Genomic DNA, 142,263 nt, shown 5'->3' with positions numbered 1-142,263 from the left:
TGTGGTACAAGTCATGAGAAATCTGTGTTTTAAAATACCGGTCAAATATTCATTCGATAAAATATAATTATTATGTATAATACGTAAGACTAGAGTTTTAAGATACTTAGGTACCTTCTTTACTATTTTAAATCTATTGTTACCTCATTTTTCGTGTAAATCCATTACTTACCTATACCTATTATTTATTATCGACATTTATGAGCTAAATTTTACATTCATTTACTTTTTATTCTTTACTTAATTCATATTCAGATACCAATGAATATTAAATATCTTAAAAACTTAAATTTCAAATATAAGACCAATAAAAAAACAAATAAGTTAAATAATAGAAGCAAGTAGCGTAAAGCTCACACCTTGAGCACGGTCGCCGGTAAGCCGTAGGCGTGTTTTCGCCAAATCTAATTATAAATTTTGAGCTAAAATAACTATTTTATGTTTTTAATGCCTCTTGATGGTCGTGTGAAACAGGCGCGGCTGCAGCTAAGACTTCTAATTAACTCTGAGGCTATTTGATTTATAATTAAACAGGTGGTATCTGAAACGTCAATTTTGTTTTTGTTATAATATGTTAGGAGAGGAATTTTATGGTGAATTTTAATGAAAGCCAATTTTATAAAATTATTTTTAGAATATTTCTGCTGAGCTGCTAGAGGTGTTTCATTGTATAACATGAAACGTGGTCTATCTTTGCCCTTTGGGTAAGATTTCATACAAAAACTAATGCCTTGAGATATCTGCATGAAGAGATTAAGCGCTTATATGATAAGCGCTAGGTGTGTCAAAAGATGATGTTTAAATAATGTTACCAATTTGCTTAATCTTTGTAATTAAGGAAGCAATCAGTATAGTTATTGTATTAAATCACAGAAAACCGTTGATTCTGCCATATCTGCCATATAAGCACATTCTAACCGCACAAAGCAGTAAATAATAAATCGTATTCTTAACAACCATTAATTTTTTTGGTTATTAAAACATTGATTTATTCTTGCATTCCTCTTAAATTAAATTTGGATATTTACTGATAATAACATAAAAACAGCAATTATAATTAACAACGTCGGATACCATTTAAGACCAGGAGTGAAGAGGCTTCGTGGAGGCGGAATGAAAGTTAAAACGGGTATGGTTAGTGTTGCCACGCCCAGCGGTTATCAATTCGAATAATTAATCGATATCCCCAACAAGATGAAACATCGATTATTCATGATTTACCCTTTGATCGATAAACACGGGTAATTGGCAACGCTTCGTGTAACGTGAGTCGTGACTCCTGACGTTTGTAAAGGTGAAAGCAAAAAATGAACTGTATACATACTTGTAATCATAATAGGGGTGGTCTAATATGAGTACTTACCTACTGCAGTTATTCTCGAAGTACTACGTCTCGTAGATATTACAAGAAAAAATCATACAAAAATGGAAATGACATTTTGATCTTCAGTACTTACTACTCAAAAGCCCGAACCTCGTCTTAAAAAAGAAACTTTTGTAGGTACCTATAATAAGTTTTTCTTTCAAAAGAAAGTCGATGAGAAAATATTTTCTCCGCTAAATTTAACTAATACCAAATGAAGCGATTAAATTCACACGGTATTTATTTAAATTTCGCATTTTACGGCAAATTTTGTGTTAAACGCTTAACTGGCTTTGTTAGAATAAATTACTCGATAGTTATCGATTGTTTCGAAAGATCGATTAACCTATTATGAGCGTGAAAGATTTAGTACCACTATAAATTTTAACGAGTTTTGCATTGTTATATCTATTCATAATAATTAATTAATACTTGGCAAAGTAACAATTTCACTGTAAGTAATATTTGTTTTGGAGAAAGTAACTCATAATTTATAATCAAAATAGAATTTGGAAAAATAAAGACATTTTCTTCGATTGGTTTTAGGTTTTATGTGAGAGTTTAGGTTATATTATTTTTAAAATCAATTTGTGTGTTGTTAATTTGCAATTAATATTAGTTGAACTATATTGTTCAATTATTGTTAATTACATAGGTACTATAGTTACTACACATATTTCATATTTAATTAAAATATTGTTTCATAGTTGTTATTCCAAACATGGAATTGATTAGGTAACCTTTTATTAATTTATTAACCTTCAATTCATGCAATTAGACAACTAATTTTTATATAGATATCCAAATTACCTATTCGTTTGCTATATCTAATAATTATAATTGTAAGACCGCTGAGAGTTGAGAACTTGAGACCAATCTATAAGTACTAAATATTATAAAGCTGAAAAGTTTGGTTGTTTGAACGCGTTAATCTCAGAAACTATTAAACTGAAAATTCTTTCGATGTTAGCCCATGTATGGAGGAAAGCTATAGGTTTATTATAATATAGGTTATACGCTAGGACAAACAGGAGCGGAGCAATGCGGGTAAAACCGCGGGGCACAGCTAGTGATAGATGATATAAGTAAAAAATAAAAATGTTTAGATACAAACACAACATTCGATCTTCACAAACGTCAAAATAAGATGGCATGATAAAACTGTCGTGAGTGATAGAGACCAATGAAGAAAATTGTGGCTAATTAGCTACATTTGGACGTGCCTCTAAAATAAATATAACCTATCTACATCTTTTAGGATGAAATATCTTTGACTAAGACTATAAAATAAGTAAAAACATAGATATAATTTAATTTTAAAGTTTTAAGCCCACCTAACAATAATTACTATTAACATTTAAACAAGCTAGCTTTCCAAATGATATACCCGTATTACGCATATCGCTACAGTCAGTCCGTCCGTCCGTCCGATCGATCAATCACAGTTACATCTAATAAGCATCAAGAAGCGCCACAATGATTTATCTCAAGCTCTCAACGAGCTCCGGTAAAAGTAAATTGGAAAATTGTTTTTGGTCATTAGAAATTTTAAGTTAGTCAATTAATATTTTAGCCTGATGAGATACAGACAGAAAATGTAAAAGTGTCGAAAAATTAAAACTTTCTTAAATTAATTTTTATGCAAATTACGGTTGTTGTTAATATAATTGAACTCAGTGATATGACAGCATACTTATATATGGTAATGAATTAATCAAATCGAATATAGTAACAAACATTGAGATAATATTACTACGTATGGAGTAAGTTTTAAAAATTATTATCTAGTTAGGTACTTACCTACCGATGAAAGTACCTTTGCACTTTTCCGAATTATTTGTTTTATTTGTGCAATATCGTAACACACACGAAGGCATATTTGATGCGTTTCACTTTAAAACAAATAAAAAATGAGCGTGCAGTTAAGCCATATGGCTTATGGTGAGCGGAACATAAGTGAGGTAGGCGGTGTCGTCTCCATATGTAGGTATATCTCAATGGTAACAAATAATTATTTTCAACAAATTAAGTACCTACTCTATATTTTGCAAATACCAAAGTAATGATGCGGAAGTAGATAATTATAATATTATGTTGACAAGATAGTTGCATATAAAAAGTTCATATTAACAAAACCAAGTGGTAAATTATTACATTTATAAATTTTAATAATAGTCTCTCTCTTCGGAAAGAGAAACGTCAAGTCTAAAAAGCGTAAAGGGTAACAAATGAAATCAGTTATTTTTCGATAAACTAATTTTGTAATAATGTGCGCGCCACCCTCTCATAAATCACACGTCTATTCAAACACGTTCTGAGCCGTAAATTGGAATAATAAATTGGATATCATTTCTCATATTAAAGCGGCGATTATTATAAACAAAAAACATTTTAAACAGTAACAAATGAGCTTAACTCGATGGGTAGCATTCGAGATTCTTAGCGTGATGTTTGTCTATTTTTTATTGTTGCAGCGCTTATTTGTTATGAAAGTATGTTAAATATCATTGAGAATTATTACCGTACGTAATATAGTAAATACCCCTACAGTAAATAAGTTATTCTAGGTTGTGCTAATTTCATTTTAATATTATTAAGGACATAGATTACTTAACCAACTTTATTTTTTTATATAATATGATATATTATTTAAATATAAAGTGTGAAATATAAAATTTATTTATTATAAAGGGATGAAAAATATGGCGAGTAAATATAATATTTTTGAGTAATGTTTGCGTTAAAGTGCAAGCTGGAATGCGTTTAGTCCATTTGCATATTGCGTGTTTATGTTATTAACTGTATTGTTAAAATTATATATACTTACCTAATAAACATAAAAATTGACTGAACATTTTCAAAATATATACATACCTACAGCGAAACGGAATTATAGGTACATATAACCATTTAATCATAAATTATTGTATGATGCAATTCAAAGTTAAAAAATAAATTTATGTTTTTAAATGTGCCATTTGATCATACAACTTATAATTGCTTTGAAATTGAAAATTATATGTAAATTTCCAATTTGCAAATAACTAAAAAGGAAACCGTTTTATTTTCAACAATGTCTTCTTTCCATTATAATGACAGTAATTTTGTTAACAGTATCCATACTAATATTATAAATGCGAAAGTAACTCTGTCTGTCTGTCTGTTACTCAATCACGCCTTAACTACTGAACCAATTTGCATGAAATTTGGTATAGAGATATTTTGATACCCGAGAAAGGACATAGGCTACTTTTTACCCCGGGAAATAGGATAGGTTTTATCCCGGAAATCCCACGGGAACGGGAACTAGGTGGAAAGCTAGTTAGCCATATATTTGGAACAATATTTTTATGTAGTTTTTACATATTTTTAGTTTTTTTTGAAAACAGTTTTTTATGGCTAACCTAATTACTACGGTTCAGTGGGCGGATAATTAATTGTTGATTTCATTACATCTCCAGCTGAGATCAAGGTTAAACTAAATGAGAAAGGGTAGCATATTCCACGATTTTTACGAAGCTTTTTATATTTTTGGTTATCTTTAATGTCTACTTTATTCATCACCAGTGACCACATCCTAAAGACTAAACTTTACAATGGTCTGTACCTATCTAATTCTACAAATATTTAAATGTAAATCTTACATTCCAAACCGTTTGGTATAAACCAAAGTTTGTATGGATTAATTATTTTCAAGACAAAACCTGGTCTACCTGATATTGACACGATGTTCTGATATGACCTAAAATAGCTTCATTTTAGGTACAAAAACAATTAGTATTAAGTTTTAGTATGAAGTACAATCGCCAATCACTTTACCTCACCTTACATTGTAGAGTCGGCACATAAGAGGACTTCGCATACATGTGCAATATTATTGGTTACCATAAAACCTCGCTAATTTCGTGAGATTTCCCTTCATTAATGTCTAATATGCAATTTGTATTTAATTCCGAATACAGTTATTATCTATGAAACTATTTATTATTTGCATCTAACGGCCGCCGACTTCTTCATAATTTAGTGAACGTGATTTGTAATTTATTTATCGTAATATGTATTATTGTAGTCCGTCTATTTGCATCAAAGAATATGCAATATATTTTAAATGCAATATTAGAGAAATGTAATCAACAAAAACGTGAGATACCCCGGGAGAAATGATCGGTAGTAAATTATATTACATAAAGGTATAAACCGACTAGCCATGTTATGCGCGACTAGATTTCAAGTAAAATTGCAATTGTTTAATAGCACTTATGTAAGTATTCACATTTTGCAATTATGTAATAAGTACCAACTTAAAGATGTCGATAGGTAATTCATACAAAAAGAACAGTTTTTCTATTGAGATTCACTGCAAATCATTACATCCTTTTAATTGGGTTTTTAGCAATTCAAACAATAACATAAACTATTAACTAAGCTCTACTTATCATTATCTTAATATTACTTTTTGGTCCGGCATTTATTGAACTATCAAAAGTTTAAGTCTACGAGGAACAAGAAGACTGTGGCTTACAAACGCATATTTATATGCAAAATCACATCATGTCAGGTCTGCCACCAGCCTTACACATTAGCGGACAGGAAAGAAAGTTATTATAGCAGAGGCGCAAAAAGTACGTTAGTGATACGCCATTATTACCTCAATATAGTCGTCATCCACACGATTGACAAGTACACAATCTGCTCGGACTATTGTAATCGCATTCGTATGTTTGATTGCTTGTGATTTCTCTTAGAAATGTGAGTAATGAAAAAACACATTCTTTACAGTGGATAGGTTTCAAAATTGAGTATTAATTTGGTAACTGTTTGTTGTTTCAGGGTTTAAATTAGTTATACGGTAAATAATCTTCAGCTTGATTCAAAAACCGTTTCTTTTTTTTTTAAAGAAAATTTTCAAACACTTCTTTGATTACTCTTGCATAGGTATAATTATAATATCAAGAATGTCAGTACAAAGCTTTCGTTTGATAATCGAAACTACACACTATTTTAATATCTTCCAAACTTCCTCGGGCATATTTAACCTATAGTTCAATTCATCAAATAAAAAACGAATAATGAACAAACATCCCACGTAAACCATTTTAAATACCCACAACACATAATGCCTGTTGACATAGAAAGTCCCATAATATGAAAAATTCAATTACTAAAAGAAAGGCAATCAAAGATGCTATTAAAAGGTATTAATAGAAAATAAACATCGTTCAGGAACAAACTACGAGCATGATTAGGGCCGATGTCACGCCGATAAAGGGCCGAGCCGAAAATTGAAAAGGCCGCTTCATTATAAATACTATATTTTACCATTTTTAAACGGGCAGGTGAATTTTACGGCAGATGACCGGGTGACCAAATTTAGGCAGAACTTTTTGTACCGTCAGGTTGGGTTGAAATTAATTCCGAGTAAAGTTTTCTTAAAATGACATTTTCCTTGTCAAGTAAAATATTTTTTTTGTATCAAGTTTATTTGGATTTTTATCAATTATCATACACTTGATTTTGTACAGATATCGTATGGTTCATTTATCCATATTGCATATATAGGTACGTATTGCATTGATAGTTGATACATATTAACGATTTGAAATTCTTTATTTTGTATATTTATGAGTTTATCATATTAATCGATACATTCGCATATACGACATAAAACTAATCCCATAACTTTGCACTAAACTTATAGACCTATAAATTAAGTTATAGTACTCGAACACCTCCAACAATATCTCCACAATATTAATGTACAAAATACACTAATATCATATATTCTGGTCCACATAGAGTCCGCAAGCATGGTCACTCTACACAATCGAGGCGGACTGAACGCCCCGTGGCGTCGATCTAATGAAATAAACTGAAAATCAACACCGCGCCTCCCGCGCCGGCCGCTTTGAGCCGCCGATCACGAGATAATTAACGCTATAATTTATTGGGACCCGGGCCTATAATATCTCAAATCGTGGTCATGCTATTGTTTTTATTATATGATATTTTGTGAGCATATGTGGATATGTTTGACAAGATTTGAAGGTTAGCAAGAAACGGAGAAAGAAAAAAATTTGTACGAGAAAAGACTGTACCTAATATTCGTATTTAAATTAATAAAGAAAAGTTAAGCTTTAAGAGTTTCAGCTGAGTCCATAAACTTTAGTCCAATATTAAAAATCTTGTTTTTATATCATGTGCTGTACACTGTAGTTGCTTGTTCATGGTACTAACTAAACAGTAAACATGTAGGTAATATGATAATTGATAGGTAAAATAAATATCGATCGAATAGAACAAGTATACTATTTTGTCTGACATTCGTCTTACAACAATCATTGAATACTCCTATAAAATTTCAATATAAATTAAATCAATAAAACATAATGAAAAACGATTTGTCTTTCATATCTCATAATCGGCTACTATACATGGCAACATACTGATTGAATTAAACACATTTATCATTTAAATTAAAATGGACCAATGTGCAAGGGCGTATTCTGATGGTTATATTTTTTAATAATAATAAGGTAGTAAATCAATAAGTTGGAAATTGTATTTGCTCAGTGGTTCTTTAAGAAAATTAATATTGAACTAATTTATGTCTTTTATGTCATAAAGAAATGTCCGTTTCCAAAGTTTGTGTCATATTTTGTTCAATAGGTATGAAGGCTGTTAGGTATTATGTGTGTTAGTATATTGAAAGAGCTAGGTTTTGTTAGGAATTAAGAATATAACGATAGTCCATACGAGTTGTAACCATGAGCTTTTTTTTTATCACGCTTTTAAATATATAGTGATACCAAAGCCTACTCACAAAAATTCCTCCTCAATCTACAGAATTTCTATACAAATAAAATAGATTGACAAAATAAATAAATATATCTTAAATATTCAGAATACACCCGTATAATATCAATACAAAACAGCGATAGGGCGAGCATTCTCAGCGTGATGTCTATTTCCTCACCCGTCTACTAAAGAATTATTAATATAAAATCGATTACGATTCGCAGGTGCTATTTTTTTATAAAATAGGCAGATGTTTACTAAAATGCATGATCTATCAAATTTATATTATAACGTCTCGGCAAAATTACCTTCATTTCAAATATTAACAAGGAGTTTAATGTTAACATTAATTTAATATTTAACTCTACATTTATATGATTGGAGAAATCGGGTCGGCGACCCGATTTCTCCAAAACTATTCTCCGCTGTCCTAGAGATGATTTTTAGGGGTCTGCAGTGGACAGAATTCGGCTTGAATATAAACGGCGAAAAACTAAATCACCTACGTTTTGCAGACGATCTGATCTTGTTCTCCGAGTGCCCAAGAGTTCTTGAACAAATGCTGCAGCAATTAAGTGTCGCTAGTGCTAAAGCCGGACTGTCAATGAACACATCTAAAACCAAAATTATGACAAATTCAACACAAACATATATAGTAAAAATAGACAATAATGAAATAGAGTATGTAAACGAATATGTGTATCTAGGGCAACTAATATCGCCATCAAATACCATGCAAAAAGAAATAGATAGAAGAGTAGCAAATACCTGGAGAAAGTACTGGTCCCTAAGTGAAGTCATGAAAAACAATCAAATGCCAATGGAATGTAAGAGAAGAGTATACAATACATGCATTTTACCATGTTTAACATATGGCTGCCAAACATGGGCACTGACTGATCGATAACTAAATAAATTAAATGTATGTCAAAACAAAATAGAAAGAAGCGTTATTGGTGTTCGGAGAATAGAAAGAATAAAATTGAATTTAATTAAAAGTAAAACTAAATTTAAAAATGTACAATCTGTATCTAAAATACTCAAATGGAGATGGACTGGACATATGTTGAGAGATAAGGAAGAAAAATGGACAAGAACTATAACGGAATGGTACCCCCGCGATGGTATACGAAAAAGGGGAAGACAGTTCAAGCGGTGGGAAGACGATATTAAAAAGATAGCTGGCCCGGAATGGATCAGAATAGCTAAAAATAGAGCTAAATGGAAATCCTTAGAGGAGGCCTTTGTCGGAAGACAAGCTGCCAAAGAAGAAACAAGTTTGCCGATTATATAGATTAACAGCTTATGAAATATAATTATATATATAATAGAGAAAATAGTTTAAATAAAATAATATACAATATATATAGGATTAAATAAGGATTATTGTCAACGGCATTTAGTAGTATAAGATTTTTGTAGTAGTTTGTAATTTTGCAGTAATAAAGGCTTATTTTATTTTATTTATTTTATTATATGATTATATTTATATCATTGTTGAAATATTTAAATAGATTGAGACCTTTAAAATAAAACTCCTATAGTATTTCAATTTAATCACTACATGAAAATGTTAAAAAGAATACCAACAACAGAAAACCATAAACATCTTTCAAACATAACAAATCTGGATAACTTTGAAATGTAATAAAATTTTCATTATTTAATATAATCCTTGGATCCTATCTATCCTATGAGTTTAATACAGAAGTACTAGTTATATTTTTAAGAACAATGATTTTTTAAGAAAACTATCAGTAGGTACCTACTTACAATACAATACAATACAAATACAAAATTCTTTATTTAACACACACATAGGTACAGAAGATAAGAAAAAGAAAAGAGAAAAACATATAAGATAGGTACATACCTAATAATAGAAAAGTGTTCTATTGTACCTATTTAATAATGTATTCACATGAGGTATGAGGACAATATAAACACATAATAATACAATTTCTTTCCATTTAATAATAACAACACACTTGGACGTTTCATCCCGTATATAATTTATTACCTTCGCCACCCATCGGTTGTTGTATGTAAATATTGTATAAAGGTGGACTGCAAGCCGAAATCAAATTCACTTTTTAATACAGGCATTGTTATTCTCTTAGCTTAGGGTAAAGGAGGCAAAACATTTTACTGTTAATCGATGTAGGAAATAAGTATATGTACCTAATTAATTTGTTATAAAAAATATGTAAAAGTAATACTGAAATTAAGGTAAACCAGGTTGCTTTTTACAAATAATACAATTGTAAAAGCAACTAATGTCTAACACGTAAATAAACTAAAAAGTTCACTTAAATTACCTTGTAGCTAAAAAGTAACATGGCAGCTCAATTTGCCATTACATAGATTTCTCCACACGTAATAATTTACCGGAAAACTGTGCCACGATTATTGCTGTCCAGTGTAAGCCGATATTATTATCGTGGTGAGCGATGGCCCGCCCTAGGCATCTGTCATTCCACGCCAGAATAACTTGACCCCTGCATATCTCCTTAGATTAGAAATAAAACTCAAACAGTCAGATATCAGGCTTAAATGGACGGATAACCTGTAAACCCCATTCATTTGCGTTGTAAAATGATTGACACTTTCAATTAGTAAGGTGACCGAGAGACCTCCCAAGTGGGTTCAGAAAACGACGACCAATCCAACCTGACCTTTGAACGCGCTAATTTCTCGCGATTCTTTCTCTCTTTAATACATAACAAAGGTTCTTGTTGTACTGGCTGTTTGGAAAATAGTCCGTTTCGCGGTTTAAATGTTGTTTTCTGCAATTAGCTGCTGAACGATAGCGTGTCTTAGAATTAGTATGCCTTTCATTAATTATTATTCGCTTTACGATAAAAAATGTCGAATCGTGGCTTGGATCTTTTGATAAACAGTGATCGTACTTAAGTTGAGGTTTTTACTACAAAAACCAATATACAAAAGGTTAGGCTATCGACGTGATCCTTAAAAATGGCACAGTTACTGCCCCAGAACTCGTAAGTTCTACGTGATCTTGCTTTTTTGGACAGTACAATGTACTATCGCAAATAATGATTTTACGTGATCCGTAAAATCTAACTCGATTTTCCAAAGACTTTCAAACACGTTCTGAAATTTATAATCATTCAATTTTATCCTCTAAAACCTATCACTAGCATCTAAGATGTATCTCTTAATCAATCCCATTTCTTTTTCAGCGGCAACACAATTAAGTTATTTAAGTTACAGTTAAACGTTACAAAGCAATGCAAGAATCACGCCCCGAATGTAATTACATACAGATGACTTTATTAGTCTCCATTAAATTAGATCATGTCTTCTACTTTTTATACGATCCGTCGATTTATATGACAAAGACCTCTTGGGGTATTCTATCTGCTCCGTAGAATGAGCTTCTATTTGGTCTAGTTTTTATAGACTCACAATTAGAGATGCTATGCAGGCGATTGCTTGGTGAAGCTGTCATTGTACTTTTGATATTTTATTTAAATACGTTCAATTTGTGCATATATCTTTTGCGTTTTAACGGTTTATAAAATGGGTGTCGAGAATCGCTTTCATTTTCGATTAATTTACGAAAAACCTAATTACGATCCAAACTCTCTCAATCTTACAAAAAAAAAATTAAAAAAATACGTTACTCTAAACTTTATGTAATCGTCCCATAATTGATCTACCGTATGTGTCATCGAACATCATTTATGAGCGGCGGCCATCTTTAAATCGTTGACGAATGTTGATTAAAGCGAGAAGACGCCTTTCAATGCATTTATTAATAGACTTATGATTGCCGCCTTTTAAGTTATCACAACATGATGACGGGTTGGACATGAAAAATGTGTTTGAGCAACGACAAAGAATCATCTTGCATGTGTGTAGAATGTAGAGTTATAGGTAGGTATTGCCTTTTGCCGTGTGGTGCCGGTTGCCGTGTGGTGCCGGCCTAGAATAGCACTACCCCATCTCTACCCGTGGGTGTCGTAAAAGGCGACTAAGGGTTAACTACATGCAAACGGGCAGCAGCGTTATGCATGATCTCCCCCACCATCAACTGCGCTCGCCAACCCGCCTGCCAAGCGTGGCGAGTATTGGCATTCTTTCCCCCCCAAAAAGATACACATAAAAACACATGAATAGTGCAACAACAACCAGGCCCCTAGTACCCGGCAGCTCCGCTATTCCTGGCTACGGTAGCGGCCATGGTAACGGCGGGGCAAGGGGTGCTAAGAATCACCGGAAGCGATCCGGCTACCACTCCCAACGACCCCTGGCCCTGGTAACATACAACGCACGCACGTTGAGGACGGACGAAAAGATTGTTGAGCTGGAAGAAGAATTGAGTAAGTTACGCTGGGATGTCATAGGGTTATCAGAAGTCCGAAGACAGGGGGAGGACACGATAACGTTGACATCCGGTAATTTATTCTTCTACCGGGAGGGCGACCAACAGTCCCAAGGTGGAATAGGGTTTATCGTTCGCAGACCCCTCATTAACAACATCATATCCATCGAAAGTGTGTCGAGCAGGGTAGCGTACCTGATCCTCAAAATATCTGATAGATATTCTTTAAAGGTGATTCAGGTCTACGCTCCGACCTCGGCACACTCAGATGAAGATGTGGAGGTAATGTATGAGGACATCAGTAAAGCCATACACACCTCGAAAACACATTTCAATGTTGTGATGGGGGATTTCAACGCGAAACTGGGCAAAAGAGGCGATGATGAGTTGAGAGTGGGGCAATTTGGATTTGGGCAGCGCAACCCGAGGGGCCAGAGGCTCGCTGAGTTTCTGGAGAAAGAAGGACTCTTCATGATGAATTCCTTTTTCCAGAAATCTCCGCATAGGAAGTGGACCTGGATAAGCCCCGACGGTAAAACGAGAAATGAGATTGACTTTATCATGACTACAAAGAGACATATATTCAATGATGTTTCTGTGATCAACAGGGTCAAAACCGGCAGCGATCACCGTATGGTAAGAGGCACATTGAATATAGATGTGAAACTCGAAAGGTCTCGCTTGATTAAGTCAACTCTTCGACCGTTCCGCACCCTAATTCAGAACCCCGAAGGCTTTCAACTCGAGCTCCAAAATCGCTTCGCTTGCCTAGGCGATGACATATCTGTGGACGATATGAACAACAGGCTTATCGAAACGATTCGTACGGTAGGGTTGCATCACTGCAAGATTCCCCGTAAGAATCGAACACAAAAACTTTCCGACCATACCCTCAAGCTCCTGGCAGAGCGACGCTCTTTGCTACTGAATACTTCCGATGAAGCGAAGTCATATAGGCAGCTCAATAGACGAATTACAAAGTCCTTGCGACACGATATCCGCTCCTTCAATACAAAAAACATTGAAGAAGCGATACAGCGAAATAAAGGCTCAAAAGTGTTCGCAAGAGATGGATCTATTGGGCAAAGCCGGTTGACTAAGCTGAAGACGGATAGTGGCAAAATTGTGTCGTCTCAACCGGAGCTACTAGGCGAGGTCGAGAAGTTTTATGGACGCCTTTACACCTCCATTGCTAAGCCTGTTGCGAGTCCGGCGAATGATCCTAGAGCCCGACTAACCCGACATTACACCGAAGATATCCCGGACATCAGCCTGTACGAGATTAGAATGGCTCTCAAACAGCTTAAGAACAACAAGGCGCCGGGTGAGGATGGAATCACATCTGAGCTTCTGAGAGCGGGTGGCACACCAATCCTCAGAGTGCTACAGAGGTTATTCACTTCCACCTTACTCGAGGGCACTGCGCCAAAAGCTTGGAGCAGCAGTATGGTTGTCCTCTTCTTCAAAAAGGGAGACAAAACCCTGTTGAAGAACTACAGGCCAATATCACTGCTGAGCCATGTTTATAAGCTGTTTTCGAGAGTCATTACGAATCGTCTCGAACGCAGGCTTGATGACTTCCAGCCTCCCGAACAAGCCGGTTTCCGAAGAGGCTTTAGCACCATGGACCACATACATACGCTGCGGCAGATTATACAGAAGACGGAGGAGTATAATCTGCCATTATGCTTGGCGTTTGTGGACTATGAAAAAGCCTTTGATTCGATCGAGACTTGGGCCGTATTGAGGTCTCTTCAGCGTTGCCGCATTGACTATCGGTATATCGAAGTGTTGAGAAGTTTGTATGAAAACGCCACTATGTCAGTCCGGGTTCAGGAGCATTGCACAAAGGCAATTCCTCTGCAGCGCGGGGTCCGACAAGGAGATGTTATTTCTCCGAAACTGTTTACCGCTGCTTTGGAAGATGTCTTCAAGCTCCTGGACTGGCAAGAACTTGGCATTAATGTTAATGGCGAGTACATCTCTCACCTTCGATTTGCCGACGATATCGTAGTCATGGCAGAATCCCTGGAAGACCTCAATACAATGCTCGGTGGCCTCTACAGAGTTTCACAACAAGTGGGCCTTAGCATGAACATGGATAAGACGAAAATCATGTCAAATGTCCATGTTGTGCCCACTCCGGTATCAGTTGGAAACTCTATTCTCGAAGTTGTTGACGAATACGTTTACCTGGGACAAAGCGTCCAATTAGGTAAGTCCAATTTCGGGAAAGAGGTCAATCGTCGAATCCGACTCGGCTGGGCAGCGTTCGGGAAACTACGCAACATCTTTTCGTCCAAAATCCCTCAGTGCCTGAAGACGAAAGTCTTCGAGCAGTGTGTGTTACCGGTGTTGACTTATGGATCTGAGACGTGGTCGCTAACCGCGGGCATGGTGCACAAGCTTCGCGTTGCTCAACGAGCTATGGAACGGGCTATGCTCGGGGTTTCTTTGCGTGATCGAATCAGAAATGAGGAGATCCGCAAAAGAACTAAAGTCACCGACATAGCCCACCGTATTAGTAAGTTGAAGTGGCGCTGGGCTGGGCATATAGCCCGCAGAACCGATGGCCGCTGGGGCAAAAAGGTTCTAGAGTGGCGACCACGTACAGGACGTCGCAGTGTGGGACGGCCTTCAACGAGGTGGACAGACGACCTGATCAAAGTGGCGGGGAGCCGCTGGATTCAGGCCGCTGGTGATCGGTCGTTTTGGAAATCTTTGGGGGAGGCCTATGTCCTGCAGTGGACGTCTTGAAAGGCTGGAATGATGATGATGATGATTGCCTTTCATAATATAAATAAAATAATATAAATAATTTGTATCCTTGACAGTTAGAATTACACCAAAATGTTAAAAGCATTTCATTGCTGTTGTATAAGAGAAAATCGAATAAATACTTATATTTAATAGTTTATAATAATTATTTTTCAATAAGTAAGTAAAGCAAGATAAAAGTTTCTGAATTCTACCCAAAACTTAATTAGTTAAGTACATTCTCTTTGTAATCTCAAGTGAAAGCACAGTAAAATAACTTGGTAATTGTTACCAGATTGCACCTAAAAACAGAATCCAAAGCTTTTCCCTTAATCTTTGACAAATTTAAACATTTAAACATAACTTTAGCAAACCGCGCGTCTCTTTAATTATTCTTTGACTTGACGCGCCTTAAGTGTAGCTCAGTGATTGAATGCGAGAGTAAATTATAGGTTAAGCCTGCATGGACACCTTATTACTGCTCTCGATCTGTTAAAGCAATTTATCTGACATTTAAATAATTCCGCAGTGAATGGGAGCGAGTGTAATGATGCTTTATTTAATGCGCCGTTCATTAACCTCAGCATCCTACATGTCTGTCAATAGGTAATTCAACAAATTATTCCATTTTCATTGGAATTATTGACGTGACTTACTTATCAAGTCCAGTACACCTATAAGATCAATATTGTATGTACCTAAGTAAGTAAGTATATATATGATAAGATAAAAAAATATATATACAAGGGGAGTTTAATTACTATGTAATGATTGATGAAAAAACAGTTAAATTAAAAGTGAAAAACTATTATAAAACATTGCGGAAAATCAAATCCAAATAGAGACAGAAAAAGGCAGTTCATATACAAACATGTGTCACACATGCATTTCAAATATTAACAAATACAATGTAACAAAAAATACATGAAAAAAAGACAATCTTAAACAAATTCAGTGTCAATTACAAGCCCAGAGGTGCGTTAGCGCAAAGTGAACTTGAGCATAATGATAGTGGTAGGAACATGTTATGAAACATAATTATGAGGCACAAAGTCCGGTAGTTAATTGTCCTAAATTGTTTAATGTGCGGTGGTTCGCGAACACAATGTAGCCTGTAGGTAATGCGCTTGGAACAGATTCAGACTTCAGTTTTTGTAAACTGCTAAAATATACACTTGCCATATAAGTGACGGAATTAAAATTTTAGCTTGGCAGCGTTGGGCTGTTTTTTTCTTTTACTTCGTATCGCAATTCCTTAACTTAATTCAATCAACTAATTGATATTTGTGACACATAATGAAAGAGAGTTTGGTTTGGGAATTACGAATGCAGGTATTAAGCAATTAAAAGTTACTCTCACGGCTTCTTGGCATGAGGTCTTGGTAGAGTGGATATTAGATATACATACATAGCTGTTATATCACTGTACCGAGATCCTTAAACATTTGAAATTTATCTGTAACAACTCATTATTATTTAATAATGCCAAAGTTTTGATAAAGGTTGATGGTTGATTACATTGTATCTGTTTTAAACTTTGAATCTTGCTGCACAATAATTACAGAATATGAATAATTTACCTAATTATTAAGACAGGGATATACATAAAAATGGAATATAACGAGTACTTATAAATGCATCAAACGAATGGGTAAACAGTAATATTTTCATAATCTTCCCAAAAATTAAAAACTATCCTTCGCGAGTAAAAGATATAAGAAATAGGATGGGTAAATAGACTTTAGAACGATCTTTGTGTTTTATATCTAGGTATGTAGTTTTACTGGTACCGATTTTTAGGTTTTCTCATTCGTACACTTTCTTATTTGTCATTGTAAAGGTAGGCAACATTGTAAAGGTAGGCAACTTCCTAAAATTTGGATAAGGCATAATAAGTACTTGGTGTTGTTGGTTAAGTGCTCTTTCTTGAATGAATCTTGGACCGCTTCATTAGCCTCTGCCATTAAAATAAACATGCAGTAACCATCTTAAAAACTACACAAGTCAACTTCGAACAAATCACTTGTACTTAAAAATCACATAAAAATTATTGAAAAATGAACCATACACCTACGTGTAATTGGCTTCTTAAAATCGAAAGGAACTCATCCCAAGAATATCTTTTAACCAACATAGTAACGAAATTGCTTTTAACACGAGGCTATAAAATAAATAATAATAATATAGTCGAAGAGGTAACTTTATTTGAGGTTAGGTATAATCCAACAACGTTTTTATTTTTTGCATTAATAGGAAGGTCCAAAGGACTGTGACTCTATTCCTTTTTTGTATTATAATATACTAGATTTCCGCCCGCGGCTTCGCCCGCGTTTGCAAAGTAAAACCCGCATAGTTCCCGTTCCCGTGGGATTTCAGGGATAAAAACTATCCTATGTGTTAATCCAAGTTACCCTCTATATGGGTGCTAAATTTCATTGTAATCGGTTCAGTAGTTTTTACGTGAAAGAGTAACAAACATCCATACAAACTTTCGCATTTATAATATTAGTAAGACTAAACGATTGTTCAACCAATTATGAAATATGAATTCATTTTGATGATTATGTTTTATTCTTTTATTCTTTTAGATGAATTTGGGTGGTCCCATAAGTTTCATCAACATTTACATATTCAACGATTATTTTTAGATTCGTATTACGAATAACCACATACTTACAATAATATTTTTGTTCGTAGTTTATTTTTTTCCATTAGGTACCTATATCATTTACAACAAGAATTTGAATAAGAAAATTAAAGATAAAATCTATACCTAGATAGAGAAAATTTATAAATCTATAGTTGTTTACCTACAAATTCTTTCTCATGCTCCTAAACTATTCGGTCGCCCTCGTCCTTTATTCTTCAAGAACTTATAGAGTGCTGACTTATCTTCTCCTGTGAACCTTTTATAACCACTTGTTAATCTCTATTTTTTATACCTAACTACGTAAAAAATTTCAAAAACTTCTCTTCAATTTGTATTCAAATCAGAACTGCATTATCATGAAAAATATTTATATTAATTGAAACACTTAGCTAAAAACCTAGTTGAGATTCCATAAATTCAGATGATTGTTTAATGTTTATATACTTATAGCTATAACCTGCCGTTGTTATACCTAATCATTTCTTCAAACCCAAAGGAAAGAAATAAAAAGAACAGAAAATCATCTTTAAAGTCAGTAATTGAATTTTAATACGTTTCGTAAATGATTGATACGTGGATTGAAAAGTTTCAACATTGTAATTAATATAATTGCAAAATTTCCATCAACATAATACTTACGTTGAACTTAACAAAATGGTGAATCAACCGATAATTACTTTCGACAATCAAGACAGTTTATAAATATAGGAATGCGCGGTATTCAGTGAAATCTCTCTGCGAAAGACCATCTGCTGCAAAAAAACCTCGAGTTTGTAATAATTAACATACAAACGGCGAAATCGCAAGAATGAATCAAACTGTTCGCTATAATTGATTAATTGCCAATTGTATTCGGAGATCGAATAACCGATCTTAACTTTTAAATTAATAAAAAGAGGCACTAATTACACAGAAGATGCAGTTGCCCGTCGGATGTTGCACGTGGTGACTGTATATTACTCATTTATATCACAATCTATTGAAGGGTCTCATTCAGTCCATATGATCCCATATTACTTACTCTTTCTCGAAGAGTTCAACTTTTAGGTATAGGTATTATCTAATGTCTACCGTATGGTATTTATCAGTAAGTAGATACATTTTTTGTTTATTTTCTTTAAAAACTGTCGGACAAGCGCTATAGGCATATCATCATGTAGGTCTAGCATTGATAAATTGATAAAATACCTACCTACCTAAATGAAAACGTCATATAGGTATTATGAATATTTCATCATGTGCAAAACGCTATCTGAAAGTCATAAATATTATTTCATGATACTTATATCAATCTTGTCTAAGGGCGTATTCAGAAAGAAAGCTTGAAACTTATAAGCGCTTATAAGCGCTTATCGGCGCTTGTCAGCGCTGGTAACCTGCGCAGGAAAAAATATGAACATGCGCCTATAAGCGCTGATCGGCGCCGACAAGTTCCGACAAGCTTCAACAAGCGCTGGTCGCTGCCATATAAAATTTGTCTTGGTCTGCTTCAACCTGCTTCCTTTGTGTAGAACGAACCAGCATTGACAAGCGCCGATAAGCGCTTATAAGTTTCAAGCTTTCTTTCTGAATACACCCTAATATAGGTAACTGTCTTTATAGTAGGTACCTATAGAGTAGGTATAGACTATAGATTACGCTTAGAGATTACTTATCTTAAAATAAATATTTTCGGTAGACATAAACATTTTAAGTTAATGTAGACGTTTTTCGTATAAAAATCATTATATTTGCATTATAGTGCCACCAGTGACCAGAGCAAAGAAATGCAGTAACAATATCAGACAGAATGAATGTGCACTCTTCGTGAGTTATGAGCCGAGATGATAATTCCTTATCACCAGTCCGAACGCAGACAGATTTATGTTCGCGTATTAGGTACTACGGGATTGCCCTACTAATACTGTTACTCATTTTGTTTTGTTAACAATTCCAGAAAAGTCTAGATTTAAGGAATTAAGATGAATTCTATTTTCAAAAAACATTAGCCCCGCTCTTTTGAGTGACTTATATTAACTCTATGCATGCTCTATGTAAGAAAGTTTGTTATAGGTACCTAGTCATAGAGTTCTGTGATCTGTGGTTATAGTCTACGTTTTAAATTTTTAATGGACAAAAATTTGTTTTATTTATGTTGTCTCAATACATTATAATCTTAAATCTAGCAAATTTATTTATAAAATTATTTTAATTTATTATTTTTCTTAATATCTGTAACAATTGCCATACCTAATGTCCTTTCAATTTCATCGAGTGTGGCGATAAAGAAAATTTCAGCACCAAGTTACACAACAACTTCTTAAGAGCTTAAAACATATCCTTATCTTATAAATGCATACATTAAAACTGTAATGTATTTGTTAATAAAATCTAGGGCAATAAAATGAATACTGAAGGTCACACTGGCTTATAAGAAACAGCCGCATCTGGTGGTTCGTAATTTAATTAAAAAATTCACAGAATCGAGCGCGTCGGCCGCTTGCAATCTTCAAAATTACCCCGCTCGTCGGCTTTAAGTATAATTCTTGCCTTTATCGTAAATTTGAAATTAACCGGTGAATATAATAAGTGTTATGCGCTGTTTTGATTAAATTCCCCAAAACCAATATTTTAGAGTTACTGATGTTCCACGCTGACCGTTATCGAAGGCCTTGTTGATTCGAGGTGTTCCGTACGTCCCTTTTATGTCCACATTATAGCATCTAATTCAGATTTAGGGAAATTAGAACCTTCTTGCATAATATTCTGCAGAATGTTAAGTAAGTAAAATGTTTGCATTGCTTGTATGTTGTATCTGTAATTCGAACGTTTATTTTGGAGTGTAGTATCATTTGTTTTTTTTATTAGGTACATATGATAGCTGTGTGTAGGTACCTAGTTTTCTTTTTCGATCAGGCATGATCTTACATAATATTGTTCGGATACCCACTTACACTCTAATTTCCATTACCATAAAAACATTCGCTTAATAAGCCCGTCAATATCAACTGATTGCTGTACTTACGCCGCATTACAGGTTCCCGCCATTTTTTAGCGGCGCCATTTTCTCCACTTGTCTCTGGTAGCGGTTGTAATTTGAACGATTATGGCTGGCAACACTTTATGCTGCATTTGCATAATGAAATTACCAACAACCACTAAGGTATCATCAAAGATTGCAAAAAATATCGATCTCAAACGATGCAGATATCGTTTACGGTATTAAAAAGGGGCTATTTGAGGTTGTTAATCGAATATCCTGTTTTGAACTCTCTTGGTGCTTCATCACTGAATGCTACTAGTACGAACCGGTTTTTGTGTTGATTTATGATTTATAAAATTCATTTTTGTATTGCCTAGACTTAATAAGATGGTAATTCTAATAGATATTAAAATGTAACCTACAGTAAGGTAATCGTTTAAATTTGTTGATACACAACAATAATTTAGTAAAGCCAATCTACGGGTATTTTACACGTACCTAGTTACCTACGGCAAGTTTAATTTTAATAATGGTAGGTAGGTATCTGTAATTGAACGTGTCTTTAAAGTCTGTATGTAGGTGTGACTGTAATACCACGTATTACCACAACCACTTAGTCTCAATTTACGCATTACTAGTTGTTAATAAATATAGAGCGGTTACAGCCTTAGAAACGTTTCGAAACTTTAAAAGTAGCTAACGTGATTGACACTAACATCTAACATAAAGATAACGAAACTCAGCTATTTCCACCGCATTAGCTAAAACCTTATATTTAACTTAACACTCAATATACGCCTGAGACGAATAATTAACGCTAATGTTTAGTATTTTACGGTACATTTATTATATGAATTTAGCATTAGCATACGGTATTTGCTCATATCTATTAATTTCTAGGATAATTGGTATAATTTGATACTTGTTAAACGCAACGGTAAATATTTTATTCTAATCAATAGAGTAAGTATAGACATACCTAATAATAAAATATTTCAGACATTCGATTCAAACCAATTTTCTCTTGCTTACATTTTTTTACAATTAATATTTCCCTCGCATAGGTTAGGGATATTAAATAAATACAAAAAACATAGTTCAACCAAGAACCGAATATTACGTGCAATTATCCAGAAGCGATACAGAATGGCCAGGATTAAAAGCAATTTGTGGTAATCAAGGGACAACCCAGTAATCGTTATTATCCTTTGTCGGTCTTAGCTAAACAACGGTTGGCGGGAAAAAAAGGCAGTGAAGCTCTATTACGGAGTTATTAGATGTAATAAGTCTAATTAAGTTATTATACAAGCCTAGACAGCTGTAAACAAACAAAGCAACTTCCTATGTTCATTCAAAAGAATTTTAATGGTGTCATTTATGGCGTGCTTTCGAACAGGGTAATGATGCGAATTCCCGACAAATGGAATAAATTGACGGCTCTCTTAGTAAGGATCGCGTATAAGTAATTTAATAGCCGTTTTACTATTAATTTATTACCTAATATGTAGACTTATGCTATACTAATGATTATAAAAAATGCAAAAAATCTAACTTATTAAAATATAATACCTAGATAGGTACATACATCGCTTGTGTGATGTGTCCCTCTGATTATAGGGAATAAATAATTATAACAATTAACAGTGTGAAATTATTCTGAGGGGCACTAAGTACTTACCTACCTATTTTATTTTAATTTTTTAGTTTTGACGCCTCAAAAAGCTTAATGCTTATAAAAATATAATTTGTTTGGCGAAAGACACAACGCAACCTCGATTGACGATTCGCACCTCAGGGTTTAACTTTTTTTTTCATTTATGTCAATGAGCGAAGATGTTTATTTTTTTGTTCCTTGTTTTTTTAATATCAAGACAAATTTATTATGAGCCTTAACGCCGAGCGCGCCATCTAGCGATTAGCTTAGTCAAAGTTAAAACGAACGATACAGAATGTTCGTAAACGGCTCCACTAAACTCGGCGTGTAGCTGTTACCTAACCAAATGAACGCGTGTTTGTATTTTAGAAGAAAAAATGGATGAAAAATTGCTTCAGTTTTCACAGGGGGACCTATGTGAAATTTAGGCAATAATGGCCTACATGAAAATGCCGTTATTTTAATTTAAAGCAACTGTGGGAAGAGCTAGCTTTCGAAGTAGAAGTTTGTATGTGGGTACCTAACACGTGGAGCGGGTTTTGAATTTATTTATTTTTTGTGCGTAATATTTGTTTTATATATTTTGATCTGAAGACTGAACTTTGGCTTTGGTAAAAGTCTACTTTGTTACCAATGATATTATATATAGAAACAAGAGGTTTGTTACATGAGAAACCATAGGTAAAGTTACACGATACTTCATTCGTCGAAAATCTTCGCAATTTCTACAATACGTGTATACTTACGTAATTCAATTTAATAATTTATCTCATTTTAAATGGATTCGTTGACAATTTTGGCCAAAATCTTTTAATATGTATAAATCTCGTGTCACAATGTTTGTCCTCAATGGACTCCTAAACCACTTAACCGATTATAATAAAATTCGCACACCATATACAGTTGAATCCAACTTGAGAGATAGGATAGGTTTTATCCCATAAATCCCACAGGAAAGGAAACTATGCGGGGTTTTCTCTGAAAACGCGGGCGAAGCCGCGGGCGGAAAGCTAGTTAATTATAAAATTTTGTTTTTACAAGAAAAAAAATCAATGTTACTATAACTAACTACTAGTATAGTATTTATATACAAAGTTTTTTGTATATAAATAACTAAGAATTGTTTTTTTTTTTTGCTTTTATATTAATTTGTTGCTTATATGTACTATTAAGTGCATAAGGTAAACAATAGATATAAATAAATAAAACACACCACATTATCGCACAATTTTAATACCACAAATTAATTGCTATTCTGTTTCGACTCCTTAGCGTTTTGCAGCGCTTGAGTCAAATATACTTTAGCGAGACTCTGCGAACAGAACTGGCTGATATGTTGACTGTAGGTATTTATTTGTCCAGCTACAATCATAGGGTTGAGCCTTGGTGGAACTGGTAATGGCTTGAATAGTTTGTTAACATCTTCTTCAGGTAGTGCGGGTTCGTCTTTGGCAGCCCTGGCCGCGTTCTCTTGGGCCCTCTTCAACAACCACCTGTGCTTGTCTTGTTGCTGACGTACCACCAGTTGTTGATATCTGTTGAACTTGATCGCCTCTTGGTTGAGCTCATCGACGCGTTCCATTAGGCTGCGGAGTTGACCTGCGAATAATTGGTTTGTTAAGTGTAGTTTGTGATTGGTAGTTGAAAATATACTTACGGCCTTACTAATAAAAAGTTAAACAATGGATAAATTTCTACCGTTTTCTAACTATAGCTGTGTCCTACTCTTGCTCACATGAAACATCAATCATAAAAACGAGACAGGCTATTGTAATAACTAATCCTAATCCATTTCATAGCTAATGGGTAACATTTTATTAGTAAGACCGTTAGATTACTAATGTGTAATAACATTTCAATATATATTTTAATGATATGAAGCATGCAACTTTATTTTAACAGAAATGAAAGAAAAAACATACCTTCAAGAACAGACGCGGTACCGAGGTCCAAGAATTTAGAGCCCTCTTCCTCAGGGATCATCTCTGACAACTCTGACATCATGATGTTTGTGAGTGGCGAATTGCGGATTACAATCGGCACTTCAATGAAGAGACTCTCGTAACCAATCTTTAGATTACGGAGTGCCTCTGGTGTGTAATCACCCTCCTTGTACATGGCTATCTATGGCCTGTAATTAATAATGAGAAAAATTAATTCAATATAATTTAAAAAATGTTTCATTCTGTTGACTTCAAGATTATCAAGATAAAAATTGAGCAGTTCTAAATCAATAAACACCTTATTAAACGGAATGTTCGTTTTTTTTTTAAATAATAATTAATTAATTTTACTCTAACTAGGTACACATAACAAAACAAACAGAAATGTGTTGTATATTTCAATTTGGAAGTTCAAATGGTAATTTTATGAAGCGAATAAATATAAAGTTATACTCTGTAATATACTGTTTGCACAAAACCTTACTAGAGATAAATCTCAATAAAATTATGGAAAATTTTTGTTTTTTAGTATTCAGTTGTAACCTTTTAGTTACAAGATAATGCAACAAGCAAACTACATTTCTATACCTGAGGAGTAAGACGGTAAGCCTTTAGTGTTAGGAATCCTCTAGCTGACTTCTTAGTGTCATAAATAACGACGACACTCTCTTCAATTGAAGTCTGGTAGTGGTACTGGGACTCCAGGAGCGATTGGCTCAAGAAGTTGCCAACATCTGCACTTTGGTACCTGAAATATATTTATTAGGTACTTACGCAACCTCGATTGACGATTCGCGCCTCAGGGTTTAACTTTTTTTTTCATTTATGTCAATAAGCGAAGATGTTTATTTTTTTGTTCCTTGTTTTTTTAATATCAAGACAAATTTATTATGAGCCTTAACGCCGAGCGCGCCATCTAGCGATTAGCTTAGTCAAAGTTAAAACGAACGATACAGAATGTTCGTAAACGGCTCCACTAAACTCGGCGTGTAGCTGTTACCTAACCAAATGAACGCGTGTTTGTATTTTAGAAGAAAAAATGGATGAAAATGCTTCAGTTTTCACAGGGGAATTTAGGCAATAATGGCCTACATGAAAATGCCGTTATTTTAATTTAAAGAAACTGTGGGAAGAGCTAGCTTTCGAAGTAGAAGTTTGTATGTGGGTACCTAACACGTGGAGCGGGTTTTGAATTTATTTATTTTTTGTGCGTAATATTTGTTTTATATTTTGATCTGAAGACTGAACTTTGGCTTTGGTAAAAGTCTACTTTGTTACCAATGATATTATATATAGAAACAAGAGGTTTGTTACATGAGAAACCATAGGTAAAGTTACACGATACTTCATTCGTCGAAAATCTTCGCAATTTCTACAATACGTGTATACTTACGTAATTCAATTTAATAATTTATCTCATTTTAAATGGATTCGTTGACAATTTTGGCCAAAATCTTTTAATATATAGTTAGCGGAATAGGCAATAGGGGACGTATTCGGCCTTCATGGAGGTGAAAGATGGAAAAGGGATTGCTGGCCAGTTAGAGAGGACGGCGGATATATGTCAGGCACCGCGTTCGATTCGCTCTCTTGTTTTTCGACGCCCGGATCGGATAGACGTCACCATTTTTCGCTTATTATAATAATTGTTAATATTTTAATATTAAACATTGTGATTATTCTTTGAAAGTATTTTCTTTATAAATAGCCGCCTAAAAGGCTAATTTCAGAAGTGGGATACCACCCGCATCTGAGTTGGTTTTCTAGACTGTTACGGGAATTGTTGTAAAATAAATTTTAGTGAAATCTTTGAACTTGTGTTAGTAATTTATCGCAATGCCTAAGGAGGGTGGTAGTAAATCTCGTAAACGTGGACGTTCTTCTGATCCGGGTGTCGAACAACAGCTTCAAACGATTATATCGCGTTTGACTGCGTTGGAGGATACTTCTAGGGGCTGCAATATAGGTGCAGCTAGCGCGGCGTGCCAGGCCACGCCTTCGCGCTCGCAGACGCCGCCGCCGCCGACGCCATCGCAGTTGTTTAGATTATCGAGTGACTCATCCAATACGGAGGCCGCCCGCGACACGACGCGCGCCGACCTGTTGGCGCCTAGCGAGACGTCGAGCGTGCCTGCACCATTGCCGTTGAGCGCTGACGCCGTGTTGAGCGAAGTAATAGATAAAATTGCTACAACTATCAATGCAGTAAACCCGGTGAGATCGAACCATATTTATATTTCTAGTTTTGATCCTGCTTTGAATGATTTTAATGTTTGGTGTGAGGAAGTGGATCATTTGTGCCGTATTAATCGGTGGGACGATCGCGAGTGCTTGGCACGTATAGGTAATTGCTTAAAGGGTGATGCACGTGTCTGGCTTAGTGAATGGTCTACTAATGAGCGTTCGTGGTCTATTTTTAAACGTGATTTTCAATCGTTGTGCCCACGTAGAATAGATAGTGCGAACATCCTGTTCCAAGTTATGAAGACAGATTCCGATCGCTATTCTACATTATGCTGAGTATGCTAGGCGTTCACTGTTGCGATTACGCGTTGTCAAGGGTAACTATGTAAAACGTAATGATGTTTTGAATTACATATAAGCTTAAAGTGGCGGGAGAACAGACTCACTTATTGTGTTATGTCCCGAAAAGTCACCATTTAAGTTTGTTATCTTGATTGTAGACGCGTTTTCAAAGTACTGTTTACTGTACCCAATGTATCGACGAGATGCGAATGAGTTAAAGCATGTTTTCGAGAATGCTATATGTTTGGCACTCCTCGTTTAGTTGTAGCAGATCGAGGTTGTGAAATACATTTTATAACTGCAGAAATGCATCAGAGTAATGGGCAGGTTGAGCGGTATTGCCGCACAGTTATGAATATGATTCATGTAGAAACGAATTATCGTCAGGAAAGTTGGTCCGCTATTCTTTGGAAACTACAGCTTAACCTGAACATTATGAAACAAAAATTAAATAAATGTTCACCTTTAAATTTGTTACTTGGCAGCGATGGTGTTACGCCTGTCATCCGATCTGTGGTTCGCGGCATTGCGTCGGAAGCCACCAGTCTGAATCGAGAATCATTGCGAGAACTGGCTCGACAGCGCGCTAGTGGGCTTCTTGAAGACAACCGAGCGAAGCAAGCTGCTCGTGTGAACGAGCGCCGCAGAGTGCCACAACCCTTTCGCATTGATGACCTGGTTTTTCACTGGTTGTCGGAATAGACCCGAATAAGGCCTGGTGCGCATGGCATCGCGGTGACCTTTTGGTATTGCACCACTGTTGTGCTACCTAGGCATCTGGGTGACGTTGGCGGACGCGCCGACTAGGGACCTGTGTAAGGCCTGTTGTGAATAGGTATCTGGGTGACCTTTGTAGACCAATGTAAAGCCTGGTTGCGCACACATTAAATGGTATTTGGTTACACTGGAAGAGACCCGTGTAAAGCCTGTGGCACATCCTGAGGGCTCTGTGCGTGATGAAATCTGGTACCCTGAGGGCTCTGCCAGTCATACATCCCGAGGGCTCTGTATGGTGGCACATCCTGAGGGCTCTGTGCTTGAAATCTGGTATCCTGAGGGCTCTGCCAGTCATACATCCCGAGGGCTCTGTATGGTAGCACATCCTGAGGGCTCTGTGCTTGAAATCTGGTATCCTGAGGGCTCTGCCAGTCATACATCCCGAGGGCTCTGTATGGTAGCACATCCTGAGGGCTCTGTGCGTGATGAAATCTGGTACCCTGAGGGCTCTGCCAGTCATACATCCTGAGGGCTCTGTATGGTGACTAGTAACCTGAGGGCTCTGCTAGTGTTCGTAGTATTTATTTTTATGTTTTACATCCTAGGCCCCGTTTAACATAAAAATAAACCGAACATTTTGCCATCTCAGTTGAGATGAGTGTAGTTTTCATATTTCTTTATTGTGGTCTAATGCAAACAATAATGTTAATAGGTGCTGCTGTTGAGGATGACTCCTTAGACTCCGAAGAAAACGCGGAGGGAAACATGCAAGTACAAGCAGAGGTCCACACTCAACCACCGTGTCAGGTGCTACCTGAAGATGATGCGGTCGAGGACGAACCGACGTCAGGAATGGCCGAGTTAGCGGAATAGGCAATAGGGGACGTATTCGGCCTTCATGGAGGTGAAAGATGGAAAAGGGATTGCTGGCCAGTTAGAGAGGACGGCGGATATATGTCAGGCACCGCGTTCGATTCGCTCTCTTGTTTTTCGACGCCCGGATCGGATAGACGTCACCATTTTTCGCTTATTATAATAATTGTTAATATTTTAATATTAAACATTGTGATTATTCTTTGAAAGTATTTTCTTTATAAATAGCCGCCTAAAAGGCTAATTATATATAAATCTCGTGTCACAATGTTTGTCCTCAATGGACTCCTAAACCACTTAACCGATTATAATAAAATTCGCACACCATATGCAGTTGAATCCAACTTGAGAGATAGGATAGGTTTTATCCCATAAATCCCACAGGAAAGGAAACTATGCGGGGTTTTCTCTGAAAACGCGGGCGAAGCCGCGGGCGGAAAGCTAGTTAATTATAAAATTTTGTTTTTACAAGAAAAAAAATCAATGTTACTATAACTAACTACTAGTATAGTATTTATATACAAAGTTTTTTGTATATAAATAACTAAGAATTGTTTTTTTTTTTGCTTTTATATTAATTTGTTGCTTATATGTACTATTAAGTGCATAAGGTAAACAATAGATATAAATAAATAAAACACACCACATTATCGCACAATTTTAATACCACAAATTAATTGCTATTCTGTTTCGACTCCTTAGCGTTTTGCAGCGCTTGAGTCAAATACACTTTAGCGAGACTCTGCGAACAGAACTGGCTGATATGTTGACTGTAGGTATTTATTTGTCCAGCTACAATCATAGGGTTGAGCCTTGGTGGAACTGGTAATGGCTTGAATAGTTTGTTAACATCTTCTTCAGGTAGTGCAGGTTCGTCTTTGGCAGCCCTGGCCGCGTTCTCTTGGGCCCTCTTCAACAACCACCTGTGCTTGTCTTGTTGCTGACGTACCACCAGTTGTTGATATCTGTTGAACTTGATCGCCTCTTGGTTGAGCTCATCGACGCGTTCCATTAAGCTGCGGAGTTGACCTGCGAATAATTGGTTTGTTAAGTGTAGTTTGTGATTGGTAGTTGAAAATATACTTATGGCCTTACTAATAAAAAGTTAAACAATGGATAAATTTCTACCGTTTTCTAACTAGAGCTGTGTCCTGCTCTTGCTCACATGAAACGTCAATCATAAAAACGAGACAGGGGCCGTAGACAAAGTAACAATTAAAAAACGATAACCAAGTTAGAAAAGGCAAAAATGTATGGGATTGACATACGCCGCGTTAGATCACGTGGTCTATCTAATGTCAATCCCATACATTTTTGCGATTTCTAACTTCGTTATCGTTTTGTAATTGTTACTTTGTCGGCTATTGTAATAACTAATCCTAATCCATTTCATAGCGAATGGAACATTTTATTAGTAAGACCGTTAGATTACTAATGTGTAATAACATTTCAATATATATTTTAATGATATGAAGCATGCAACTTTATTTTAACAGAAATGAAAGAAAAAACATACCTTCAAGAACAGACGCGGTACCAAGGTCCAAGAATTTAGAGCCCTCTTCTTCAGGGATCATCTCTGACAACTCTGACATCATGATGTTTGTGAGTGGCGAATTGCGGATTACAATCGGCACTTCAATGAAGAGACTCTCGTAACCAATCTTTAGATTACGGAGTGCCTCTGGTGTGTAATCACCCTCCTTGTACATGGCTATGGCCTGTAATTAATAATGAGAAAAATTAATTCAATATAATTTAAAAAATGTTTCATTCTGTTGACTTCAAGATTATCAAGATAAAAATTGAGCAGTTCTAAATCAATAAACACCTTATTAAACGGAATGTTCGTTTTTTTTTTAAATAATAATTAATTAATTTTACTCTAACTAGGTACACATAACAAAACAAACAGAAATGTGTTGTATATTTCAATTTGGAAGTTCAAATGGTAATTTTATGAAGCGAATAAATATAAAGTTATACTCTGTAATATACTGTTTGCACAAAACCTTACTAGAGATAAATCTCAATAAAATTATGGAAAATTTTTGTTTTTTAGTATTCAGTTGTAACCTTTTAGTTTCAAGATAATGCAACAAGCAAACTACATTTCTATACCTGAGGAGTAAGACGGTAAGCCTTTAGTGTTAGGAATCCTCTAGCTGACTTCTTAGTGTCATAAATAACGACGACACTCTCTTCAATTGAAGTCTGGTAGTGGTACTGGGACTCCAGGAGCGATTGGCTCAAGAAGTTGCCAACATCTGCACTTTGGTACCTGAAATATATTTATTAAAATCTTTAAAAAACTTTTAAACATTGAATATATTAAATAGCATTTTCTTGTGTTTTATCTTATACAATATATTGAGTATTAAAATTTTTAAACACTGCATAATATTAGACATAGTTGCTGTCACTGCCCTTCCATGCCTATGTAAGGATAAATCTTTAAAACTACAGTCAAAATCTGTTATAACGACATCAAAGGGACTACTCATATTGAGTCGTAAAAACTGATAGTTGTAACAACCGGATTTGAATTTTGATACACCATATTCTTTTGCCAGGTTTTTGTTTGGAATTCCTTTCTCTAGCTTTGAAATAATACGCGATTTTTCTTTGATATTGATTTATTGTCTTTTTTGCGACATGTTACAATTTTTTACAGTTTATTCAACAATATGTTTTGGTGCGCCTTGTGTAACGATAAGTAACAAACTGACTTAAGAGATATGACGAAGCGGGCCTTGAGGCTACGGCCAAGCTTCGGCATGCATGTGCTTTGTTTCTAAGAATGACAAAAGACCCTAAACTTTGATCACTTTTAAGATAATAGCCATTGACTATTAAACCGTGCCAGATGTGGATAGTGGATACAGTTACCTATACAATACAGCTGAGCCGGTCGTTCTACAGATATAATTCTCCGAAAATATTAACCAAATGTGGTCGCTTAATGTGGTATGTCGTATTAAACAATGTCGTAAAAACCAATGTTTTCGATAGGGCAGTCATATAACATTCAGCCAGGACCTTTGATTTTGGTCAATTTAACCGGTATGTTGTTCTAAACGATGTCGCCATAAACGGTTTTGACTGTATTTTATATACAGTTTTTTTAGTGATTGTTGAGGAAGGTTTTAAACATATTACATATTAACCACAGAGGGTGAAGCATGGGTGGAAAGCTAGTTTTTTATATAAACTTTCAACAATTAATTGTATAATTAATAATAGTATAAATTTATGTTTTGTTTGTGAAATAACTGGATGTAATTGTTAGTATGTGAAAGTGTCCAAGCGCAGGTAAATTAAATTCATAAAAAAGGGAATTTGGTAATATTTCATGGGGTAAAAGAAAGAATGAGTTAGATAAGGTTTCATTGATTAATTCTATACTCAGGTTTCACCTGTTGTTTCATGTTGTTTCCCTAACAACATTGAATGGAATTTAAATAACAATTAATAATATTGATATACACACCATCCCACATGGAAATGGTCCACGTTGACTCTTCGCAGGCGTCTCATCATGTCCAGCTGGTATTCCTCCTCATCCATGGTATCATCGTGCTTGGGGAATGGGAAGCAGTTGGTGATCTCCAGGCGATTCTCAACCACAAGGCCCAGAAGGGCGCCTTGGGCCACTTCCATATTACTGCATGATTCTTCATGGCAGTGCTTCACTATTTTCATCACCGCCTGAAATTGTTTTATATTGGTAAAATAATTAAAGGCTTTAAAATAATCCAACACTGTAATATTTTATATGAAAAAATTGTTAAGAGATTTGTAACACTTGCATTAAAATGACGGAATATGTGATCTAGGTATCTTGTTGCCTTTATTATTTGTCAATACTAAATGAACGGTAGGCTATCTGCAACATGCATTTCATAATAATCATTGTGAAGAGCCATTAGCCAATTCATGACACAGATAAATGTCGTTTTATTCACTAGAACTCATTGAAAAAGTCGAATAACGTCATCCACAATTTAGAAAGTGATGAAGTGAATGTCCCAAAACAGCATATGAGTCATAAACATTATTGTCCCAGGTAAATAAACTTTTGGTCACGACATAACCTAACTGGATAAACTTTAAAATTTTTCAAAACAAAATAGCAGATCAAGACAGAAACACTGGCATACAGACTATTCTAAACTAACACTGTGGTGCTTTTTGTATGTTTAAAAGGATGCAATTATGTAGCGAAAACCACAAATTAAATGTGTAAAACATGACGCGTCAACTAACTATAACATAGGACATATTTCGATAAGTTTTTAATTCCACAACATTTGTATCGTAATAAAATCACTACGTACCAAGCCATCACATTGAACATATGTAATAGCGGCTTCATTTTCAGGAACACGTCTAGATGTACCACCGCGATTCGCCATTTTTGAAGGGAAAGGATATTGACCAGACGAGGTTTTATTTGTCTGACATAGACAGTGACATATTCGGTTGAACAACCTGTAGCATAGACTGTAGCAGTGATACAGATAACAATGTATTGTATTTACATCTTACTCAACCACGCCTAAAAGACTAAACTTAGCACCTAAACCACGCCTAAACCATACTGAACCAATTTTCAAGAAATTTTGTATGGAGATATTTTGATACCCGAGAAAGGACTACGACATAGGCTACTTTTTGAAGTGAAACTTTTTTATCGGGGTTGGAAAAAAATTTAGTGTAACATTTTTATTTTTTTCGTTACGCGTGACCACAGCGCGTGACCAAGGCGTGACATTTTTCCGGTACGCGCCATATTTTTCTTATCCCTACCACGCGTGATTCGACGTATTATATTTCTGTAAAGTTGCATCTAGTAAATTATTTTTCGAAAAATAAGGTCATTAAGAAGTTTCACTCCTTACGTGTGTACACTAGTACACGCACACATTTTTTATCCCGGAAAATGACGCAATTCCGGAAATCCCACGGGAACGGGAACTATGCGGGTTTTTCTTTGACTGCGCGGGCGAAGCAGCGGGCGGAAACCTATTTTGTAATAGATTCATAGTAATGATAGTTCTTACCATAATATTATTATGTCCATTGATTCTGGAAGATGAATTTGTAGATTTTTGTGATATTTATAGTTATTAAAAGATAAGAACTACCAATACCGTAATTGCATTTATAATAAATTATTAATTTAAAAACTTTTCAAGTTTGATCTTGATGTTTTCTTGTGCTGCTATTATAAAGACATTTTGAATTCCTTTCCCATACAAGAAAAATATAGCTGACCAAAAACGCACTTAAGCTGAGCCGCATAGGGCACACGCACGGCACACGCAAGGCAATAAATAAAGCCCCCAGTACACAATGGCCAGTGACGGGCCACGCTTTACAATGCACAACTGCAGGCCACGATCAATTATTGCTGTTCACACAATGGCCCTTGTCTCATTGCTGCCTGGCAAGCCACTTGCGATGGACGTACAGGGCTCAGATTGATATAAATCAATAAACCTGAAAGTTTCTTCATTGCTCCACGATACTGACATTTTAGACGATCAAATACTATATTTATAAAAATAAAATCCTAGTTCTAGTACGCAACTATCCGTGTTTTCTAATTACAGCACTAGAGCGCATTATGCGGCATAATGCTTAACGTTGAATGTTCCAACTACAGCAACGCTTCGCAGTTCGCACAATCGAGCACTCTTGAAGCGTGCAATCGATTTATCGTTAGTAATTATTAATTGTTGGAAAAAATTTTAAAGCTTTCGTTTCATTGTAGTTTTTTCGAAATAATCAAAGTTAATTCAAATTGTGTTAAAAAAATAAATATAAGTATGGATGAAAAAAATAATAAAAAAAAAAATAAAATAATATTTATTTGCCAAAAGGAAGGTTATTAAAATAAGTACAGATTTCAACAGCGGACCCCGCACTAGGCACAGCCTGTCTCGCGGGGCCATACAACGATTGTACGATGAAAATGGAGTTTCACAAAGGGTCCAACACGTTTAATACAATGCAACTTCGGACATGATACTTAGCTTATTTAAACAATTGTAGTTATAGTATTCTTAGAATCTGTTCTGTTTGCTTATAGTCTTTGGACACTAGAATGCTTAATAGTTTATATTTAATATTGGGTAACGTGTACTGCCGGAAGTTAATAAGTTTACTAAATTTGTTATATAAGAATGGGAACATAAAATTTTGAAAACGTTTGGAAAAGAAACATTTGGTCAATGGGGTCGGTGCTCTTAATAGCCGTGTTGATGTATTTGAGTAAAAATTAGATTTTAAGAGTTTGTTGTGCATTGAGATGATTGCATGTAAAATATAAAGTCCTCGTACATTTAAAACATTAGCATCCCTGTAGAGAGACACTGTAGGATAGAAAGGGGGCTTTCGCAGCATAACTTTTAAAATGGAACGGTGAGCTCTCTCTAGTTTGATAATAACCGAGGCCGAGGCGGCTCCCCATACAGAAATGCAGTAGGTTATTAATGATTGGCATAATACCTTATATATGGTCATAAGTTGGTGTTTATCGACTTTGGTTCTGAGAGTTTTCATTACATATATCAGGCGTCTTGTTCGAGTTGACATGGCGTTAATATGTTCATTAAAAGTGAGTTTTTCGTCCAGTATTACACCAAGGTATTTTATAGAATCTGACCTGGTAATTTGATCACAATTACAACCACTGCCAATGCTATCGTGGTGAGTAGATTTACCGCACATGTGAATGAAAAACTTTGGGAAAGATTTAGGAGCTGTTGCCCTGGTTTTATGGAAGCATAGAAATTTAGTCTTGGCAGCATTGAGGGAGAGAAGATTATTATTAAGCCACAACATAATTTGAGACATACCTTTCTGGCTTTTTTGAAAAACTTCAGCCCAGCTTGGGCCATGAAATAAAATCGCAGTATCGTCTGCATAACATATAATATTTGCATCGGTAAGAGGGAGAGAAATGAGATCGTTTAAATAAATTAGAAATAGGATCGGGCCGAGAATGCTTCCTTGGGGAACACCAAACGTGACATGATCTGGTGAACTCATGAACGAGTTAATTCTCACACGCTGCGTTCTTCCCTGGAGGTAGCTTCTGAACCAATCCAGTGCACATCCTCTTATACCGACACCTTCCAATTTCCTAATCAAGATTGGAACTGACACGGTGTCGAAGGCCTTACTCAGATCAAGAAATACTCCGACACATACCTGTCCACTGTCTAGGGAAGAGCTTATTGTATTCACTAACTCAGAGACGGCATTTTCAGTAGACTTTCCTTTACGGAAGCCATACTGATGCCCAGCTAGGAGGTTATGTGATTCCAGAAACGAGACCAATCTTTTGTTTACGCATCTTTCCAAAATTTTGGAAAAACTGGGAAGTAGAGAGATTGGTCTAAAATTACTAGGATCAGAAGCGGGACCAGATTTATGTATCGGAGTAATAATTGAAGATTTCCATACCTCCGGGAAAACACCTGATGACATGCTGAGATTAATGATTGATGTCAAGGGTAACAATATGCAGCTCGCTATCTTTTTTATAAAATCATTATTTATATTGTCGTATCCTGGTGCACTATTTCTACAAAGACCGTTAATGATGTCCAGGACTTCTTTTTCATCTGTAGGGTTCAAAAAGAACGAGTCAACCGGAGAATTCGATGGAATGAAGTTTGAAGCAAGTGATTCTTCTGTGGTATTCAATTGATTTAACTTTGACGTAGCAAGATTTAGACCAATATTTGAAAAATAATTGTTGCAAATGTTTACCGATTCGAGAGGATCGGTCTTGATATTTAAAAGGCCAGAGGAACAAGTTTTTGAGCTATTCAAATGTGCTATGCGTTTTATGGCTTCCCAGTAAGGTCGGGGGTTATTTTTATTTTCAGATAGTGTTTTGCTGTCGAATTCATCTTTGAGACGTCGCAGGAGAGAGATGTAAAAGTTTCTGTAGCGTGAGAAAATTCGCTTTTTTATCGGGTTTTCAGGGTCTTTACGCAGTTCGGAATGTAATTTGTCTTTGTGCCTACCACATCGGATTAAACCTGGAGTCATCCAAGGCTTTAGAGTATTTTTAGAACGGCTAATTATGTTCATAATAGAGTGTTTTTCTATGATGTTGGTAATATTCGTCATGAAAGTTTCGGCTGCAACTGATGCCGAATTGCAATTGAGAACCTGACTCCAATCTACCAGAAGAAGTTCTTGCTTCACAGCGTCAATATTTATTTTTTTATGAATGCGATTAGAGTTCGAGATTTTATGTTTACTGTTTCTAATCCCCAGCATAACAAGATCGTGGTCGGTCACATCTGATTTACAAACTATTGGAATTTTATCGAGAAGAGTTTTAGTGAATATATGGTCGAGGCATGTTTTATTGTGAGTAGGGACGTTTATATCACTTTCATAACCAAGTTCAGCCATGATACAAAGATATTCAGAAGAAGCATCTTGTATTTGTGATGAAGGGAGTATATCTATATTTATGTCTCCGGTGAAGATGTGACAAGGAAAATTTTTTTGACAACGTAAGGTTTGCGATAAAGAAGAATGCGATAATGCGAATGCGAATTGCGATAATGAAGGTACAAACATTGAAAAAAATGTTAATGAAATAATCGAAATCCAAATTACTTAAAGTAAATAGTTTTCAACCAATTATTATGTAATTTTATTATTATGTGTACCCAATAAAAACGACAACTCCCCGATTGCGCGCCACGACAGAGAATTGCCCGCCGTACCTACCCGCCATCCGTAGAACCGCCATCATAATTATACAAATTTCCCCGTGTACACAATGGCAATGTCCTGCAATGGATAAGCATGAGCTATTGTGTACTGGGGTCACTTGTCAGCTCGCTTGTCAGTGTCACATTTTGAAATTTCTAAATAATGAAATGAAATGTCATTTGTCAATTTCAAAACAGTACAAAATACAAATTGATAATGTGAATCTAACGATTCATTTATTTTACTATAATTACAGCTAATTGATTTAATCAACCCACTAAAATCAAATAAAAGCATTCTTCAATATTTTTGAAACCAAAATAACTTGTTAACTAATTTTTTATCAAGTGTGTGTTTGTCAAAGGAAATGATGTCGAGGAAAGTAGATTATAATTCTTAGTAATATGAATACTACAATATAACATATTGAATAAAGGTGTAATAAAATGAGTCAACATAAATTTTGGAGAGGTATTGAAGCTTTGAAGGTTTCATCAGCGCAGAATGTGCCAGAAAAGATTGTAAAGCTTTGTTCACTGGGCGCGGATTTTCTCGCACTAGGAAACGACCATGGCCTCTATTATTGTAGTATAGAAGAAGAAAATTTAAATTTTAGAAAAATTTGTGGCGTCTCTGCTATCGACATATCATATCATAATGATATCTTGTATATTATCAATGAACATGGAAGACTCTACAAAACAAATTGCAGTTTTAAAAACAAAGAAGAGATCATCGTTAAGGAAGAATCGAAATGCTGTCCTCATGGCTTTAAAAGTAACAGCTCTAAAGTAAGGTTTAGAAATGTTGTTACTAGTGATTTTGGTCAGCTGTATATAAGTAGTGATGGGCACTTATGGGGCTCAGGGGTTATGCCTCAAATAGGTTTAGATACAAGTAGTATTAAAAAGATTCCATTTTTTGAGGGAAGAACAGTCTACAGTGCTTCCATCGGCCAAAATTTTGCAGCTGTTATAGCTAGGAAAAATGTAAGGCAATCGGGTAATTGTGATACCGACAGTGATAATGATGATGAAGAAGTGTTTGCGTCAAATTGCTCGCAGTGTCAAACTATAATTGGTCTCGCGTCCCCTGCATCTGTCCCATCCTTATCGGAGACTTGTCCTCTTGGAGTTCATATAAGTAAGTCAAGTGAAGACTCAAGTAGTACTACAGCACCTCAAACAGATGTTCATGTTGATGCTCAAAGCTTTACAGAAGATTCTAGTCCCTCTTCAGAGGAATCCAAAGTTGCTAAACAAAATTCTCCCATATGTGTAAATAGTAATTTAGAATTAGACAATACATCAAACATTGAAGATACTGGTGGTAATAATACTGATGAGAATGAAACTCCACATGCAAGTACAGAGAAGCTGAATAATATATTTATAAATACAGATGCAGCTAGACAGTTTCTAAGCAGACAGCTATCTTGGGTATCTGCTGGGGAAGATTATCTAGTTGAATATACAGAGAAACCAACAAGAATAATTAAAGAAAATGTAACAAATATAACAAATTTTGTTTATGAAGGTGTTAAAACTGTAGGAGATAAAGTGGCCACATTATCAAGGCATGTTAGTGGCAGTAGTGATAATAATGATATAGTTGAAATTCAAAATCGTAATTGCAATGAAGAAATGATCAGTTCCCTACTGTACAGTTGTAATTCAAGTAAATTTGATGATCTCCAATTTTCTACAAGCACAATAAGCAGTGAAAAGGAATTTGAAGCAGCAAGGAAGAATGAGACTTTGAAGAGCATGTCAAAACTTGGTAAAAATATTTTGGCCACTGAACTATGGACTTGGGGAGACATTTCCCATGGTCAGTTAGGTATAGGAGATACAGTAAAAAGAGTGAAGCCAATGGTAGTTATGAGCCTCTCAGGTTTTGGTCTTCAGAAAGTTTCTTGTGGAAAATGGCATTGCGCCGCTTTAACATTAGATGGTAGATTATTTATGTGGGGATATAATCATTTCAAGCAGGTAAGTTTAGATTCCAGGGAAGACAAAAGTAGTCCGAAACAATTCACAGAAAATTCTGACAGTGATCGTATCAGAGATATGATAGCAACGGACAATCACATATTAGCCTACACACACAATGAAAATATCTACTATATGGGCAAACATACTGATGGATTCACAGAAGCAATAGTTAACTTAAATGAAAAATTAAATGACACTGCAAATGATAATGAGAAAGTAAAGACTGTGAAACTAACAGAGCCCCAAAGCTTAATAAAACCCCAAAATGTATGCTATCATTGGAGAATATTATCTAGTGGTAGTATAAGTTATTGTTCCATAGAAGAATCTGCCATTTGTCCTGAATTTCAAAACCTCTCAATTGCTCAACGGTATTTAGAGGAGATGCTACTGATATATCATTCTCTTATCAAACCATTTCTAAAGAAAAGTAAAGCAATCAGTTCAAATTCCAATGTCTATGAAATGGTTTGTGATATATTTAGTGACATATTAAACTTAACAGCATTAAATGTGCTTTCAACATGGCAATATGCTGAGAAACACATAAATGAATGTGATATATCATTAATAAAAAATTTAGAAGAGTTTATTTATTTGTACAAAAAGTATTATATAGCTGTAAGCAATTTGATTGTTATTGGTGGTTTCGCACAAATAAACAACATTATTGATGTACCTACAAGTGTTTATAATTTGTTTAGCGATCAACTTCCATCAAATAAGCAGAAGAATAATAAGAAAACGTCTGAAGCCATCATAGCATTAGCGTTTGTTCAACCCTTGACAAGATTAAGCTCATATAAATGTATTGCTCAATCATTATTAAGGTACAGGACGAAACGAAAAAAGGGTGAAACGAAATCGAACATAGAAGAAAGAATTTCGAAAGTGATCTCGACATTAGATACATTGAATGAGGAACAAGAGAAAAGACGAAAGGACGCCGAAGTTACAAAATTGTTTTGGGAGACTATAGGAAAGAGTTTAGAGCAGTACAAAATTCCGGAACGTCGACTTTTAAGGGAATCTAAATCGAAACAACTCAATCTTGTTAATCCTGGTCGATTTTCCTCTCATTGGTTTATATTATTTAATGATTTGTTTGTTCATGTCAATGGTAGTACGCCGATTCTGCACCCATTAGAAACGTTATGGGTCGATGCCGCGCCTAATAGCGACTCGCTTCAGAACATTCTGCAAATCACAACCCCTGAAGAAATTATATTGGTGTCAACTAATTCTGAACAAGAAAAATCAGAATGGATTCAAGCATTGAATACGGCCATAAAGACAGTTTTAAAAAAGGACACCATTTTTAAACCTCCTGCTATAAGAAGTGCGAGTTACGTATTTTCGAGTAAACAAACGTTTTACAAAGATGCAAAGTACAATGGCAGATGGTTGGACGGTAAAGTGCATGGCAGTGGCAAAGTAGAATGGCCTGATGGCAAGGTTTATGTCGGTCAGTTTCAATTGAACGCACTCTGTGGCCATGGAAAAATGGACATACCTGGAGTAGGTAATTTGTGTTCTAAATTTCTCTCATTGTTAATGCTTTCCCTAAATATTTTCTTCCATCCACAAAATATTCTATTTTCCAGGGATATACGATGGACAATGGAAAGACAATCTCCAGAATGGGTACGGTATCATGAAATACGCTTCTGGGGATATATACGAAGGCTACTTCAAAGACGGACATCCACATGGGCATGGCATTAAAAAGCAGGGTGATTTTACGTCGTCCTCCGCAACCATATATACAGGGGAGTGGGTAGCAGGTGTACGTCAAGGGTACGGCGTTATGGACGATATCGGTAAAGGCGAAAAGTATTTGGGGAACTGGAGCGATAATAAAAAGCACGGTTGTGGCCTTATAGTGACCCTGGACGGTATTTACTACGAAGGATTGTTTACACAAGATGTTTTAACGGTTAGCGCGTATTTATTTTGTTTATTATCTCGTAATATTTGCCAATGAAATGTGTCTTATTTTCTATAGTATTTATCATTCGTTTAGCGAATTGGCAATACTTGTTTTTTTTTTCGCTTTAGGGTCATGGAGTAATGGTTTTTGAGGACGGAACACATTATGAAGGTGAATTTCGATCAGCTGGAGTATTTTCGGGGAAGGGTGTCCTAACATTCTCAAGTGGCGATCGAATTGAAGGTGCCCTAACTGGCGCTTGGACAGAGGGCGTGAAAATATCCAATGGTGTAATGCACCTGAACGTTTCAAACCCCGCTTTACCGGCGAATTCAAAGCCTAAGTAAGATTTGTTCTTGGAAATACTTAATAAATGTCGACAGTTTGTAATTATGTAATCGTATTAAATTGCATTTTAAATTACAGTTCTTTTGGCAAACTGAGCGTCGCGCCAAATCAGAAATGGAACGCCCTGTTCCGACAATGTTTCCACTGTTTGGGCGTTCCAGAGACAATATTGACGCCAACCGGCAATCATTTCGCAAACGGTCCATGTCCCACTATCGAAAATATGAAAATCTGGCAAAACGTAGCCGTCGCTATATCTTGCTCTAATAAACAACATACGAAAAGCCCTAAGAAAAACAACGGTTCCGATCTAGAAAAATCCGTCGATTGCTTAGAAGTGATCCCACATTTTGGACAAAAGAGCCTCAGTCTGAACGATTACACGGAATTAAAACAGTATTTGTACAATGTGAGTAAACATTTTTATCTTTATTATGCTTGTATGCGTGATATAATGAATCTTACTATTTTATTATCTGAATAAAACATTGTTTATTTATCTAAATGGGGTTTTTGATACATTGTTTCTTTAATTAACGTATCTACTCATTCATATGTATTCTTAACATCGCGATTGTATCATAAAACTAAATATAGCTTTCGCGTATACTACTAACTACCATATACCTACTAAATCTACCTATATAAAAATATCTTTAAAATAAGAAAAGATGCTGAGGGTTTGAACTTGCTATAGACAGCGGAGACGAGATAAAACGGAAAACATGTTATAAATAGTCATAAAATGGCTTCGTAAATCGTTAAAAATACTTTGATAGTAAATTGAAGCATATTTTTACAATCGCTTTAAATATCATTCCTGCCTTTTTCGTTGACTTCTTTTGGCATACAGAAAAATACAATACCCAAATAGGCAATATGCAATTTCAAACTGACCATTTGTTTTATGCCAACAAACTTCACTAAAGTTCCAAAGCAAACAGTAAAAGTAATCTAATGATCAATTTTCAGGCCTGTGAAACAAACCACCATCCCCTTGGACAACTTGTACTTAGCCTTACCAACGCGTTCAACACCACCTATGGGGGTGTCAGAGTCCACCCTCTCTTACTAAGCCATGCGGTGAAAGAGCTAAAGAGTATAACAACACGATTGTACCAAGTCGTAAGGTTATTGTTCCCGGTATTGCCGCCAGAGGGCACGGATATAGTGTTGCCGTATAAGGAGAGTGAGGATGGTATGGAGGATAGCAACCCTATTGATGGGTGAGTTTTATATAGGCGATATATTCTCCTGAGCAGTTGATTTATGATAATATCGCGTAATACAGTTGATTAACATTGATTTAATGTTTGTAGAATTGTAGCAACAATCGACGAATATTATTTTATAAAATGCTATAAAAAAGTATATTAAAATCAGTTTTTTTCTTTGCTAGTTATAGATCAAATAAGTTTATTCTTCATTATTTTGAATTAAGATATATACTTTGTTCATATCAAGATGCTGTTAATTTAAGAATGCTTGCTTTGATCGTCATTTTGATGTACGTGCATTATCTTTAACACATCGCTCAGTGAAACAAGTTGCCACATTTAAAATCACTTGTTGTGAAATTAAAAGGAATGAAGAATTTTGCGAATACTTCCAAAGATGTAGAAATAATACGTCTTATTTACTTTTATGTTTTAACCTAAAGTTTTGTTAAATTTACAAAACACACATCGAATCTAAGGCTTGTTACACAGTGAGGTGGTATCAGCGGCGTCACTCCTACAACCCACACTCCTGCCTCGTGTGCATCCAGCCTTATTCGTATTATACGCGCTTCATAATAAGCGAGAAGACGATCTGTATTGGAGGAGATTGCTCAAATGGAACAAACAGCCGGACACTACGCTCATGGCGTTCTTGGGGATCGACCAGTGAGTTTTGTGAGAAGTTTTATTAAAATGTTTGGGAGATTAAATTGATGAATTTTTTGTGAAATATGTTGTCTTAAAATATATAAAAGAAAACGTAGAACTTTCAATTTACGAATCGACTAATTCTTATACAGGAAAGCTATCAGAACTAAAAGATTCTTGTATCATTTAACATTTTAAGAAAATTTAGACTTTTTTTTCCTATTGGTCCCAAGAAATAACTAGAAAATTCTAAACAACAAAATCTTCTTGATCTTTTTATATAAATCCAAAAAATAACTTTCCTCCTAAAATTTGCAGAAAGTTCTGGACGAAAACCAATAGCCAGTCGCCACCATATTCTCCAGCCCGCGAGCAGCTGTTCCAGGAGGCGGTGGAGACGCTGCAGCAGCTGAAGACCACCTTCTCGCCGATGGAGAAACTGCTGGTCATCCGGAGTACATTCCAGAAGATGACCACCGCTGTGCAGCAGGAACTTGGTGAGTGATTTTTTTTAACTATACATATTTACGAGTACTATAGGATAATTTCTATATCAGATTATGTTTTTGTCAAACAAATTCAAATGTAAAGTTTTAAGCGAATTTCGGCAAGCATGATGTAGCTAATAATCCTGTGACTTTTTGTTATTGCGCGTTTTATATGTGTTTACGCGACATGTGTGAATGTGTTTACAATCGTCCATCAAAGAAAAGCCGCTTCCAGTGTACTTAATATATTTTTTGTATGAGTGAAGTGCGTGTGATTGTTTAATCTCTATGAGCGTGTGTGTGTGTGTGTGTGTGTGTACCTATTAATGTAAATGTAATATGTGGTGAACGTATGTCATCCGCGCAGTACCATTGCAGCATAGACGCGTGACGGATTTTGTTGTCTCTGTACATGTACATTTGTACGAGTATATTTGCGCGTGTGCGTGCGAATGTAAGTATGTGTGAGTGCATTGCATATGCTAACACATGTGCGTGTTCATTGTCCAAGCACGCAGTATCCATGGAGCAGGGACGCGTGACGGATGTATAACTCGTGTTTATGTGTGACTGCGTGTCTTTGTGGGTATGAATGTACTTGCGTTAGTGACACTGTCGCATACAGCTTGTAAAAAGTATTTATGTCGATATGAATGTGCCTGTGTTTGTGTGTGTATGCGTTAACAGCTTGTAACAAGAATACCTGCGTTAATAACAACCGACTTCAAACCTGCACTTGCAGCATTTACAAATAGAGACAAAAATGCTCATAACATAAAAACTACTGGGCCTATCCGAATAAAATTTTTATGGGACCAATTCGACACCATGCCGCATCGAACAAAAAAAGAATCACGTAAATCGGTTCAGAAACCTCGGAGTAATCGGTGTACATACATAAAAAAAACATACCGGCCGAATTGATAACCTCTTCCTTTTTTTTGAAGTCGGTTAAAAAGTCTGTACTCGTTGTCCAGGCGCGCAGTACCTGTGGAGCATGGACGAGCTGTTCCCGGTGTTCCACTTCGTGGTGGTGCGCGCGCGCGTGCTGCAGCTGGGGTCCGAGCTGCACTTTGTGGAGGACTTCCTGCCGCCGGCACTGCACCGTGGGGAACTGGGGCTCATGTTCACCACGCTTAAGGTTTATACAGGTTTTAATGATAAATGAAACACTAAAGAGCAGTGGTGGCTCAGTGGTGAGACCTCGGACTTCGAGCGCGCAGGAAATAAATTGATTTTTCAATTTATCTGCGCATGTTGTAACATCACCACTGCTCGAACGGTGAAGGAAAACATCGTGAGGAAACCGACATGTCGAAGAATTAAAAAGTTCGACGACATGTGTCATCCGCCAACACGCACTTGGCCAGCGCGGTGGATTATGGCCTGTACCCTCATAGGAGGCCCGTGTCCCAGCAGTGGGAACGTATATGGGCTGATGATGATGATGAATTAAAAAATAAATAATATAGAACAGTCGATAAGTTTTGAAACCAAAAAAATTACAAGTCTATAAGGATAAACACAGTTAACCGTTGTCACTAAAACCATAGGTTCTGAATTAAAAATAGGTATATTATTCCAGTGTCGATAATTTTTGAAACCAAAAAAAAAATACAATGCATGCACTTGTACAGGGTGAAATAAAATTGAAAACTATGTGAGACTTTTAAAAAAGAGCGTGTGTGCCGAGCACATATTATGTCAGAAGTGAAACTTCTTTGGTTCAATGACTATATATATAACCTCGCCTAAAGCGCGTCACAAACGGAATTTTGTGAGTCATTTGTAACAGGATGGCGATTCTACAGGGGTCTTAGTACGCAATGACAAAAAGAAAAATGATGGTCAGAACGCTGATACCGGATACCTTAAGATACTATAACGTTTTATATTAGAGTATCTTAACATAAAATATTATAGTATCTTCACCGTGTGTGATGCGCTTTACTCTATGACGTGACGGTATACGTATAGTGTTTACACTAACAGCCGATATACAAACGGCTACAAAGATTGTTCTTATCTATTTACAAAATTATATATTTATAAAAATTATTTCATAAGATGAGCAATGAAATTAATATTTTCTTTTTTTATTCCAGGCCTGCTACTTCCAAATACTTCAAGAAAAAATGTCGATCAATTCGTTATGAATAAGTTTAGTTCTCGAAATACTTTGTATGTCGGTCAGTGTTTGCTGTCGCAGATAATTGTATTGTATCTGCCATGTTTGTTTGCTAAACCGCTAGAAGTGTGCGTTATATTTGTTAGTGTCATGTTTTAAAAGGAACAAAAAAAAGACGTGTGGCACTCGGGGACTGCCGCGGTAAAGCTATTGCATGCTATGCCTTCAAGCCACACCTCCGCCCGTCGGAGTGGGGAGCGTGAGGTTTTTTCGTTACGGAATTTCTCGATTCGGTCCCCGCGCTCAAAGCCCGCGATAGAAGCTATGCAATAGCTTAAAAATTAAACAAATTTTATACGCAATAATGTTAAAGTCATCCCTATTATAAATAGCCGTAACGAACAATAGTGATAAAAATCATAATACTAATTAAATTTTATTCGTGTAAAACATCTGTAAAGTATTAAAAACAGATCACAATAAACTCTATGTAACATAAAACTAATGATATATTTATACATTTTTCATAACAAAATGGTCCTTCGAGTAAGTCCCAAGATCAAAGACAGAGCAAAATATGTATAAGTAAATACTTAATTTGTAATCAATATTATAACCAAAAAAATTGATTGAAACGTTCACAAAAAGGCGCAGTATTCAATTATAATGTTGCTGTTGATGTTGAAAGTAGTATCTTATAATGTTAAGGATTTTAAAAGTAGGTAACTAAACGCTGTTCAATATTTGCAATAATATATTATGGTTTATTTTAACTTATACTAGTAAGTAGTTATATAAAATTTTAGACATAAGTAGTTATATAAAATTTTAGACATTCCATATTTATAATCTCGGCAAAATAATAATTTTGAATAATGCGAAAGTACTTTTATAGAAACTTTAGTTTTAATTTCAAGTAATTTCTCTCGAGCCTCGTATGATCAATAAAGTTTTAATTTACATATGTCAAGAAAGACTAAATATTTATTTCTACATATCTATTATCTTATGTATGGCATGTTTTATTATGTTTTGTAAACATTGCCTGCTGTTCCAATAACTCAACATTTACAGCATGTCTGTAATCTATAATATAAAAATGAATCCCAAATTGTGTTGGTAAGCACATAACTTGAGAACGGTTTAACCGATTTCGTTAATTCTTTTTTTATAACATTCCTTGAAGTTCGAGGATAGTTCTTATGTAGAGAAAACGTGAATATGTACCACGGGCGAAGCCGGGGCGGACCGCTAGTTCAATATATTATTATTAAAAACTTAAATAGCGATAACTATATTGTATAAAAAAGAAATTCATTGATACGGAGAAATGTGAGGTCAATATAGTACGTTACTACGTTGGAATAGTGTTTGTCTGATTATTATGTAATTTATTAATTTTTAATATTATAACCATAAAATGAAAGTATGTTATTTCGTTATTTAAAATTGTCCGTTTTATTTATTTATTTAAATGTTTAAACTTTTAATTATTTTAACGTTTCATTATTTTTATTGTCTGACTTGCCATTGTTTAAAAAATATGTTTTTCGTTAAAATTTTATTTAGATACTAAATTGTTTTAATGTTATTTTTAAACGAAAGAAATGAGGTATAACTGAATGCGAAATATTACCATCAAATATTTATTTTTGATATATTTTTAACATTTAATGTTCATGCATAGCTTTAATTATTATTGATCCAAAGTTAAGAGTACAACTGTTGTTAATAGTTTAGTTAACATTTCCAAATTCTCATACATTACGTGTAGCGTATTTATTTTCGTGTTATAATATTGTTTAGAGAAAGAAAGGAATAGATTAACTCAAAACAAATATGATTTTTTTAGAATATAAATTATCTGTCGTATATATCTATTGAAAAGTAGAATGCCAAAATGTTTCTTGGTCTATTGAGTTGTCACCAAAAATTTTCAATTTTTGTTACTTGCTTTCGGCATTAAAACTTAAGATAACATATCATTAACTAAGTGAAAATATAAATTGTATATCTCATAAAAGTGTCATTGTGAATTTGAAGAAATTTAAAATATAAAAGTTCTATGATGAATGCTGTGTTTTATTGAAATATATTATTATATAATAATGTTATATGTATACCCTTATTACACATTTTTATATTCAATATATCAATCAACAAATTAATTCATATATCATTTAATTTTATCAACTTAGATTTTCTGTTTCGGTCAGCTATTTCTATGTTGTAACCTGTGGTTGTAACAGTATTATATTATCTGTGGTGGTTAATACATTATAATTTGTTATTGAAAATTGGAGTACCTATATATTCAAAAAGGGTTAGGCTTAGATTAAGGATTGGTCTCCGCGCGCGCGCTACGTCTAGATACAGCTCCACCTAAAAACAATAGCTCCGTGAGTGCGGCAACTCAGTTCTGTATTGTGTGTAAGGCAATTTGTAAGGACGCTAGTGTGTGTGAAGAATTGTACTGCCAGCTACATAAATTTTACCTTAGAAATGGGAAATGGGCTATCTTGGAAGTTTTAAAAATATTTTTATTTCATCTTGGCCTTGCCGGGAATCGAACCCATGAACATGCGACTCAAATCCACTTGCGATGCCACTATACTATAGTGACAAAGGTTGTTTAAAAGTAAAAAAGCGGTAATAAAAAAATAACATATATATTATGAGTCAGTTAAACAAGGTTAAACAGAAATAAATTATTGTTATTATCCTTTTTTTATATATGCGTTAGTAATAGTATTGAAAAAAAAAACATTATGAATAAGTTCAAATTAATGCCAAAAGATTTCCTCAACCACGTGTATTTTTTGGGATATGCAGTACGGCAACACTGAATGGCGTTGTATTTTCGTAAAATGTTTGTAAACAAGATTTTCAAAGTACAGGTGAAATATCGAATAATACGATTATTCCTGATGGTACGTGATCCCAGTGTCTTTCTTATTTTTTGTTGTATTTTTTTTAGACAGTTTTATGGCACAAACAGGCATTTTACTTCAGGTTTTGTCCAAAATCTTTATAAACTATCGGTACGCCCTCTCAACACGCGCGCGCGGAGACCAATCGGTTAGGTCTACTTTCTTTGCAATGAACAACATACGCTTGGGACAAAAATCCTCGAATCGTGTAACGAATATTTTTAAAACTCTTGTCACGGAATAAGAATAATAATTTATTCACAGAAACAAATCAGGGGAATAAGTAAAAATAATAAACAATAATAGACAGTTATGTTTATTAAGGCTATTTATTTCATTCCTATAAAATAACATACCAAATGTCTCTTTTGTACAACGTCATATCAAAAATGTACACCATTATATAAATTTCGTGTCAGGTAAATGTTACCTAGCTACTCTCCCGATTCCATATATATGGCTATTACATACATATATATACCTCTCACTTGTCTATTTTCTTGTGGGTACAGTCGCTCCCAAATGTTCATTCAGTTTGACTCATTCAGATAGTATAAAAAACAGGTGTATACCGTTAGATACAATTCAACTATTGGGGGCGACTGTACGAGCTCATTACCGTCCTTTGCTGTACAATATATCTACACGCCAACACCTAGCTATTATATTCAAACATCGACAAACAATAACATTAAAAATCTAACCCGAGCTTTAAATGAACTGTTACAATTAAAAGGTCCTTCGAGCAATCTGTATGTTCAGAAATGAATCAGGTGACTATATAATGAAATATAATATAAAACCAAAAATTTAATTTATACTTTTTTGAACAATTTGCTTTCATTAAATTTCCAAATATTTATATACTGAACTAGTTCACGCTATTGTGCAGGGATTATGTATAAAGAAAGAGCGACTGTCATCTGAACCTTTTATCATTAAATTTATCTAATAGGTAACATTTTACAGAGATACATAAATTACTAAAAATACTGTAAATAAAATTCATAATTAGTCATAAAATATTCTATTTACAATACTGATAATAGGACTGTACCGTTGTAAAATGTGATCCAAGTTGTGAAAAAGAGGCAGTGACTAGGTGGGTCTCTATGGAATCCGAAATTAAAATAAATCATAAGCAAAACTCTTAAAGGGAAGGCCAATAATATGAATGATATGTAGTACAGCATAAGCACAACCTTATATTTAATATAAAAATAACGGACTAAATCGCTGTTTTGTTCGCATTAACTGCTAACTGATTTGTACTTTGTTTCGGAGCGAACTAAAATACAAGATAACTATGAAGGGCATTAAATGAAAACAATAATTCTTCACTTATACATATTTAAGTAGTTCACGGTATTCATATGGAGGCAACACTAGATAAACATCAAAATCAATATACAAATAAAAGGCACATAGACAATTACGATTAAAAAATAAATAGCTAGATAGAACTTTATATATGGCGCATAATTTCTCATAATTATTTCACGCTTGCCTCGTAACCAACAAGCAGTAAAGTTAGCTAAGAATCCAGACACAAAGTTATTGCGTTAAAATCACTATTCTCTCATTAATATACCTTATTATTAAAATACATCATAAAAAAACATTTTGAAAAATTAATATAACAACGAATTCCCAATCTCGAATAATTAAATGTTACTACATAAAATATTTTTTACACATAAGACATTAATAGCGAAATATCAATCGAGTTTTATTGCATGCATTAATTTCATATCAAATTAACAATTAATTATTATTCATAACTACTAAATAACATAGTTGGACGATTTCGACTGTCAAATACAATAATAATTAAAAAGTATATTATCGAAAAAATTCACGGGGGAAACACGTTTCATGAAATCTGCGTTAAATAAAACGTTATTTAAACAACGGAACGCTTAAAAACTAGAGAAATCAACGTATATATTACTATAACATCCTACATCTATCGTGTTAATGCTTATAAATAAATGCTCTACCGTGGTTTATGGATGATTTCAAATGTTACCAAAACTTCGTAATCCACGTTACGTGTGAGGGAACTCTTAAATATGTGCCTAATAAGGCGGATACTTATTACGATAAATGAAAATGCGTCATTCAACGCATTTAAGGACGGTCGATTCATAATTAAAAATGAACATTTATGATTGGCCAATAAATCTATTGAATGATACGAATATCGACCAATCAGATATCAAGATGTCTGACAGATGTCAGTGAACATTGACGTATCCCCAATTTGGCGGGAAAGAGTGGATTACAGGTCACTGTCGGATATAATACGTTAAAAAGACAAGTTTACGAACTATGAATACCGTACATCTAGTAAATATAGGGTATATACATACACCGTCGTAGTCACTAAATAACAAACATGTACATAAAATAATAATTTTAATTTTAGTGAATGAATCGTGAAGACCGTACGAAACGGTCAAATAAAAATCTTATTTACACGCCTATTACCGAAACAAATATTGCTTATAATAAACAAATAAACAATAAAATTAAGAATTTTTTGCTAAGCAAAAGAATAATAAATAGATTATACGCCAAGATTTTGTTAAAAGTAAAAACAAAAATGTATACCAAACCTTCTCCGAGTTAGTGCCAAATGTGCGTTGAGTGCATAAGTCGTTTTGTTCATTCGAATCGTTTTTGTTGCTTATAATAATACTGCAAGCACCATCAAGTTTATTCCTTATCCAAAACTTACGCTTAAAGTGACATTTCTTTATTTGATGAATTTTAGAATTTTAATCGAAAGAAATTAATTTTAAATATTATAAAAGGGAACATTATATAAAAAACTATTTTATGCAAAGAACTTTAGTAACTAACTGTTTATTAATAAAAAGTATAAGCATATTTGACAGACAATCAAGTTCCACTACTTTAATTCATTGCCTTATACATGATATTGACGAGACGATTTTCATAATTTTACTCTCTTAGATTTTACGTGTAAAAATATATTTAAACCACAAGGTTCTCTAGTAATATGTTTCATGGCATCAAATTCTACAAAACTAGTTAATACTGCGTTATACATATATATTTTATGTCCATTGCAATATGACTGAATAGAAGCAAACAATAATATAAATGTATATTGAAATCTGTAATTTTTTATAAGAAATTAATACCAGTAAAATCGATAAAAAGCTTCCACACCATTTCTCTTAACATTTAAACCAATACAGCGATATAATTATGTTTTACCGAGTTTTATATGATTTGCTTAAATAGATTTTTTATTTATTTAACGGTGGATTCAGAGTAATACATTCAGTAAGACATTCTTCTATATCCATTCTTTTGCAAACTATTATATTTATATTATTTATTACCCATTAAACCCATATGACACCGATATAATTTACTTTATTGTCACGAAAAAATACGAAACGATAAGCAATGCATTTTTGTCCGCGATCACATCAATGCTTTTGTGCAAATGTTAGAGACCAAAATTACACTATTAATTTATTTATATTTTTACACTGACCTATTGCATATCTATATATGGGGGCTACTTCTATATTCTATAGGAAAAATAAATATACATATAGTAAATTCCTTGTTAAAATTCACTTGCATTAAAATAAAATAATGCTGAACTCTACGGAATAATGTAATGTTGGCCTCATCTGTGTTATATCAAAATACTTTCGACCGTTTAAAATTAAATTCTTATGGTTTATTATTTACACTGTAGTCGATCGATAATGTACCGTATGCTAACGATTTAAGATACGATTTCGTTTAAAATATATTTACACAGCTGTTAACTTACAATAACAGTCGAATTGCAGAAATTCGTGATCACATCGAAGTCTATGCGGAGACGTGAGCGCGCGGCCGAGCGGTATACACTAACTTACTGATATTTGATCCCAAGCACGATATAAAAAGATAAAATCGATCGTCTCAACCTCGTCAATAACGCAGCGGGATAAGAGTCGAAACGTTGCGGCGACGCAGAATAGTGAACTCGCGTCGCCGATCGGAGAGCTCGGGGCGTCGGAGGCGAACAACATAATCACACGGACCACTTACGTACTAGGAAATACCTAAATTGTAAAATAGGTACAAACAAAGTCCTCACTATCCAGAAGGCAAAATTGGCACTTAAGACAAAGTTCGCTCCCTTTTTGATGAGGGTCTGCAGCGCGGCGGCGAGCGTGCGCTCGGGCGGGGCGGCACATAGTGCGTGCGACCCGCACTCGCCGCACTCGTACTGCAGCCCGCACGCGTACCGGATGTGGGTCTCGCGCACGCCGCACTCGTGCCGGATGTGGGTCTCGCGCACGCCGCACTCGTGCCGGATGTGGGTCTCGCGCACGCCGCACTCGTGCCGGATGTGGGTCTCGCGCACGCCGCACTCGTGCCGGATGTGGCTCTCGCGCACGCCGCACTCGTGCCGGATGTGGGTCTCGCGCACGCCGCACTCGTGCCGGATGTGGGTCTCGCGCACGCCGCACTCGTGCCGGATGTGGGTCTCGCGCACGCCGCACTCGTACCGCACGCTCCGGCCGCACGCGTGCTGGCGGGTGTGCAGCACGTCGTGCGCGCACACCCGCTGCCGCACATCACTATGCACGTTCGCGTCACTCAGGTCGAACTCGTGTGTGTCGCGCACGCCAGTCGCGCGCCGACCGTCGCACGCGGCGCACGCGTGGCGGAGCTGCGGGTCGCACCGCGGCTACATGGACGGCGACGCGTTCTGCGTGGGGTTGTACGGGTGGTTCGAGTTGCGCAGCACCGCGTACACGCAGTCCACCTTGCTCAGCTTCTCGAAGAACGGTATCAGGTCCAGCAGCTCCGTATCCGTCATGTCGTCGAACCACGACGCGACGGGTACCTGCAATGGATAATAAACATTTAGCTGCAATAATATAATGCATCTATTAATGTAAAAATGTTAAGATGTCTTGTGATAGACGCTTTATTTCTCCAGTATTACTAAATTATACCGCTGCGACATTGGACATAGATAAACATTTATTCGCAAAAATAACACTTACATACAACAACTGCCAAAAAATTTAAACGAAAGAGACAAAAAAAGCATTGGTTCTAGTATAAAGTCTTCCATTATTTATTAACATAAGCTCCCATCAAAATGTTCATAAACCCACCCAACCAAACAGAATACGTACAGCATTATCCGGATGGAATATATATGAGGCGGGCGAGTTGTCCACTATGACGACGCGACGCAGGTCGCGGCCGAGCGTGTTGAGGTCCTTCACGTAGTTGCCGCGGTGGAACACGCAGCTGTCGCGGAACAGACGCGCGCGGAACACACCCCATCTGGTGGAACACACACATTTCATTTATTTTTTTTTTTAATTTTAAGTTTATTAATTTAACTGCAGGGATTGAGTTAACTATAGGCATGTGTATCGATTGACAATCGTGTTAAATCTAACCTAGGTACTTGTAATATAAAAAAATAAGATGGGAAATAATTATTATTATAAATGTTTGAATAGAATAGTAGGATTCTAGCATCAACATGTAGAGCAGGCTCCAAGGAGATTTTCGTTTGCAAAAATAGCGGACCTAAATCTGACTTGTGATATATATTGTATAGGTCCCAGACATCCTATAGACAGATGTTGCTAACCAGTTTTGTGGTCCCCCTGCCCCCACCCCGGTAATTAAATATGGCATACAAAGAAAAAAATAAAAATTTCCAAAACATGCCGTGTGGGGTATCAAATGAAAGAGCTTATTGAGTAGATCACGAATATATATCATACTATATACATTTCTTACACTTTCTCTAAGATTTTTTAGAAAATTTACGAAAATGGTCCATTTTTGAGTTAACTTAAAACCACTATAGATTGAAAAATCATGAATATATTTTTTAAATTATTATTTTAAATAATTAACAATAGTCCATTGTTTACGATTCAATAGTTCGTACAGCGAAATAGTTGCATGGGGGAGTGGGGGGAGCATTCAAAGATGGCGAGTTTCGATATTTCAATATATATGTATTTCTTAAAATTTCGGACTCAGTGGAGACGTTTGCAAAAATTGCGGACCTCAATCTGACTTCTGATATATATTATATAGATCCCAGACATCCTATAAACAGATGTTGCCAACCAGTTTTGTGATCCCCATATTGAAACTCGCCATGTTTGAATGCTCCCCGCACTCCCCCATGCAACTATTTCACTGTACGAACTATTGAATCGTAAACAATGGACTATTGTTAATTATTTAAAATAATAATTTAAAAAATATATTCATGAGTTTTCAATCTATAGTGGTTTAAAGTTAACTCAAAAATGGACCATTTTCGTAAATTTTCTAAAAAATCTTAGAGAAAGTGTAAGAAATGTATATAGTATGCTATATATTCGTGATATACTCAATAAGCTCTTTCATTTGATACCCCACACGGCATGTTTTGGAAATTTTTATTTTTTTCTTTGTATGCCATATTTAATTACCGGGGTGGGGGCAGGGGGACCACAAAACTGGTTGGCAACATCTGTCTATAGGATGTCTGGGATCTATACAATATATCAGAAGTCAGATTTAGGTCCGCTATTTTTGCAAACGAAACTCCACTGAGAGTCCGGTCTAATGGTCACCTATTTTTTTCATTGCTGAAAGTTAGTTCTGTCATGTAGGTTGTATTTGAATAATTAAAATCATAAATATTAAAAAAGGGTAGATAATATTATATCTATGAATAAATCATCAGAAAAATTAAAAGCAAATCAAACAATATTAACACACCATTGTTAAAAATAACATCAATTAAGTACACACTTAATAGAATGCGCGTGACTGTTATAAAGCCATTTAAATTGATATTATGTTGTATTCACAAGTGCTGTGATTGTATCAAACATAATTTAATTACAGGAACAAGATTATCGTGATACAATTAAGTATTCTCTTATATAATTTCCTTCATTTTATATTGTGGTAAAATTGAAGAATAACCTTTACAATCACATTAGTTTCAAACCTCGAATATTCTATTCTGTTATTAAAAAAATAAGTAACGCGAACCGCTTACTAAATCTCAACCCAAAATTCATCTTCTAATAATCTTCAATCTTTCATCAACTAGCAATAGAATGTTTCTATGAAATTTGTCACGAGAAATATAGTTTCAATACAAAACAACAGGGTCACATTGGCAGTGTCCAATTATGACACCCCAGGTGCAATTTAGCAATTTGCCTCTTGCAATAAATTGGGGAGTCTGAGACTGTTTCGCGTCAAATGCTAATACAAAGTTCGCGCTATTATCGGTCCCCTAGCAACGATATAAAGGACCCCTTTATGCTTTCCTGAAAACATTTTATTCTGAAGTTCAATAGATCTTGAATACTTTTGTTCCTTTCTTTGAGTCTTTTGTGTATTGCACATGTTCTATACTCATCGCACTGCACTGCAATGCGTATGCCGTATGGCATATTGTGCGATTTGTATGTGTTTGTTCAAATTTTAAGTTTTGTTTTGCCACCTGTGCTGGTGTTAATTGTCTATATTATAATAATTATAATATGTATCTGGTATCTTTTGAAATTAAATCATTGTACAACAATCTCTTTTAGAATCTCGCTAAATACGGTATGACTATTTAAGATGTTATTTTTCGATTATTTATATATTAGAGTTTCATTTCTAATCTATCTTCTTAAGTTATGATAAAAGCCTCCTTCTCGTTCAAATACCATCTCATGTATATGACTGATGTCTGCATTCTTATCGCAGCATTTCTCTTCTTCTGAGTTCTTCACCCACAGCAAATATCCTAATGTATCACGTGACTTTTCTCTCAATACGCTATACATTACCTGTCCAGTAGGTCCGCGACGGGGTCCGCGTACTTAGCGAGCGACGCAGTGAACAGCACGCACTCGTACAGCTCGCCGCAGCGCCGCAGGAACTCGTCCACGTGCGGCCGCTTCAGCACGTACACCTGGTGCACCGCGCCGTCTATCTCCACCGGCACCACGAAGTCGGCGTTGTTTATTGGCTGAAAATGCAATTGTATGTTAATCGTAATTGTGGAACGTCTTTTTTTGGGCTGATATCACACATAATATGAATTCTTTAAGAAAAAGATTCCCCTCCACGTTGATACACACGACATTGATACACGTAATATTGTTGTTATTGTACTACAATGTAACTATCTGTGATAATATTTTCCATCCTGATAGACATACGTGCATTCTATATACTTGTATTGTAAATGGCTAAGATTTGACACATATAGAAGATTTTGTACAATTATTTTTAAACATCTAAACGCATTGCTTAAAAAAGTATTACCCGTGTCAAAGTTTCGCAATATAATTTATCGCAATTTGCTATCGACTGCGTGCAGTTGGCATCGAGCCATGCATCTAGATCAGATCCATCACAGTGGACAGCAGATCTTGCTGTTGTCTCATTTGCTTACTAGATTATAGTATACGAGTACGTTTTATTAGTACGCATTCGTATACGTATCACGAAGAATAATTTGCAAAGAATAGGACTTCCCATCACGTTATCGAAAATCTTTACTATTTTCTTTTAATTTGTCAACATAGTATAAAATTAAAGACTTCACCTATTTGTTAAATTCCATCTAAATATGATGTTACATTGGATTTCAATATTAAAAAAAAATACAAAACCATCCTAAGCCGTAGTAAATGTCATAACAAATCCTACGTAGTTATGCCGAGCGCATCATTCCTTTTGTCGCAATATATTTTGAAACCAACCACATACCTACCCAACTCCCAAGGGATATTTGTCATAATGCATATAAAATGATTTTCGAGGTTACAAAGTCATCCTTATTTATAGTAAATGGATATGGGTACTTTAATGAAACAAATCGTTTCAGCCATGTGTCACACATCTTTGTTTTAATTAACGATGTCTGGAAGACTAAAGAAACTACTTTATAGACACAGTCTGCATATGAAACTGATTTAATTAAGATTTATTTTAAATAATGGAAAAAATAGACACTTGCGTACAATATTTATTATCAAAATGTATTTTATGCGTTCGTATGGTATGATTTATGAATGACGAATGTATGATAAACGAACTTCTTATATTTAGTAACATTAAGCTGCCAGGATTTTATTTTTATATAATTTATGTGTGAAAAAATATGTAAGTGTTTCCGATATACCTTACGCTGTTTATTATCATTGAACAGAATAAAATAATAGCAATGAACTACCTGTTTACACGTGTGAAGCCGCACAGATCCTATCGAGTAAATCATTCAAAAACGAGATCAGTGTAAAAATTAATATATTACCTACAACTTTCTCTGTAACTTTTGAACAATAAATTCTAATTGAAAGTAAGTAGTATAACAATTCACATTTCAAATGTATGTTACTATCACTAATCACATATTATTTGCAAAGTAGAACGAATCTACAACGAGCATGCTTCGATGTATTCATCGTAGGACCATAGCAGACAGGCCTTTACAATTTCTAGGCACGTTTCGTTTCCATACAAAAAGGGAAACAATAGGACGCACAAACATCCTCGGCACATCACCCCATAGCTTTTATAGGTATATTAAAATCCGTCGAGATCGAAATAAAAATATGGACGAGTGGAATACTGGGTCACCTGAGAATTGTTTGAAAATATAACAAATGCGACGCTCTTGTTTTATACGAGTTTTGTTGACCATTTCGATATTCTGCCTGCAATGATAATATTCTCATAGAAGAATATAATATACGTAAATTAGCACAGAACTAATTTACGTAGGTAGTACATAATTGGAAGAATCATGACGAGTGTAAGTAATACATAACTTCCTAAAGGTTTCTTATGTAAATATCCTATCTAAAATAGACAAACATTCCGAATGATCCTCATCCAGTTTAAACGTAATATTATTTGCCTGATTAATTCTTCTTGTCTATTGCAAAGGACTATTGATTTTCTGAATAAGATTTTGAATGAGACAATTAGAAAATTGAAAAAAAAAACCAGTCATGGGTAGGAAATTTCGGTAAATTCTTAAACAGGACAAAACGTGTCTCGGTTAAGATATAATGTAGCTTATACCAATAAGAATTATTTACATATCTAGTTATAACTCCAATGTATGTCGTTTAGTCGTTTACCTACTCGTTAACAATTTTCCTGCAACTTACGTGTGTCACGGCTTTATACGAATAGATGCCTTTGCTAGCCATTGTTTAGAAAAACATACATTCAGTTTAATTACTGCCTTTGCTAGCCATTGTTTAGAAAAACATACATTCAGTTTAATTACTAAGTCATTTCTCTGCATCCTGATCGCGAGCATTTTACAACATGCATAATTGACTTATCAATTAACAACTATCTTAATTAAATGAAAGAATAGTTTTCTAATAAGAAATCATGAGATTTATACAAAAACAAGTCAACAAAAAAATGATGCGTTTGAAAAAACAGTAACACAATTAAGTTGATTAAATACATTAAAAATTTATTACTCGATGTGCAATGTCTGCGAAACATGTAAACAAAATCATTTCATTTTTTTTGACGTTTTCTTTTCTTAGTTAAGAAAATATAAGAGTATGATACTCAAGAGCCGTGCATAACAGCAATATTATTCTGAATGCAATTACATATTTTATCTCATTGCATATATAAATACAAATATTCTTGACCTAAACAAAGGAGGCTAGAACACGGACAATAGACACGAGGTTAATTAAGTTTGTTTTAAACAAATAATGCAATCTGTTACAGTTCCGGAACAAATCGCTAATTATATAATAAGTAACAAGTGCACCTGAATGGTCTTACCACAAAACAATTTAAACACAGGGATCTGTCACTTTAATAGTTGTTTATGTTAAAAACGACAAAACCAGATTAAAGAGAACCCGCGAGAACCCAGTCTTTTGTGGTAAGACAGTAATAGTTTTAAGTTTTAACCCATCTCTGAAATTAGCAGAACATCAAACAAAGGCGAAAACATTTATAAAACCCACTCCAGTTAATACGGGAACAAACTGCTCTAACCGAGGAATTTTTAAACTTTTGAACCGGAAGAGTATATTTATCAGTAAAGCTAAGCGTGGTAAGCCACGCACGCTTTATTATTTGCAAATAATTTATGATACCAGCGCTAAAAAATAAGCATACTAACAAATATTACATGTTCTACAGTCTACACGAGTGCCTCTCAATCTCACTAAAGAACGCTGAACGAACTCAATTTGTAGCAATTGCGACCGTCAATGCCAATCGGGGAGAAAAATCTCTCTCGTAAGTGTGAGACTGATCACCTGTTTGCGTTTGAATAATACGATCAAAGAGACGAAAGAGGTCTATCGACGTCCAGGTTGCAATGTCCAGCAAAATGAGTAAATCTATCTTGTAGGTGATCTAATGCTAAAAGACCACCCCGGAAAACTGGATCATGGAGAAAACGACTTCCTCTCTTGTTCCTCCCAGCTTAAAGGTAAACATGTTCAATCAAAACCGCGCAATAATCAAGCAAATTGCGTACCTTCCAACTGTTTATTTTACTCTATTTAAACAACGATTTAAATAGTGCTACAAAAATAGCGGCCCACATCTCGAAATAGTCGGTTAATGAGGCATCGCACAGTTCAGCGGTACATGCGCTAATGCTTTCGATAATCGATACATTATTATTGTGTTTGTGCAAGAAATAAAACATATTGCTACTACGTACGATATAGGCACGACTTAAATTTACGCATGTATATAAATAAATCCCCGTCAATGCTTCTCAGCTTCGAAATACTCATTACCAATAACTACCTATGCGGAATTAAGTTTTGAATGAAAATTAATATCCATATATAGGTCATTCGAGAATGGATTTCTACTTCTACTCAAATTCAAATACATCACTTCCTTTAATCATGCATAGTTTATTGAGTGATTATATTATGAACTAGCTGTGCCCGCGACTTCGTCCGCGTGGAATAGTGACTGCATAGTAGTTACTACTTAACTTTTATTGAATAAACACGTACTACCATAAATAATTAAAAAAACTTTTAAGTAAAATTTATTACTAAACTGAGCTAAAAAGATAAATGCCTAAACTAATTAATTTTCTACGTAAAATTTATTTTAAATTATGTCATATTATTTTTAGGCACCAGGAGGGAAAGGAGCAAATTTATTTTCCTTCCTTCCTTGTATGGATGTTTTTGACAATATATTGTGCAGCAAATGAGTGCCGAGACAAACGTCAAAACGCAAAGGAATAGAATCCGCTATCGATACTAATTGACATAAGCGTACTGATGATGTTTTACTAAAGATTTGTTCACCCTACCAACGACGACGACGATCACGAACAAAATTTTCATCCAGTCGCAATTTAATAAAATTGTGCAAAACACATCATACGCTTATGACAATTATTATCGTAGCGGATTCCTTCTATTCCTTTGCGTTTTGACGTTTGTCTCAGCGCTCATCTTTACTGTCTTGCGAAACCGTTTAGACTGTGCAATAAAAATTAAATTAAAAAAAAAACCCAACGCAACGAAGAAAAGTGCATAGAAAAAGGAATAAATAATTTCACAAACTTCCCGAAGATCTTTAAAAATAAAAACCATTTTAAATATTTATAAAAATAAAAAAAACAAAGTCGTCGGGGCTGCCATACCATCATTATCATATAATCATAATTTTAAAGATCGTCGGGAAGTTTGTAAAATTATTTATTCCTTTTCCTTCATTGCGTTGGGTTTTTTTTTAATTTTTAAACTTCGGTTTCTTATTTTCATGTAATATTTTCAAGTGAGCGAGACCTACCTTTACCTCCATAATACATTCCTACATCATATTGATATCTATAAGTTTGTTGCTCCTTGACACCTTTTAAGTTGTGCCGTAACCGTGCACAAATTGTAATGGACCACAGTGGCAAAAGAAGTGGTATATTTAAGAAAAAAATTGCCAAGCGCCGTGCCAGGCCTATGTGGCTTTGAGTAGAATTCAAAATTTCCAGGGTGTGGCTATCCTTTCGCTTCCATATCCCCCTCTTCTTTCACAGACTTTCAACCTTTCCATCCCTAGTGTAGTAAATGGCAAAACCGATTTTGATGTAAACCATGTTATCTAATTGTACCTATATGTACACGACATATCCTGTCGTTTGATGCTCCATTTGGTTTATTTACCTAACCACTGTCACCCCTAAAGTGTAATAAACGGATGAACCGATTTCGATAAAACATTACTAATTGTAATTCACACGTTGCTCTTTCATATTTTGATATGCCGCTTGAGATATTATTTGACCACTTTCGATTATTGTTCATTCCCACTTTTACCGCTGTAATCTGTGCTGTAATCTAATAAATGGAAAAACCGATTTGGATAAAAATAGAACTATAACTGTACTTCACCTGTTATGCACTTTCATTTGATATATCACTTAGGTATACTTGACAACAATCGTTTCTTTCATTCCAACTTTTACCAATATATAGGTATAGTAAATGGATGAACCGATTTTGATTAAATATGTCCAATTATACTTTACACGTCATGCACTTTCATTTCGTATGTCACTTGAGTCAAAATTCATTTTTTTATTAGATACCTAAAACTTTTATATCGTATATCAAATAAATGGATGAAGCGATTTTGATAAAATTTGATTTATTGTTACTGATAGGTCGTTCGCTTTCATTTAATATATCACTAAAGTATATTCGATAACTTTAGTTATTTTCATTCCTACTTTTACCTCTATATTTATACCTAGGTATAATAAATGGATTAACCTATTTTGATACAGTTTATCTAAGAACCAGCGTCGGAAAATATGCTGCCTAACAAAAAAAACCGCATCTAATTACCTGCTAGCGAGCTACGGTGGCACAAACAGATACACACACAGACACACATAGCGGTCAAACACTTATCAGTTATCACCCATCTTTTTGCGTCGGGGGTTAAAAATATTATAATACGACATAATTTAAAGGACATTTTATGTATAAAATTTACCTAAAAATAAGCATAATTTTAATTTGACCCCTCCCCCCTACTACCTCAGCTTACCCCCCCACCCCCACCCCACCCTTGGGGACTTTCGATATGATCACATGGACATTTTATAGAAATAACTGTAGCGTATAACAGACAACTTACGTTTTAACGTACACTGTATTATAATAGTGTACCATAGAATGCCTTAGCAAATGTTCGCCGTGAATACTTAAATGGTCATAACTTTTTTATTTATAAACCGATTGACATGAAATAAACACTAAATGTTAAATGAAGATTACCACAATATATTAATGAAAACCGCATTTAAATCGGATAAGCCGTTTCTGAGATTAGCGTGTTCAAACATACAGACAAACAGACAAACGGACAAACAGACAAACAGACAAAAAAAAATTTAACGACAGTTTTGGGTTTGGGATCGATTTAGTAATAACCCCTGCTAATTTTTTTTTACATATTTTCATTGTACAGACACCACTTTTCTAGAATTTTATTATATGTATTGATGTCAATGTCAATATTTTAAGACCAAATTCAACCCACCCACCCATTCAAAATATCGCTTCACATCTTATTCTGTAAGCTGAAATAACACTCATGAACTAAGCTGAATGATGTTAACAATAATATATATTATGTGTACAAGATGATATAATAATTTCATACGATTTGTTTCAAACAGATTCAAAGCAAAAGCTTTAATAGAAATAAACTGAAAATTAAAGAAACTGTTATTACTTTCGGCATGTTTAACACGTAGAAAGTTATTTTCACATTTAAATGATCCATATAACATGTTATTATTATCAACATACTGGAATCTACATAAAAATCCTGGCCATTAGTTTAACTACAACATATTCAAACAGCAACAAGGCCGACACCTTGGCACGCAAGGCACTAATTCGAACACTAAACCATTTTTGGAGTTCCGTACCAAATATTTATTAATCATTGTAATATGTCAGTATGGATATCCGATTCGTCATCAATGAGGAAATCTTCAATTCTCTGCTAAGGCTATAGATAAGTTTGGTTTTTAATCCGTAGTGTAAATACTATGAATTAGATAATCTAAACATTTTTCAATATTGTGAATGAGGTCAATATAAAATGTTATAACATTCCCACTCTACGAGTTATTAAAATACAAAACAAAAAACTACAAAATTACTACACATAATATATTCAGAATCGGTAGAAAAATAGCAGTGATTTCGAGCTTCCTACTTTCATTGAACAAAACGTGGAGCCTTTCTTTTCAACGCTTCAATCTCTATTACAATGCATAGCATTTCAGAGCTGAAATACAACAACAAACTAAGAAAACACTACCTAATTCATACAGAACCTTACGCCAGACGAAAATGTTATTATGCTTTCCAAGATTTACGTTATTTTGTTATTTTTACGAACATATGTTAATGTATAAAGGGAAATGTGTAAAAATAAATTTCTTTATGACCCCTCGTAGAAAAATGTAGCTAATTAAGTGGACTTTTTGCTAAATACTACAATTATACCATTACTAGCTTTCCGCCCGCGGCTTCGCCCGCGTTTTCAAAGAAAAACCCGTTCCCGTAGGATTTCCGGGATAAAACCTATCCTATGTCCTTTCTCGGGTATCAAAATATCTCTATACCAAATTTCATGCAAATTGGTTCAGTAGTTAAGGCGTGATTGAGTAACAGACAGACAGACAGACAGAGTTACTTTCGCATTTATAATATTAGTATGGATTGGAGAAATTTTATAGTTGGGTGCTATAAACGAATTATTAAAGGATCTGATTTATAAACTAATGTTATACAGACGAGTTTGAATATTTTTCTAATAAAGAAAAATTAGTTTAAACAGAAGTAATAATAATATAATAAGTTTCTTATCCAACGTTTCCTACACATTAAGATCTCAAGCCAAGTGCACATTGTGTAGCCTGTCGTAGCTAAGCCTACACTATTAAAAGCTTAGATAGCATCTATTTCCGTGAGTGTCAGAGTTCATTGCTCACCCTCAGTCCACGACACAAATAGCAATTAGTTCACCTTTGTAAAGTGGGACGGAAGCGATTTTTATAAACTACAATATATTTTATATGAAATATTACGATATAGTTTTACACGAGGACCGTTAGAAAAATTGTCTGGGATTGGAAAAAAAACCTTTTAACACTTCATTGATATTATTTTCTCTGGTAATAAACAAATAAGCAATTTAATATACAAATTCGATTACGATCGACTTTAAAGTTAATAAACCTGCGTTTCATGGAAACTTACTAAGGTAAGGGATAAGGGATAATTCGAAAATTGCTGTATGGCTTTTCACTGTTTTGAGTAAGCGCAGCGTAACTAAATAATGGTCTTATATGAATTTCGTTAGTACACAATATGAATATAGAATCTGAAGTGAGAGAATATAAAATCAAGTACCCCTAGGTAATTTAGGGTAAATACTAGTACATGACGATAATAGGATCTGTAGTATTTTTATCAACTTAAATAGTTTCTTACCGAAATAAGCGTAACAATTGCAGTTCACTGACCTCACTTTACACCTTAATAATCACAGCTTTTAAGTTTGTAAGCTATTGACCTCCAGATAAGGAAAGGCTTGCGTGAAATTACACAGCTAATTAAATCAACAAAAGTCGGTTTTTTAATCAAGTTTAGATTTGAGTTTAATGCGCAATATTATCTGTCTCTTTAAAAGTATATAATAATAATTAACAATCCTGCTTACAAAAACAAACTTCGATAAATTGGGCATAAACAGGATAGCAATAATTAATATTTCGTAAAATGAAAATAAAATTATTATAGGACGTCTTTTTATCAAAAGCAGGGAGGGTCGTTAGCACAAACATGCGGTAAATATATCCACAATTAATTAACATACAATTCTTATCATTTTTATTTTTAGACCAATTTACATAATATACCCACAACCTAAAAAAATAACTCAAAATTATTATTTATGAAGTTATTAAGTATAAGTAAACTAATAAACGATGTAAGAACGTAACTATAAATAAATACAATTCAATTATACCCTCTTTTTTCGCTTATACAGCCAACTTTTAGTCAGTCACATTTTTGGATTTCTTTTGTAACTGTATATTCTTGAGTAAATCATTTTATCGCATATAAAGAAATAGGTATCCATTAGTAGAAACAGGGGCTATCCTATATCAATTACGTATCAAAGGGTAGGTATAGCGATTTTTACCCACGAGCATTTTGTAACAAACCGCGGTTTTTAAAATCAGTCGCGGGAAAAACCGCAACTGAGGCCACTTGTATACGTTTGCTTGAATCATAAAATCACGTTCAAAAACCGCGGCGGTTTAGCCATAGTGCGGATTATGCCTAATGTGTGTAATTTTATTTATTTTTTTAATGAAGAAGAAAAATAAAGAATCTATACATATAATAAATCTGTAGAAGGGTCAATTCTGTACATTGAAAATATTGAAAAAATAAATAGCAGGGGGTGTTACTGGATCGATACCAAACCCAAATATGTAATTAAAAAATTTTTTGTCTGTCTGTCTGTCTGTCTGTCTGTCTGTATGTTCAGGCATCACGTGAAAACTAACGGTTCGATTTCGATGAAACTTGGTATAATTATACCTTATTATCCTGGGCGTAAAATAGGATACTTTTTATCCTGGAAAAATACGCAGAAAAAAATTAATCTTAATTTTTCAGTTTTATCCATAGACGTTGTTCTGTAGTAGGTACCGCGAACACACGTTGCGTATTATTATAGGCCATTATTATAGCCGTATTTGGGTCCAATAGATATTTATAAGATGTCATTGTCAGAGTTACTCAAAATGGAGAAATAAACCATCCACGCGAAGATCGACATCCGCGCGGACGGAGTCGCGGGCGGAAGCTAGTACTAAATAAAACATTATTTAGAATTTTTAAAATCTTAATTTTCTTCCATCCACCAAAAAATAAAAGAAATATTCAAGTCAATCCGAAAATTTAACGAGGAAGATACAGGCAATGAAAAAGCATAAAATAACGTCATCGTTATCTGTTTATCAACGCAACGAACAAAAATGTAAAAATGAGTAATGCGTCTGTTAATTTGATCATTAATTTCGTAACGTTTTTTCTCGTGTAATTTATTTCCCAGAATGAAATATAAATATAGTTATTGTGTGGACTTTATTTTAATTCTACGAGTAAAGCAAACATTACATAGGCATATTAATATTCGCAATTTTTGTACAACTCCCTCCAAATATTATTTTCATGTCAAACAGTTAACTTGATCATAATATGTTGAAAACATATTTATTTATACAAATTTCTACAGCGGTTAAGTTTTCAGAGATGAAAACGAAAAAAATTGGGTCTATTTTATTTTCATCAAAGGACATCTGGCAAAGGTAATCGCTTTAATATCATTTCCTAATAATTAAATTGTCAATATTATTGAAAAAAATTACGAAGTTGTCCTATATAGATATCATGCTAATATTATAAACGCGAAAGTTTGTTAGCATGGATGGATGTATGGATTTTTGTATATTTCACGTAAAAACTTCTGGACGGATTTGCATGAAAATTTACAAGAATATAGATTATGTACGTCATTATAACACATGAGCTATAGAAATACATGATTATGCATAGGTTCGTCTGGGGGTGAAACCGCGCGGCACAGTAAGTTTACACATAATCAAGTTAACAAGGAAGATATTAATGCATTGAATGCTTTCATATAATTTATCATTATCAGGCTCATATAACACCACATAGCAGAATGCATAGATACCATATCAAATTATACTGACTACACCATTGTTTCATCTTTAATCGGTTAGATGTTTTCTACAGAAAACCCTATAGGGCTAACATTGGCTAGCTTAGATATATTTGATGATACAACATATGTATCAAGCAAGAACTTTATATAAATGTGATTTTGTGATTTGTATAACAATTTAAAAACCTCAAGAATTTGAACGAGCATATGTTTTCTGCCTTATTTTGAAACTTTTTGTTAAAATATAAATTTTTGTTGTATCTAAAAAAGCTTCTATCTTATTTTATCTGTTGAAGGAAAAAGTAACTTTTTAAAAGATGTAAGTAATCATTACTTTTTTGCATTTTATAAAATTAATACTTGAGTAAGATTGGAATGCACAAATTTAAGATTGTGAATGCAATTTGCAATGTTAATTACATGGAATTTTTACTTTATTGTTGCAACTACCCTTATTGTTACACAACAAATTATCAAAAAATTTAAATAAAACTTTGTTTGTTTGTTTCATTGCAATGAATAGGCTCATAAACTACTGGACCGATTTTAAAAATTCTTTCACCATTAGAAAGCTACATTATCCACGAGTAATATAGGATAGGTTTTATCCCGGAAATTCTAAGTATGCGAGTTTTTCTTTGAAACCGCGGTCGGAGCCGCCGGCGGAAAGTTAGTCAAAGATAAAATGATGATTCTAAACAATATCCGCAACCACAAAACTGACAGTGTCTCGTCAGAAATGGTCCTTTTAATTTAAATACACTGCTTTCTGTACAGTGGAGGGCTATAGCCCAGGGCCCTTTTTAGGGACCTTGAGAAGTAGAAGTTTGATTACAAATTACAATCAATGGCAAAATGATGAAGAGGGTTATGACAGATAAAATGTTCTAGCAAATCAGCTTTTGAAAACTGACTTTCCGAATGAGACATTTTAACTAAACACTATTCTATAGTGAGTTTACAGTTTGTGTTAGATAAATATATATATTTTACAAAACAAAAAAGCATAACCCTTGAACTGTTACATGTTAAATTTTAATGTTCTCGAGAAACAAGACTTGCTAATAACAATAACTAAGTATAAGGCAATTAGATTTCTCCCCCATTTGGATGAGTCATACTCGCAACTTAATTGTACCATGAGAAAATTATTTTCTATGGTATGTACTATGTTACATACTCAATTTTGAATTAAATCAATATAAATCATGTATATATATAAAAAATTTGAATGTTTACTTGTTCTTTATCATTAACAATACGCCATCAATAAAATTAAATAATCAACTAAAAAATAACAAACTGTGCAATACAGTGCAAATCAATATTTCTTTAGCTGTTATCTCAATATATTATATAAATAACAATTTAAGTATAAGATCTGTAAGATATGATGTATAACTTTGACTGATATATGATAAATTGATAAACAAAATAGATAACAGCACACAAAACATATGCAGTCCTTGATAATACAACCACATCTTGATATAATTCTAATAATATAATGAAGAAATGGAAATTGTAAACATACCTTGAATGAACTGTGCACTAATGTTTCATCTAGATCTATCACCATACATTTTTTGTGCATGTCCTGATGTCTCACTGGTGGTAGTAAAGGTCGTGGCGCATGGTCCGACATAACGAGAAGGGGGGGCGAAGCCCTGCCATCGATGCTATTAGTTCCATTTCCACTAGGTGGCCCTTTGCCTCTGCCGCCGCGCCAACAACAAAGTAGCGATCGGAGGAATCCACCGCTCCCGCTCGACTTCTTAGTGCCGATTGGGGTGGAGCCCGATACTGGGGTTCCATCCCCGTCATTATGCTGCCCACCTGGAGCCGCTCCTAAAACAACCACATACAATTAGCACCAACGCATCACACGCGGACATACACTCTGTTTTCGTGTGGGATAAGGGATTGGTTCAAGACAAGCCTTCAAGGTTGAAGCCGCGAGTGTTATCGTAGCAACATGTCTCAATTGTTTACCTCCGACTTGCACTTGCACTGTAAACACTATTTAAGCATCAGAAACTTCACATTAAACACTTAAAATCCTTTTTACTTTAACCTACACACTAATAATCACGAAGAGGTAACATTATACGCTCCAATTTGATGGCAGTAGGTAACAGGTGTAACTCCGTTTAGATTTTACCTCTATCAGATCCATAGTTGTTTAACTGCTCGTCATCCCGTGACACCTGAGTTATAATGGACGAAGCGTCCATTTAAACATTTGTTATGGGCCCTAATAGAAATGGCAAAGAAGCTTTTATGAAATTTTAAAACCATAAAACTATTTTTTATCTCCCTTCTATCTTACAAAATGGCAGGCAGAGTCTGGGCAAATACCAACTTTGACTTTAGAATATTGCCAACATAATGACGAAATATTTAACATCTCACTCTTAAATTCATATGTGTGAATGTGACAAAGCTATGTTATTCTCATTCTCATAAGTTGCCACTACTGTCAAAATTAAAAATAGTTAAGGGTTGTCATCCTTGACTATTTTTGAAGTTTACGTTAATATTTGGAGTTACCATATTATGTTACCATACTTTATACAAGAAAATAGGACAATGTAATTTTTTCCAACTGGGAAAATGTCCACCATTAAACCACAGAAAAGAACAGCCCTCGTGTCGCTATAACACCTAACAGGTCTGAGGTCAGCAAAAATGCGCAGAGGCATCTTTAGTGAAGTCGTAATTTGTGTAACCGGATCGCAACCGGATGAACATAATTATGTTCATCCGGTTGCGATCCGGTTACACAAATCCGTCACAAAAGTTTTTGTGACGGATTTGTGTAACCGGAAAAGAAGTGTGTAAAAAGAATAAATATAATTATATTTATTCTTTTTCGGCTAACTTTTGTGACGACACTAATCTAATAATTTAAGATTCTATTCAATCGTAGGGTATAAACATTTCTGAAAGGAAACCTTCGTGTCATCCATCACCACACATTCCGAATGCGCAGACGCAGAGGCATCAAATAGCACGTAATTTCCGCAGCCGGATGACGACACGTTTTCCCGCCAACTTCTTTGATACTATTTGAACATCTTCAATATTCTGCCCAGCGGCTGCCAGCGTCCTGCGGAGTAATTTTCAATATCAAAGCGTAAAATTTCTGCTTTAGAAATAGCAAAAATGAATTCGCACTAAACTATGAAAACAAAACAATCGCAATTAGCAATTCGTAGGGTATTCAATAAAGGGCAATCTCTGCCGCAGTGTCACTAAACTAAAAAATTTAAATTTTATAGAAACACGTCATACATTTACATAGATTTACTATTATGCCAAGGGTTATGTCGGATTCTTACCGACTAAAACCCCACTGTGTTCCGTCGAGCCGCGCAGTTAGCCGGGGCCGCGGGTACTACCGCGGGTAAGAAATCGTCCACGATCCCGGCAGCGGACGCCTGGTTACGGGCCCACCTCCGTTACCACCTATGGCTGCGCACGTGCGCTCCTCCTCCTTCATCTGCGTGGCGGCATGAGCGGAACACGTCTCATGTCACATCACTGCCCCGGACGATGGAGCATGTCCCCGGTCCATCGTCCAGAGCCCTTCGCTAGGGAGGCAGGTCGCGATCGCTAGCGACCGCGACTCGGCATCGGCGCCTAAAGATACTCGGTGTCCCCTACGCCAGGTAAGTAAACCCAAAGTAGGTATAAAAATAGGACCCTATTACTGAAACTTCGCAGTCTGTTTTTCATCAGACTGTATCTGTGTATAATACTAATTGCTTTGTGGGCTGCTTTTTTTTTTTTTTTTTTTTATGGTGTTTCTCAATGTTAGCCAGAAGGGCTTCTACATTTTAACGCGGACGCGGGGGTGAACTGAAGGTTCACCCTGGTAGCGACAGGCACAAGGGCGTCCCCCCTTGACGGGGACCACGAACCTCGGCTTGAGCTGTCGCTTGAGTGGAGGAGGCCAGAAGGGCCCTAATCGGACGGGCGCTCACCCGGGTGGGCGCGGGAACGCGGAACAAGGGACCTCGTCTTCGCCGGCGAAGACGGTGTACGCTTTCTGCTGTGGTGTGTGCGGTGTCGCGGTTTGTTCGACGTTGGGCTTCAATCGCCGAGTCTAGCCGTGCGTTAGCTTTGGTAATATCATCGTCGGAGTCGTCCAAGACATGTCTCGGCCGCCTACGACGATGAGTGGGATCGGGTTTCGCGACGTATGCGATGGCCTTTGTCACCAATGGGTTAGGGTGGTTTTTAGCCTTGTCGAAGTAGCGCTTAGACGCTTGCTTCATCCATTGGGCTATGGTGGGGAGTTCTAAGTCCCTATGTAGGTCCACGTTACGCACGAACCAGGGCGCTCCAGTCGCTGTTCTCATGAACCGCGACTGAATCGTCTGGAGCTTGTGTATGGAGCTGGGAGCGCAATGCGCGAAAACTACACTACTATAAGTGAGGATTGGACGGACCACCGTTTTGTAAAGTGTCACCTTATTTCTAAGGGACATTTTACTGCGTCTGTTAATAAGGTAATAGAGCCGGCTAAGGACATAGCTGGCTTTCTTACGGACTGCCTTAATGTGGGCTTTAAATGACATGTGTGCGTCTAGAGTGACGCCTAAGAATTTAGTGTGCTTTTGCCATGGAATGGCTTGGCCATAGAGTTTGACACTATCTATGGCCTCGGGGCCGCCGCGCCTGAAGAGCACGGCGGCGCTCTTGTCGGGGTTCACAGTGATACCCCATTTGCGAAACCATTTGCCTAATGCATCGGTCGCGGATTGTAGGAGTGGAGCTATTCTTTTGCGGTATGGACTCGACACGTAGAGTGCCGTGTCATGTGGGCTGCTGTGATGGGATGTATCCTTGGATGTATCAGATTGTATCTATAATACTAATTGCTTTGTGGGCTGCTGTGGTGGGATGTAAACCGTCAATAGTAGATAGACATTTGAAATATTAAGAGCTGATAATTTTTGCTACTAATCAAGCTACTAATAATAAAAATCGAGATACAGCAATAGATGACACCTTAGATCATTTACCTAATGATCTAAGGATCTAAGGATGACACGGTCATAAATTGGATGGGTGTTAGAATGAATTTTGCAGTTGCACCTTAGCTTGTTAATTGTACAGAACAGAACACTTAGATTAGAGAAGATCAAAGATATTGTGAGCGTCCAAGTCACGTCCAAGTACACTATCCACATCAAATACCACATAATACTTGTACCAATTACACTACAATTAATTTAGTAGAATTCAATCGTTGAATTTGTGAAAGTGAAATCGCATTTACTTTTATATCATCCTTATATTTTTAGTTAAAGAAGAAGAAGTTTAGTTAAATTTCCATGCTTGGGGTGTGCTTGGGGTCTAGTCATGGAGAAGTTTTAACATCTGTACCACAATGGTACCACAGAGTATATTATCTCTCTGTATTCTGTAGCAAATGCCAATTGCCAAATGCGTATTCTATGACCTATGATCTATGACTATCAATCAAAAGTGTAGTCAACTGTCAAGTGTAGTTTTATTTTATTCACGTTACAAGTACCTATGCCAAAGTATGCTTTCGTGGTGAATTAATTCATTTTCTTTTAATTATTTGTACTGGATTAGGATTTGTACTAGGTATTTGTGTATATAATGATAGTGTGTGACATATTACAAAAGTTATTAAGTTGTGTTATAAATCATATTTAAATTGGCTGCGATATCCCTGCAGAAGTGATTTGTGTTTTTCTTTACGATTGTGATTACGAAGTTGAAATGACCAACCAAGATCCAGGACCAGTGCCAGATCGGTGGCTTCATTGTCCACGGAAATCATCAGGGTTAATAGCCGAAAAATTCTTAGCATTTAAGACGCCATTAGGACCTAAATTCAATGATAAATTACCTGAATGTAATCGGTTTACGCCATCAATGTTATTTAGTTATGTGAAAGACCTAAAGGTAACTAACTATCAGTAAAATTGTTCAAAGTATTGAAATTAACGTCACTAAATCCTTAACCAACATTTTGATTAATTTATTGTGCTGTTCTCTTCGTTTAAAACTGTACAAGTTTTAAACCATCAGAACCATCTTGAACTGGCACAAAAATTAAATTTTTTAACAATAGTGCTCATAATCTTAATAATTTCAGTTGAAACTTGGGCTGTGGATTGATCTCACGAATACCAGTCGTTTTTATGATAAAAAGGAAATTGAAAAAATGGATTGTAAATATGTAAAATTATCCTGCCGTGGTCATGGAGAAACACCTTCTGTGGAACAAACTAGGTGATTATTATATTCATATTTAGTTTCAAGAGAGAAGACACTTTAAAATATATAATTCATTTCCTCCTGGATCAATTTTACAGATAACATTGAAATAATAATTCACTTATCATATTTATAACACACTCAGATCATATTATTAGAAATTACCATATACCATAGTCACAAGCTCTAAAAACATTGAGCAGCCTGATCGATTAATCAAAAAATTGAGAATTTTTTTTTGTGTGTTTCACTGAATCTCCGCTTGGACAATGATAAAGAATTCTATTTACTAGATAATACCTTCAAATTAAAATATTTTCTATTGTCATTTCTTTAACTTCTATAAAATGTTACAAAATTAACATTTCTTAATTAGGCCAGCTTTTCTCGAATATACTGAGAGAAATGCACAAGAATTCATTTTGATTTTTAAGCAAATACATATATTATAAATTTAAGCAAATACTTATTGCAAATTTTTTGCCAGTTTTTTTTTTTTTGGCTCACCTCAAGGGTCTTTTTATTATTTATGTTCGGATGAAATTATAAACAAATTTATCATTTTAGGGCTTTTATAAAGATAGTGAAAAACTTCATTGCCCAGAATCCTCTATTGATTATTGGAGTTCACTGCACTCATGGATTCAACCGGACAGGTTTTCTGTTAGTCTCGTACATGACAGAAGAATTGGATTGCAGTGTTGATGCAGCTCTTGCGGTGTTTGCTCACAAAAGGTTTATATTTTGCTCTATTGTCATACTTATCCTACACAAGCTGCGCTCTGCGGTTTCACCCACGTGGCTCCGCTCCTGTTGATCTTAGTGTGATGATATAATTATAGCCTATAGCCTTCCTCGATGAATGAGCTATCTAACACCCAAAGAATTTTTGAAATTGTAGTTCCTCAGATTAGTTTGTTCAAACAAACTCTTCAGCTATATAATATTAGTGTAGATTACAAAAGTGAAAGCTTTTTTTAGACTTGACAGTGATTTAGTTTATGAACTAGAATAACACAGGTTATTGAAATGCTTGCATCATGTATTTCACATGACTGTTATTTTCATAGGAGTTACATTTGCCTATATGTAGTTGTCTAATATGTATATTGTATAATACAATATAGTACAAGTATACAGCCCAAGCAATACATGCCACATGTGAATAGCGATGTGTGACAAGTGAATAGTAGCCATCTTATTAATAAAAAATATATACAGTCAAATTGAGAACCTCCTCCTCTCTTGGAAGTCAGTTAAAAGTCAGTTAATGTGTTGTTTAATCTAACTTTGTAATTTCTTCTCTAACAGAGACCCAGGCATATACAAACAGGACTATATACTGGAGTTATACAAACGTTATGATGACGAGACCCAAACCCCAACTGCTCCGCCAAGACCAGACTGGTGTGATGGTATGTATTGTTTTTGTTTTATATACATTTCTGTTTGTTATTACCTAATTGTGAAAATATATTCATATTAATGGCTTTCTTAACACAGGCTATGCCTAGCAAGAGAGCCAGAGCCTCATAATCAATATTGTATATCCTAAAAGTGAAATAAAGATTTATTTTATTTATTTTATTTTTATTTATTTATATTAACAAAAGAGTGCTGTGTTGCTGTGTTTGATTTCTTTGTCTAAGGTCAATCAAATCAAAAGTTAATTTTTATGGTCTTTGCCAAATTTTTTGTACATATATAAAATATGTAAGTACATATTTTAGCAAATTTTATTTTTTACAATAAGGTTACTAAAGTGTGAAACTCATGTCATGGATTCTTTAAAAAAAAAATGTTGTCAACCGCCTAGACAAAGCAAATTATATATATATTTATTTTATTTAACATACCCTTCTTCAACAGAGGAAGAAATTGACTATGATGATGATGATGCTCCAAGCTTTTCTCAATCGTCACACCATGCAACGGCACATAAGAATGCAAAGTGAGCACAATTTATCATATTTATTATTTACTTTATGAATAGGCTCAAGTGTAGATTTTACTTAAGACAAATTACTACTTAATATGTATATCTAATCTGTACTTAAAGATATATCAAATAATACTCCATCTGTTTATTTTTATGCAATAAAATGAGCTAGTCTCCTTCAGTTCTATGGCTCTAAGCTTGAATATTAAACATGCTCAACAATATTTCGTAATTTCTAACCTAAACACAAAACATTTTAAACTGGGAAAACAAGAATTTGACTTTACAGAAAATTAATATTGCCTTTTAACACGTCTTTTTGTTTTCTACAATTTTCAGAAACAAAAAGCGTAAGAAAGAGACTAACTACAAGAAAGCGTCCTTCATGCCGGAAGTGCACGGTGTAGAGCCATTCGACAGCCAGCCCCGTCTTCTGCAAGTGCAGCAAAAAGTGCAGCAGTTCTGTAAATGGGAGTCCACTGGATTCCCTGGCTCTCAACCCGTGTCTATGGACATGGATAATATAAAGAAGCTGCATAAGAAACCGTATAGGGTGTCGTGGAAGGCGGACGGAGTGAGGTTAGATGTTATATTCGCTATATAGACACAATACCTGCTTACAGTCATGCCAAAGAACCACTATGCTACTGGATAGCATAGTGGTGCTTTGGCATGACTGTAAGCCACAATGTTCTTGAAATAACAAAAATACAGACAGTTTATTTATTTATTTAAAAACAGTTTGCAATATCACTAGTTACAGTACTTACAGTGACATATACCATAATCAGCTGTTTATTTTTCTTTGCATTCAAATTCCGAAAGGGCAACAGAGAATAATGGGCAAGAAACACAATAGTCTTCTTTAAAGAATCTTTGTCCATATATTGTAACTTAATTACAAATCAAAAATCTGTTAGTGCTGATTTACACAGGGTCAGTAGACAAGTCAGTCGCGGCGCCGAATTTTGACTTTAACTGTTTACTTAGACTTCGAGCCTCTCTACTGACTTCAAATCTGTTTACACAGGGTTTTTTTTCGGGTCAGCACTGATTTGCCTCGAATTTGTAGTCAGTTACTGACCCTGTGTAAATCAGCACTTACTGTACATAGCAGTGTAATAAAGTACATAATATAAATTACCTTCCCGTTAATATTAAGTATGTACTTCCTCAGGTACATGATGCTAATAGAGGACAAGGATGAAGTGTATATGTTGGACAGAGACAACTGCGCGTTCAAAGTGCACGGCCTGTACTTCCCGCACAACAAGGAGGACCGCCATCTCAGAAACACGCTGCTTGACGGTGTTAGTGATGTTTTTGGTTATTTTGTATGAAATTAGTGAAATAATTCTGTCTTACCACAAAAGAATTTTAGACTGTGTGTAACTTTAAGCGCGGATTCTCTTTAATCTGGTTTTGTTGTATGTACAGTCCCCGGCACGTAACTTGGCAAGAGTCGTTAGATGCGCAGAAGTCGTTCTTTAGGTCTCTTTGGTGGTCAAGCGGGACGCGGGGTATAACGTAGCGCCGATCACGACTCGCTATTGGTGCGTCTGTCGACCCTTGCCTCCCGCACCGCGTCTTCGTTCCGTTCGCTCCCGATAAACACTTGCGTGCACGAAAGTAGTACCCTTTGTTTCTACTCCTTCCACCAGCTCAGGTGGTAGTTCTAGTTTGATGCCAGGTGTATCAGTATTATTAACCGATAGTGACGACGAGAACTTATAATTTTTAATAATAATATTTTTTTTACTGAATAAAAAAATGCATATTATATTTTATTTATAACACCTATATTATTATTTATACACAATAAATGTCACGAATTCCTCCGCTTTGTTTAACTACAAGATTAAAAATAAATGATGGCAATAACCATAATAACAACCAATAAAAGTGATCAGTTTTTTATTCCACTAAGTGTAGGATGCGCGAACTTGCCCCCACTACGTCAAAACCTTGCCAACTTACGTGCCGGGGACTGTATATGTCGTGTATATGTAGACGTATCGTCACATAGACAACTATTAGTGACAGATTCCTGGTTGAAAGTTAGACTTTGTTTAAATTGTTTCGTGGTATTACCAATTGTGTTTGTTATAGGTTGAAGAAAACAAAGATTTATTTGTTGATTTTTTGTGGATCTTTATGAAACAAGTGTTAATAATGTAGTGTTTTTATTAAAAAATTTAAATTGTAAAAATATTAAAAAATTGGTTACAATTTGCATACTTACTACAATTTTTTGTACGTTGAATTTCATCGATTCAATGTAGGCAATTGAATTTGTTATGTCCTATACTATATTATGTTATACCCGATATTATATTTCGAATTATTGTAACTTGAACAGGAGATGGTAGTAGACCACGTGGACGGCGAGAGCAAGCCGCGCTTCTTGTGCTATGACATCATTCGGTTCGAAGACCAGAACGTTGGCAAGGAACCTTTCCACCCCGTTAGGAGTAGCTGCATACAGAACGAGATTATTAGCCCGAGGTAAGGTAATCTGTACTTTTTAAGTAATATTTGTAATTTTTTGTGATTTTATTTACAGCACCTGTATGTTTGTGTGTAGCGGATATTATGTTTATATGTAATCAATTCTTTTTTTCTCGCTACCGACTCAATTTAAACAGACAGATTTAATTCAAACTTCATACACTTATTAAGGGACAGTCACAATACAGTAACATCATGGGTTTAAGCGTGTGCTTTTTAAACTACGCTGATATTTATGCATCAATGACCGTTTTAATTATTTTAATTACTAATTAATTAATACGAAGCGCGCAATAACCAGCGACGCGATCGACAAGACCGCATCATTACCACAGTATTACAATATTATTATCCTACAGTAAGGAATCGCCTTTGATGTCGCGCGATGCCGCCGCCAGTGTAGGTACTCACGCTGCCACGTGTAAATATGCTAGGGTTGTCACCAAATGGGAAATAAAACAATTTTTATCATAACTATTAATATGTAATTATTTATTTTGTTTTAAGGATTTAATAAGTACATACATGATAATAAAATTATTCCAATAGGTATCTAACCCAATATCCTTGTCAAATGGACTAATAAGAAAGTAAAATAGATCTTATTACAAGTTAGCCTAAAGTACATAATATTATGTTGTTAAATGATATCGCCGAGGCCTTTGACACCAGCCGCCTTTGTCGCAAGCCGCCTTTACTGCGATTGATGTTTTTGAGAATGTAAATAAACAGAATGGAAGCAACCTTATAACTCAATAAATAAAGTATATTTTTAAATGTTGCTCCGTTTATAGTAAAAGCCGCTTTGCGTGTTTTATTGTTTCGTCTTTCACATTCGTTACAAAAATTGTGATCCACTGCACTCTTCCTAGTTTATAATGTCAACTAAAAAAAATGAGAAACGAGTTTCGACACGAAAAAAATCTCAATCGTCACCTAGGAACGTATCCCTTATAATCCCATATAAATTACCATTCCGTATTCACGGTTTCTGTATTCGCGGCATATTTATGGAACATATACCCCGCGAATAAGGAACTTTTACTGTAATTGAGGATTTATTGTCCACGCAATTTATACTTACGTATTCTATAATGGTGGGCATAAACTGTTGTGTTTATGGATGCAAATCTACATTTAAATCCAAGGACATAAAGTTTCATAGATTTCCTCGCGACGAGAGGTAGGTTTTTCAAATTCTGTTTAGTATCAAAGAAATGACATTTAAAGTCCACTTAACGTTAAGTGGACTTTAAATGTCGTTTCTTTGAATTTACAGGTGAGATTACATCTTTTAAGTTGTTGTAGTAACAAACTATTTGTATGTTAACTATTGTGAAAACTTTAAAATAAAAACTTTGAATTAACAGAGAAACAAATTGGTTTTCTTGAAAATCATCAATAATATATTTTATATATATCTTATAGCTACTTAAAATATGTATAGTCAAAAACATCTTCAACATCTTTGAATTGGTACTAAACAGAATTTGAAAAACCTACCTATCGTCGCGAGGAAATCTATGAAACTTTATGTCCTTGGATTTAAATGTAGATTTGCATCCATAAACACAACAGTTTATGCCCACCATTATAGAATACGTAAGTATAAATTATTACACAAAAAAACTCTGAAGCGTCTGCCCTTCGCGATAGGTAAAGCAATCTCAGCGTGATTGCCTTACGCGGCCCGCGTCGCCCGACCCCCGCCAGTTCCCCTCCGTTTCTCTGCACAAGTACATTCGTCGCACTACTGTAGGAAATATGGTAATACTGTGTCATTACATTATCATCATTGATATTAATATCAATTGAGTATTTAAGGGGGGTTGAATGCTTCCGCGTCCGTAGGTATAACCGAGCGACACCCTACACGTGACCCCCGGGTGGTGCTAAACGGGAGCAACGCCGAGCAACAGGCGGCGGTGAAATAACCTGTATCCTATAAAAGGATGGCTATGGGGGCCATGAGGAACTAAATAGCCTCAAAACAACCCAACGTAGAAGGCAACGGGAAACCACTACGATTATTCTCCCAAGAAAACTCCATCCATTCAGATTAAAAAGAACATGAAAAGTAAAATTAAAAATATAGCGATGTCGAGTGCCCCGGTTGACCGCCGGCGCCCAACGATTTCCGGGTCTTTGGGTGTGAAATATGCGACCGATGACTCCTCAGGAGTGGATCATCAGGCTCCTGTGGTAGTAAATGCTACTGAGATAAAAGAAAAAATATTGCTGCGTAAACAGCACAAAATTGCATGCTGGAATGTAAGAGGACTATTAAAACCGGGTAAACTCTCGATTATAGAAAATGAAATGGCCAATTACAACATTTCTGTACTAGGTCTCAGCGAGACACACTTGAAAGGAAGTGGCCACTTCAAAACTGCAGGGAACACAGTATACTTCTCTGGACATGAGTCTGATAGTAGAAATGGTGTAGCTTTTCTGATTCCAACCAAAGTATCAGCTTGTGTCACCGCATATAATCCAGTCTCAGATAGAATAATCACTATTAGAATTAACTGCAAACCAATACCGCTTAACATCGTCCAGGTCTATGCACCAACTGCACAGTCTGCCGAAGTGGATATTGAAGCATTTTATAATACACTACAATCCACCATAAACAATATTTCTAACAGGGAGCTTCTCATCGTACAAGGCGATTGGAACGCCAAGATCGGCAACACATCTAATGACGATCACATAAGACACGTTGTGGGTAAATTCGGACTTGGCACTAGAAATGAGCGCGGCAGTAAACTGATAGATTTCTGTATAGAGAATAATCTGACAATAACCAATTCTTGTTTCCAGCATCATAACAGGAGACTTTATACGTGGATGTCCCCAGGTGACCGTGTTAGAAATCAAATTGACTATATCACAATCCGCCACAGATGGCGATCGTCAATAACTAATGCAAGAACGTTCCCAGGTGCGGACTGTGGCAGTGATCATCAATTGCTAGCTGTGGACATCCGCATACGCATGAAATGCCCAAAGTTAAAGAAAAAAACTACACATTCCAACATCATGGACTCGGTTACCTTTCAATCTCAAATAGAAGATAAACTGCTGAAACAGAATTTTCAATCATATCAAACATCTGAAGTTTTATGGCGACACCTAAAACAATGTATTACAGAAACTATCAAAGAACTCAGTCTAAAACCGCGCACCTACAAGAAGGACTGGATATCAGAGAAAACATGGGACGTTATTAAGGAACGGAAGGAATTAAAGAGTAATGGAATAAATGACCAATCAAGACAAAGATATTCAGAGCTGAATCGCAAAATACAATTTATGTGTCGTAAGGACAAAAACCAATATTTTGAAGAGATGTGCACAGAAGTAGAACTACATGCAAATAGATATCAAACAGCAGATCTTTTTAAGAAAATCAAACAAATAACGCGTAATTTCAAACCAACTTCCTGGATAATTGACGACAAGGATGGTAACCCAATATACGACATTGGAAAAGCAGCCGAACGTTGGAGAGAGTATTGTACTGACCTATATGACGACCAGTCGTCTTCACCTCTTACTCCCATGCTTGACATAAGCGAACGTGAGCCAGTTATTCTCCGCTCAGAGGTAGAAGATGCTATTTCTAAACTCAAAAGGAATAAATCACCTGGATCAGACAATATTGCGGCAGAGACATTGAAATGTTTGGGTAATCGTGGAATATCCATAATACATAAAATCTGTAATACTATCTGGGACACCTTTGATTGGCCTCTGGATTGGACACACTCATTAATACTTCCACTTCACAAGAAGGGATCGGTACGGGACTGTAACAACTATCGAACCATTGCCTTAATATCTCACGCAAGCAAAATTATGCTTAATATTTTAAATAACCGTCTTAAAGCATTTCTAGATAGGGAAATACCACAAGAACAGTCGGGTTTTGTAAAGGGCAAGGGTACGCGGGAACAAATAGTTAACGTTCGACAAATAATAGAGAAAACATACGAGTATAACACCCCCGTAGTACTATGCTTCGTCGACTACCATAAGGCGTTTGACTGCGTAAAGTGGGTTAAATTGTGGGAGGTTTTGGTCGAAATTGGTGTTCCTCATCACTTGGTACTATTAAGGTGATTGCTACGATCTGTTCCCAGCCAATGTCCCGCTAGATGGCGCTGAATTCTACATTTCTAGTTTATTTGAGTTTTTGCGTAATTGGAAAAGATTAAGGTCGTAGGAATAGTCATGGCGATTACTGAATATTATATTTTATTTAAATATGTCATATCATTGCCTTAAAATCCACCCAATTCGGTAAAACCATGCGTTTTAACATCTGTCATTGCATACAGGGTCGTTTACACACACAGACGTATACAAAAATGATAAAGATTGAACTCTAGATGGCGTGAATGTAAAACAAGTTTGGCGTACGTATGTATTTGAGTAGTTAGTAGCATATTATATTCTGAATTTCTGATCCATGCCTATTCACTCAAAACTACCTAATAACACTAATGATTTGTAACAGTAAATTATTTCAATAGGTAGGTATTTGAACATTTCCCAACAAGACGTAAGAATAATTATTCGTAGGTATACAAGATACAATAACAAATCTAATACACTATTTATTATTTTATTATTTACTAGCGGTCCGCCCCGGCTTCGCCCGTGGTACATGTTTACGTTTTCTCTCCATAAGAAGTAAGAACCATCCTCGTACTTCAAGGAATATAATAAAAAAAAAATTATCGAAATCGGTTCAGCCGTTCTCGAGTTATGCGCTTACCAACACATTTTGCGATTCATTTTTATATTAGACTAGCGGTCCGCCCCGGCTTCGCCCGTGGTACATGTTTACGTTTTCTCTACATAAGAACCATCCTCGTACTTCAAGGAATATAATAAAAAAAGAATTATCGAAATCGGTTCAGCCGTTCTCGAGTTATGCGCTTACCAACACATTTTGCGATTCATTTATATATATATAAGATTATGTGAAAATAACCAGGAAGGTGAAAAACATATTTACGAAAACATAGTAACATATGGCTGTCGCTACAATAATTATATTTCAATTTTATCTTTTTATACCTAGTAGAACTGGCCGACGAATAAAAAAAATCGTATTAGAATACAATATATTACGGAACAAAAAAAGGATTGTAACTGAATTAGGTAGGTATGTTTGTTTCTGGGCGCACCGTATTCGACGACGCGACGCGACGCGCGACGTAAGCGTATAGGTATAGGTACCTACTTTGCTAAAACAAACTAATAAAATTAAAATTGTGTGTCTGTCTGAAAATTCGGAAAAGCATATTTTGCAAGTTTGTGATTACTTTGATAGTTTACCGATTTATAATAATTGTAATTGTAATTGTATAATATATAATTTGCAATGTGGTGAAATTTCATAAAAATCACGGGCCAATTTTTTGTTTTGAATCCCACCGAAAATATAATTGCGTTATTAGAATAATTAATTACTATACCTACCCACGATCAATTATTACAATATAGTCTCAAATGCATACTAGAGAAATATTGCAATTTGATTCAATTAAAATGCATAGCATACAAAAATAAATTCACAACACAAGAAATTCCGCGCGCAAATCATAGCGCGTGTCAATGAAATCAAGAATGTTTTATATCAAGCCGACGCGGACGAGCGACGACGCGACGCCAAACAAAAGTACCTACGACGGACGACCACGCTTCGAGTTGCCAAACACACAGCCAAACAACAATAATGAGTAATAAATTGTTTACAAAAAAAACAAGTTTTCCATTTTTCTGTATGAGTAGACAGAACTTCAAAACGCCACCTGCTACGGTTTATATTATGAACGATGGTTATAAAAATAAAAGTTATATTTGTTGGTGTAAACTATTTTATTGATCAATAATTTTGGAATTTAAAACTGTCAACATTGATTACAATAAAACGCAGTTTTATTTTATTACACTATTGTTTTTTTATCAAAACATGTATTTGAAGTACCATATAATATTATGCTGATCCAAGCATTTTCACTCAAAACTAATATCACTAATGATTTGTAAAAGTAAATTATTTCAATATACATTTCATAACCAACAAGTAAGAATAATTATTATTATTCCTACCTACAACAACAAACCTAAAACACTATTTACTATGGGAAAATAACCAGGAAGGTGAAAAACATTATATTATTATTTACGATTTCGACGCACTCGACTTTTAGTAAAATATAGTAGGTAAACATAATATTATGGTTTTGATTTTTGCTACTAGTATAAGAAAACTGCGTGTTCAAACTACTTGTTTGTCTGTCTGAAAATTCGGAAGTACTTTGGTAGTTTACCGATTTATAATAATTAATAATATTGTATATATCGTTGTTTAAAAAATATTCAAACACAATAAAATATGATATACTGATTTATCACTGGTTTCAGTGATGAACTGATGAGTCAATGTTAGCCACTATACTTTCGTCATACGTGTGTTATGTGTATGATTGATGTGATTTGCAACGTGGTGATATTTCAGAAAAATCACGGGTCAAATTGTCCCACCGAAAATATAACTGCGTTATAAGAATAACTATACCTACGATAAATTATACATAATACAATATAGTCTCAAATGCATACTAGTGAAATATTTTATTTGAATCAATAAAATAAAAAAAAAAATAAAAAATAATAATAATACAAAAATAAATTCACAACACAAGAAAATCCGCGCGCAAATCATAGCGCGTGACAATGAAATCAAGAACTTTCGAGCCGACGCGACGCGGACGACGAAGGAGCCTAACAAAAGAAGGTACCTACAATCATAGGCGGCTCGTGACAAAATTGTATGGCCGTGTTCACTTGAAATAAAACAACGAAAATAGGTACCTACAATAGCGTTAGCAGTACAAAAAAAATGAGCACCACATTATAAATGTCTATTTAATATTTATACACTAAAAATTATAGAGTATTTCAAAACGAATTCAATTATTATTTAGCAATAATTAGAAAATCCCCGAACTTGCATTCGTGATCGTATTCATAGTGTTTGTCTACACTAATATTATAAAGAGGAAAACTTTGTTTGTTTGTTTGATTGTAATGAATAGGCTCATAAACTACTGGACATTTTACCAATGTTTGCAAGTTTGTGATTACTTTGATAGTTTACCGATTTATAATAATTGTATACTTATATCATTGTTTAAAAATATTCAAACACAATATGATATAGGTACTGATTTATCACTGGTTTCAGTGATGAACTGATGAGTCAATGTTAGCCACAATACTAATCACTTTCGTCATACATGTGTATGAACTATGATTGATGTGATTTGCAATGTGGTGAAATTTCATAAAAATCACGGGCCAATTTTTTGTTTTGAATCCCACCGAAAATACATATATTACTAATTGCGTTATTAGAATAATTAATTACTATACCCACGATCAATTATTACAATTTACAATATAGTCTCAAATGCATACTAGAGAAACATTGCAATTTGAATCAATTAAAATGCATAGCATACAAAAATAAATTCACAACACAAGAAATTCCGCGCGCAAATCATAGCGCGTGTCAATGAAATCAAGAATGTAATTTATATCAAGCCGACGACGACGCCGAACTAAAGTACCTACAGTACCATTTACCTTCAGTGTACAATACAGTTTACAGACCTACGACGGACGAACAATAATGAGTAATAAATTGTTTACAAAAAAAAACATAGTTTCTAAGGTCATTAGTTTTATTTTATTTTATTGTTATTTTCTTTGAACGATTGGAAATGAAATTACTCAATTTTTACATAGAACTTTGATTTATTAGAATTATGCTCACTAAGTATAAGATAACGAACGCGAATGCACGACATCTAGCGCGTCTTATGTCTAAACATCGCCTTTCGTTTAGACATTGACGCGCTAGATCTGTAATAACTAATAAGTATATAGTCTATGCGCTAGATGTCGTGCTTTATGTCGTGTTTCGCTTGGCAAAAGTCACGCACACTACTGTAGAAGTGTCAAATTTTTCCGGTATTTTACTGTTGTTTTTCTAAGTAAATATTGTAAATTATTGATTAAAAAGGTCGAACGCGCACACATTTCATTATAGAGAAGTGATAAAATGATTAGTTTTAAAGAAATAGTGTCTGTGTTAAGTGTTTACAGGTAATCAAAAATGTATGGAGGGACGGTCGGAACATCCACCTTAATAAAAAGTTTATATGAATCCAATTATGGCACTGTTAAGCTAGGCAATGCTGTATCAAACAGCTTCAAATTTCATAAAGGCGTGCGTCAGGGATGCGTCATTTCACCAATACTCTTTAACATATATGGAGAACTCATAATGCGTAAGACTCTGGAAGGCTGGCAAGGCGGGATTAAGCTCGGCGGTAATAAAATTTCAAACCTAAGATATGCAGACGATACCACACTCTTTGCATCTTCCGAAACGGAAATGGTTGAGTTGTTAGCTCGCCTAGAACAAGTCAGTAGAGAATACGGATTAGTTGTTAATAAGAGTAAAACTAAAATCATGATTGTCGATCGTCAATGCTGTCTTAACTCAAGAGACTTACTCAAAAACTATGAAATAGTGGAACAGTTTAGATATCTAGGTTCCATTATAAATAACACTAACAACTGTGAAGCTGAAATAAGGCAGCGCATCGGCATGGCGAAGTCGGCTATGACGCAACTTACTAAACTCTGGAAGGACAGGAACATAAGCAATCGGACAAAGATAAGAATCGTGCAGTCATTGGTTTTTTCCATATTCATATACGGAGCAGAGTCCTGGACGCTCAAAGCGACTGATAGAAATAGAATCGATGCCTTTGAGATGTGGTGTTGGCGCAAAATGTTGAGGATTCCGTGGACCGCTCATAGAACAAACATTTCAATATTGAACGAATTACATCTAACGAACCAGCCACGATTATCGACCATATGCCGACAACGAATGCTGAAATACTTTGGGCATATTTCACGCCGGAATCCCGACAACCTAGAAAAATTAATTATTACTGGCAAGGTTGAAGGCAAGCGCTTACGAGGAAGGAGTCCCAAGCGGTGGTCTGACCAGATTTCGGAACACATGGACCTACCGATGAATACGGCGCTACATCTGGCCACAGACCGGACTCGATGGCGTCAATTAATTAACAATCCTGGTGGTAGGAGTCTCGATCCTCAGTAATGAGGGAACGACTAAAGAGAGAGAGAGTATTTAAGTAGTTTTAAGTTCATATGGGCCGTAGTTTTAAGTTATATTAAGACCTTTAATTGTAACTACATTTATAAATTTATAAAGAATAGAAAAAAAAGCAATCACGAGGCGGGACTCGAACCCGCATCTTTTCACGCCAATCCGGGGCGGATGCTTGACCAACTCAGCCACTCGTGACCCGCCAGAGTTTCTATTCTTTATAAATATATATTTATAAAGCATTTGAATGACATAAAACCAAAAATATCAAATGTAACTACATTTGTTGTCTGAAATAAAGAAAGAAATAAATAAAAATGACTAATATCATTATGTATCGTATTCAGGGACCGCGCGATAACCAGCGGCGCGATCGACAAGACCGCGGAGCCGTTCCGCGTGGCGCTGAAGGCGTTCTGGGACGTGGCCGTCGCGGAGCGGCTGCTCGGCGAGCAGTTCGCGCGCTCCCTGCACCACGAGCCCGACGGGCTCATCTTCCAGCCGGCCAAGGAGGTAGGTAACACACACACACACTCACACACACTGCTCGGCGTATATATACACGCGCGCACACACATACACACACACACATACACACACACACACACACACACACACACACACTGCTCGGCGTATATAGGACCATAGAACCAAGATCGAGACCGACATACCAGGTCGCAGATCTTGACCTTGAGATACTACAGTATTTTTTCCCTCGATAATAAAAAAATAATATCGAAAAAAAAAACACACACACACACCCACAAAACTTTGACGGCATAGAACATAAGTGAGAACAGCAGCAATGTTAATACGTCCCCCGTGAAGTAAAGCCTAACGGCCATTCCACGGGGATATGGACTGGAAAAAGGGGGTTGTTTTAGTCGGTATGGAGTATGGACCATGACACCATGATCAATACCAACATACCAGGTCGCAGATCTTGACCTGAGTTACTACAGTATTTTTTCCCTCTATAATAAAAATTAATAATAATAATAAAAAAACATTTACACACACACACACACACACACACACACGCGCGGGCGCGTGCAAACTTACAGAAGAACAAGTTAACGCACACATACAAATAAAACATACTTGTGCACGCATTAGAACGCATTTGTATACGGATCCATGATACAATATACATAGGTACATACGTGCGCGCAAGTAAATATACAAATACTCGTACATGCGTACACAGATGCACGCACAATTAGAACGAAACAACATACACAGACTTTTAGAAATTAGACTTTTTAACGGATTTTAAACGCGATTCATTCATTATATTATTTTCCCGACGTTTACACATACTTATACACGCGCATGTACACATATTATAATATGTAGAATCTGTATTATTATAATACATAATGTTTTTATTATCTCAAATACAGCCCTATGTGCCCGGCCAGTGCGACGACGTATTGAAGTGGAAACCGAGCGATATGAACAGCGTTGATTTTCGCCTGAAAATCGTCTCCACGGAATGTGGGTAGGTTATCATTGACGGAATAATTATCCCGTGGTATGTACTAAAAAAGTGACAGAAACACTGTAAGGGATTTAGGCATAATAACCTAACTAATATTACTTAAACCATGACCCACTAAATATTAAATTACATTATGTACTAAATATGAAGTAAAATAGGCATGACGAAAGATTTTGAAATCCTCTTCCATAATGTGTGTATACGTTTACTATACAAGAAAAACCCTATATTTCGGTAATATACTTAAATTTAACAAAGATAAAAGCCATTTTTCATAAAATATTTATAAACTGTGCCAAAACAGCTCGCAGGTGTCATGGCGTAGGTGTGACGTCACTCTTTAGTAAATACGTAATTATTTGTACGCATTGCGAAGAAAATTAAATAAATATTTATTTAATATGTGTTATAGAAACGAATTTCAAAGTTTATAAGTGGTGTGCAGTATTGCAGTGTGAATCCACATAAAAATAATGCTCAAAAATGTGTTAGTAATTATTTCAAGCGAGAAAATAATAAGAAATGATTGTATAAAGTGGGCGCGGAGAACCCCGAAACCACGTATTGTGAATTCGCAATTATATTTCTGTTCTAAGTCGATAAAGCATACGTGAAACAAAAGAAAATAAATAAAAATGCGTATTCTCAACATATTCATAACAACAAAATACATCTGACGTGAGTGGTTTACTTAAACGTGACGTCACGCGTGTTTTAGTCAAAATGGCCAACTGCAGAATTTCAATGTTTTATTTTATTGATAATCTCATTAATCTTAATGTTTTTTAGATTTTTAAGTCACTATATTTAATTTATTTATTATACACTTTCCCTTGAAAACACTAATATGATCATTTATGGATACTGTCGTCATGCCTATTGTATATAATGACACCTGTGAAAAGAAAAATTTTACCTTAAGAAAGAACGAACTGACCGATATTGATATTTTGGATACTGAATTATTCAGTTACATACACAATATACAGTTTTATACTTTTATAAAGTATGCTTTTCAACAAAAAACCATTAACATACTAAAATTCCTACATTTTCAGCATAAAAAAAGTGACGGAAGGCTACTTATACGTCGGATCATTGACAAGGCCGTTCGCAGTTATGAAGAACGTCAAGAACATAAAACACTTGCACGATAAAATCATCGAGTGCAAGTATGAGGACAACAAGTGGGTGTTTATGCGCGAACGGACGGACAAATCGTTCCCGAACAGCTTTAAAACGGCTATGTGTATGTTATGTTAAATTTTTATAGTAATATGACGCACTAGTAGTACTATTAGTACAGTTCGATTCAAACTTAATGGCGGTTCGGAAGTTAGCTGCGAGTGCAGGTGCGCGCGGGTACATTCAAATTGACAATCCCACTGATACCCAAAATTGCGTATTGCGTATCGGAACATACGATGTTCCGAGCCGCCATTAAGTTTGAATCGTACTGTAAATGCATTCAGAGGCTCTAAAAATTATTGGTTCTGGAATAACGTAACGACAAACAGATACGTAATTTTACGCTCCTGGATTGAACTGGAATAAAAAAAACGACGTGTGGCACTCGTGGACTGCCGCGGTAAAGCTATTGCATAGCATGCCTTCAAGCCACACCTCCGCCCGTCGGAGTGGGGAGCGTGAGGATTTTTCGTTACGGAATTTCTCGATTCGGTCCCCGTGCTCAAGGCCCGCGATAGAAGCTATGCAATAGCTTAACTAAACAAGATTCGAACTACCAAATTATAATATAAATAAAAAAAAAATATAATAACTTACTCAAGATTGATTACTTAACTTACTGTGATTGAAAGTGACATTATTTCATATCCTTCTATCATTACAATAATTTAACATCTAATTTTTCTTAAAGTTTCCGTTAATAACATAATATTATGTTTCAGCTGTATCGAAAAGTATACAGAACCCGGTGACAAAGGAATATCTTCTACATTATATAGCGCGCTACAGATACCAAGTCGATTCCGAACACATGCCGCCACCGAAACGGAGAAGATAAACGTTCGGAAATAATAAAGATATTAGATGTCAAAAAACGTGTATAAATTCTCATTGTTATTATTTAAGTACACACGGTATGTTTACTACAAAATAAATTGTATGTTCCCTATTCATTTTATTTTGCTAAAACTTGATATGAAATCAGAAATATATGATCAATTTCAATTGCCATTTATTAAACTGTGTTTTGAATACTTATTATTTATTTTGTGTGATGTTAAACGATATTCGTGAAGCAGTTATACATTTCTGTATGTAAACCGACCTTTTTGTTGTAATTTTTGCAATGTGAAATAAATGTTCACAATTTATGTTGTTTTTTGTGTGCCAGTTCTGTGTTCAGAAATATTTTTAATAGTGTATAGGGAACCCAGACAACTTTTAAATTAAATTTTATAAATGGTTTAGAAACTCTAAAGAATTCAGGTTCCCTTTGAAAAAAGTTTCTTTACGAGAAATAACTAAGTACAGCAGTAACTAAAGAAATAAAAAGCAATAATAATCCAAAATCGTTTATTACATATAAAATTTAAACCAACAACACATAACAAAATATTAACATTTATAAATTACTTTGTAATGGAATATATTGCCATTTACTCTCATCATCAATATTGATTAATTTTATCTTCTTTTCTTTAGTCAACTTTGTCAAGTGGTGATTAACATTATAAGCTGCCGCGGGCCACAAATGTTCTGGTGTCTCACGATAAATCATTTTGACTAAATCCATCTCATTTAATTGTTTATCTGCATTGTTTTTGAGTGCCTGTAGTATTTGTTCCTCTCTTTGATTCCTATGTGCTATGTAATATTTTATTTTTTCCAGAGGGTCCTGAAAGGATTAACAATTAACATCAATAATATATTATCTCTTCTGCATAGTGATATATAATATCTTCATGAGTATTGAGTATTAGTTGGTTCAATAAAGAAACGAATCTTCAATGGCGGCCAAAGCTGACTTTGACAGATGGTAGGATCAGCAAAAAAGAAAATAAAAATAACGTAAATTGCTAATTATTTTATTAATTATTTCAAATTGTTTGTTGACAAACTTTTTTGTTATTGTATTTGTGTATTTATATGAATTATCATATTTACGTATACAGAATGTAATAAAATCCCCATAATACTTGTAATAAGCCCATAAAACTGAACAACTTTTCCCAAAGAACATATTTTGTCAAATTCCAATAAAACATTATTTACTTTCGCAAATGCATAATTGTCATTGTAAATTTATGATAAAAACTATCATAGGGAAAATCAAATACATTTTAGTGATTTAATTTTTCCCTTTTTTTTTGCATACCGTACGGCCGTGTGTGAGCGAGAGGGAATGATAAGCGCCGCCATTGAAGATTCGTTTCTTTATTGAACTAGCTAATACCATTGTTATAAATCAATTTTAGAAGACAATTTGACAGTATAAACACTTACATGTAAGCATCTGCTTATCTCATTTATGGTTACAAAAATTATAGCATTGATTAAACAGTTAAAAATTTCACTATACATAAACAACTCATCTATATGATAATACTAGCGGTCCGCCCCGGCTACGCCCGTGGTACATATTAACGTTTTCTCTACATAAGAACCATCCTCGTACTTCAAGGAATATAATAAAAAAAGAATTATCGAAATCGGTTCAGCCGTTCTCGAGTTATGGAATTACAACGAAAAGTGGCATTGATTTTTATATATTAGATACATCTTACCTCCACAACATTACCATGGCCTGGATAGATAACACCAGGTTGCAATTCCAATATTCTATTCAAACTCTTCATATATGTGAATAGATCTTCAAAAACAGCAGTGCCTTCACCAAGAATGCAATCACCACTAAATAAAATATTTTCCTCCAATAAAGTAAGAACAACATGGTCTGTGGTGTGACCTGGTGTGTGGTGGATTTTGAGAGTAGCTCCCTCTACTTTGATCTCCTGTCCATCAGAGAGCCAGTTCATTTTAATGGTGGGTATGTCTGGATCTGCTGCATCGTTAGTGTCCCTTCTATGTTTCCAGATTTTTGGGTTTTCTAAATAGAAATAAATTTAGGTTTAATCTTTTTACTGACTATAGCTGATGTAATGAAAATTTTAATTTATGTTTTTTTATTGTTCTTACAATGTGTTAAGATATTCAACTTATTATTATTAAAAATAAGTCCCCAGCTATCTCAAGTGTCAATTTATAACCAACATCAGTTTTATAATTAACATTATTTTTTATAATTGTGAAAAAATAAGTAATACTTGCTTGCAATAGTCCCAAAGATATTCTCCACTCCTCCAATATGGTCATGATGCCAATGTGTAACAATTATGTGCTCAATATTCACTTGTTCAGAACTTACAACTTCTGATAAGTTTTTCTGGTACTCTGGAACATCTTTGTCACCAGTGTCCAAGAGAATTCGACTAAAAATTCATTCGGAAAGAACGTTTAATTTGGAAAAAGAGTCTTAACATTAAACAAGTGTTTTTTGTTTACAAATAAACTTACTTCTTTCCAGTGCCAATTAAATACGTATTTGTACCCTGTAAAGTCATAGGTCCTGGATTGCAGCCCAAAATTCTAATTATTCTATTAGATAACCGTGAAACTGCGGGAATTACTGCAGCCATTTTGAGAGAAATATTAAATAATATGTGAACAAAATTGTGAATATAATTTTTTTTAAAGATAAAATTTTAATTAACGTATTTTTTGAAACGTGACGCGTAACAGGATAGATTAATTGATATTTCTACTGATAATATTATATGACCTTTGTATTTTCTTCCATCAATACCTATTGTAAATTTTTCTCTCTGTTTTTGTTTAAATATTCCAAGATAATATTATATTCAATAATTTGACATTGATGGTTGATCAATGTTTTGATGCCGGATTGCCGTGTTGACAGTTGACACTACAGTTTATAGCACAGGTTTACAGTACAAGAAGCACAACAAGGGACGTGGAAGGGACACTATCCAACTCACAAATCTTGGCCCCCGCAAAAAAAAAAAATTAGTTTTAAATGTTTATTGTGCCCAATCTGCCTCTGTGATTGTGCCATATCGTTAGTTCGTGGTTTGTTCTTAATTGTTTGCTATAAATAAATGTTTGTTCACTAATTGTTTATAATATTAAAATAAAAATATACTGGCCCCCCCGCCCTATTCCCCATTTAAAATTATTAATATTTTGTTCCATTATTAGTTTATAAACATTTATTATCGTTTATTCTTCGGTAAATAACGTTTGTTCGTACATTTAATTGACTTTTTATTGTTTAATTTGCAATTTTTAATAATTATTCGTCCATATAATATTATGTCCGATATTCATTTTTGTTTTTTTTTCTTATGGCAAGAAGACAACGGTCAGAGTCAAATAATGTCATGTTGTGGTAGATGTTGTCAAATGTCAATTGGTATTTGACAGCCCTGAAAAGTGAAAAATGGCTGGTGCTTTGGCGAGGATTGTTCAGGGGACAAAATCTCACCTAGGTGATTAACCAACTTACAAGAATTATTATCTTTACACAAAAATGGAGATGAATTCTCGTAGTTGAAATTCTTATAATAATAAAAATATCAAAAATTTGACACAAGTTTGTGGTGCGTAGTTGTGCTTACATAATTTTGACGTATTCAGGTATCGCGGGACCTCTGGTGAGCATCAGCAATGGATCGGTTCGGTATCAAAGCCAAGGCAAAACTAAATTTGGTCCTTTGGCAGACTCAGACAGAATTTTCACAAACCTTTATGGACGTCATGATTGGCGATTGAAGGGGGCCTTGGCCCGTGGGGACTGGTATATGACAAAAAATATACTTGAAAAAGGAACTGACTGGATCGTTAGTACGTATATTCATTAATTACTAAATTATATGATGACCGACAAATCACATCTGATAGCCTAGCCTTCTTTTATACATTTTTCTGTAGATAAACATTCCATGCTTATTACAATTCATTGAGTTTTTCTCTGATAAAATTAATACAATAAAGCAGAAAGTCTTAAACAATGTCTATTTTTATGTAACTAATTAAATTAATTATAATTGAATTCTTCTAAAAGCTTCCTAAGGAAATAAAGTGAATTGTATTGCATAATATTTTTTAAAACCTGTTCTATACAAGATGTAGAATGTAGTGTTCTTAATTACTGATTTTATGTATTATTTACATTAGTCATTGTTCAAAGCATATATTTTTGTTACTTGGCTTATTGTGATCGCTGAAATATTATATCTCTTACAAATCCACTTATGAAAATACTAGCTTTCCGCCCGGGGCTTCGCCGACGTTTTCAAAGAAAAACCTGTTCCCGTAGGATTTCCGGGATAAAACCTTCTATCCTTTCTCGGGTATCAAAATATCTCTATACCAAATTTCATGCAAATTGGTTCACTAGTTAAGGCGTGATTGAGTAACAGACAGACAGAAAGAGTTACTTTCGCATTTATGATATTATAGTATGGATGAATTTAAATTAATTTATTTATTTGCCAAATAACATGGTATATAGAGATGTTAACAATTCAGTTTTCCTGCATGTTTAGCCATTAGTAAATCTGTTAGTTTAGTTAATAATAAAAGCATACAAATTATTAATACATTTAAAAAAAATGTATGTAATAAATTTATGTATAACATAATAAATATTGTTTATGTAATCTTATATATAAAAATGAATAGCAAAATGTGTTGGTAAGCGCATAACTCGAGAACGGCTGAACCGATTTCGATAATTCTTTTTTTATTATATTCCTTGAAGAACGAGGATGGTTCTTATGTAGAAAAAACGTAAACATGTACCACGGGCGAAGCCGGGGCGGACCGCTAGTTTGTCATATAAATTAAATGTCAAACAGCCATAACAAATTATCATTACATTATTCATTACATAGTCAATTCAAAGTTTATGTTCGAAATAATCATGAGCGAGTTTAAAATAAGCAAGTAAACATTACAGATGAGCTTAAAACGTCCGGTCTCCGTGGTCGCGGTGGTGCTGGTTTCCCGACCGGCATGAAGTGGTCGTTCATGAACAAGCCGTCAGATGGTCGGCCGAAGTATCTCGTAGTTAACGCTGATGAGGGGGAGCCGGGCACTTGCAAGGACAGGGAGATCATGCGTCACGATCCACATAAGTTGATCGAGGGTTGTTTGATCGCTGGGCGCGCTATGGGCGCGCAGGCGGCGTATATTTACATCAGAGGCGAGTTCTACAATGAGGCCAGCAACTTGCAAGTTGCTATTGCAGAGGTGATTTGATTTTACTTGTATTCAATATGTGTTTGTTAATCCAAAATATGATAGTTGTGATTTAATTCTTACACTTCTGAAATAACAATATTAGAAATACTTATAAAAATTAAGATTTATTTTTTTAGATTTTTCTTTCTTTTAAAATTAGTGATATCCCAATGGTATTAATACAAAATTGAGAATGTTTCAATAATAACTTTGTTTGATGTAAAATAAGTAAATACAGTCCCAGCCTTGGTTAGATAATGATAATGCATTGTTAGATGCATAATAAGTGATAAAGTATGATTAAAATAGTATTTTTTATTTCATTACATATTTTAGGCGTACCAAGCAGGCCTGATCGGCAAGAACGCATGTAACTCGGGCTACGACTTCGACGTGTTCGTGCACCGTGGTGCCGGAGCTTACATCTGCGGCGAGGAGACCGCTCTCATCGAATCCATTGAGGGGAAACAGGGCAAGCCACGTCTGAAGCCCCCGTTCCCGGCTGATGTTGGTCTGTTTGGATGCCCCACTACGGTGAACAATGTGGAGACTATTGCTGTTTCGCCGGTGAGTTCTTTTGCCGGAATAAAAAAATTCTTGCGTTATTTAGTATAAGCTTAGATTATATGAATATAGAGAGAAAGTATATTGTTATCAATGTATATTTTTATTTATGATGAAATTTGCACTTAGTCATGATGAATGTTGCTCTTTTGTATATCTTTTCTTTTAATATATATATAAATCTCGTGTCACAATGTTTGTCCTCAATGGACTCCCAAGCCACTTAACCGATTTTAATAAAATTCGCACACCATGTGCAGTTCGATCCAACTTGAGAGATAGGATAGTTTAAACATGTAGGTACCACGGGCGAAGCCGGGGCGGACCACTAGTTATAATATATAAAAATCTGTTGCACCCAAAATCCCATGGTATGTATATTGTATATCTCGCCATTAAATTGCTTTTAGATTATAATCTATTGTAAACAGTCTGAAAATTGTGATTAGTAACATACTGCTTACAATTTATATGTAATATCATTTTCAATAGATTTGGCAGTCATCAGAATGCAACAGTGTTTATAATTTTACAGCAACATATACAACTCTCTACTATTTTTGAAGATACAACTTTAAATAAATTTCTAGAACAAAACACTTTAAAAAAACGACGTGTGGCACTCGGGGACTGCCGCGGTAAAGCTATTGCATGCTATGCCTTCAAGCCACACCTCCGAGCTCGTCGGAGTGGGGAGCGTGAGGTTTTTAAAGTGAAACTTTTATTACATCGTCTCAAACTTTTTGGTCTGTGTAGCGCATGTCGCGTGACGCACGGTACGTACGATAATTATCGTACAAATACGATAATTTTTAGTTAAATGTCTATAGTGTGAATAAAAGTTTCACTTTTACCGTGGTTTCATAAAACCACACAACATTTTTTTTCGTTACAGAATTTCTCGATTCGGTCCCCGCGCTCAAGGCCCGCGATAAAAGCTATGCAATAGCTTAAAATTAGAAATTACACTTTAAAAAAATTACCTAATATTCCAGACAATCTGCCGTCGCGGCGGTTCCTGGTTCGCGTCATTCGGCCGGCCACGTAACTCGGGCACCAAGCTGTTCAACATCTCCGGTCACGTGAACACTCCCTGCACTGTGGAGGAGGAGATGAGCATTCCGCTGAAGGAATTGATTGAACGACACGCTGGTGGGGTCTGCGGGGGATGGGATAATCTGTTAGCGATCATACCGGGAGGCTCGTCTACACCGTTGATACCTAAAGAGTGAGTGACTACCATGGTAGTTTTTTTGAAGTTATACTTCTTTTGGCGCGATGGAGAAAAATGATGAGAGTGAATTTTTACGATGCGCGCGCACACCGACACCTAACTTTAACAGCATGAAGTTAGTTCTAGGTGGTATGAAAATTGATAATTATGTTCAAGTTGTATATCATAACACACACACTCTTTTTACTTTGTTAAAATAACAATCGAGCCTCTACAATCAGTAATTCTAAAAGTGATTGCACAGACTACTAATAATATACTACGTATGTGATTGGGAACATTTTTTTTCTAGAATTAGATATAGATTTTTTTTAACATTGTCGTTTAACTATAATGCTCAGAACAATATTTTGATATCCATGTGTATATGTGATTGGCAAAACCTTTCTAAACTCATTTTTTTAATTTTATTAATAAATTTATTTTTTCAAATTCAAATTCAAATTCAAATTTCATTTATTTACAAGAATGTAGTTACAAAAAAGGTGTTGTTACAATATTAAGGCGCTAATACATTCTACCCACTATTTGGGTGTGCAAATATTTAAATGGAAAATTCAGTCAATAATAGTCTCCTTTAAAACTACCATCTATAAGTTTATAAGTTTAATAAAGACTAATCTTACAATCAGTATGAGATAATGTACATGAAGCAAAACTTTCTCTTTTTTCACAAAGTGAATATTTATTAATATAATATTATTTTATATGTATTTTTCAGTGTATGCGAGACAGTACTCATGGACTTCGACGGTCTGGTAGCAGCCCAAACGTCTCTCGGTACAGCGGCCATCATAGTGATGGACAAATCCACGGACATTGTGAAGGCGATCGCTCGTCTCATCATGTTCTACAAGCACGAGTCGTGCGGGCAGTGCACGCCTTGCAGGGAGGGAGTTTCGTGGATGAATAAGATTATATATAGGTAAGTTGACATTTTGTGAAATGACTAGCTTTCCGCCAGCGGCTTCGCACGCATAGTTCGCGATCCCGCGATTATCAGGTATTACCTATCGTATGTCCTACCTCAGGTCTCAAGCTATCTCTGTCCCAAATTTGAAGGAAATCCTAAGTTATTAGTAATTCATAGAATTTTTAGAAACATTTAAATAAATAAACAGGAATTTTATCACATTTCTTATTTCAGATTCGTCGATGGCAATGCTTCACCGAAGGAAATAGACATGCTTTGGGAGATTTCTAAACAAATTGAAGGTATTAACATTTTTTCAGTTTACGAATACTTTCTCTTTTTATAAAAAAATTACCAATTTTTGTCTCCGTTAAATATTCTGACTCAAAACTCCTTTTAAGTTAGCCATATTTTTTAAACTGCCTCCGAATAGGATTTGTTTCCCATTATTATTTATACTAACTACTATACTTTATTACAGGACACACAATTTGCGCCCTCGGAGACGGTGCCGCGTGGCCGGTGCAAGGTCTCATCAGGCATTTCAGACCAGAGTTGGAGAGACGCATGCAAGAGTACCAGATGACCCACGGGCCGAGCAAAGCCGAACGCCTCTACTAGATGGCGCTAGTTGTTAATATAAAGTAAAGCCAACTCGTACCACTAGATGGCGCTGATATAAATTACGAAAAATGAATAAACAGCCATCAGCCATCTTTGATTTTTTTTTAGTGACTTTAGCAAATATTATCATGAGATGAATCAGTAAATAAATATTTCTATCAAACCTTGTATTGGTTTTATTGATTTGGCTAAACTTATATAATTCTTTCCGAACACGAGATAGTGATTTGTAATATATAATTGACGGCTTTGTATAGTGAAATATAATTTACTTGAGATCCTTAATGTGATATTTAATAAAGGTCGTTTGAACAATTTTTATTCGTTGTTATTTATTCATTACCTACCTCTTCGAAAATACATCAGGTGTATTTTAAAGATAAACCCTACTCTTTTATGCATTTTTAGCGTATGACAATCAATATAAGGTGTTCTAACATGCATAAAGTCCAATGATATTATACTGGACCAATATTTTTTTCAAGTTGTTCATCCTGTTTCATTAAGAAAGTCAAATTCTTTCCTATGGTTGTACGTTTTAAAAAGCTACCAGTTCGACTAAAATTGACGAACTTTGTGTCGTCAATTATTCTGATTATCAATATTGTAGTTCTGTTTATTAGGATCAAAATATTGATGTTAGTTAATGGTTCATTATTGTGTTCATTATCATATGAGAATATCGAGAAATAATATTAGCACAGATAATATAATACAATAGATATTATTCCACTTCCGTTCAGTAAATAGAGTGGAGAATTTAGTCTTTGGATACATTGTAGACTTTATCTACATTGCATATTATCTCTAATGTAAACATGTTTTTTTATAACTTTACGTCAATGAAGATTCTGAGGAATCACCGTGATTCGTTCGTAATTGATGCGTCTCGAGTTGGGAAAATCCATTTTAGAGTAAATATTTTGAAATACAATTTTTTTTTTTTTTTTTTATATATTTAAGCGGGCAAGCGAGCAGGCGGGTCACCTGATGGAAAGTGAAGCCCGCCGCCCATTGGCATTCGCGTTGTCAGGGGCACCGCGAATGTGTTGCCGGCCTTTAAGATGTTTATATGCCCTTTTTTTGAAGATTTCCTTGTCGAAGACGCTTGGAAACACCTCAAATGGTAGTTCGTTCCACAACGATGTTGTTCTTGGCAAAAAATGCCGGGTGAATCGCACTGTACTAGATCGCCATGCATCCAGATGATGAGGATGATACTTAAGTTTGAGACGGGATGTGCGGTTGTGGAAACCGGCAGCTGGAATCAGGTCGAAGAGTTCCTCGGAACATTCCCCATTATAGATTTTATAGAAAACACAGAGAGACGAGACGTCTCTCCGCAGCGACAAAGGATCAAGCGATTTGGCAATCTCGGTGTCGTCAATGATGCGGATTGCTCGACGCTGAACGCGGTCTAATGGTAGGAGCTGGTATTGGGGTGCTCCGGCCCAGAGGTGCGAGCAGTACTCCATATGGGGCCGGACTTGAGCCTTATAAAGTTGCAACAGGTGAGCGGGTGTGAAGTACCGTCTCGCCCTGGCGAGCACCCCTAACTTCTTCGGAGCAATCTTGGCTTTGTCCTCCAAAAATCCACGGAACTGCACGTCAGACGTAATCTCGACGCCGAGAATGCTGATGCTTGGTTTGATAGTCAGGGGACTGTTCTGGAAGGTAAGTGGTACGACAAAGGGACTTTTCTTGGTTGTAAATGCGCAGACCTGTGTCTTCGCTGGGTTGAAGTCGACAAGATTGGATTGGCCCCACGCAGAAATTTCCTCGAGAGTATGCTCAATGTTCGACACAAGCTCGTTTCGATGCTGGTTTGTTAGTTCCAGAGAGGTTTTTGCTTGGCCGGCATAGTTCGTGTCACAAGTGCTGTCATCCGCATAACAATGAATGCTACGTATTCGCAACATGTCATTGAAATGCAGAAGGAACAACGTAGGCGACAACACACAGCCTTGTGGGACACCAGCGCTAATAGGCATAGATTCAGAGCATGCTCCGTCGACGACGACTTGGATGCTACGTGCCTGGAGAAAGCTAGCTACCCAATTGCATAACCTCTCCGGTAGTCCATACGACGGGAGTTTGGAAAGGAGCCCCCTGTGCCACACCCGATCAAAGGCCTTCGCTACATCTAAACTTACAGCCAGCGCTTCCCCCTTATTCTCCACTGTTTTTGCCCATCGGTGAGTCAGAAATGCTAAGAGGTCACATGCAGAGCGACCATGACGAAAGCCGTATTGATGGTCACTTAACAGTTGGTTGTCCTCAAGATGTCGCAAGAGCTGACTATTAATGATGGACTCCATCACTTTAGAGAATAAGGAGGTAACTGCAATGGGCCTATAGTTAGATGGATCGGAGCGTGTGCCTTTCTTAGGGATCGGATGTATCAAGGAGGTCTTCCAGGATCTTGGGACAATACCAGTCGCATATGAGTATCGAAAGAGATGTGTTAAGACCGGAGCCAGCTCGGGAGCGCAGGTCTTTAGAACTACAGCAGGGATGCCGTCAGGCCCATTTGACTTATGAATGATGAGAGATCGAAGGGCTTTACGCACTGCAGATTGCGTGAATTTCACATCGGGCATCGTGCTATTGCAGTTTGAGATGGACGGTGGTGTTTTTCCCTCATCATCCAGCGACGAATTTAATGCGAAAAGAGTCGCCAAAGTATCAGCTTTTTCTTTAGCTGAGTGAGCTAAAGAGTCGTCGGCCCTGCGTAGTGGTGGAAATGACGATTGGCAGAAGTTACCCAGGATGGCCTTAGCAAGAGACCAAAAAGCCCGTGTGCCTGAAGGGTAATGTGTCAGCTTTTTACCAATTCTGTTGATAAAGCTTGACTTTGCTTCAGCGATTTTCCTCTTTAGTGATCTGGAGGCAGAGTTGTACAATTTCTTGAGATGCTTAGCTTCAGGATCTTCTGCAGCAAGAGCTTCTGCCCAGTTTCGATAGCGATCTTGCTTCGTTCGAGATGCTTCTCTGCAAGATTGCCCAAACCAGGGCTGTGACTTGCCGCCGACAGGTACCACAGAGTTCGGGATGAAAAGCTCCATGCCCTGAAGCACAACATCAGCGACACAGTCAGCACAAGCATCCGGATCTTCATCTGCGAAGCAGACCTGTCTCCATGGGTAGGAGGAAAAGAACGTGCGCATCCCATCCCAGTCCGCCGACCCATAGTGCCAGACACGTCGGGTAGTAGCTGGGCGAGACCGAGATTGATATGTGAGAGGCACTGTACTCTGTATAAGACAATGATCGGAAGATCCAAGAGGGGCTGCGACGCTCACTTTGTAGTTATCTGGAGAGGAAGTCAGAAATAGATCTAGCAGAGATGGAGTGTGGTCCTCGACATCAGGTATCCTTGTAGGCGAGGGGACCAGTTGTGCTAGATCGTATGCCAAGGCGAAGTCACGGAAAGAACGTCCTGCATGGTCAGTATTGCGTGAGCACAACCATTCAGCGTGATGAGCGTTAAAGTCACCCAAAACCACTATCTCGATCGTTGGAATCTTTTGGAGCAGAATATCGATCGAAGTTTGAATTTTCTCGATGAGTCTGTCAGTTTCGGTGTTTCCGCTGTGTGACCTATACAGGCACGCATAGACGCGGGGTTGGTTATCGCAGTCTACTCGTAGCCACAATAAGGATAGGTCAATACCTTCCAAGTTACCCAAGCGACGACAGCAAATATCTTCTCTAGCGTATACACAAACTCCGGCGCGCGGAACAAACGTATGTTCCAGAACATAGCCCGGGTAATTCAAATAAGATGTGTCAGCCGGAGAAGATATTTGAGTCTCCGTTAAAAAGAGGAGGGCCGGCTTGGCTGTCTCGAGATGGTGGTGTACAGCCTCGAGGTTTGAATTTAATCCCCTGATATTACAAAAGTCCACTGATAGTAGTGCGGAACAGTTGGCCGAATGGTGGTTAGTTTTTTTACCCCTAGTGGAGTAGAAGCGCGGAAACTTGCCCCCCCCCCCCCCAGAATACGTGGGGCAGCCTGAGCGGGAGAGCTCAGGGAGGGATTCTCTAGGATCGCAGATACTAGTACCCTCCTGGGGTAATCTTCTATTGAGTACCGCTGCCATGTTTGTTGAAAGGGCGATGGGGTTGGGCATCCGGCAATCTCACTAACGCATGCGAAACGCAAGAAGATGCTTAACGCCGGTATTACGTGAGATAGTGGTACTTCCCCGGACAAGCTACAGCCCAGTCGTGCTACACACAAAATAAATTGTATGTAGCTGTAGCTCTACCACTGTAATGTATAAACGCCAGAGCCTCGTCTGTTGTTCGGCAGGGTGCACCACGGGCAGGTGAGGTTGGCTTTGGCTGAGAGATGGTAGACAGCCATTACACCCCAATTATACTAATTTACATACTTCCTGTATAGTAGGTATAATACTTATATCGATTTTAAGAACTTTTCATTTTCAAACAAGTCAAGCTTGGTTGCTGTTTATTGAAACCATCTTAGCAGTTATCAGTATCGATATATAAGTTTTTTATAAAAACATACCTAATCAACCTTAAATATATTGCTTTTGCATATTATTAAAATTTAAATTTAAATTAATGTACGTAGTTATTAAAATTTAAATTAATGTACGTAGTTCATGCTACTCTGATTCAATCTACAACAAAGCCTTCGTTCATTTAGAGATTAATCGAGGATTTCGATTACTCGTAACTGATACTCTAATATGAATCAGATTTCATTTTTAATACGATATAGACAAATAATATATTTTGTATTCAGTAATAATGATAGGGACTGAAAAAATATTAATTAATTATGTAATAGATTCATTATATTAAACTAGTATTTCTGTAGATTTTTCCTTATATCCGTTTGACTTCGATAATCTTAATATATATAAATCTCGTGTCACAATGTTTGTCCTCAATGGACTCCTAAATCACTAAACCGATTATAATAAAATTCGCACACCATGTGCAGTTCGATCCAACTTGAGAGATAGGATAGTTTAAACTTTAAACACGTAGGTACCACGGGCGAAGCCGGGGCGGACCACTAGTCTTATATATAAAAACTAGCTTTCCACCCGCAGCTTCGCCCGCGCAGTCAAAGAAAAACCCGCATAGTTCCCGTTCCCGTGGGATTTCCGGGATAAAACCTATCCTATGTGCCGGGGTAAAAAGTAGCCTATGTCCTTTCTCGGGTATCAAAATATCTCTATACCAAATTTCATGCAAATTGGTTCAGTAGTTAAGGCGTGATTGAGTAACAGACAGACAGACAGAGTTACTTTCGCATTTATAATATTAATATGGATTATGGATGAATCGCAAAATGTGTTGGTAAGCGCATAACTCGAGAACGGCTGAACCGATTTCGATAATTCTTTTTTTATTATATTCAAGTACGAGGATGGTTCTTATGTAGAGAAAACGTAAATATGTACCACGGGCGAAGCCGGGACCGGACCGCTAGTTGGAAATATAAATACTTGACACATACGATAACAATAAACGCATTTATTATTATTAATGTCGGCTTTATTTCTGTTTTCCTTACTTGTATTGGAAGGAAATTTATTGTCTCGGCGATATAGTGAAGGCGATAATGGTAAAAATAAAAGTGCGATATAATTTTTTGAATTATTTATTCCCTCTATCATTTCTCCTTTTTTTGATATACTTATAATATCTTAGCTCTATTTACAGTTTGTATAAATTAATGTTAACATAGTATATTTTACAGTAGACTATTATTGTACAACGCGCTTTCAATCTGAAAGACTTGACTACTTCAAAACTACACTTTAACATGAAAATTTCACAGCTGCCCCGAAACCGGGGCACATTTAAAGTAACAGTGATAATAAATTTGGACACCGAAACATTACTGATATCGATCGAGTCAATAAAAATATTTGATTTCGAATTTACAAAATTCAATAAAAACTCATCACCAAGTACCAAAAGGGTCAATAATTTAATAGGAAGAAGTGCCGCCCCCGAACGTCAATCACAACAACAATAAATAAGTTTTAAATTAAATAAATGGCACAGACCAAATTCAACAAACTTATTCGGTACGTGGTGGTGCGAATCAATTTATATAAACAAAGTTCCATTGATAGATTCAATATAACAAAAATAATAATTTCGCATCTAGATTTCCGAATACATCACATTCAATAGATACAAGGCGAAACTTTTAAATAATATAATGATAATATCTCTACTATATGATGGAAGCAACCGATCGTCTCGCAAAAGAAACATCGCTCCTGCGTAACAAAATAATTAATGGCAATCAAGTAATCGCTAAATAACATCGGTGGAGATCACAATTACACGATATAACTTTAAACTTTCATAAATACAAAATATACACTACTCTTACGCTACGCGGCTCAACGCGACGGATCTCGCCGCTAAGGAATCGCCGCATAGTTACGTGACGCTTCGCTTCGCTTCGCCGCAGCGCGCGAAGCGAACGCTATCAGTCTCACTTATGTGTCGTTACGAATAATTACATTAGCAGTTAGCAGTCGGCGCGGGCCAGCCGGCCGGAGCGTGGCCAGCACGCTGGGCCTACGGCGCTCGGAACGTTCACGATACATTTGGAAAACGTGTTTAAAACGACATTAATATTATACATTGTTGATAAAAGACAAACATTGTGGGCGAATCGGACGACTATGGAACGGAACGTCGCTGCGGAGTTCCAGGCCTATCGGCCGGCCATCCGTGGGTAGACTAGTTCCTGGGCCGCTTCGCGCTTGCCCCGAGCCTCGCGAGCATTAGAGGCAGTCGGCGAGCAGGTGCGGCAGCGGGGGCAGCAGCGGCGCGTGGGGCACGTGCGCGTGGGGGGAGTGGGGCAGGTCGGGCGCGTGGGGCAGGTCGGGCAGGTCGGGCACGCGGCGGTCGAGCGCGGCGGCGGCGCGCGGCGGCAGGTCGGTGCGCGGGTCGCGCGCCAGCCAGGGGTGGCGCAGCGCGTCGGCGGCGCGCAGCCGCTCGCCCGCCTCGCGCCGCAGCAGCGACCGGATCAGGCACTTGCCGCGCGACGACAGGCACTCCGGCACCACGAAGTAGCCGCGCGAGATCTTCGCGAACAGCGACGCGTGCTCCGAGTCGTTGAACGGATACCTATAAAAGAAATTGACTATTAGTTTATGCATACGAAGCTAAACATACGTCCTGACTGTACTCGATAATGCGATCAGGTAAAGGCGCCCCGTAAAGTTTAAGATGGAGCTCATTAACGTCGAAGATAAGTGGAGACGCGAGTTTTTGTGGCCGGGCTAATGACGATTGTCATTCGGAGCGGGCAGATGCGCGAAACAAAAACTCAGGTAATCGACGGAACCCTTCCGGCGACAGGTGAGGGCGGCGATTGCGGCGAAATCCCGAATTTCGAATTGTACCTAATTGCGGCGCGGGGCGAGAGGGGAGGCGAAGGATCGCGCGGCAGGTGCCGGCGGGCAACGTCTTCGACACATGAGCGGCAGGTGCGGCGAAGATTTCGAGAGACGTATTGTGGGTGATATAATTGCTGGCCGTTGGCGCGTAACGGCCGACAGGTGATCATCCCCCGCCGCCAACGGTCGCCCGACCCTTGCGATCTCGAAAAACGGTAAGTCCCACGCTCGCAGGTGAAGACGCCCACCCTCTTGCCCTCGTTTATTATTTATGCACATTTTATTGCACTGACCCAAATATTTTCTAATGCGAAGGACAAACGAGCGATTTGAATTTTAAATACCTAACTAGACTAGTTTGAATAATATGCGGGAATGTAGAGCTTACCTTCCGACGAGCATGGTGTATAGGATGACGCCCAGCGACCACATGTCGGCCGCCTTGCCGGAGTACGTCCGATGGGCTCTCAGGATCTCGGGGGACACGTACGCGGGACAACCTCTCTTGTCTTGAAGTAAATCTTCCTCAGGGTCGTCGAGCACCACCGCATCTTCTAACGATTCCAATTTTATCGTTGTTCTGTAACAAAGAGACAAATATTGAGTTATTGCGAATTTCGTATTACATGTAGCATTACAAATTATGCAGAGATGAATTCATTGAACCCGACCGTTAATTAATTTGATGCATGTCCGATGAACGATGACCTATATAAATCGCCGTTCGGCCGCTATCATAATATAATATCTGCATATCGCGGTCGCCGGCGGGTAATGGATCCTTTGTGCTCAAAGGCCCGGCCGCTATTAGCGATTCGTTTATGACTAATTAGTAAAACGCCACATTAATGGACATCGGGGTGATTGTTGCGAAATGTTTTCACGTTGTGCGTTTAACAATAATGTCATGTAAATAATTACATGGCGTACCATAAAGCCGTTCAGTGACGCAATAGGTTTTGTTTCATCACATCACGGGCTATAGGCGCACTGCGACCTCGTATTTCAAGTCGCCGCATCGTTTCGAAATGCATTTAATGCACAATTCGAAACAGTGTACGGTTTTATGTGAATCGATGTTTCCAATAAGGAGTGAAGACACGGACGAGCCGAACTTCCTGCTGCTAAGGGAGTGTTATTGAACTCTAAATGTTGACTCAGATGAACTAATTGCAAACAACGATACCATACCAATATGAATGTTTGAAAAAATGTGTAGTCTGTAACGATATTCATATATAATGAAGTAATGTTATAAATAATTATTGAGTATGCGCTACTTCGGTAAAGGAATATGGGCAGGTGCACAATGGGCGCACCGATGCCGTGGAATCGACGTGCATTAATGTGGAGGATATTTTTAGCCTCGTTTATACTTCTGAGGGGAACGTTGAGTTAAATTAATTTAAAGAGGGGTCCTGTTCTATTTCAGAATAAAATCTTAAACAAAATGATTTCGGCGCCCAGTATTGATTGCGAAGGATCGAGTAAGTTACGATACGAGCTTGCGTATTCCGAAGGCTGGTGGCAATAAATATCAGGTTTGCTTAAAGCGAAGTTACAAAATCCGTTTGACAAATAGTGTTTCAAGGGAGCGCAGTTGACAAGGCTCAAACTCTACCGCAAGCACGATTAAACTACTGTAATTGCTTTGACGTAAACTAGATAAAGAGGTACTGATTTATTAACATATTTATTAAGTGATCGTGACAATATGGTTCGCCGCTTCATCTAAAGGTTAGCCTCGTTACGTTGTCGCAACTCTGCAGCTATCGTGAAATACGCGCGCACTAACGAAAATCTGATATCAAAATAATTGAAATATTGGTGTATTGCGTACTGGCTATATTAGTTTCAAACGAGTCTATATATGATGCAAATATTCGCATCGAACGTTGAAAATTCGCTATTTATTAAATGAAGCAAGAAGTATGGGAACTATAAGAAAAACTGGGTGGCGTCTACTCGGAGCCCTTTTAAATACATGAGTAAGCGGAGCGGGAGTCCTCGTATCAGTTTTAGGCGTCGACTGCGCAATGATCCTAATTAAATCCCTTACACCGGCAAGGCTAAAGTGCGATGTCTGCAGTTGCAATCGATTCGTATTTCGCAACGCGTACATAAGTTATACAGTGTCGTAACGCAGTCGGAAGGTTGGCCGGATTTCCGAGCGTGTTCCGATCGTGGCATGGCCTCGAAGGATTCTCGGTGGTCGCGGGCGCGAGACCGCGAAAGGACAGCCGACCGTGCGCGCTCCAGCGGCCCACCGCGTACCTGTCGCCCTGCTAATGTTACTCGACGCATTCACCTCGTTTCGACAATGTTATTACTTCTCGCTAATCCATATCGAGCCGATATCCACACTTTTACGGGATGTAGGTAAACGTGTTTACCGGTCGAAACGGACATGTTAAACTTAGAACGAGAAGTTTTCAGGAAATCTCTAGATAAACATGAGAAAAATAATGTCTAGAAAGTTATAATTACAAATCGTGACGTCCTCTCAATATAAACATTTACACGGCCGCGTTGAGTCACGTCTGCTTCGCAATGAAGTTAACTAATAATGTTTCGTCGATGTTACAAGCGTGTAATTGAACATTTCTTATTCGAGATATATAGAGAATCTTAATGTTTATATTATGTCTCGAGTATCATTAGCTCGTCATGTGGTGTGTGGAAAGGGATTATATAAGCTTTATTGTCGTGTAAAATAGCGAAAAGTAAAGCGCAGATAGTGTAGGAGATCGCCCACAATTAGCGGGATGCGCCGGAGCAAGTTTCGCAACTGCCGCCATTGCTCAACTCAACCCTGACAGTTTCGTAACAAACAATGGCAGCCGCGCACAGATGCAGCACACATGCATGCACTTCCTGCTCGCTTTATATCGCAGTGGCGACCGTTTGCGCAACTCGCCCTGGCTATCGCCTCGTGGACGATATACCGAATGTTCTCAATGAGTACAGCTCTTTGAATGTCACTATTACAAATATATAATAGGTATTTCAAAGCGGGCAATTCGGAGCCCAGCGATAGTTAGTCATAGGTTTTCGTAACCCGAATTGTAGGGACATGTCGTGTCGTAAGCGCGTTACCACACCGCGGCCGCGAGATGCCGGGATACATTGGGAAACCATCCCGACCATACCCAATTATACAGTCGTCCGTGGCGCAATCGCTTTGCCGCGGGTGTTCCATGTTATTCGATTGATAACGCTCATGTTTCGAACTTTAACGCTTTATCTAGAGCACTTAATTCTCTGACACACGTGACTAAGCTCGGTGTTCAGTCGAATGACAAATTCTTGTGAAATTTCACGTTTGATATTTTGTTCCGACTTCACATTACTACATATGCTCACTATCGAGTCCAGAATTTAGGTCTCAAAACCGCATAAACATTGGTACAGCTCGCTTTATCGGAGCCGCGATAACGCAAGGCGAACGTTTTGAAACCGAGCGCTGGGCCGCTTGCGAAAACGCTAATGTGAACATCGGTTGCAAAATTGTTTTAGTTTTAAAATCGAATGCAGCGGTGATGGGCCAGAGCGCGGCGTTGACATTTGTCGACGCGAGGAGATCGGATAGCGCAACCGCGGCGTTCCTCTATGGGCCGTATTTGGCAGGCGGGCGACGTCCGCACCACTAGCGTGTCACAACTCACAATGGATTATGAGCCGTTGCGATATGGCATGTTGCAAGTTCGGGCGGCCGTCCAAGGCGCCGCCGAAATATCCCGTGTTGCAACTGCGGACTGCGGAACGGGCGCCACTCCACAGCCCGTTGCGCAAACTCGCCCTAGTGCCTATGCAAGTAACCGATTGCTCGACTCGTCACTGCGCACGCTGTGACGTTCGCCGAAGCCGTATTCGATCTCGATCAGTTATGCGATACTTATGCAAGAAAAGAAAGCCCGAAATGCGTTTACGCAAAAGTGTCCAAACCCCATCGATCTCGCATCTCGAATCGCAACAATTACACCGTTACGTGGCCGGGTCTGTTAAATCCGGTGAACGTTCGACTTTCTAACGCGGGGTCGGTGTACGCCGCGGTGTGGCGCAACAATTTCTCCGACGTCGCGAACGAAGAAAGCGCAACCTCCGCGTTTTGCAATCGAGCATCGGCGTAACGGAGAAAGAGTGGCACCGTAGAAAGCAGCCGCGGTAACCGTAGCCGGCGCTTGCGACAGAAATGTCAAACCCGTGAATACCTAGAAACGAGCGCAGCCACACAGACCGTTTCGTTTAGCATAACCCAGTGTAGGGATTAGGCAAGTCGTTGCACTTGCGCAAGTTTGATAAACGATCGGCGGTATGTCACCGCACGTGAAAATACTTCCGTTCATTGACTCCTTCCCGATATAACTGTCTTTTATCACTGCGATTTCGTCATGCGTATACGAAAGGGCAAAACATATCATATGCACAGTGCATATGTTTCGGAGGGTTGAATAAAAAATGTTTCTCTTGGTCTATTAAACGCACACGCTCGATGTAAAAAGTAAATGAGGTCGCAAAAGAAGATCCTATTATGAAATGTTTTGCAATCGTTCGCGTAACTCTTGTAGGAATTCTCTACTGCGGCATGTTACAGTAAGAACTGCCAGCTAACCTGCTTAGTAATACGTTTACGTATGCACTTTCATAACACTATTACGTTTGTGACGAGTATTCCGAGCGCTGAGAAACTGATAAAAACAGATGCTCCCATATTGCAGACGAGTAATTACAGTCATCAGTGAAAATTGGCAGTCACAGAAGAAATGCGTTCGTGTGAAAGATTATTGCATTAACTTTCCCATCACGCAACCGCAAAATGCAGGTATTTGTCCACCTACGATGTAATTACAAAGAGCAAACAGCTGGCGACAGGTGCCCGGTGCACTCTCATATATGGAGGTCGCAAACGAGAATACCATAAAGGGCAGCTGCGTGTGTTTGTCCTCCGACAGATGCGGTCTAGATCGCCCGATAAATAAAAGAGTAAATCCACATCCGCAAGCGCCTACCCAGTTTCCGCCGTTGCTCATACGCAGCCGGAATCAACTATTGTCTCGGTCTGCAATCGTTTCCTCGTCATTATTTCAAATCGGAAATGCGAAACACGGCCGCGTGGCCTTCCTCTTCGCCTCTATAGCTCATACGTTTGAAATATAAAAGCACAACAGTAAATATGGTCTCTCAAGTTGCAGCACATTGCAAGAGCTTGCAATAGGTAACGAGCGTGGTTGCGGATCGAGCAATACGGGATTACAAACAATTTGTTAACTGCAGTTGCGAGAACTTCAATATGGTAAAATAATAAACAATACACAACCGATGGTTCGGCCGCTGATTAATATGCGTGTATGGACGGGCCAAGGTGCTCTCCTGACACGGAGCCTTTGAGTAATCCTTAAGTTTTGTAACTCAAATTTTTCGTTTTGCAAATCTCTAATTTTTTTTAAAATTAGAGATTTGCAAAACGGTTTGCGTATACTTCGCGCCGTATTTGAGCGTCGCTCCTGACGCTCTTTCATAATGCAGTTTGCACAAGGCAAGGTGAAACAATGCATTTATCACTTATGTTATCACACTAATACGATTCATATTATATTTCATTCACGTGTACCTTTTTCTTTTATTACAAACATACACACGTATTTATTTACTTCTATGAGATAGAGGTGTACATTTTTTTAATAGTACATATGTAAGCACAAAAAGTTGTAGGTACGGATGACGAAGTCATTTCGAAAACGCAAAATAAGCGATGTTGCGATTTCGCCTTACGAAATAACATTTACCGCGTGGTTGCAGAAACGCGTGGGACGACAAATAGGTTTAATCTCTGTCGGTGTGTTCATACATTTACATGTTCATGTCTCGTAATGTGTTATAATTAATCACATTTCCATCGTCTTCGAATACATAATTGCCTTTGGATCGTATTTAAATTACTCGTTTATAGCTCCAAATATGCGTTTAATCAATTCGGATAGAAGGTTAGCTTATCGGCGTGCACTCTTATCTTATCGACACCACCTCTATAATATTTTCACCATATTTTGTTTATTTATTTAGCTGGCATTCCTATAATTATTAACCAAATATTTTGTAATGACTGCCCTATGTTTGATCATCTTGCTCAATTCAGTTAGTTATTCTCTTCGGGTAGGTACTTATCATCGGGTAGGTATTTATTGCGAAAATGTAAATGTTACAAATACATGTAACAGTTATTGTTTGCATTGATATGTCACTGTACGTTGGATTGTGCCAGTGAACGAATACATTACAATATTTATAGATCATCTAAAACTAGTTTTATTATTCTTAACTGTACTCTTATACTTTTTTCTTCGCTATGCACAACACCTGCACTCGATGAATCTTTAAAAGCGCAACTTTGAATAAAATTCTTGGACAGCATAAAATATTACAGAAGACTTAATAGCAAAAGTTATTAAAAATATTAATTACATACACTAGATTACATCAACCACAAACTGAAATAATATGGAACGTATGCAGATAGATATCGCAGCTCTTGCGAATTTAATATATTTTTATAAACAAGTGTTAAAAGATTGCGATCAATATTTCAAAAATAAAGTGGCACTTGAATATATTTACAAACAACTAACCCTCCGACAACTTAACAACATAGCTTTTATTAATACGCACGATTGTTATCTGGAATCGCGTCGAATCGGTACAATGGTTTTAATAACTCGGGGTACGCACGGCGTCATGACGTAGGGCATGTCGAGTTAAGCCAGGTCAACGCGATAAGACACGCTGAAACTTACACCGTGATTGATTCGATTAAATTATCAGAAATCGCCTTACGTTTTATGCATTACTGAGCGAACACGACCGACTCCTTCGTATTCCATTCCAGGGCAGCTATGCGTTAAGAACTCATTATAGAGGTGTAATTGTCGCTACGTGGCATTATACCTACTGTTCGTTCAGCCTATAAATTCTTTACAACTACAACAAAGGAACGGTTCTACTCGTACTAGAAACAATACGAGGAAATCGTGGAATAATGTTATTCCGTCAACACACCAAATTACTCAGATTGTAAATAAATAGAACGCTCAATAAAGGATCACACATAAAAAAAAGAAAAATATATGAATCAAGAACCCGTTTCTACCGTTATGTGCTGAAAAATATGCGTACTCTTATGGGACTGGTTTAACAAGTTTCATCTTTGATTTCACAAAAAAATGTGATTGTTTACTATAAGCCCTTTACAAGTCCTATTATATAGGCTATGATATCGTATCAGTATTGAATCGATGGGCTCGCAATCGTTAATCTTAGGAACTTAAAATGGATCAAAACATGAAAGTTCATAGGCCTCACGATGTGGAATTTTAAACACCGTACGATTGTGTGAATCGTGGACGTGTATCGAATATAATTGGGCCGCGCCTCGTAAACAAACAGCGGCGATCCTGTTGCAACACCTACGGGCCACGGTACAGGACTCGCTGGGAATCGGGAAGTGGCACCGCTTGTGTACAATCGATTGCAAAACGTGAATCTGGCACATCAGCGGTACTTTCTCGATACCGTTCCGAGAGAAATGATACTAGGCCGATGAAAGTTTCGATTAAATCCACGATTCGTAAGGAAGAACCGGCTCAGTGTCAATCTTCATAAACTGCGTAGTTAACTTTTTTGTCGCTCCCATTCGGTTACGATGAGATCATGAAGGATCAATGTTCTTGCGAATACCTAAGCAATGATCGGCGTAAGAGGCGGTCCACGAACTCGGTCGTTCACCTCGCGATTACTTTTTTCTAGACGCAATGATGTAATTTGGAAAGTGCGGAAACATTCATTTCTAAATTAAATAAAATCGAGCGTTATATCACAATATGCCGGCCATCGCGGATGCAAGCGAAAGGGTCACTGAACTTGCGAAAGTTCACCTGTCATAGTCGAGCGAAAGATATAATGCGATGTGGAAAAATTGTTAACTTTTTTAGATGTTTTAATTAACGTAACATAAGAGATACAAAATGAATAGCAGAACTTTTTAATTTCGAGTGTAGTCGGCAGTCGACTTGCACAAGCATGGCGGAAGAGAGTGCGGACGAAACGGCACATTGCGGTGATGCAATAAAGAAAGCGCGGAACTGAAGTAGGTTTTCTAACGCGGTGAACGTACTCGACCATTAGCCGTATATCATCGAGTCCGCAAAGCCTCAGCGGGCGACGACCTCGCCTCGCTCGGGAGTACATTTCGCACTAGCGTGATATAATAGATTCGCACGGAAAGTTACGTGTCATCTAATAAGGGAGGTGTGTTATCGACAGAATTACATCGAGCAGATTGCAGGCGGTTAGGTAATGCTATGTGTTGACACATTCGCTTTGCGGGCGGTTGATGTAAGCGCCGGGACTTCAATAGCATGTTTTATAAAAAACATGTTTTTTGATATGTCAAGTTCATCTCGAGGCCGCAGCGCACATTACGGCACGGGCGCGGATTCGAGCGAGGGGCATTCACAATGAACGGCAAAGCACCGCTGTACTTGACCTAGTATTGGGGTCGTCAGTCGTCACGTTGCAAACGATATTCGGATGATAGCAGGACGAGCTCTATCCAAATACTAAACTATCATTGAATATACTATACTATCACTGTTCGATTATAACGAGAGGAAACTCTCGTTATAATCGAACAGTGTGGGCGTATAATAAACCAACAAGCGCATACATACAGGCTTATGACAGTTTTGACATTGGCATATCGGATCACTAGGCCACGGTAAAAAACATCATTGGCACGAGGTGGCGTTTACGTCAATGGAGAAAATATTCGATAAAACGAGGCTATCGTTTTATAGCCGGTGATCTCATCCAAGTGCAAGCGCTGCGATTAAACCATAATGTGAACGCTTCTGACGTTATAAATAAATTTATTTTTTATTCAGTCAATTTTAAATGTCAGTGGTTTTACGATTAGTGTACATTACAATATTGTGGCTAACAAAGAGTTTTGAAATCGGACTATTTATACTAGAGATGCGCCGAATAGTGGTTTCACCGAATAACCGAATACCGAATACTATTCGGTTAAAACCTTACCGAACCGAATATTCGGCCGAATTATTCGGTTCAATGTTTTGATGAGTTTTGATGCGTAAACGGATTCTAAAGCCTTGTTTCCACTTGAGCATGCTCAGGCGAATGAGCGGCTTATTTGGCCGAGCTGCTCATGTGGAGACGCCTGAGCATGCTCGGGCCGCGCGTGCTCAGACGTCTCCACTTGAGCGGCTCGGCCAAATGAGCCGCTCATTCGCCTGAGCATGCTCAAGTGGAAACAAGGCTTTACGGGTCGCAAGTAGCTGCTGGCTCGGTGGCGAGCGAGCCTTACCTCACCGTCTGCCACTCGCGTATATAGCCCGCGCACTCCGTGCCGTCTCAGTTGTGTTGAAACATCGCACGAATACGTTACAAATTAAAACAAAAAAATATTAAAAATTTTTTATTGTTTAAAACTTTTATATTTTTACTTTAAGTTAGTGTTTGCAACATGAGCGGACGTAAAAGATCGCGAGCTTGGGACTTTTTTGATGAAATGCAAGATGACAAAACAAAAGTTAAGTGTAATTTGTGTGATTGTGTTATTTTTCGTGTGTCATATTCTATTGGGACTAAAAGCATTGTCTTCAGACTTCAGGATTTAAAGTATAATAAATATTAAATACTAAGTGCTAATAATAAACATGATTAAATTATGTTGATGTAAATTTACAAAATAAACGTTGATTTGAAATGTAATGATTGTTTTATTTTATACTAGCTTTCCGCCGGCGGCTCCGCCCGCGGTTTCAAAGAAAAACTCGCATAGTTCCCGTTCCCGTGGAATTTCCGGGATAAAACCTATCCTATATTGCTCGTGGATAATGTAGCTTTCGAATGGTAAAAGAATTTTTTAAATCGGTCCAGTAGTTTATGAGCCTATTCATTACAATCAAACAAACAAAGTTTTCCTCTTTATAATATTAGTGTAGATACCTTAGGTTCAACACATTCTTCATAGGATTTCTTTGACTTAAGTGCAGTTTAGTATGACATAAATCATTCATAATATGAAGTTATTTATTTAGTTCTATAGCCAAGAAAGTAGAAACACTCATACCGAATATATTCGGCACCTAAACCGAATAATTCGGCCGAATACGAATAGTGAAAAAGTTGCCGAATATGCCGAATACCGAATATGTATTCGGTATTCGGCGCATCCCTAATTTATACATATAAAGCGAAAAATAATAATTGATGTGATTTATGCAAAAGTCAAAACACAATAGGATAGATGACAGCCTCACATATTACATTCCACATAATATCTGCATTAGAAGTGACAAAACAAAAATGAAGCGGTTGCAGCGCTCGCGGCGTCCGGTGTCGGCGTGTAATAATCCAAGTAGGTTAAGGTTCCATCAAGGATTTGTTGCGGCAAAACACCGCTCCGAAACCGAGTGTTACTATGAGCTAACTGCACGGCTTTACTGCATTTGTTCATTACCTTTTGTAACTTTTTTTGGGCGGCGCAGAGTCTGCCAAAGTCATTGATGAATGAGTCCTAATTTCTCTTTTAGGGCCCATTTATAACCACTCAGCGACGCCGTAATTCATTCACCTGCCCGTGACAATTACGAAAACTGGTCACAAATTGTGAAGCAAGCGTCTTTTGTTTAATTAATGTTCGCAAAACAAAAGTAACTCAATCGTTAGTGCGTCTCTTTGTCCGGGCACTCGAACGGAGCACAATGAGTGGGTCCTTTGAGGGGCTTTTGAAACTCGCGAGTACAGAAAATAGAGCGCAAAACAAACAGGTTAATAAGTTTCAAAACGATCCAGATGTATTACAAAAGCGGTAGCGCACAACTGTTTGGCAACTACACGGCCGATTGTTTCGCAACTCGCATCGCAGCGTCCGGACCACACGATTAATAGTTCCTATCGTACCGTATAGAACAATTCGATTCTTTTGTTTTAACATTACACACTAACTACAAGAACGCTTCAATAAACGCACCTTTGTGAACATTGTTTTAAAAATATTTGTGGAACCCGATAATTGAACGTTTATGAGAGCTATTAAAATATATTGTAATGGTTGAACAAGTTTGTGTATTTGCAACGCAATCCGCGACCTCGAACGACTTATGTAATAAATAGACCGCATATTAAATGGATAAGTCAGTTTTCTGTTGCTTCATTAAAACTATTGCTAATGTTATATTACTCCATGATTATTTTTTTAATTTTACAATTGAAGAAAGAATAACTTATTCATCAGTCGAGGTATTCTACAATTTATGCCAATGCAAACAATGAGCGAATGCAAAGAGCAGATGATTGATGATGTGATAGAGGTAGGTAAAAATAATCAGCAGGAGGCATTCAGAAGCACACAACCACGAGCGCAGGCGGCGGCAGATGTTTGCGAAGCATTGTGAGAGGAACAAAGGCAGGTAGGCTTCGAGTCCTCGACCCGCCATGTGCTGCGTGTCATTTTTTCATATGATAACATGTTTTAGGTAAGAATTCAAAAAACTATTCTAATCTGACCGAACAGATGGCCGAGCACATGTCCACACAAAAAAATCGACGCAAGCCTCAAAACACACTGCCGATTCCTATCAATTGAAAATTTAATTTCCACGCCAACTAAAACGCTTTGTGTCCGACTACGAAACTACAGTAAATTAAATACAATGGCTTCCCTTTGTTACAAAAGAGAGAAACGAATCGAATCCCAGTTATCAAAATTAATAACAGCAAAAGCAATTTACTTTGATCGCGTAATATCCTGCTGGCGCATTTATTGAGCTGAGTTTTCAATTGTTTTCCGAATGAATGAGGGATATTACTGCTTCATTTTCATATACTTAGCATTCGAGATATAGCGCCGAGTATCGACCGGCCATAAAAACAATGAAGGGGACCGAATCGTATGAAGAAAACGATATGATAGTACAAACAGCAAATATTGACCTCGAAGCATATGTCGAAAGCCAAACTTGAAGACTGGTTATAAGTGCATTTGAATAAACATTCGCCGTGTGATAGTAATGAAACTTTATTGACCTTAAGTTGTATCGAATGTCGCGCTGTGTGCAGCCAGATAGAGTTGTCATCAGTGTGCCTAGTGCGAGTTTTCATCGAGTACGAAACGTTACTATCGCGTTTGCGTCACAGCCGAATTAGTATGGGAAATCGAACAGCGCCCCTAGCGGACGTATGGGGAAGCTTTGATTCCCCATACAAATTTCGCTGTGACGCAGACGCGATAGTAACGTTTCGTACTCGATGAAAACTCGCACTAGGCACACAGGTGTGCAAACAAAGAATATTGTGTGCGTTGTCCTTAACTTTCCAACGGACCTTTCCAAATTATTGAAAAGCAACACTGGCCGAGCTCGTGATTTTAAATCGTTCGCCGTATGCACTTCGAACTCGCTCCGTAATAAACACAAGAAATAGTTTATAACGCTCGGGTATTAAATTTATGGCCTGATTTATGAACTTGCCGCATCAGAGGAATTTGCACCTTCTATCTCTCTGAACAATAACTACTGCAAGTTATTCGAGTTTATGAATGGTGTCACCTATAGAATGCGAATATTGAACACGTGCGTCCGCAGGTAGAAATTGCATGTGCAGCTTTTTGTCTTCGGAAAAGTAGATATTCTTCGCGGTGAATAGAAGTTTCTTGCACAATAGCCACATCTCGTCCCATCATCGATTCAGCAAAGAGACCGAACGATAAATCATGCGTAGGAGATCGCAAAGCTGTTTGTTTATTTGAACATCTGCTGAATTTTGTACAGAATTGGCGAGTTCGCTACAAAAAACTCGCGTATTGTCACCTCGCTCAGGTAATTGTTGAAAGATTAACCCGATACGGGTTCTAACAATACAATTAGAACACCTTGACTTTTTTGTCCCAGTCTCGCTATGAATGGCTCGATATTAAGGTTTCAAAAGCGACGCCATATACGAACGCATGAGCTGTATGTTGATCGTTGCGGCATAGCGCACGACCTTACCGCTGTTATCGCGGAGATAAGGCAGATTGTGTGACCTTTAAATGTTGACTAGGTGTCTTCACATTATTGATAAGCTATAAGACCAATGACCGTGTACAGATATTTTAATTGGATACGTCCTGTCGCCGTTCAAACTTTCGTTTATGCGTCAATTTAGCGAACGATTTTAATTGCAACTTTTATTTATTATAATGCATTCGGATTCGTTCCCAGGCCTCTCGAATTTTGAGCATCGGGGGGGAATTACGTATGAACACCAAGTGCTCTCGTACACCGGATGTAACGGGACCACTACCGGATTAAATGAATTCCAATAATTGTATGGCAGATGGTTAACACTTAAATACGTACCGTATTAGTCTATACTACTTCTACTAAAATTATTTTAATATTATTTATTCAGGACTAGTTAAAGAGGATGTTTGTAAGCAGTTTGCGTACGACTCAATTATCATTCAATTAGTAAAGAAAGGTGAGTTAGGATTAAGGTTAGGAGTGAAAATGGAGTAAGATGATCCGTTGAACAATGTTTAGTTAAGAATTAACATAATTATTCCTTTCCGTTCTAAATTCCTCTTGAGACACTTTAACGAATTACCAATAGCGTAATTACAAAAGGTATACTAAAGACCTCCAACAAAGGTAATTTTCGTCACTTTAAATCCAAATTGACAGTAATATTTAAAACAATGTGAAATGCAATTTATTTCTTATTGAACGTATTCTGTTAAAACAACGTAATATATTAAGGTTTTCGATGTTTAAGAAAACAAATTAATTAATTAAAATATCCCATTGCAACGAATGCATGAAGGATACATGCACAGAATAAATAATACTGGGCTGAGTCAGAACTGAATGTAAAGGAATAAAAAACAATAATTGACGGAGAACGCGGACATAGTCACGTGTGACCTCTAGCTTATTGACAATATATTGGTAAATAATAGAGGATATATCGAAGCAAGGAAAAGTCGAGAAGTAAAATAAACAAAAAATGTATTGGTACGTAATTCTAAAGGAAACAATCGTCGAATTAAAGTTCAGGCAGAAATTAATTATTATTTGGCATTGTATTTATTCAATAAATAGTATGGAATTTGGCCAATAACAAAGAAGTGTGACGTCATTATCACTAATTGCCCAGCCGATCAGATCTGACGCAATCAAACCGATTGATTGCTATATCCGTCTCAGTCGCACGTGAACATATCACGTTAAATTATCAATTTGAATGGAATAGATGGTTCCTGGTCGAAAACTCGACGAAGGCGGAAGAGCGGCGCTTGCGCAACTGACATTGAACCACTGGATTGGAGGCCAATAGCCGGATTCTTAATACATAACCATTTAAAATATATTAACTTCAAACCGGTTATTTTCCTAAGTTATACAAAGGAAAATTGACAAGTGTGGACTTTGTAATATAAATAAATAGCTTGAATGTACGGCATTTTAGTATTCATTTTTCGTCGTAAATTTTATTGTTTCAAATAGCAGACCGACTGTAAAATGCTTCCGACAACATAATAAGCAGTTGTTTGCAATGCACCTACCACACATTATAATCTACGTAAATACGAAAAGAAATAATCAAGTCACTTTTATTTTCGTCTTTATGATGTAGTTAATTGTAAATTTAAATCCTGAAAAGATAAGAAAAGTCGTAAATGTCTTTATCTTAAAAACGAAAACGCTATTAAATTAAAAATACTTTTCAAAACGGTCTCAAAATAATACAATTTATATAAAATTGAATAAAAGATTAAAGAAATAAATTTAGAGCGAGGCTTTGAAATCTCAAAGTACTGTATCATGTACTTACAAGGTATGTACTGCAATCATATAAGAGGAAAATTACATGTACTTTCTGCGAATAACGTTTAGAATCTGGAATAACTCATACCAGGATAAATATTCAGGATTTATTCACTCTATAAATCATTATAATTTCTTCGAAATAAAGATATCGATGATTGATGGAAATTTTAGTTTATTCCCGTTTCCGAACAGCGTAAGTAACATTACCTATGTTTAAATTCTGACGCAAACACGGATTTTATGAACATAATATACCGTATCCGTAGCTTAGCTGGCTGAACAAAATATTACATCATGTAGTCATTTTAACAGAGATTAACTTGTCATTTAAATATTCCAATGACATTTTGTTTCAATCACGTTATCAATCGATGTTTTACTCGGATATTGATGTATTTGTGTGTTGTGATTTGTAACATAGGTCAGTCATGTAGGTAGTATTTTAATTTTTAAACTTTAGCATAGTCTGTAAGAGTAGACCATTTCTGCATATATAAAATAAATTCAGCTTCATTGAAAACCTTTGAAAAATATTACTTAGTTAAATAATAAATAATTAAATATGTTTAAATTGATATAAGTTTCAAATTATATAAATGATATAGTTATGAATAGATAGCTCGAGATTCTAATTCGCCCCTACCTAACAAACAAGATCACGCTGTATAACTCATTTCAAACAACAGTTTTACGCTAATAGCTTGTTCATATATAACAAGCGTTGCGTAAGATATTATATTATGTGCACGAATAAACGTTTACTTAGTATATACTTACAATATTTACTTATATTTCCGAACATATTCTTATGAAGTAGAGGAAAATCTATGAATTGTATCTAGGAAAAGATGTTTAGCGGTGAAATATTAGAATTTGAAATATGCATTGTTTAAAAAGGTTCAAATAGTACGGTTTTGCGGTTTGCTGATAGTGTTATATTACGAGTGATAGTGACACCACTATCGCAAGATACCGTCCTTGGCAACGGCTGCCTCACGGCCGGTGCGGTGCTTGCATCGAACCGCGCACTTCCTGCTTACGTCATCAGTCTATGAGGTTACTTTTTACTTTTAGTATCTTTACTCTTTAGATACTGAATAATACACGGAAAGACATTTCTCACTAAATAGAATTTACTTTGATTAAATTTTGATCATTATATAAGGACGGTTGGCCACTTAAAACACAATTAGATACCTACTTGTATTGTACACCATTTGTTTGTCGTTAGTCTAAATAAGAATTTTTCCTTAATTATCCTTGCACGTGATTCCATTTATATAACAAAGGTTAGCCCGGGGGTGAGTCGGCGTTGACGTCACACCGGTAGCGCAAGACCAAGACGATTTCAGTAGGCGTAAGTTGCGTAAAAACATTGCGAACAGTAGGCGTCACAATCCCAAACAAATGTACCCCGAGTTACAGGGTTGTTTTCCCCTGACGTCAGCGTTTCAGTTTGGGGTGGCCTCCTCCCGCGTAGGCGAAATACGTCAGAATTACATTACCATTACCGTTACGTGCTTTATAATTATGAATATTTGTGAACGAGTTAACTTTAGCTAGATAGTCATAGTCATAATTTAGTTTCTAATGCATTATACGCACGATAATATAAACGTAGCCTTCAAAAATAATAAGATAAATTCCGATATCTAAATTCTAATCGAAATGCGTAATAATTTTACTTAAAGCGTCGATTACATCATTTCTTACAACTGCGCAAATTGTTGAAATATGAATAAACAAGATCAATTGTTATAAGAAAAACAAGGGTGGAATGTTCGAATAATTTTATTTGTGACGCTCGCACTCACGTATTGTTCACGACTCACGAGTCGATGGTGACTTCACCAGAGATCGACAACATCGCAATGACACGAACTTAACAAACGGCATTCGACTTTATTTATCAGTTTAACACTGAATAAGTCGATTAAATTTTAACACGTATTTCTTAATTTTTAATTGTACCATTTCAAACGAAGGCAATTAAAGGATCAATTTTGCAGCGGAATCAGTGTCAAATTTGTAATAAAAGCGAGTGCCGAGTGCATGACAGACACGGTATTGTCTGTCGCGGTCGATTACACAACGCGTGACCGCCAAGAGAGGTCGCTTGCGTTCATATTTATTATACGTATTCTTCAATCTCGAACGCGAGGCCGAAAACACGAAAAGCGTATTTCGCAATGGAGCTCATTTCAATGTCATTGTGATTGACTTAAGTATTCGCGGTTTTTATTGTTCGAATGCTCGCCATAGCAAACATTGTTGTAATCAAGAAGCTTATATCTTATACACTGGAGATTTCGGTATGAACATTTGACGTGTAACAAGAAAATTGTTGTGTTTTATCACTTTCACACCTAACTTGGTATTGCCACTGTTAATACGAAGTTTTCCCAAGGCTACTATGTATGCCGTAATATTCTGTGCAAAAGGTTAGTTTTTGTACATGAGTTTGTTGATAAAATGCCAACAACGTCATTCAGAAGCATTGTTGGATGAGACAATTATTATTTATGCTAAATAAAATAAGTATCTGGACCAATTATTAAAAAGCGATACTCCCTGATTATGGGTAGTTACCATAATAAAATTGTAGCAACTCTCACTTTGACAATATGGCATAAGCTTGGCATAAGTGTCAAAAAAATTGCGTCGCTTCGAATATTTAAGTTAATATTGTTGCGTATTTAATAAATATTTTCCGAATATAAATAATGTATTGCATTGTGAAAAATTGCAGAAGTGTTTGGACACCAAATTCTGGCATAGAATTTCACAGGCAAGTGTATATTTACGTTATTTACAATATTCCTCAATACTCCTGCATTTACCTGTTTAGAATCATTTCAATGGCAAAAATTGTAAAATTTTGCATCATTTTAGAAAGCAGTCATGTTAAATTTGTTATTTTCCTAATACTTTATCATTTTTCAACAAGTTTTCAATAAACAAAATTAACAAGTAAGGTAACCATGATGACGAGTTTTTATGGATAGTGAAGAGAATATATTGTAATAACAATATTATGATGAAATTTAGACAGCATTTTCAAGATTTTTACTAGTAATGAAACAACACTCGACATCGGTATTGCACTCACATGTAGTTATAAGATTGTTCGTTTTTACATTGAAATTTATACTTTTTTAACTTACCTCATATTTTTTGTTTTAGGTATTTCAGCTTTCCAAAAAGTAAAATAAAAAGAAATATATGTGCCCATCAAGGATAAAATTACTGAGGATTACGACCCAGAAAAAAATACCTTTTGAAAAATAAACTTTGTAAAGTTAGCTGAAATTTGTGCAAGGCGTTTATTATAAACAGTTTTTCTTTGATGATTTTGGCTTGAAATTGACCCGTCGAAGCAACGCGTTTAAAAAGAAGATCTGAGTAGCTTACAATTTGGTAAACAGCATCTGATGCAAAACACAACTTTCCTCTATTTACAAAGGATGTTAATGCTATATATCGGTTCATATCCAGGCTTTGTAGCCAAGAGTTATTTAAAATTATCATTCTATACCAATTAAAATTATATGTACCTATAAAGTATGGCCAGTAATATTATAATATAATTAATACTGTTAAAAATATATGTCGTTATTATTTATAGACCATGATTTTTAGTTTTTTCTATTTCGAAAAATCCTGAATATACAAACCAGTGTGGTCACCCACAGAAAGAGACAAAAAACAACACTGACGTCATTCAAGGTTATATTTTCTTGTGACAAGTCAATGGTCATAGTGCAATCTCCAGTGTATTAGATATAAGCTTCTTGGTTGTAATAATATAATAATGAAAAAAAATATCGTCGAGAACGGTAGTTAGTTACTAATAACATGCTTGATAATCAAAATTAACATTAATATAGGTTATATTAAAAGTAAATTTTATAATACACGGTCCGAACTCGTATTTCAAAGGAAGCTTATAGAGACTTCACTTGCTAATTGGCGCTGGTTGTTTATTGCTAAACTTTATATTTACTGAAAGGCGAAATTAAACTTTACCCTTCTTAATTTAAAGTTTAAAATTGCGTATCCGTCAACGATTTCCATTCGACAGATGAAAATATAGCTGGGCCGTGAAACTAGTCTGGATTGAAACCGGTTGTTAGGATAGAGGTTTGATTTTGTTTTAGCAAAACTGCAATAATTATGGATGCACATCGACTTTAGTACGTATTTTAATCTGTAGCTTATAATCAAAGATGGTCGTATCTTAATAACGAAACATAAATAAGGAGTAAACGGGTATTTCGTCTACAATAATGCTCGTATATTGAAGCCTTACTCGAGGCTACAGGCTGTACTGACACGTCAGTTGTTTTGGCAACTCGAGTGTCGTAATGACACTGAAAGCGCTTGCGTCATTTCCTCTAGCTGACCGTGAACTGGGTTACGTTATTTGAGATTAGGATGCGCCTACGCTAATATGGCGAGAGGACAATAATTGCTTCCCTTGACGATACACCCGAAAATGTGAATATAATAGAACTAAAAATTAATGTACATCTTCTGTATAATAGACAACTAATAGACGACTACTATGTTCTTATGTGTTATATTATAAATCACGTAGCAATTTAAAAACCCAACTAGGTTAAAACATTTCGCGTAAAAATCGAATAGCATCTTGATGATTCACCAGCTCTAATTGTACGCTTCATTAGTCTACTTGTTTATCTCAAGTGATTTCCGAACAACGTAATTCTCTTCGGTATTTACGATTCCTTTGAACCGGAACGTCGGGTATTTACTGGAAATTTTAGAGGAAAACGTCATCTCGCGGAACTAGGCATATGATATGATAATAATGTCAATACGTCAAACAAAGACTCAACGTAGAGATTCCATGTAATTTTAGTCTACATTGTAAAGATAAACATTAAACATGGTGCTATTTTTATGACTAAAGATGATAGCAAAATTTGTTTAATCTATTAATATTTGTAGGTATTATAATATAATCTCATACACGTGAATCAACTAATATCAGATATTATATTAGCATATCGTATTTATCTTCGCACAATGTTTATCAGAATATGGTGTAGCCAGGAAACCGTAAACAATATGTTAATATTGATCGACATTATAAATGGTGGTAAGTTCATTACCGAGGTAAGCTGAATTAAGTGCTTAGGCAGGAAGCAATAGGACTGGAACCGTGACTAGAATATATTATACGTAATTGTTATATAAATGAAACTATAGACCGGAATATATTTCATTTATCAAGGGAAAGGAAAATATGTAAAGTTAGTACAAAGTCTAATTCGAAAGTAATAGATATCAGAAATGCAGAAGTAGTCGCTTTCCTCCTAACAATATGTGTATTGAGTGTAGGTTGATGCCTCATATCCGTTTAAGTTTTCGTTATTGATTCCTAATCGTCAGTGTAAACTCAGAGAATCAAATAAGGAACACGCTATTAGAAATATTTGTCGTATTTGCATTTAACAAATATGACTAACGTCTATATTTAATCTTTACACGTTTAGATGCTTTATATGATTCAAAGGTTACTATAATAAACGATGATTACAGCATATTTATCGAGGAAAACAATATCATTGAAAGCGATTAAAGTCAAATGAACTTTGAATGCATCTTGGAGTCTAGCAATAAAAGAAATGCAAATACGAGAGAGACAATGCGCGGCGGCAGACGGGTATTTTAGTGACATACGCGTCTCAACTGTAGATGGTCGACTAATCGTAATTCTGGCCATTCGCAGACCGGTTTGTTGGCTTTTTGCACAGACGCCAAGTGTGCACTTGATTGAAATTCATGCAGAGGACTTTGAAAACAATCCGTTTACAAACAAAGTACGACAAAAAGTTTCGTTTCGATCTCCGTTTGGCAACTCTTACGCGTTATTTTCGTGACGTCTATGATAGCCATAACGTTGTAATTTTATGATTTCTTTGTATTGTGTTTACGAATGCGTGGGACGCTCCCAATTTTCAGGGAGGTCAACAACTTACAAGGACTCACGAAAATAACGACACCCCCACAGAAATACTTCGCATAAAACGTAGAACGTAGGTGGCCGACGAGTTATATAGTTTATTTCAGTAAATAAGGACAAAGCGTCAGCCACCTCCACAAATACATATATGTGTAATTCAAATAAAACTGGTAATATTCAAGAGAAACTTGAACCAAATATAATTTTAGAACGATATTATAATGCTTCACTGACACGTCAGGTATTGATCGTCAAAATTTAATTTATAAGCCTTTGAAAACTGAAAAAAAAATCATCTAAACAGGTAGCCGGGTCATTCCCCTGCACCATAATACGTGCGCATACGAACTTAAATCCTTTAACCGTAAAGTAAGATCATTTTCGCTTCCATGAAATCGCGCCGAGCGTTCCGTTGAAAACTGTTGAATATTTTTATTGTTTTTTGTATGTGCATAAACACGACTCGTCGGGGTCGCTCGAGTTTTTTATCTCTTATTTATACTCAGATTTGTGTGCGGCTGACAAATTAATGTATATTTATCAGCGGTTTCTGCCACGCCGTGAAACGAATCTTTTGTTACGTGACTATCATATTTAAATATGTAGGTACCATTATCCGAACGATTCAGGGAGGCCCTAACTAACAGTGGGATTTAGATTGTACCTAATATGCCCGGTTCCTATATTTGAAAAACGATCCGTTTTAGTTACGAATAGTAGTATAATTAACCAAGCGTAAGCGAAAATCGTTCCTATAAAAAACGTCTCGTCAAGCAACTTACCGACGGCTTCCTACTGACGGATGGGAGGGTTACTATTAACGAACGGTAAGCATATTGTATGGAAAAGACAGTTTATCGCGTTCCTATAAATATTTTTAACGTCATTATGCTGTCAAAGTTACTATTCGTATAGCATTTTGTTTACCCGTCGATTTCGGGCGGTTAAATTCTTACTATTTCATTGTTTCCGCTTCAATATCGAAATTTGGAGTTCAGATAGTGATAGAGAAGTGTTTAATATTATATCGAATTTCGGAAGAAGATAGTGGGCGTGAAAAAGTATATATTATAGAGAAGGAGTGGATTTTTTTGCGACCCTGGATTCTCACGAATTTCAATTGAGATTTCGACTTGATAAAGAATCTGTTGAACAATTACTTCTTGAAATTTATCCAGACGTACGAATAAAAGGAGCCAGGTTAGTTTAATGGAGGCATTAATATTATACCAACATGTCTAACCTTATTACATACCTAATTTATGTTGTCATTTCAGGAATCATGGGGTATCTCCATAACATCAATTACTGTTGACGCTGAGGTTCTATGCTTTAGGCACAATATCGATATCAGTGGCAGACCTATTTCCCTTGGTCACGGCATCACGCGTGAACGGGTGGACCGATTTCGATAATTATTTTTTTATAATGTTCCTTGAAGTACGAGGATGGTTATTATGGAAAGAAAACATAAACATGTACCAAGGGCGAAGCCGGGGCGGACCACTAGTATATATATATGTCTATGTTTGCAATGTAGAAATCAATTTTTTAAACATTGTATTGTAAATAATAAAAAATAAATAAAAGTACATAATAAAATGGAATAAAAGTTTTATTTCTTTATAACTATGTTTAATTTTACATAGTAATATGTAACTACATAATATATGCCAAAGAACTGTCCTGTGATTCTTACGCGACAACCCTCCATCGATTATCATCTTCTATATTATATTCCTTAACGCTGTAATAGGCTCTCTGAACTAAATACATTTTTTACATAAGATTTACATTTAGCACTAACAAATTCTTTTTCTACCGTGTGTCTAGATATATTGCTTAATAATATACAAAAATTAATTAGTTATTGTGTGTTCAGTATTTCAAGGGCGAAGCCGGGGCGGACCACTAGTATATTTATATGTATGTCTATGTTTGCAATGTAGAAATCAATTTTTTAAACATTGTATTGTAAATAATAAAAAATAAATAAAAGTACATAATAAAATGGAATAAAAGTTTTATTTCTTTATTACAGTTTAATTTTACATAGTAATATGTAACTACATAATATATGCCAAAGAACTGTCCTGTGATTCTTACACGACAACCCTCCATCGATTATCATCTTCTATATTATATTCCTTAACGCTGTAATAGGCTCTCTGAACTAAATACATTTTTTACATAAGATTTACATTTAGCACTACCTAACAAATTCTTTTTCTACCGTATGTCTAGATATATTGCTTAATAATATACAAAAATTAATTAGTTATTGTGTGTTCAGTATTTCAATTATTGTGTGTTCAGTATTTCAATTATTACTTAATAATATTTGTCCATCATCCTTATTATGTTTGAATTTTTTGGCTGAAAATAAAAAGTTTTCCTGGTAGGTATTTGACCAATTTTTGCATTAAATGTGTTGGTCAACGAAGTCCAACATTCATCCTTTAATTTATTCGTAGAAGCATTAGTCTCCTTACTGGTTATAATAATTGAGCAATCTCGTCTTTACTCATAGCCTTCTTCGATTTCTGTAACAGAAATATATGTTTGACTTTAAAAGTGTCCGAAGCAAAAAGTAAGCGGCAGACGATTTTAAAGAAGAAATATAAAGGCGTACTTACCGGCGTAATATCCATTTTTAATAAATATATAAACAGTGGTCGTTGTATTGTTATTCTTTAATTATAAAACTTGACAATGAATCATCAATCAACAATGAATGACAATAATTTGACAACTGACAAGCAATGCACGCGTGCGCGAGAAAAACGTTCCGTTTTTGCTTTCTGTGTAACGCATTAGGTTGTTTAGAAGGAAAATTATCACGCAGATGTCTACAAATATATAGTTCTTTAGTATTAGTTCTTTATTAATAAGAAACTTTATTCTTAAAGTTTATAATTCGGCTGTATATTTAACTTATTTTGTCCTGAATTTTGTGTTATTTTAATTTCAATTTGGCTTATAACGAAACGCACATCTGTGAGTGAAGAGGGCTCGGTATTTTTATGACCAACGGATGTCCGTCGATAGCACGTCAAGAAATAAAATTGTGGAACGGTAATAACGACTCGTAGTTAGTTCTAGAAAAACGGATAGTAGCTTTGATACTATGACGATCCGTTGAATATAGGAACCGGGCAATAGTGAACAGTGAACACCTACAACGTAAATATTAAAATCACATTAAATCTATATGTGGATTAGATAAACATCAGATATTATTTCAAGCTCGTATCGTCGTTGTCAGCTTACGTATTCTAAAAACGATGTTCTATTTTAAATAAAGGTTCGAGAATCCACGTAAAAAATATTTTAACACTTAGTGTTACACAAATAGAGCGAGGGTGTATCGATAGAATGTCCTATGATTCATCCCGAACCCTCTTTGTTGCCCTTTTCCAAACTTCCCTCTTGTATGACGTCATCGAACTGACGCACTCCCTCGTGCATTCATCATTACAATGTCACAGTCTGATTCATGGCTACATTGTTCCTTTAAACCTTGGGTGTTATTTTTACGAGCAAACCACAGAAATAAATGTATTCTCTGATCTTTTGTAAGAGAAATGCGTAACTCCGAAGCGCATTCTCGAGCGATTTAGTTAAATATCTTAACAACAAAGTTCAATATACCCATTGTCGTGTCGATAACGAGGCTAAGTTGTTTCTTTATTTTTTTAGGCATAATTTAGGATATAAATGACATGATAAGGACTTGGTTGGAAATAAATTTTGATAATACACTTTCAGTGTTGAATATTTTTTTTATAGCTGACTGTTCTAAATTCGTTTTCTTGGCTGAAATAGGGATCAACTCGTTATGGGAACGATTTCCGACACGCTGGAGAACACCGACGGTCACTGACCTTCCTGAGACGGAGGAACCACGATCGAGCTTCTTAGAACTGAACATGGCAATCGGTAAGTTACCAGAGGGCAGTAAAGCATGTTGCCAAGCTTTAGGGCATCCTATTACTAGTCATATGGAACGAGACGGAACGGCGTAAAATGCTAAAGGAATAGCTTACGCGTGTCTCGGCGGTCACTGGATCCGTGGATGCCGCCGCCTCGTTCTCGATGAGTGCTCTTGCGAGACGACATCGAGGGGAATAATTGTAAGTAAGCTCGTCCTAAGAATAATAGCTGCCACGTGCACATTTTTTGCTTGGGGCGCAGTGAATGCGCCCATCGTTTAGGGACGTGGTCGCGTGTGCCCAGCAGCCGTGTAAGCTTTTTGCAATAGAAAACCCCGTGCCTTATGATCTGTCTCTGAGGTTAAATCGGTTCATGCTCATCGACGCGTCTTCGCCAGTCACGAATTCAATGAGTCACTTGCAAGTTTCATGGCACGACGTCGCGTCGGTGCTTTTCCATAAGATACCTGGCCACTAATCGCATGAATTACCCGTCCACCCGTTTCTCTAAAACTTGACACGTAACAAATCTTATTAAGCGTTGCCAACAGTTGGGCAATTGCTACAGTTTTGGGTGGGTATTTTGAAGTATTGCAAGCGATACCGATGTAGGCAAACGGAGCGTGTCACAACACACTGGCTGTGTATCGGCGGATAAGTGCGCGGTTACGCAAATCTGCAGATATGTCGGCGTGGAGCGGGCGCGCCGAGCGCTTGCACAAGGTTTCGCAGACCTTTGTTTTACGCAACCAGATCGATTTAATAGTTAGTCGTGCGTTTTCTCAGCTGCGAGCCTGACACCTAAATATACGAATTATGAAACTGTCTCACAATTTATTAACCATAGTGTCATAATCACGCTTACAGTTAGCGCAAAGTCGACCGGAACCGTCGACATCCTGTCCGACAAAAACTAGCCCTTTATTGCACCCCCGTTAGGAAAGATGCACAGTTAATTCCAGTTTTTGAGTTGTAATCCGATTTATTCTCCGTATGTAATATGACAGTGTCCGGTTATTCATTTCCAAGAATGACGCTCGCATTGTGATCTGAGTAATAAGTGAGGATAATGTTAGACCGAGAGCAATGCACTATGTCCATATCCGGTAGCTGCGTCCGGTGTTTTCGTACTACCAAAAAAGGTGCGAACATTATTTATAGTCGTGACGAACGCTCGACGCACATTCGACTCATTCACAGAGGCGTAGGTGTTCTGTATTTTAGTAGCGTGCTGGAGAGTCTCTTTGTACGAACTTAGGTGAGGTAGAAAAGTGCAGAGGTGTATACATCATTTTTTAAACGAGTTCAGTCGGTCGGTTCCGCACGAGCGAGGAGGCGGCGCGGTCGGCGTCAGCGACATTGGCACAGTTGCGCGCGACCTCTGCTGCCGCAACTCGACCGAGGCCACTAACAAACGCCCCAAAATGTTCAATGTAGCCATCCGAATTCCGGCACGCCTGAATCGTGTATAGAAATATAGAGTATAAGCCGTACAATCTATGTCATAATATCGTAAATTGTAAGGAACACAGCGACAAGCTCTGTGCCAAGAACAACTGCGCATCCGCTATCAACGCGTAACTATGGGTCAATTATGCAATAACAACATCTCAATCTCTCGAATACCGAAATCCCAATCGCACTAGCGTATTGCGGAGCACCCGTATTATGCAAATGCGTCGTTGTAATATAGCCGTGTCTTGCACCACGTACCTTTGGCAACACGGTTTCAAAACGTTTTCAAAATAGCCGGTGTAGGCGCGGGTTTACATGGTTGCCAAGTTATTTGTTTCGAACATTAATTAAATAATCTAAAATTAAACTGAATCAAAACAAGGCTTGTTTAGATGGAAATGTAGTGTCAGGCGGTGGCCGGGCCGGTATGCGACGCGGCGGCGTCTGCCGGGTCTATCGGAGACTAATTTGGCACATCCGCTGCCGATTGCCAGCGCAGCGAAGACATTAAATACTCTGCTCCCGTTATGTTAGCATTAGACTAGGAAATACGCGTATATATTATACGTACATCGATATCCAGTAACTTGCTGCGATCATGATAAACGATATTAGCGTAGCGCCTTGATATTTAATACCATTGTGTAATTGAAAGATTGTCTTTGTTGAACGTTCGATCATACGACACGGCTTCTGAAATACGCTATGCAAAAAATGCGGGCATCATTTTTATACCTGGAAAACTGATTCGAGTAGGTATTATTATTTTGGCAGGGAGTAGGCGGGATGAGCACGAACAATGCGATGCAGACTGTTTTATACCTGCGCCTATTTACAAAGGATTCGCTGTATCTATGCAACTACAAAATCGGGCTCCTCACTGTCTAGTGTAAAACATGATTTACTTAATTTCAAACATTGTAAAAACTAGCGTTGAAAATTAGACGCAATATTAACAATGGATGTTTATATCACGTGAATGTATTTCCGTTTTCCGGCCGTTGTTGACAAAATTAAGGATTACATATTCGACAAAGGTAGTTTAGAAAGAAACATCCGGCTTTCGATAATAGAATTCGCAATGGACTAACTTTTACGAAGTATAAAAAATAGGAAGTTGTTTGTAATAAGGTTCGGTTGTAATTTTATCGGTTTGAAGAAACTACCTGTTTCATTAAAGGCTAAAGCCGACCTTTACGTCGCAAGGCCCATGCACGGATATGTACAGAGATTTCTCTACGCGATGATATACGGTAATTATATCTTATCCTCAATAAATCAAAGCGTAAGACCGGTATAAGAAACATCTCGCTTAACTGTTCCTGTATGACTAATAAATTATAATAAAATAACAGTAATATAACAAACAGATAAAATCTATTCTTTTGCGCTATTTTACTGCAGTTTTCATCTTGTTTCTTCATCAAAGGAATATAACGTAATAAATGAGCGCATTTCTCTATTGGCAAAGAAAAATAACTTCTTTCCGTCTCAAAGGATGAAACTACGAGCTTAGTACAGAATCCAATTCAAAGCAACGCAGAGAGCACGGAATCAATATTAATACTCTTATTTACCTTTGAGACAAGATGAGATCGCGAGAAATCACAACTCGGAGACCACAGGATGACTAGAATTTATAATCAGGGGTGCCTTTATACAAAACGTGAGAATCGAGGTCGAAGGGCGGGCACTTGCTCAAATTGCACCTTCGTATGACGTCCATTCTCACGATTGCAAAGAACATCTGAATAATCTTGACCAGCGGCGTGTGCATAATCATTAGAATTTATTAGGGCCAAACAAGGTCAGCTGCCGGTATGCTAATGTTACGCTGGCCGGCTGAATTACTAAATAAGAAATTCTCTGGGAAAGCTGAACACATGCGAGACACTTTGGGTCAATCGCTTCCTCACAGCTGCCTAGATGAAGGTTAATCTATAAAACAAAAACGGAATATTTCCGTTTCGGATCGGACACATGGCAAAACCAACATCCTGCTCACTAACGGTCAAGGTTACAAAAAATATTAGATATACTTTAAAAGACTCAATTTATCATCAATAGAATCAAACAAACTACATTTTTATAGTACTTTCCTACTTTGGATCTAGTTATTCAACGTTGAAAATAAAATATTCCAGCTTTGAGTTGTGCTTCAAAAGGCTTCTTTAAATCGTGTTGCGGAGCTTTGGGACTCTGTTATTACGTCAAAGTTTTTACATTCAAATAATGTTTTCTGTTCCACAGAGACTCATAATAATAGATACCTTTGTCGTCGACCCATGAAGGGTATTAAAATCTATTCGCCGTCTGTGAATTCGAAGCGAATAAGTTAAAATAGCTTGGATGCGAGTTGATGACTTTCGTCTGTGACGAGGCGCAACTTTTTGTCACAAGGGTCGGTGTACAAACGTCGTGGAAAGTTAATAAACCTTTTCGGTCACCCTCAATTTCGCGTAGGCGACTGCCTCGGTCGGGGCTCGAGATAACATAATGCATTATAACGGGTTTGTTGCCTTGTTTTAGAAGGACGAATCCATTTTCACCGTCTTTATTTTCTAATATGTTCTTCAAAAAGTTTCAACATTAATCATGTTTACAAACATCTAAGGATAAAGAATGTTTTTATAGAATGATATAATCGTATCCTTTATCCATAAAAAGAAATCTCATTAAACTAACAAAGCAAGGGTTGCAGCCCGAAGGCATGTATGTGGGACAGGTGAATGATGGAATTTATAAACCAATTGGAATGTGGTTGTCGGTTACACGTGAAGGGGTGCATAAAATAACGAGAGCCTGGGTTAGCACGAAATCATCAGGTGATAAGGGAAGGCAGGTACCCGCATGGTGCACGTAGGGGGTCGGTACGTGTACGGTGTAGCGCTGCGCCGGCGCAGAGCCGCTCACCCTTGACCCGATTGTGGCGTATTGTACGCAGCAATGACACCGTTCGCCTTGAGCCTAGCATTGCCGGAGATATTCGCAACAATGGAGGCCAGATAACGTTTCAAAAGTTCGAAAATCCGCCGGTTACTACCGGCTGCCCGTAATTAATATTGTTGGCTAATGTTTTGTAACGTTTATACGGTCTTATGTACTGTTTATTAATCCTTTCTTCATACACATCATTCAATGGTTTAATCGAAGTAATTTGGCATCGCAGCGAACATTTACAGCCTAGCATCGACATTTAGCTTATCAGGTAAATTACTGTGCCTTCTTGATAATTGTTTATCGACGTTCGTACAAGGCGCTATCAAACACAAAAGGAAATGACGCGCTACTTAAAAAACCACACATTTCCGCTTGCCTTCAGATACGTTTTTTATGGTTTTCAAAAGTTCTTTCTCACGATACATCTCTAGTGGGCGGAAAGGAAGTTATCGATTGATTTGATGACAGGGGTCATGTATCATAATAATTCTAACCTTTGTATCGACTATTAATTTCATCTTACTTTTTGTGAGTGTAAAATATCCCCGTCTATTCAGCTGTATACATTAAATGATATCGGTAGGGAATTGTTGCGTCAGTTATTTCATCGGTAAACTTAACTCTGACTTCACGAACTGTACTTAGAAACGAGGCAAGATTTCTCTACGTTAAATCAAACTTGCGAAAACATTACATGCAATTGGGAAATCATCTAGCTCCAATCGATAATAGGATATAGAAGTTACACCTTGGTGCTTATTATTATCATTTGCCTTTAAAACATTGTATAATAATACTTTATTGCGTATCACATAATAAGTTTATACTTGAAAAATGTTTAACAATAGCTCATTATTTAAGCGTATAAATCGCAACCTTAAATGATTAAGGTTATTGTGAAACATTTCTTAATAAGGTTTGCGCAATAAACGGCAATTTGTTTTTCATTAACGTTGAATACACGTTTGCAAAAAAAATCAAGTCTTACCTTTGAGGATCGGCAAAGACGAATTTTCTCAGCTTTAGATCCCGTAAGACGATGCCTTGTTCGTGACACGCCGCGACCGTTTCCGCCATTTGTCTGAAGAGCCGTCTAGCTTCGTGTTCCCTCAGTCTTTTCCTCGCTCTCACGTACGAGTGGAGGTCAGAGTGCGAGCGGGGGAATATGAGGTACACCCTCTTGTCCCCAACCAGCACCTCGTGGATCGGGTTGACGTGCGGGTGCCCGTCGAGACGGTAGTGCGCTTGTAATAAGCTACTACAGTCCCGCGACACTACCTGCAAACAAACATTTATTTTACAAACTAATATGTGGCAAACGTGCAATAATTTTGCATTCAATTTTGAATATTCACGTTAGTGTCAAAGATTAATTTTTGAATCTCATTTAGATTAGTTTCCGTTTCGCCCGAACTGCCAATAGCACTAAGTATACCGGTTTCTATATCAAATAGACATAAAAGGGCTCCTATTTCAAAGAAATCGTATATCAAAAGGGCTCAGTCTAAGGGAATAACGAAGCGTAACATTAAATGAATAGGTCCTACTGACCCTTCGCAAATGTACGATAGATAGTTTCAAACGGAATTGAAGATGCGGGTTTTATCTTCGGATACACATAGGTGAATTGCGCTTTAGAATTTTAACATGTCCCTTCAGAGTGCCAAATACAAAAATAAAGGGATTATTTAAAGTAACATTTTGTGAGTTATTCATGGACGTACGTTTTATTTTTATCACGTTTAAATTAATAACATGCTTGCTCATCGTGTATATTTAGGAAACGGTCGGAAATGTCAACGACTCTGAACGCTACACTTCGGTTCGATTTCCAGGCGGTTCAGTGATGAATCACGTCGCGTGCTAAATTATTTTCTTTCTTCAGCATATTTATAGAAAGTTGGTAGTCGCAGACGTTCTGACTATACTATGCATAGGATATACGTTTTCGTACACGAAAATAAAATGACCTATTTCTCAAATATATTGCGAAAAATATTTAGATAAGAATTCGCAATGTTTGCAATTGATAATATTTGGCTGTGAATACGGTTTACGGCAGCTAACCTACTTAAACTTATCAATATTTATTTAATCATGAGGTGTTGCAAAATTTATTCAAGTACATACCTACCTAGCTATTTACCCACGGTGAAGTCATTGACTATCCCAATTTTCAAATAATTTGTTATAGGTACCTATTCAATTTATAAAACTCTCAAAATATAGAGTTATTTAGCGTCTTTGTGTTAGGATAATTGATTAGCCCCGTTTCGTCTGCATAGCAACCATAGTTTGGTTTCGTGTACAATAGCAAAATCAACAACCGTTTCTAGGCAGCAATGAACTTGCGCATTCTTGATGACGCATTCACCGTGTTACAAAGTGGGGGGAGCGGAGTAGGGGCCAGCTAGCCTCGGAGCTGTGACGACCACCGCGTTATCAACTCGTCTATTTCACAATGTCAATGAGAAGGTCAAACTTTTTCGGCATAACGGACCCCACGTGTCATAATAGTACACACTATTATGAGTTTAATACAAACATTACGAAAATACTTTATAATTTTATTTCGTATAAATATAGCGGTGTCAGTAACAGGCTGTGTTGTAAATACACTCGTTTAGCAACGATAACGTTGCCACACTTAACCTTGCCAAGTTCTCACGAGGGAAGTGCCTATTCTGTGCCTTGACAATACCTGCACGGGCCTTTGTTACACGTATCTATCCTGTACCTACCTAAAATCTATACCTAGTCTCTATATGGCAGGAAACTAGTTTCCAAACCCGTTTTCGAGTCCTGGCGCACGATGCTAAACGATCAGGAAAAGGACTACCTATATTTATAAAATCGTTTGTTAAATGCTGCATTTTACGATGTGCCGATGTGTGATGTGTGAGGTCAATGCAATTAAGAAGTAAGTAAGCTAATGTTGAAATTAACAGTTATTGTTAGTGTTACGAAAGTCGATACATGACATTGTAAAAACGAAGCTTTGTGGCCTACAAGTGCGATCGAGCTGCGCGAGGCCCTGACATATAAAGTATGACACCGATGTTTAACTGAGACGATATCAATTTTGCGCGAACGCATGAAAAATTTGCAATTCAATATTCAATTTTTACACAATTTAATTATTTTACAATAACTTAGAAATAATAATGTTATTTTTATTACATATGTTAAGGAAAAATATAGAAAAATAGGAGGTAAGTAATAAATAATAATTGATTAATAATTGCAATAGTAATGGCTCTGCATGTGGGCATATTATAAGCCGGCTATATGGGGTTCGATCCCGTGGGACAAAATCGAACCCTTTTAGATTACTTATCCGATAGGACTTCTGTGTATCCATAATTGTTGTGTTCACAAACATTATTTATTACTAGGTAGGTAACTCCTTTAATTATTTGTTGTTACAAATTGGCCAATTAACAAATAGGATCGCGTAAAACAAGAGATTACACAGAGAATCAATCACTACGCAACCACTTTTGTAAGCCGAAGTAATTTCGACACAAAACGCCTAGGTATATAGGTATACAGGTCGAATGCCATGACAGATAGGTCTTTTGACATTAATTAATCATCCTAGCATTTAAACTATTATGAACTTTAATCTCGATGCATAACTAATGGCATAAATTAATTATATTTGTGCGGGTAACTACCTAGTAGCTATACCAAACGATAGGTATACTGGCCGATAACGTAATTGTTTTTAAATTCAAATGTATGGAGCTAATTGGGCATCGTAAATATGTAGCTACTGGAATTAGACCGCGATGGAGACCCGACATAATTTCGTGTTTGCCGTCGCACGGGCAGGTAAGGGGAGTTGTTTGCGCTACCAATTCTACACAAGACGCGGTCCGACAGGTTTTCTATGAGGCAGAGCGGGTGCGCGAGAGGGATCCTCACGCGGACCCGATCCGGCGCAGACGTCTTATTGGGCGTCGTCGCCGTGTTGCGGCCGCTTTACACGGTCGTAACGTGCCTCCTTGATGAAGGGCGCCGGGCGGTGGAACGGGGAATGTAATCCATCGTCCGGTTCGGTGAGGCGGCTTGAGACGTGTTCCGCTCATGCCGCCAACGGGAGGGAAGAGCAGGCAAACCATCTTTCCTGTTCTTGGCTTGCGCCTGGCCTAGAGATGGGCTGCCGCCGAGGGGGTCGCGGAAGAATTCTAACAAATACCCGCGGCCCCATCATTAAAGCGGCTCGACGGAACACAGTGGGGTTTTAGTCGGTAGGAATCCGACATAACCCACGGCTCCTTCCCCGGGGGCAGTGGGTATCTTTGGAAGATTTCCCCACTATAAAAAAAAAAAAAAAAAAAAAAAAAAGGTTTTCATTTATAGGTTTAGATATCGAAACGGATTGTACTCACTTTGCAAACGTATTCCTCTTGCGTGCGCACGTCCACACATCTACATAACGAAGATCCCTCCACTTGTTCGAGGAGGAGGTATTTTTCAGCAACTAGTGCCGCTTGGAATTGGTGTTGGGGTGGTGCGGGGCTGGTCGGAGCCGGGCTCGAGGGCGAGGGCGCGGCGGACAGCCGCTCCGCCAACGACGGCGATTGCGACCTGTCCTCCGCCTTGCTGTTCTCTCCGGCCGGCACGGGCACCGTCACCGCGGGCTTGCTCAGGCGCAACGGCCATAGAACTGAAGGTGATCCGGGATCCATCACTACACTTATATAACACTGTCACTGTCACAATACACTAACGTTCACAATACACAAACACTTAAAACGAAGAGGAACTATGATGAGATGAGCATGATCTGAAAATAAAAAACAAACACCGATTAAAATTCGAATTGCGAATTGCGATTAACAAATTTATTGCTGTCGAGATTTCAAAACGAAACTATGAGACAATCGAAGGGGAAATTATAAATGTACTTACGAATATGGTTAATGGTACGAACCTTGAAATGATTTGCCCAGAGTGGATATCGTACCAAAATTTGACTGTCCGTCGTCAAAAATCTCGATCTATCTGTACGGAATCACAAGAAATATTTCCCAGTAATTCGAGCACGTATAGACAGGCCAATATTTTGGGCCGGTGTCCGCTCGGGTTAGCGTTAAACTAAACGAACACACAACCTTCTCCCACTAACGCCATTGCGAGACTGACTGCCAGGTTTTGACGAAGCTGACGCGAGCCCGCGTTCGGATGGCGCCTCGGGCCGGCAACCGATCCAACGTCCAATGTCGACACACCGTCAACTTGCGTAGTACGCGATCATATGCCATGCGGTTTGCAGGCAAAATAACGCAATATGCCCGTCTCTTTCTAACACAAGTCTTTCTTTGTGTTTAGATAAAGATAGAATAATACCATTCATTTAGATTTGGCAATACAATGATGTCGTCGGCGCGTACACTTTCAATATGATTTTCACAATAATAAGTTAAAATAACAAACTCAACACAAACATAAAGGAGTTTGTAGGTATTATATAAAAGTGTAATACCTACGTTGCGAAAATATTTCTTGATAGAAGATCTAAATAAGAGTTAATTAATAGAAACAAATATTACCTATATTATTATATTAATAAAATTTGAATAATACAGACTGAAAAATTAACATTTTCATACTTACCTACCTAGCATTTTTATTATTTCATGCATAACTACATACATATTTGAATATAAATTTTAATTAAAGTTACCTACCTAGGTACCTAGTTCTCGCCCATTATTTTATGAAT

General features: G+C 36.5%; 8 protein-coding genes across 9 annotated transcripts; 3 read left to right on the top strand and 5 right to left on the bottom strand.

Annotated features, from left to right (window-relative positions):
* Positions 1 to 23,746: 23,746 nt before the first annotated feature.
* LOC123705965 (eukaryotic translation initiation factor 3 subunit H-like) lies at positions 23,747 to 25,388 on the bottom strand. Its single transcript, XM_045655089.1, has 4 exons — positions 25,369 to 25,388; positions 25,061 to 25,220; positions 24,452 to 24,653; positions 23,747 to 24,128 (listed from the first exon to the last, which is right to left on the bottom strand). Exons 1-4 carry the CDS (start codon positions 25,386 to 25,388, stop codon positions 23,773 to 23,775), a joined length of 738 nt encoding a protein of 245 aa, XP_045511045.1. The 3' UTR covers positions 23,747 to 23,772.
* Positions 25,389 to 29,235: 3,847 nt separating this feature from the next.
* Positions 29,236 to 33,081, bottom strand: LOC123706383 (eukaryotic translation initiation factor 3 subunit H). Its single transcript, XM_045655635.1, has 5 exons — positions 32,926 to 33,081; positions 32,079 to 32,296; positions 30,710 to 30,869; positions 30,105 to 30,309; positions 29,236 to 29,617 (listed from the first exon to the last, which is right to left on the bottom strand). Exons 1-5 carry the CDS (start codon positions 33,001 to 33,003, stop codon positions 29,262 to 29,264), a joined length of 1,017 nt encoding a protein of 338 aa, XP_045511591.1. The 5' UTR covers positions 33,004 to 33,081; the 3' UTR covers positions 29,236 to 29,261.
* Positions 33,082 to 37,523: 4,442 nt separating this feature from the next.
* On the top strand, positions 37,524 to 46,600 carry LOC123706110 (alsin). Its single transcript, XM_045655264.1, has 9 exons — positions 37,524 to 40,852; positions 40,935 to 41,266; positions 41,389 to 41,603; positions 41,687 to 42,017; positions 42,581 to 42,834; positions 43,318 to 43,494; positions 43,795 to 43,973; positions 44,942 to 45,105; positions 46,070 to 46,600. The coding sequence occupies exons 1-9, from the start codon at positions 37,783 to 37,785 to the stop codon at positions 46,118 to 46,120; spliced, it is 4,773 nt and encodes a 1,590-aa protein (XP_045511220.1). The 5' UTR covers positions 37,524 to 37,782; the 3' UTR covers positions 46,121 to 46,600.
* A 7,150-nt stretch (positions 46,601 to 53,750) lies between these two features.
* On the bottom strand, positions 53,751 to 70,227 carry LOC123705914 (carboxy-terminal domain RNA polymerase II polypeptide A small phosphatase 1). The gene is made up of 5 exons (XM_045655010.1): positions 70,021 to 70,227; positions 69,394 to 69,707; positions 56,885 to 57,066; positions 54,209 to 54,362; positions 53,751 to 53,910 (listed from the first exon to the last, which is right to left on the bottom strand). The coding sequence occupies exons 1-5, from the start codon at positions 70,091 to 70,093 to the stop codon at positions 53,752 to 53,754; spliced, it is 882 nt and encodes a 293-aa protein (XP_045510966.1). The 5' UTR covers positions 70,094 to 70,227; the 3' UTR covers position 53,751.
* Positions 70,228 to 73,377: 3,150 nt separating this feature from the next.
* Positions 73,378 to 91,636, top strand: LOC123705909 (mRNA-capping enzyme). Its single transcript, XM_045655002.1, has 12 exons — positions 73,378 to 73,805; positions 73,999 to 74,135; positions 74,688 to 74,855; positions 75,432 to 75,535; positions 75,990 to 76,071; positions 76,399 to 76,638; positions 77,237 to 77,369; positions 78,419 to 78,564; positions 88,144 to 88,309; positions 89,200 to 89,297; positions 90,356 to 90,546; positions 91,208 to 91,636. Exons 1-12 carry the CDS (start codon positions 73,620 to 73,622, stop codon positions 91,321 to 91,323), a joined length of 1,767 nt encoding a protein of 588 aa, XP_045510958.1. The 5' UTR covers positions 73,378 to 73,619; the 3' UTR covers positions 91,324 to 91,636.
* Positions 91,637 to 91,824: 188 nt separating this feature from the next.
* Positions 91,825 to 94,190, bottom strand: LOC123705915 (beta-lactamase-like protein 2 homolog). The gene is made up of 4 exons (XM_045655011.1): positions 93,840 to 94,190; positions 93,594 to 93,754; positions 93,050 to 93,372; positions 91,825 to 92,160 (listed from the first exon to the last, which is right to left on the bottom strand). The coding sequence occupies exons 1-4, from the start codon at positions 93,959 to 93,961 to the stop codon at positions 91,888 to 91,890; spliced, it is 879 nt and encodes a 292-aa protein (XP_045510967.1). The 5' UTR covers positions 93,962 to 94,190; the 3' UTR covers positions 91,825 to 91,887.
* Positions 94,191 to 94,702: 512 nt separating this feature from the next.
* Positions 94,703 to 100,243, top strand: LOC123705911 (NADH dehydrogenase [ubiquinone] flavoprotein 1, mitochondrial-like). The gene is made up of 8 exons (XM_045655005.1): positions 94,703 to 94,831; positions 94,980 to 95,186; positions 96,304 to 96,596; positions 96,924 to 97,154; positions 98,147 to 98,379; positions 99,107 to 99,310; positions 99,533 to 99,600; positions 99,780 to 100,243. The coding sequence occupies exons 1-8, from the start codon at positions 94,783 to 94,785 to the stop codon at positions 99,917 to 99,919; spliced, it is 1,425 nt and encodes a 474-aa protein (XP_045510961.1). The 5' UTR covers positions 94,703 to 94,782; the 3' UTR covers positions 99,920 to 100,243.
* Positions 100,244 to 105,547: 5,304 nt separating this feature from the next.
* Positions 105,548 to 141,745, bottom strand: LOC123705912 (tribbles homolog 2-like). Of its 2 annotated transcripts, none has more exons than XM_045655007.1 (5): positions 141,450 to 141,745; positions 140,927 to 141,324; positions 137,521 to 137,810; positions 107,717 to 107,908; positions 105,548 to 107,056 (listed from the first exon to the last, which is right to left on the bottom strand). In XM_045655007.1, the coding sequence occupies exons 2-5, from the start codon at positions 141,224 to 141,226 to the stop codon at positions 106,711 to 106,713; spliced, it is 1,128 nt and encodes a 375-aa protein (XP_045510963.1). In that variant the 5' UTR covers positions 141,227 to 141,324; positions 141,450 to 141,745; the 3' UTR covers positions 105,548 to 106,710. The 2 variants fall into 2 exon arrangements, with proteins under 2 accessions (XP_045510963.1, XP_045510962.1); XM_045655006.1 differs by having other exon boundaries at positions 141,472 to 141,741.
* Positions 141,746 to 142,263: the final 518 nt, after the last annotated feature.

Source organism: Colias croceus, chromosome 3, assembly GCF_905220415.1.
Source record: "Colias croceus chromosome 3, ilColCroc2.1".
Lineage (NCBI taxonomy): Eukaryota > Metazoa > Arthropoda > Insecta > Lepidoptera > Pieridae > Colias > Colias croceus.
The sequence above is the reverse complement of the archived record's forward strand: the minus strand, read 5'-3'. Positions and strand labels throughout refer to the sequence as shown.

Coding starts and splice junctions, on each gene's coding strand:
- LOC123706110 (XM_045655264.1), top strand. CDS start 37,783: ATGAGTCAACATAAATTTTGGAGAGGTATTGAAGCTTTGAAGGTTTCA. Junction 41,604..41,686: donor CCGGCGAATTCAAAGCCTAA/GTAAGATTTGTT, acceptor TTTAAATTACAG/TTCTTTTGGCAAACTGAGCG. Junction 43,974..44,941: donor CGCTGTGCAGCAGGAACTTG/GTGAGTGATTTT, acceptor CTCGTTGTCCAG/GCGCGCAGTACCTGTGGAGC.
- LOC123705915 (XM_045655011.1), bottom strand. CDS start 93,961: ATGGCTGCAGTAATTCCCGCAGTTTCACGGTTATCTAATAGAATAATT. Junction 93,755..93,839: donor TTAATTGGCACTGGAAAGAA/GTAAGTTTATTT, acceptor ATGAATTTTTAG/TCGAATTCTCTTGGACACTG. Junction 93,373..93,593: donor TATCTTTGGGACTATTGCAA/GCAAGTATTACT, acceptor ATTTCTATTTAG/AAAACCCAAAAATCTGGAAA.
- LOC123705912 (XM_045655007.1), bottom strand. CDS start 141,226: ATGGATCCCGGATCACCTTCAGTTCTATGGCCGTTGCGCCTGAGCAAG. Junction 137,811..140,926: donor AAGAGGAATACGTTTGCAAA/GTGAGTACAATC, acceptor GTTTGTTTGCAG/GTAGTGTCGCGGGACTGTAG. Junction 107,057..107,716: donor TACACCATGCTCGTCGGAAG/GTAAGCTCTACA, acceptor TTTCTTTTATAG/GTATCCGTTCAACGACTCGG.
- LOC123705914 (XM_045655010.1), bottom strand. CDS start 70,093: ATGGACGCTTCGTCCATTATAACTCAGGTGTCACGGGATGACGAGCAG. Junction 69,708..70,020: donor CAACTATGGATCTGATAGAG/GTAAAATCTAAA, acceptor TGGTTGTTTTAG/GAGCGGCTCCAGGTGGGCAG. Junction 53,911..54,208: donor TATTCCATCCGGATAATGCT/GTACGTATTCTG, acceptor TATCCATTGCAG/GTACCCGTCGCGTCGTGGTT.
- LOC123705911 (XM_045655005.1), top strand. CDS start 94,783: ATGGCTGGTGCTTTGGCGAGGATTGTTCAGGGGACAAAATCTCACCTA. Junction 94,832..94,979: donor GGGGACAAAATCTCACCTAG/GTGATTAACCAA, acceptor TGACGTATTCAG/GTATCGCGGGACCTCTGGTG. Junction 99,601..99,779: donor GATTTCTAAACAAATTGAAG/GTATTAACATTT, acceptor ACTTTATTACAG/GACACACAATTTGCGCCCTC.
- LOC123706383 (XM_045655635.1), bottom strand. CDS start 33,003: ATGGCGAATCGCGGTGGTACATCTAGACGTGTTCCTGAAAATGAAGCC. Junction 30,870..32,078: donor GACCATTTCCATGTGGGATG/GTGTGTATATCA, acceptor AATATATTTCAG/GTACCAAAGTGCAGATGTTG. Junction 30,310..30,709: donor CTTACCGTCTTACTCCTCAG/GTATAGAAATGT, acceptor TATTAATTACAG/GCCATAGCCATGTACAAGGA.
- LOC123705909 (XM_045655002.1), top strand. CDS start 73,620: ATGACCAACCAAGATCCAGGACCAGTGCCAGATCGGTGGCTTCATTGT. Junction 75,536..75,989: donor AAGACCAGACTGGTGTGATG/GTATGTATTGTT, acceptor CTTCTTCAACAG/AGGAAGAAATTGACTATGAT. Junction 76,072..76,398: donor ACGGCACATAAGAATGCAAA/GTGAGCACAATT, acceptor TACAATTTTCAG/AAACAAAAAGCGTAAGAAAG.
- LOC123705965 (XM_045655089.1), bottom strand. CDS start 25,388: ATGGCGCGCTCGGCGTTAAG. Junction 25,221..25,368: donor ATGGCGCGCTCGGCGTTAAG/GCTCATAATAAA, acceptor AATATATTTCAG/GTACCAAAGTGCAGATGTTG. Junction 24,654..25,060: donor CTTACCGTCTTACTCCTCAG/GTATAGAAATGT, acceptor TACAGGCCATAG/ATAGCCATGTACAAGGAGGG.